The 142935-nt window shown below is 36.6% G+C and overlaps 11 protein-coding genes, 2 long non-coding RNA genes, 2 other non-coding genes and 2 pseudogenes across 20 annotated transcripts; 10 read left to right on the top strand and 7 right to left on the bottom strand.

Annotated features, from left to right (window-relative positions):
* Nucleotides 1–28646: 28646 nt before the first annotated feature.
* Nucleotides 28647–29987, top strand: LOC137711302 (serpin-ZX pseudogene; annotated as a pseudogene).
* Nucleotides 29988–35767: 5780 nt separating this feature from the next.
* Nucleotides 35768–41482, top strand: LOC137711322 (serine/threonine-protein kinase BSK2). 3 transcript variants are annotated; one of them, XM_088696016.1, is made up of 11 exons: nucleotides 35768–36044; nucleotides 36084–36174; nucleotides 36270–36496; nucleotides 36924–37059; nucleotides 37469–37602; nucleotides 38476–38581; nucleotides 39398–39483; nucleotides 40023–40211; nucleotides 40345–40503; nucleotides 40768–40881; nucleotides 41046–41482. In XM_088696016.1, the coding sequence occupies exons 2-11, from the start codon at nucleotides 36087–36089 to the stop codon at nucleotides 41295–41297; spliced, it is 1491 nt and encodes a 496-aa protein (XP_088552142.1). In that variant the 5' UTR covers nucleotides 35768–36044; nucleotides 36084–36086; the 3' UTR covers nucleotides 41298–41482. The 3 variants fall into 3 exon arrangements, with proteins under 3 accessions (XP_088552142.1, XP_068306653.2, XP_068306652.2); XM_068450552.2 differs by having other exon boundaries at nucleotides 35768–36174; nucleotides 40086–40211; XM_068450551.2 differs by having other exon boundaries at nucleotides 35768–36174.
* Nucleotides 41483–42122: 640 nt separating this feature from the next.
* LOC137711683 (uncharacterized) lies at nucleotides 42123–43468 on the top strand. Its single transcript, XR_011065084.2, has 2 exons — nucleotides 42123–42261; nucleotides 42970–43468. It is a non-coding gene; the product is annotated as an uncharacterized LOC137711683 (long non-coding RNA).
* A 7469-nt stretch (nucleotides 43469–50937) lies between these two features.
* LOC137711670 (ent-kaurenoic acid oxidase 2) lies at nucleotides 50938–54583 on the top strand. Its single transcript, XM_068450932.2, has 8 exons — nucleotides 50938–51450; nucleotides 51529–52009; nucleotides 52245–52508; nucleotides 52694–52780; nucleotides 52876–52954; nucleotides 53027–53133; nucleotides 53339–53460; nucleotides 54201–54583. Exons 1-8 carry the CDS (start codon nucleotides 51215–51217, stop codon nucleotides 54304–54306), a joined length of 1482 nt encoding a protein of 493 aa, XP_068307033.1. The 5' UTR covers nucleotides 50938–51214; the 3' UTR covers nucleotides 54307–54583.
* A 6517-nt stretch (nucleotides 54584–61100) lies between these two features.
* LOC137710451 (ent-kaurenoic acid oxidase 2-like) lies at nucleotides 61101–66473 on the top strand. Of its 2 annotated transcripts, none has more exons than XM_088696014.1 (8): nucleotides 61101–61637; nucleotides 61717–62197; nucleotides 62433–62696; nucleotides 62873–62959; nucleotides 63055–63133; nucleotides 63208–63314; nucleotides 63493–63614; nucleotides 66079–66473. In XM_088696014.1, exons 1-8 carry the CDS (start codon nucleotides 61402–61404, stop codon nucleotides 66182–66184), a joined length of 1482 nt encoding a protein of 493 aa, XP_088552140.1. In that variant the 5' UTR covers nucleotides 61101–61401; the 3' UTR covers nucleotides 66185–66473. The 2 variants fall into 2 exon arrangements, with proteins under 2 accessions (XP_088552140.1, XP_088552141.1); XM_088696015.1 differs by having other exon boundaries at nucleotides 61264–61637; nucleotides 61717–62089.
* Nucleotides 66474–66733: 260 nt separating this feature from the next.
* On the bottom strand, nucleotides 66734–68314 carry LOC137710450 (glycine cleavage system H protein 3, mitochondrial). Its single transcript, XM_068449473.2, has 4 exons — nucleotides 68062–68314; nucleotides 67592–67680; nucleotides 67196–67366; nucleotides 66734–67012 (listed from the first exon to the last, which is right to left on the bottom strand). Exons 1-4 carry the CDS (start codon nucleotides 68168–68170, stop codon nucleotides 66884–66886), a joined length of 498 nt encoding a protein of 165 aa, XP_068305574.1. The 5' UTR covers nucleotides 68171–68314; the 3' UTR covers nucleotides 66734–66883.
* Nucleotides 68315–69848: 1534 nt separating this feature from the next.
* Nucleotides 69849–73976, top strand: LOC137710452 (ubiquitin family protein). Its single transcript, XM_068449475.2, has 7 exons — nucleotides 69849–70182; nucleotides 71194–71326; nucleotides 72309–72394; nucleotides 72488–72566; nucleotides 72650–72759; nucleotides 73050–73114; nucleotides 73611–73976. The coding sequence occupies exons 1-7, from the start codon at nucleotides 70018–70020 to the stop codon at nucleotides 73702–73704; spliced, it is 732 nt and encodes a 243-aa protein (XP_068305576.2). The 5' UTR covers nucleotides 69849–70017; the 3' UTR covers nucleotides 73705–73976.
* Nucleotides 73977–75802: 1826 nt separating this feature from the next.
* Nucleotides 75803–79351, bottom strand: LOC137710453 (nucleolar GTP-binding protein 1 pseudogene; annotated as a pseudogene). Its single transcript, XR_015963696.1, has 3 exons — nucleotides 79218–79351; nucleotides 76336–78360; nucleotides 75803–76037 (listed from the first exon to the last, which is right to left on the bottom strand). The product of XR_015963696.1 is annotated as a nucleolar GTP-binding protein 1 pseudogene (transcript).
* A 6348-nt stretch (nucleotides 79352–85699) lies between these two features.
* PLL1 (poltergeist like 1) lies at nucleotides 85700–93291 on the top strand. The gene is made up of 5 exons (XM_068449819.2): nucleotides 85700–86009; nucleotides 86184–88066; nucleotides 89407–89520; nucleotides 90097–90361; nucleotides 92608–93291. The coding sequence occupies exons 2-5, from the start codon at nucleotides 86231–86233 to the stop codon at nucleotides 92730–92732; spliced, it is 2340 nt and encodes a 779-aa protein (XP_068305920.2). The 5' UTR covers nucleotides 85700–86009; nucleotides 86184–86230; the 3' UTR covers nucleotides 92733–93291.
* A 4769-nt stretch (nucleotides 93292–98060) lies between these two features.
* On the bottom strand, nucleotides 98061–101478 carry LOC137711303 (uncharacterized). Its single transcript, XM_088695221.1, has 4 exons — nucleotides 100999–101478; nucleotides 100371–100591; nucleotides 100099–100155; nucleotides 98061–99603 (listed from the first exon to the last, which is right to left on the bottom strand). Exons 1-4 carry the CDS (start codon nucleotides 101476–101478, stop codon nucleotides 98061–98063), a joined length of 2301 nt encoding a protein of 766 aa, XP_088551347.1.
* A 5839-nt stretch (nucleotides 101479–107317) lies between these two features.
* LOC137711796 (U6atac minor spliceosomal RNA) lies at nucleotides 107318–107450 on the bottom strand. The gene has a single exon (XR_011065141.2). It is a non-coding gene; the product is annotated as a U6atac minor spliceosomal RNA (small nuclear RNA).
* LOC148696454 (uncharacterized) lies at nucleotides 107377–108525 on the top strand. Its single transcript, XR_015963695.1, has 2 exons — nucleotides 107377–108132; nucleotides 108290–108525. It is a non-coding gene; the product is annotated as an uncharacterized LOC148696454 (long non-coding RNA).
* A 13292-nt stretch (nucleotides 108526–121817) lies between these two features.
* On the top strand, nucleotides 121818–125030 carry LOC137711528 (NAC domain-containing protein 71-like). Its single transcript, XM_068450770.2, has 5 exons — nucleotides 121818–122685; nucleotides 123289–123566; nucleotides 123719–124045; nucleotides 124126–124360; nucleotides 124453–125030. Exons 1-5 carry the CDS (start codon nucleotides 122529–122531, stop codon nucleotides 124566–124568), a joined length of 1113 nt encoding a protein of 370 aa, XP_068306871.2. The 5' UTR covers nucleotides 121818–122528; the 3' UTR covers nucleotides 124569–125030.
* Nucleotides 125031–127059: 2029 nt separating this feature from the next.
* Nucleotides 127060–128207, bottom strand: LOC137709748 (TLDc domain protein). Its single transcript, XM_068448726.2, has 2 exons — nucleotides 127976–128207; nucleotides 127060–127643 (listed from the first exon to the last, which is right to left on the bottom strand). Exons 1-2 carry the CDS (start codon nucleotides 128151–128153, stop codon nucleotides 127123–127125), a joined length of 699 nt encoding a protein of 232 aa, XP_068304827.2. The 5' UTR covers nucleotides 128154–128207; the 3' UTR covers nucleotides 127060–127122.
* A 626-nt stretch (nucleotides 128208–128833) lies between these two features.
* Nucleotides 128834–128905, top strand: TRNAC-GCA (transfer RNA cysteine (anticodon GCA)). Its single transcript has one exon. It is a non-coding gene; the product is annotated as a tRNA-Cys (tRNA).
* Nucleotides 128906–129223: 318 nt separating this feature from the next.
* Nucleotides 129224–132101, bottom strand: LOC137709714 (aluminum-activated malate transporter 14-like). Its single transcript, XM_068448694.2, has 6 exons — nucleotides 131564–132101; nucleotides 131319–131459; nucleotides 130863–131135; nucleotides 130574–130692; nucleotides 130320–130463; nucleotides 129224–130022 (listed from the first exon to the last, which is right to left on the bottom strand). Exons 1-6 carry the CDS (start codon nucleotides 132045–132047, stop codon nucleotides 129408–129410), a joined length of 1776 nt encoding a protein of 591 aa, XP_068304795.2. The 5' UTR covers nucleotides 132048–132101; the 3' UTR covers nucleotides 129224–129407.
* Nucleotides 132102–137448: 5347 nt separating this feature from the next.
* Nucleotides 137449–142459, bottom strand: LOC137710801 (RING/U-box superfamily protein). Of its 2 annotated transcripts, none has more exons than XM_068449932.2 (3): nucleotides 142314–142459; nucleotides 140517–142164; nucleotides 137449–138167 (listed from the first exon to the last, which is right to left on the bottom strand). In XM_068449932.2, the coding sequence occupies exons 1-3, from the start codon at nucleotides 142427–142429 to the stop codon at nucleotides 137649–137651; spliced, it is 2283 nt and encodes a 760-aa protein (XP_068306033.2). In that variant the 5' UTR covers nucleotides 142430–142459; the 3' UTR covers nucleotides 137449–137648. The 2 variants fall into 2 exon arrangements, with proteins under 2 accessions (XP_068306033.2, XP_088552139.1); XM_088696013.1 differs by having other exon boundaries at nucleotides 140517–142209; nucleotides 142314–142397.
* Between the last annotated feature and the right edge of the window lie 476 nt (nucleotides 142460–142935).

The following is a 142935-nucleotide window of genomic DNA, read 5'->3' as shown; positions in this document are numbered from 1 at the left end:
AGCTCAAAGTCTTTCCTTACCAGTGATTCTGCGTACTTCCACTTGCTTATGTTCCTTTTTGTTTCGTTACAGCTTGATGCCTTACATTTCTTTAGCACTTCTGTTAGTGGTATGCTCTGGACATATTGCATCTTCCACTTCGGATTTGTAATCGTTGGACTTTCGGTTTCGTTCATTTATAGTTTGCATCATTATTATTGTCACTTAGCATTTGTTGTTTCGTATCATTTATGTGTTTGTTATATGATTTGTGGTTTACAATTCCTTTTATATTCTTGGTTGTTCTCTGTCATTTGTGTTTGTTCATGTTCTTAGGGCTTTCGTCACTCTCGAGTGTCGACCCGCACGTGCCATCCAGGTGTCATTTAGATATCTGGGTTGAGGCGTGTCAGTGGTATTTTCGTAATTTTAATTAAATTAAAACGAAATTTTTGACACGGGTCATTACAAAAACCTTGCCATTGAAACTCAAAGCTTGCATGTTATTCTTTTTTACAAAATCCTTCAATTTTCATCGATCACCATGGAAAAATTGTATTGAAACTTTTGCTTGATTTATTCCCTTCAAGAGTTATGTTGATGATGTTTTCAGTAAGGTTTTCCACATCAGAAGTCTCTTCAGCATAAACTAAGTATAAAAAAACCAAACATTATAAACCATTCAAATTATGAGAAGTTTACCAAAATAATTATGAAAAGAAATAAAACAATAGTACTATACCTAAAAAAATATATCACCTCCTTTTCCAAATTTTCTAAATTTAATTTAATATATATATATATATATTATAGTATTTTTAGGGGTATAAAATTATTAAATTAACATTTTGCTTTTCGAGTATCGGTTTACCCACGTATATACCCGGATCAACCCATATCTTAAGATGTGTTTATCCGGTTACTCGATTACAACCCGATTCGTTATCGTGTTGACCCAATAACTTGTTAATTTTGTGTCTTTCGTGTCAGTTAACGGGTTGTGTCAGAAATTGTTAGGCCTATTATTTAGCATAGTTAGTAAAATATTAAACGGGTATGGTACAGAAAAGTAAATACATGTGTTATTCAACAACTCTGCTAAAAATACTTTTAAAAATTCATTCAATTTTTTTCTAAAAATATTTATATACTTTTTATTTCTTCGATAATATGTTAAATATGTATAGAAAACTTGAAGGGAAATTTTATTTATACCCAATAATTCTCTTTTCACACTCAACTTGAAAATTTTTTCTGGCAAACTTTCCTTTTTACCCTCAAATACAAAATTGACTAACTTCAAAAAAAAAAAAAAACAAAAAAAAAAAAGGGAGAACACAAGCACATAAACCCACCCAACTACCTATAATGGCAGTAATCGGACATGATTCCGATTGTCATTATAAAAATTGTCGTGCCGACCTACTCTTTATCTCATCAATGTTCTTCGTGCTCATCTTGGTCCGACTACTATTCCTTTAAAAAAAAATTTAAAAAAGAGGATAACGAGTGGCAAACTACGGTTATTCACCTCTTTCAGGATCTGAGAAAACTCACAGAGGCATTTCAGCCTCGTCTGACCACAAATCTGACTTTCACACCAGCAGCGGATTTCAAACCCGAGACTTCCACACATTTTTTGTAGTTCCTTAAAACTTAATGGACCAATTAAAAAATAAATAAAAAACTAGCAAATTGCAACTCAAAAGACCGGTGTGATCCTGTGATCCTGCAATTCGTGGAATAAAGATGCAGTCCCAAACGTGGACAAGTTAAAAAGCTATATATGCTTTCAAGGATGAAAAAGCTGGTAGTCATTTGAAATTGGGTGAAGAAGGAATTGATGAGAGACCAAAATTTGAGAGAGAGAGAGAGAGAGAGAGAGAGATCGATATCTGTTGATTATTGGCTCAAACAATAAACAATTGATAAATATCTGGTTTCTGCTACTTTTGCAGTGGCATGAGTTGGCAGGGGTTGGCATACAGCATGTGGGAGAGTAACAAAAGCAGATGTTCTTTTGTGGTGGCATGCGTTGTCATCTGCGGCATGTGGTAGACAAACAAAAGCAGATGCTCAATGCGTTGGCATCTGAAGACCTTTGGCCTTTGGTTCTCTTGAGAAGTCATCTTATTCGGTTCTATAAGAAGAAGCTGGAGCAGCCCAGATAGATACACAGAAGAGAAACAGCAAGAAACCATTCGGTAGAGAGAAAGAAAAAATCCTCTCAAATTGTTTTGCTTTGTATTCGATATTTTCTCTTCCTATTGTAAGTGTGTGAGCTTGGGTTATTCGGGTCTTTGGGAAATTGAGTGAAACACCATTGTATGTTCTCATTGATTATAGTAGAATACTCCGTCGTCTCCAAACTGGATGTAGGCATTGCCGAACCAGTATAAATCTTGATGTTCTTGTTGGTATTGTTTCATTTATCTGTTATCAGTTTCTAGGGTTTATTATTTTTCACTCACACTTGTTGAAGCTTCCGCACAACAAGTGGTATCAGAGCCCAGTTTTTCGACTAGGGCTTTGTTTTTTTCGTGGGAGTGAAGAAAAAAAAAAGGGAAAATTTCTTGGCGCTGCATTCCCGTGAATAGTGCCGAAGAAGATGGCTGGAGATGAAGGTGAACCTGTGAAGAAGAAGGAGTCGGCATCTACATCCAACAGACACCAAATTGCTACTACAAGGTTAGAGGTTGATAAATTCAATGGCTCTAATAATTTTGGTATGTGGCAATGTGAAGTTATGGATGTCTTGTATCAACAAGAGTTGGATATGGTTCTGGAAGAGAAACCAGAAGATATTGAGGACAAGCAGTGGACGCGAATTAATCTTCATGCTTGTGCTGCTATTCAATCATTTCTTGACAAGGAGTTGAAATACCCGTATATGAAGGAAACTTCTGCCAAGGAGTTATGGACAAAATTGGAGGAAAAGTATATGACCAAGAGCGCAGAAAATCGGCTCTTCCTGAAGAAATGACTCTTCCGTTTTCAGTATAGTCCAGGTATTTCTATGCATGAACACCTCAATGATTATAATAAAATACTTGCTGATTTAGCAAACCTTGATGTGAAAATTCCTGACGAGGACAAGGCATTATGTTTGTTAAATTCATTGCCTGATGATTATGATCATTTGACAACTACTTTGTTGTATGGAAAAACCGAGGTGAAACTTGATGAGGTGTCTGCGGCATTGGTGAATCATGAGTGTCGAAAGAAGGAACTAAAGACTCACAATTCACAAACCGAGGCACTTTTTGCAAGGGGTCGAACAGTGGAAAGAAAATATGTGAAACGGGGAAAATCTCGTTCAAAGTCACGAGGGAAGTTTCCTGCTAAAGATGAATGTGCCTTTTGCCGCCAAAAAAGTCATTGGAAGAGAGACTGCCCCAAATTGAAGAACAAAGAGAAGGATAAAGCGGGTCCTGAAGCAAATATTGTAAACCAAGGAGATAATGATCTCGAGTTTGCTTTGGCTAGTTCATCTACTAATGGTCACTCCAAGGAGTGGATTTTGGATTCAGGTTGCACCTATCATATATGTCCCATTCGAGAATGGTTTTCTAGCTTCGAGGAGCTGGATGGTGGAGTTGTTTTGATGGGTAATGATAATGCCTGCAAAACACAAGGGATAGGCAAAATCTGTTTGAAGATGCATGATGGAACAGTCAGAGAATTAAGTGATGTTCGGTATATACTGGATATGAAGAAAAACCTTATCTCTCTAGGAGCTTTGGAATCCAAGGGTCTTAAGATCACCATGAAGAGTGGAGTTCTTAAAGCTGTGTACGGGGCACTGGTGGTGATGAAAGGTATAAGACGAAATAATTTGTATTTCTTGCAGGGAAGTACAATTATTGGTGGAGCAGCCATAACTGAAGCTATTGACGATAGCACAGACACCACAAGGTTATGGCATATGCGTCTAGGGCATGCTGGTGAAAAAGCGTTACAAGGATTGGTGAAGCAAGGCTTGTTGAAAGGTGCAAAGGCATGCAAATTGGAATTCTGTGAGCATTGTGTGTTTGGTAAGCAAACTAGGGTAAAATTTGGCACTGCTATTCACCACACTAAAAACATTCTTGATTATGTTCACACTGATGTTTGGGGACCTTCCAAGAATGCATCTTGGGGAGGTAGCCATTATTTTGTCTCCTTTGTTGATGACTTCTCTAGAAGAATATGGGTGTACACCATGAAGCATAAAGATGAAGTCTTGAAAATATTCTTGAAGTGGAAAAAGATGATTGAAACTCAAAGCAATCGAAAGATCAAGACTCTCAGATCAGACAATGGGGGTGAATATAAGTCTGATCCTTTCTTGAAAGTCTGTCAAGATGAGGGTATCGTGAGGCACTTTACGGTTAAGGAGACACCACAACAAAATGGAGTGGCGGAGCGCATGAACCGTATGTTGCTTGAGAAAGTCCGGTGCATGTTATCTAATGCTGGTTTAAGCAAGGCATTTTGGGCTGAGGCAATCACTTATGCAAGCCATATCATTAATCGATTGCCAGCTGCTGCAAACGAGGGCAAAACGCCCATGGAGGTATGGTCTAATAAACCTTGTACTGATTACAAGTTCTTACACATATTTGGTTGTCCTGCTTACTATCATGTCAGAGAAAGCAAGTTGGATCCGAGAGCAAAGAAAGCTCTATTTATGGGCTTTAGCACTGGCGTGAAGGGATATTGACTCTGGTGTCCAGATATGAAGAAATTTGTTGTAAGCAGAGATGTGACTTTTGATGAGGCTGGTATGGTTAATCGGAACAAGCATGAAGGTGAAACTAAAGCAACCAAGATCATGAGCAACACAAAGCAGGTGGAGTTACTGAAGACTCCAGTTGTCCCAGTAAGGTCCGATGTTACAAACCCTAGCCCTACAGTTAATTCTGATGATGAAGACGTGGATGATGAAGTAGAGGCACCTACACAAGAGCCTCCACAGCAACAAGACTATATTGTAACCAGAAGATCGAGAAGGGAAATTCGAAAGCCTGCTCGATTTACTGATATTGTGGCATATGCACTTCCCGTTATTGAAGATGACATTCCATCCGCATACAAAGAAGCTGTCATAAGTCCAGAGTGCGAGGAGTTGAAGAAATCTATGGATGAGGAGATGAAATCTCTTCATAAAAATGAGACTTGGAAACTGGTGCAGTTACCGAAGGGGAAGAAAGAAATTGGTTGTAAATGGGTGTATGCCAAGAAGATGAAATCTTTGGGAAAAAATAATGTAAGATTCAAAGCCAGATTGGTGGCTAAAGGTTACTCTCAGAAAGAAGGCATTGACTACAATGAGGTATTTTCTCATGTAGTAAAACATTCTTCTATTCGTATTCTGTTGGCTTTGGTTGTGCAGTTTGACCTTGAGTTAGCCCAACTTGATGTCAAGACTGCGTTCTTACATGGTGATTTGGAGGAAGAGATTTACATGTCCCAGCCAGAAGGTTTTAAAGTTGCTGGAAAGGAAAATTGGGTTTGCAAATTAAGAAAAACATTGTACGGCTTGAAGCAGTCTCCAAGGCAATGGTACAAGCGATTTGATCGATTTATGATTGGGCAAAAGTACACAAGAAGTCACTATGACCATTGTGTATACTTTCGCAAACTACAAGATGGAACCTTCATTTATCTACTTTTATATGTTGATGATATGCTTATAGCATGTAAGAGCAAAGTGGAGATTGAAAGGTTGAAGACTCAACTGAGCAATGAATTTGAGATGAATGACTTGGGAGAAGCTCGGAAGATACTAGGTATGGAAATTGAAAGAGATAATGCAAAGGGCAAGATTAGTTTGTGTCAAAAGCAATACTTGAAGAAGGTACTACATCGTTTCAGGATGAATGAAAATTCAAAACCGGTTAGTATACCTCTTGCCCTTCATTTCAAACTTAGTGCTTCTATGTCTCCTAAAACTGTTGAGGAGAGACAGTACATGGCTCAAATTCCTTATGCAAATGATGTTGGTAGTTTGATGTATGCTATGGTGTGTACTAGGCCTGATATTTCACAAGCTGTTAGTATTGTCAGTAGATATATGCATAATCCAGGAAAAGGGCATTGGCAAGCTGTGAAATGGATTCTACGGTATATTCTAGGTACTGTGGATGTTGGTTTATTATTCCAGCAGGATAAAATTACTGGTAAATGTGTTGTTGGATATGTGGATTCTGATTACGCAGGTGATTTAGACAAGCGTATGTCTACTACTGGTTTTGTATTCACTATTGCTGGAGGTCCGGTAAGTTGGAGGTCGAGTTTGCAATCTACAGTTGCATTGTCGACTACTGAGGCGGAGTACATGGCTGTAACAGAAGTTATAAAGGAAGCCATCTGGCTTCAAGGGTTGCTTGATGACTTAGGGGTTCAACAAGACCATGTGGATGTCCATTGCGACAGTCAGAGTGCTATTCATTTAGCAAATAATCAAGTTCATCATGCACGTACAAAACACATTGACGTGAGGTTCCATTTTGTTCGTGAGATCATAGACGAGGGAGATATTCTTCTTCAGAAGATTGGGACCGCTAACAATCCTGCGGATATGTTAACAAAGCCAATTTCGTTGCTCAAGTTTAAGCACTGCTTAGACTTGGTTGGCATTTGTAAAATTTGTTGATTGCCCCATGGGGGAGTGGGAGACGACTAATTTGGAGTTCTACTTAGAGGGTTTGAGCCAAGGTGGAGATTGTTGATTATTGGCTCAAACAATAAACAATTGATAAATATCTGGTTTCTGCTACTTTTGCAGTGGCATGGGTTGGCATACAGCATGTGGGAGAGTAACAAAAGCAGATGTTCTTTTGTGGTGGCATGCGTTGCCATCTGCTGCATGTGGTAGACAAACAAAAGCAGATGCTCAATGCGTTGGCATTTGAAGACCTTTGGCCTTTGGTTCTCTTGAGAAGTCATCTTATTCGGTTCTATAAGAAGAAGCTGGAGCAGCCCAGATAGATACACAGAAGAGAAACAGCAAGAAACCATTCGGTAGAGAGAAAGAAAAAATCCTCTCAAATTGTTTTGCTTTGTATTCGATATTTTCTCTTCCTATTGTAAGTGTGTGAGCTTGGGTTATTCGGGTCTTTGGGAAATTGAGTGAAACACCATTGTATGTTCTCATTGATTATAGTAGAATACTCCGTCGTCTCCAAACTGGATGTAGGCATTGCCGAACCAGTATAAATCTTGGTGTTCTTGTTGGTATTGTTTCATTTATCTGTTATCAGTTTCTAGGGTTTATTATTTTTCACTCACACTTGTTGAAGCTTCCGCACAACAATATCAACATCAGAAGCCCTATATTTTTCTGACGTACCCAACTTAGCTTAGGCAACACGATCTCCTAATTTCGTCGAAGGCCACAACCCTCCTCCATTATCATTTTACCGTTCTTCTCCACCCTCCATTAATCCCTCTTTTCGATTTCCGGCAACCCACCAAACCACCAACTGGGGCTCTCAGGACCACTTTGACCCACCCATTCGCTAGTTGATAATATCTTTCTACACCCATCTTTTCATTAGGTCATAATTGGAATATAAATTAAAAAAAAAAAAATTAATGGGTGTAAAAATAAGTTAAGTGGGTCTAAATAAAATTTCCCAAACTTGAATTCTATATGTTTTACAAAATAATGTATATTAAACGTAAAAAAATAACGTGTATAATATTATAATACGAATCATTAAATGTGTACGAAAAAATAATAATATTTCAAAAAGTACGGACATACCTGAATTTACTATCTATGCTATTTAGCAATACTCCACAAGATCGATTTTTTTTTCTTTTTTCTTTTTTTTTAAAAAAACGAAAGAAAATTATTCCAAATTGGTTAACAGCCTTGGCCGATCATCTTTATGTTTCGCATTTCTAACTTATCGTTCACAGAACCAAACCAAAACATTATTCATTTAATAAAATAATTGAAGTCATGGTTCTCATGATCCGAGTAAATCATAATTTCAGTTGTACAGAATTCTAAATATAATGTAAAATGCGGTAATAAAAGATATGCAAAATGAAAACAAGGGTAAACATTGCTCATAGTAGAGAAACGATTCGTATATCAAAAGAAAAGGGGAATTAAAATATGAGATAGAACTATGTAGAATGATGGCCCAAAAAAATAAAAACTAAGTAGAGTGAGGGTATAGGATTCGATTTACTTTACGAACTTGAAATGATTCTATTCGAACTTTGGAATTTGATTTCTGTAACACAAATTTTCTGTTGCATTTTCCTAACTTCATGATCTCTTTTCCTCAGAAAAAAGCCACTGAACTTTGTGACTTTGTCAAGCCACCTTCATTATTTGTTCATTCTAAATTGATTTTACCACTCATAACGGAGACAAAGAATATTCTCTCGTTTTATTTCACCATTTTTTATTTGATAATTACTATCCTAAAACTTCATGAACAATGGTTTACAGCAGGGGACTTATACCTCTAGTGCTAGAGCATGTCTCCCATATCCACAGTAAAAATACCTTCTATTTCACCGTATTTAATTTCTAGCATTTTCTAGTTAGTCTGAACTTAGTCGAGCTGACTAGCTAGAACAATATACATGCTACCCTCTTTGTATTCAAATTTGAATCTTGGCATAGTTTATGTTAAGAATGAATTCATGTTGTTGGAAGAATGAACAATAATTACATGGACTTATAAGTAAGTTGGATTACTTTTCATATTGATGAAACTTGAGTTAAATAAATTTAATGTAAAATATCACTTGTATCAAAATAATGTATTCTTTTTTGAGGGAATTTTGATCTTTATTGAGATAGGAAAAGACATACACGAGGGTAGCCAAAACAAACATAGAGTGACCCCTAGAATAAAACCATTGCTGGGGTTTCCAACCCAGACTCGAGGAAAAAAGGAGCCACTAATACAATATAATGAGGCAGAATTCAAACTGAGACTGAGCTATCCTCTAAAATTAAGTCTGCAACTAGGTCAGATGGTTCCTCGAACCACGTCTTATCCTGAAGAAGCCCAACCCCAGCTCGCGCCAAACAGTGTGCTACCTGGTTAGCCTTTCTTTGAACATGGTTGATTCTTATGCTGGGGAAACCTTGGAGAAACATTCCGATTTAACAAGTTTTGTACAAACTTATAGCTCTAGTCGTAGAATAATTATCCCTCTCCATAGCCAGAATCTGACTCCTTTTCTTCCTAGTTCCCTTCCAAATAAGGGGCAAAATGAAAATTAACCTTTCATTAATTAGGTCTTAGTCAGATACATTTTTGTTTCTTTTCTTTTTAGTAGTATTAGTCAGATACATGTTATGTAATAATTTATATATATATATATATATATATATATATATAAATGGGGAATATCAAAAGCTTGTCATATATAGGAATACAACTATTAAGCATGACTTAACCTGCTTCTTCTAGAACTTATTAAAACAAAAGAGGACCATTCATACAATTTGTGTGGGATGCCACTGCCCACTGGTATGGCTTTACATGGAGTTGAATATTATTGCAATTTCCAGGTATGGCGAAGTCACTTTGTCTCAAAATTTGCCTTGCCATTTTTTGTAATTTAACCATTTATGGTATTTGCAGTAGTTAAACAGCTACATCCATTCATGGTAATTAAAGCAAAGTTAATAGGTGAAAACTTCAAGTTAGTGTATACATGCGTAAGAAAAACTAAAATTGTAATACATGATCTTAGGCACTAATCTAAAAATCCCCACCTACTGAGCCACCGCCCCGATGAATGTCTGGGCATTTGAAAATTAAGAAAGGGTGCCTAGACCTACTGAGGCACCCGCCTAGGTTGCGATTTACTTAGACAGAAAATAGATAACTTTCATTTTGCATTTTTTTTCTTCAATAAATTGTATGAGACTTGTTGAATACTTAAATGAGCACACATTATATGCTTGTTCTCCATGTTTCCATTATGTTCTAATACTTCATAATATATGTGTCATTCTATTTTGTAGTTTATGATGAAATTATATATATATATATATATATATATTTTAAGTATAAATATACACTTATTTACATGAAATATAATGGATTTAGTTAAATCCGCCGAGTCAGCCTAAGCGCCCGCCTAGACCCCGCCTAGACTCTAGGCCCCAACTCACCGCCCGACTAGCGCCTAACGTCTTTTAAAACCTTGATATTAAGGCACTGTGTTTTGTGTTTGATAAGGTAGTGCATTGACAGAATACGAGCCATTGCTTTTCACACTCCTGCATATAAATTACTTTTATAGCGATTTAAATTGAAGACTCTGTCTTATCACTTGCAGCCATGTTTCCAAATTAGCTGCATTTTTTGTGTTTTATTAAATTTCAGGTATGCTTTGGCTAGTCAGATTCCACTTTGCCAATTAAGAAAATGTCAACGTCGATACCAAATAAAATTTAGACCAATGTGCTCTTATCAAAATTATGTAATAATGTTTTCTTATTAAACTTATGTATTCATATAATATATATGTTTAAACTGTAAATCTCTAAACTACATAAAGAATATAAATTCATTGTCCAACAATATAAATAGGAAAGTGTTATTTACATACCCATTTTTACTTCCCACACACTCTTATTAACTTTTGATCATTGATTTTTTTCAATTCATTTGATCTAATGGCCAAAAATTAAGAAATGTATGTGAACAATAAAAATGAGTACTATATAAATATAAGCATCTTACAATGCGAGATAACTAGCTTGGTGGAAAAGGAATGATAATCGAATATCTATTTTTCTGGAACAGTGCAAGTTTTATGGTAGCCATAAGATTATAATTAGGGCAGATAAAATGACTTATTTTTCATGTCACGACAAAGTTTACAAAGCACAATGCTTGAGAGCCATTGGCTGACCCGTGGGTGTGAAATTTCTCGTCTGGCCTCCATGGATTCTTTCAAGTCTCCTCTCTTCCTGTTTTCACCACTACTGACAGTTGAGTTTCATACGAGCTAGCTGCATCCCTATCTAGTATAGTGCACTATAATCTATACCTAGTAGTACGTACTGTCTTAATCTAAGAATTCACTAATCCATATATTTGAATATTTTTGTTTAGTAATGGTAGTTCTAATTTTTAGACTAAGTAAATCACATGTTGTGTTACTAATAAGAAATAATCATGTTAATCAATATTTAAGTGATAATCCAATCATCAACAAGTACGTCATATAGTTTGCAAATAGATAGTCTTCTTAACATTACCTATTTTTTAGTTTGTGATGAGTTTGAAACATGATGAGACTAGTTATTGAGATCATGACATTGTTTTGGTAAGTAAAAGATGGTATGGTAGCCACTTCGAACCCTAACCTAATAAATCAATCTTATCGTCTTCGTTAAGTTGGATTTACAAATCTTATCGTCTTTGTTAAATTCGTTAAGTTGGATAAACCAAAAAACAAGAAAATTAACAAAATATAGAGCATTGGCCAATTCATGTCAAATTTAAGCACATAAGTACACGTGGTCCTTGCCATCAAAAGAGGCTCATGAGCTTATTGTTCATGATTCTTAGTAGAAAACAAGGCCTAATCTATACATTCTGTCGAATTCAGACAATTTAATCTATTTTAACTTCGACATTAGACCTTTTTCTCCATATAAGTGAAATTCATGAGTCATGATATTGACAGGCAGAATTGGATGTGCATACAATATCCATGAACTGTCGAGTAGGCGTTGAACGCCGCCACCAGCACCTGCAATATCTATGATTAATTTAACATGGTGATGACTGACATGATCATAGTTTTTGTTTTATTGTGTCACAAGCGATCTTAGTGGAAGACAAAGACCTATCCAAGTCTAACCAGGGGAGGGAGGGTGGCGTAAGAGCATTATTATTAGCCTTTCACGAGCAATCATTTCAGTTAGGTTATCCCACAGAGCAGAGGGAAACATGTTTGTGTTCCTCAATATTTTTGCCTTTTAGGTTCTGTTCCACAGCTACCCAACTAAAGTGCCGAAATTACCAATAACTTATATTTATTTGAAAAATCAGCCGTTGTAGAAAGAACTCGAAGACGTGGCTGAAATAGGAAAACTTCAGCTCGATCGGTTCTAATTAGCACTACTATCGATGTCATTAGTCTAAAGCTTGTTACTTTGGATTGAACTTGAGAGCAGTTCTTTTTGGTGCTGGGTTTTTGGAAATTGGTTAGTTGGGTTTGGGGTGTGTACTTGGTTGACCAAATGGATGAATTTGACGAAAATCTTTTGATATTTGTCATCTGGACGGTGGTAAAAAAAAAAACTGCGAGGTGCTTGATAAATTCAGAGGTTGTAAAATCTGAAAATAGGAGGAGCTATTATTTAACAACCGATGTGTTGGAAATTGACCACGACTTATCGACTATCATAATAATTAAATCCTAACAATTATTTTTCATCATTACTAATAATATTCTGAACATATAAACAACATGTCCAACACATACCAACAATATCAACAATATAACCAAATATAAACGATACTATGAACATCATATTAAGACCATCATAATACCTTTCTATATCCACCGGGTATTTTAGATATTCACTTGTTCCAACCATGTAACTCGTGATACTCGTGAGGGTTTTGTATTTGAGTGCGGCACTCAACTTATAAATAATTTTACGAAGTTGAAAGTTACTTTTTGATCCTCGAGCTTTCTCATTTGCACGTAACTTTTAAAGTTAAAAGTTTTAACAAGACAAATAAAAATTTATTAAAAACCAAATAAAGAAATCTGAAACACCTTTCCACTGTGTCATCGTTGCCAGGGTGACCACGATGGACGACGATGGATAATATGGTGGTTGTGGAGCCTAAAATAATTCCAAAAATTCTAGAAGTAACATGTGGATTTTTATTCAAGAATGACAAGATTGCCCTTAATAAATGGACAGACTTCTCAGATGCTCCCACACGCAGCTCACATCCCCAGAGAACTCAGTAGCTGAACACAACTGCCCACAGCTCACCCGCCATTGTCAAGGAATTAAAATAAGGATTAATTATCCAAATCTTATCTTTGATACATTCCTAATTGAAGATTGACTTCAATCAAGTAAGTAATCCTAATTTAAATCAATTAGGAATAATTATCCCATTATCTCAAGATATTATTTCCTAATAAATATCTTGGGAATATTTAGAGAATATCTCTCCCTTAAACACTATATGGCCGGCCCTAACCCTACAAATACCCCATATTCTACCAAATTTTGAGAGCTTTTGCAACCCTAAAAAAAGCCCTAAACACTTTACTCTCTTAGAGAAACTAACTTAGGCATCAGAGATCTGTTGACCTAACCCCCCCCCCCCCACCTCGTAGGCACGTGAGGCTTAGGTCTTTGATCAAAGGTGTTGATTGTTTTGCAGGTACATTTTTGTCAAGACTGAAGACAGTGGAAATTTGCATGGACAAATTGGTGCTTTCATTGAGAGCTGAATCAAAATACTTGAAGAAGCTTTTCGCATTTGTTTTTTGAATTTTTTATTATGTTGAATTTCTCACACGTCGTATCAATTAATTTTTCCTAGAAAAGTTTCTTGATCAATCCCTGGAGAAAGGATACAATGGTAGAAAATTCAGAAACTATGAAGAACGGAGCCTTGTTGCGCAAGGATTTGGACCGGAGAGTGGAGACGAGGACATAGCCCCACGACGGAGATGCTCATAGCTCAACGCGACGGCAGGAGGAGCCTTACTGCCACAAAGCCTCACCACCACCATTGCCGTGACCTAGTAGCCGCGACAAGGCCACTAGGCCACACCCAAGCCTCAACAATGCTGCCCTTGCAGCACACGAACCAAAACCTTAAGCAGGAGGCCCAGGTCCATTCCCAAGCCCACGGGCATAAGGCCCAAAACTTGGCAGTTGCCATAGCAGGCCCAGGGCATGAGGCCCAACCCATTGCTACAGCAGGCCTTACTACACAACAGGCCTATACTCGAGCCAAGAACGCGGCAGTTACTGCCAGCCAGGCAACTCAACGGGCCCAAGCCCAAGCCACTTAGCCAGCAAGCTAAGATGCGGTAGCCCAACGGCTAGGAGGGCCCACAACCATGCAAATCCAAGGCGAGTAGGCGTCGGTCAAACACGCTCCGTGACCCGCTTCGACGACCTAGCCTATGGCCCAACCCATTCCAAGGCCACTTCCAGTGATCCAGATTTCGACCACCGGACCCTCGATCGATTCAGGGTTACTTACACCCTACTTTTCTGCAGGAATACCCGCTCTGGGCTCAAGCTTTGTACCTGCAGTCCATTATACTTCCACCATACATGAAGACGCCCATTTTCTAAGCTTTTCCAATCTAAATGGTGAGCATCACCTGCCTCAGCAGGTCTCCAACTTGACAAATGCCCTCGCGCAGCAGACCACCTTAGTGAACCAACTCCTTAAGCGCATCGAGATGCAGCACACCCCAGATAAGGTGTCCCAAAGTAAGATAAGGGTGGAAACACATGACTCATTCCAGTGACGTCCCGGCAAAGAGGCACTTAGCCCACCACAAACCGTGCGTTTGTGTAGTGTGCACTCTCGTTTGGGCCCTTGGGGAAACGTCTTCTCCTGCCTAAATGCGCAGAGAAACGTTCATTCCCGACTCAGCTCACGAGTCAATGTGCATTTGAGGTAGGGTCCACACTCTGACAAGCACTTAGGACATTCCGGGAGAAGTATCCACACGAGGCTAGGCCAACAAGGAGATCATCCTACGAGGTAACGGAGTAGGCAGCCGCATGATGCCCAGAGAAGAGTACGTGAACAGTCCAGCTCGAGTTCCACTAGCAGCCCCTGCCAAGTGCCACGGCGAGCAGCACAATATGAACCACATGCACAACAACCGCAGCACAGATAAGTAGAATATGTCGAAGAGCAACATGGACCAGCAGGTCAACACTGGGGGTAGCTGGAGGCTCAGCTGCCCCACCAGGCCCAAATACAGGAGGAAGTATACAAAGGTTCGTAGCAGAGCAACTGCACGGACTCCAGTGCATCCACACTACCTACGATGCCTTCTGTAGAGACATGGCCAACCTCAGTAGGTCACCATTTACAAACGAGATACTTATCTGATCCGCACAAGGCACGTTCTCAAACGGGTTATGTCTTTACCGTTGGAGGCACTGCAATCTCTTGGAGGTCAACTAAACAAACCTTAGTTGCCACTTCATCTAGCCATGCTGAAATTCTTGCCCTAGATGAAGCAACTCGGGAATGCTTTTGGCTGAGAGCAATTGTGAGCCATATTCAGAGCTCCTGCAATCTTTATCTCGTCGTTGACATCCCGACGACGATCTATGAAAACAACGCAGCGTGCATCGAATAGCTCAAGAAATGTTACATCAAATGAGACAACACCAAGCACATTGCGTCGAAGTTCTTCTTTTCACATCAACAACAAGAGCATCAAAAGATTGAAGTCACGAAAATCTGTTCACAAGATAATCTAACCAACTTCTTCACCAAATCACTACCGAAGGCAATGTTTTATAAGCTTGTTCAAGGAATTGGTATGCGTAAACTTTCTGAGTTGTAACATTGATAGTTCTCTTTCAAATTATGTCAAACTCATAGGAAGTATCTTGAAGTATACTTGCTTGATCTTAATGCACTATTTTCCCTATGATTAGGAGCATTTTTCCCATTAGGTTTTTGCTACCTAACGAGGTTTTGACGAGGCACCCACCTTGGATTGATCATATCCTATAGATGTTTCATTTGACTTTGCATTACTCACACATTTTTCCTTAGACTCTAGACTTTGACCCTACTCGAGCTTTACCATAGCCTTAGGATTTTTTGTGAGACTTAGTTATACAAGTTCCTACTTTATTTGAGAATAACGTGTTCCTAGAATCAATGCCGACGAGTCAACTTCCTCTACTCTACATGATGCCGAATCTACTTGAGTATTTACACACTCAATGGGGAGTGTTATAAACTTCTTATTTAAGTGTGATTGTGTAAATCCTAGATTAGATTTGATTCTAGTTATTCTTCTCTATTAGGACTTGTATTCTTTGGAGGAGAAAGATTTCTTCTCTCCCTTATTACTATAAATAAAGGCATTGCATAGGGGGAATAACACATCCTCTAAATAACCCTACAAACACATCTCTCTCTATATTTTCTTTGTGCCGCCGGCCCCCTCTTCTTGTCAGTTAAATACATTTTTATTATTATTATTTTAAATATGATATTTATAATGCACTCGTAGTGTCACAACAAGCATAAGCCATCATGCCTATTATTATAGGGCTAAGCCACAATCACCGCAACTATTGGGGAGCTTTTGATATTAGTGCCTCTTTCCCCCAACATGTTTGATTAAACATTTGTAGGTTTTACGTTTTAGATTGTACCGCCTCCTCTAAATAAGGAGCCAAGTAGATTACAAAAAATGATTTCGTTTTTCTAAAATTTACGAACACTGCCATGCTTTTAAGCTTTGAGAATTTATTTATTTTTACCAGCAGATTTTTTTCCTTCTGAATTTAGCATTTCAATTCCATTAAAAATTGTCATTATCCTTTTTATTTTGTTGTTATCCTTGGAATTATCTAGAAGTATTATCTCAATGGCTTTTGAATTTGTATTGTTAATGGTTGCTTACTTAATATATGACAAGAATTGTACCCAAGTTAAATATGATATACAAACCCGCTCGGTACACTCAAAATGTATACCACTATTAACGTACCTATTAGGAAAACTATCAATAAAAAATTTAAAATGTATCTAATAACTTTAAACAGACGTACCCAATTATTGACAACCGTACCGAATATCTTCCAACAAACATACTAAATTATAACTTCTAATGTACCTTTTTCTTATTAATTTGATGCTTGGGTGCATTGTATCTCAAATGCTTTGGTACATTTGAAGGCATAACTAAACGTACCAATCTTGTCATTATTATTATTATTATTATTATTATTATTTAAACAAAACCGGTCCTGTCACTTGAAGTTTGGTAATAACTACACATTCCACGTATAATTAAACGTACGGATCCTGTCAATTGAAGTTTGCTTTGTGTACCTCCGTCAAAGTTTAAATAGAAATTTTTGGGTTAGTTTCCATGTGATTTTGTACAACTTACTTTGGTTGGGTACGTTTGGCATGATCAAGTTTGAAAATAGAATAATCTTTCTTTGTCTTATACAACTTGGATGAGTGACCAATTATTATTAATAATGGTTGGTACGTTTTTTGTGTAGTTGGTGTGTAAGTATCAATATTTTGGTACATTTATTATGTAATGTTAATTTGGTGCATATCAATGATTTGAGATGTATAAAATATATTTATTAATTTATTTGTACCAGTTATTTGGTACGTTAAATAATAATATTGTAAGACGTACCACTCATTTGGTACGTTCTAAACTGCCCAAATGCGTTCTCCATCCTTCGTAGAAGCATGCCTCTTGGGCGAGGTGGTTCCTATTTGGTATGTTTGAAGATATTGCCTCCTACAAACTTCTGTTTGACTGGCTAATGCGGTCGGCGGCACTCTCATTTGTAGTGCTATCATTTTTGCCATACCAAACTAAGGGTTGTTCACCAAGCATCATGCCCCAAATCAGAAGCATCAGTTAGAGAACAAGGAAACAAATAAGAGTAGAAAAAAAAAATTAAACAGCAACTTACCAGCCGCACCCACAAGTAGCAGAAAACATCGAAAACATCAAGCAGCAAGAAACCTAAAATACCTCAAAAGTGGATTACTATTCAAATGTCAATAAATAAATTTATGAAAGCAACCACTAATTCAAATGGAAGAGCCCATCCAAATTTTAGAAGTGAGAATGAATCTAGATAAACACAACTAATAATTAAAAAAAAAAATCCCTGAATAAAAGGCCATGCAACGAAAATAGAAAAAGAAAAACCTCTGAAGAGGAGGATAAATTCGGAATTCAATATGTAGCATTTTAATTTGGAGAAATATATTAATGACATAAAAATTGATTAAATAAAAAAAAACCTGATGTGGCACCCAGTCAAAGTGCCTTAATCATAATTTGAAAAGGCATACATGTTTGATTAAAACAATGTAAAATTTAAGCACCTTAATTTAATTATCTCCAAATAATATTATCATAATTATTTATGTGACTCGACCATGAAATCTACCTCAATTGAATCAAATACCACGAGGCCAAAATATTAATCGGTAATTCCTTAATTTTCCTTTCTTGGAGTTTGTAACTTTGTGTAGTAAGAGAAATTAAATTTACTTTCAAATAATAGCCATATATAAGAAAATATGTAAGTAAATAAGCTAAATATTCTCTTGCATGACAAATAATTAAGCTAGTAAGAAATAATTAAAGTTCGAGTTAAAATAAAAAATATATAAATTTCAATTTCAAGGATCGTAATAGAAGCAACCACCCGGTACGTGAAATTATTTGTTACAACTAGCGTGAAAGCATAACCCAAAACCTAGAAGTTGGATTCATCTTTAACAACATTCTCCTTCACAGATTCGCATGGTCTGGTGTTGATCTGAGTAGCTCATCGGCAGAAATCCAGAGATCCTCACCCCCCATATAGTCCGATTGGAAATTATCACTGATTAAATCACCCAATCCTCCCAACACATTATTACTTGGTGGATGAAGATGATCAACTTGAGTAGTAGTAGCAGTAAATCCTGTGTCATCGACATATGGATAAAGATGATCAGCTTGAGTAGTCGCAGCAAATCTTGTCCCGTCAACATGTTGATGAAGGTCATGAGCTTGAGTAGTCACATCAAATCCTGCGCCGTCGACATGTGAATGAAGATGATCAACTTGAGTAGTCGCAGCAAACCTTGCGCTGCTGACGTATTGCTGAAGATCATGAGCTTGAGTACTCACAGAAAATCCCATGCCGTTGATATATGAATGAAGATGATCAGCTTGAGTACTCGCAGCAAGTCCTGTGCTGTCCACATATTGGTGAATATCATAAGCTTGAGTATTCACACGGAATCCTGAGGCGTCGACATATGGATGATCATGAGCTTGAGTAGTCGAAGTAAATCCGGTTTCGCTGACATATGGATAATGACGATCAGCTTGCGTAGTCGCAGTATATCTTGTGTCGCCAACATATTGATCAAAATCATCAGGTAGTGTTACAGCAGCTGGTACAATATTATTATTGTCAATGCATGGTTGGAATTTTTGCTGTTGCTGACACCAAGCTTCTTCCCATTGCAAGGCACTCGGTTCATTGTCTGCAAATGACGGTACGTTGTTAAAGCAAGTTACGAGTAATTCCTGTCCCTGATTTTCTTCTCTTGCATGCACTAATCCAGTTGCTAATGGTGGACTACTGATCATATTGATGCGTGGCTGAAGGTATTGCAGCTCAGGTACACATGGTAAGAGGCGCTGCCGTTTTCCGTGTGTCTTAAGCGAACGGGCTGATTTATTATCAACATCTTCTCCAACCATCTCAGCATCCTCCTCTGCTAGTTGTTTTCGTTTCTTGTCGAATTCCTCATTTTTACGAAGTATGCATAGAACATATTTCTTCTCCTGCACACCCGATAAAAATCATGTTAGTTAATTATATGAATCCAAGACTGAATTTACTGTATATGAAAAACAAGAATTCTCCCCTAGCTATCGAGCAAGACGAAAAGAAATCAAGTATGGCTATCAGTGAATATTTCCTTCACATAAACCTTATTTCTTTTAATCCGACAAACCAGAAACCTCTCAAATTTTTTCACCAAACAAAAAGTATTCAAGATTTGCACATATGTATCTCTAAATTTTATTCGTGCGTGTTAATGTTCAATAATTGATCTTCATGTTTGTAGATCTAAGAGACTTGTCCTAAAAGAATATGCAAGAAAACACATGTAGAAAAGTGAAATAGTAGCAGGCCATAAGATTCAAGAAGAATAAGATCCTCATTCTTTAAAACACAAAATTTTGTACGTAAATACTTACTTGTTGGTTGTGTATGAGCGACTGATGAAGATCAAACTGAAGCATGATCCACCTGTCATCTTTCCCAGACCCCTTGTTCTCGTAGTGAAATCTTTTTCTGTAGCCAATAACATTGTTAGTCCCGGCTGGATAACATATCTTCTTGCCCTTATCATCGCCTTTCCAGGTGCCAACTCCCTTGGCAACAGTTCGGGATATACGCGAGCCTCTTGGAACTTTTGTGGTGAGTTCAGTGATGAAGTAGAGGTCCTTATTCCTCCTCAAGTCGTTTGCTCTTCTTGTTTTGAAGTTTTCCCATACGGCCGATGGTTCTTGGTCACCGTATAGATTGAAGTAAAAAACGACGTGGTCTATTCCGGGTACTACCATGCCGTTAGCCTTAGGAAGAAGGTAGTGGAGAATAAGCTCTTCTTCCAAGGGGCAAAACCTGTACCCTGGAAGCATACGATCATCGTAAACGTGCTCCATTGGAACTCAAGAAGTTAGTTTTTTCTTGACTATATAGAAGAAAGCAAGAGAAGAGCCTGAAGAAAGAATGTGTTGGCTAGATACTAATTAAGAACTTGGAGAGTGAGTGAACGGCGGAGTAGGGTTTGTCTATGACAAGTGAATTAGGGTTAACTTGCATATATATAGCACTTAATTGATTGGAGACAAAACAGGGATTCCAAAGATTTCGGATACCATGCAATTGGAGTAGAAATCGGATTCCGAGTAGTATTTGGGGATTAAGAATAAGGAATTCACTTATTCATTTGTTTATTATTGAATGGACCAATCAGATTATGAAATGTGAAAAATAATGGGGTAAATAATAGCACAGTTTAATCTTTTTAGTCTACCGTAAGTCGGTAAGATGAATTAGAGGTAGGTAAAAGTTCAGTGAAATTAAGATATAAATGGTATGGCATATATATGACGTGAGCTTTAAATGGTTGGTAATCTACTGATTGATCATTGATTAATTGCGGTATCATACATATTGAGCAAAATAGAGCAAGGAGTGTATCAGTAGGTTGATTGGATACCAATATGGCATTTCAACACCCTTGTTGATAAGGGTTTCTCTAGGAGAGCGGAGTGATTAATATTACGGCGCTGGCCATCGTTTATTCTAGTCGATTCACAGAGTTCGACACATTGCGAGGATCATGGCGGGCTGATTCGATTGAGTCTGAGTGAATGTTGGTTCGCATAGTATGACAATTAGGGATTACACTTGCTGGGGCCTATTGAAACGGGTTGCAAGCGGTGCAAAGGTGGATGGAGGACATGATGATGAAGTTTGCAGAACGGTTGGATCTCACTGCCGAGGCGCAAAGGGTGGTGGTGATTGATGTTAAAGAGAGTGCCATACTCAGAACCACTAGGGTTTTCCTAGTTGGCAGGGTGCTTTCGAGTAAAGCGTTCAACAAGGAAAGGTTCAAACGTCAGATGTTGAATCTCTGGCTTCCTAAAGCTCGGGTTACAATGGTGGAATTATATGATGGCCTGTTTTCGTTTGGATTCGATAGTATTCGAGAGAGGTTGATGGTTCATAAGGGAGGTCGGTGGCTTTACGATGGTGCACTACTGGTGTTGGCGGAGGCGGATGATCTGGCACATCCTGCTAGCATTCCGCTATGTTCTCAGGAGTTTTGGATCCAGGTGAAAGAGCTACCTCTTGCATATATGACTCGCCATATGGGTCAGTTCACTGGAAACCAGATTGGGATTCATGTCTTAACTGATCAAAGTAGGAAAGGTGATCTTCAAGGAAATATACTATGCATTCTTGTTGCACTGGATATCACGAAGCCCCTACGTCAAAGTTTACTGTTAGCAATACAGGGGTCAGAGGTGGGAATTGACTTACGGTATGAAAAAACTTCCTATAACTTGTTTCTTATGTGTGATCATTGGACATATGGAAGATCAGTGTGTGCATTTTAGGGGCAAGAATGATGATGATGATCTATCGAAGCCGTATGGTCGTTGGTTTCAGAATGATGTGCTGGGGGATAATTATCGGAGGCCTCCAGGGAAACGTTTTGGGGCAGGGATGGTCTATGAAAGCCCCATTGCATGTGGATGAGGTGGAGAGTTCGACCAATCCTGAGCTGGGATGGGTCAATCACATGGCGAAGATCAGGGAATGGAAAGGGCGGTTGACAACACACACGACACAATCAGGCTTCCAGATTTGAATGCATATGTTGACCCGGAGCAGATGATAATTGATTCGTTGGCAATTATCCCATGCCAGCAAGAGTCTACAATTCAGGAGTCAGGAGGGTTGACATTATTTGGTGTCGATTTGAATGTCCCACCGGGAACTCGGGAGGAGAACCTTATGCTGCAGTCAACCCTCGCACACGAGAAGGTAAGGCATGATTCCATTAGGCCCCGAGAGGGTCATGAGATTGTATTAGGCCAAATTGGAACTACAGTGGCGCAGACTATGCATGGGGAGCAACTAGGATTGGGTCCTGGTCTACAAGCTGGTGATGGTGCTGGGCTAGGATCTGATCCATTCAATTTAATGCCAATTATAGAGTATCATCAGAGAGCTAGGAAGAGGAAGCAATGAAGAGGGCAACGGCTTGGGAGTCCCTCTTCGAGGAGTATTCAGTCCAATGCTAAGGATTATGTTACTACTCTGTTACCAGAGCTTGGAAAGAGATTGAAATGAGAAGATGAGGAAGTAGAGGCACGGTAGGGTAGACGAAGGAAGTTGATGGATAGCTCAGTGTTGTTCAGTTCATCGGCCGAGGTTAACATGGGTCAACCACACAATCCGCAATGAGTTGCTTAAGCTGGAACTGCCTGGGACTTGGGAACCTCCGAGCAGTTCATGCTCTCCAACGCTTAATTTCTAGTCAAGATCCCACTGTAGTGTTCTTGTGCGTGACAAAAAGTAATGCTCGTTACATGGACAGTTTACTTTAAAGTTGAATTTTGATTATAGCTTTACTATTGACAGTAGAGGTAACTCAGGTGGTTTGTGTGTTTTATGGAGGGAGGAAATAAATTTGTGTTTAAGGTCTTATTCTCAGAACCATGTCGATTTTGATGTGGTTGTTTCGGGGGATGCGCTATATTGGCGCTTTACTGCTTTTTATGGTTTTCTATCCACAAGTGATAGGTACAAGTCTTGGAGGTTGCTAGAGTCTCTTTGTGGCAATGAGTCTAATTCGTGGTTATGTATTGGTGATTATAATGAAATCCTCCAAGTAAATAAGCAGGAAGGGGGTAATATTCGGCATGATAAGCATATAGAGGGGTTTTGTACTGTGGTAGAGCAATGTCGGTTGTCTAACCTTGGTTTCTCCGGGATTAAGTTTACGTGGTTTATGACGAAAGGGGTGGGAATCAAGGTAAGATTGATCGAGCTTTGGGTGATCAAGCATGGATGAATTTGTTTCCTCAGTTTAAAGTGCATCATTTAAACAAGACTTTGTTCGATCATGTTCCAGTATTGCTTAATTGGTTGGGGCGCAAGCCAATCCGAGGTAAGAAATAATTTTGTTACGAGGAATTTTGGCATATGCAAGAAGGTTGTACTTAAGTGGTACGGGATAGGTGGAACCACGCTGTGGAAGGCTTGCCAATGTTCCAGGTGACAAAGAAGATTAAGATGATAAGGATGAAACTCAATAACTGGGCTCGGAGCAATGCTAGGTCGAGGCCGAAAGAGATTAGAGAAGTGGAAGATAAGCTCATAAGCTTATTGGGACAACCATTCACGGAGGACTCTATTAAGCATAAGAATGAGCTTATTGGAAAGTTGAATAGATTACTTGAACAAGAGGAGCAATTTTGGAGACAAAGATCGAAGGAGAATTGGGTTAAACTTGGTGATCGCAATACCAAATATTTTCACCAGAAAGCAAATAGGAGACAAAAACGCAATTGATTATATGGGCTAATGGATAACAATGGGGGTTGGCGTAAGGACAAAGATGGGATGGAAGAGGTTATGGTGTCGTATTTCTCAAAGCTATTTAATTCAAATGGGGTGGAGAATTTGAAGACATATTGTGTCACATCACGCCCTCAATGACAGAGGAGATGAATGCCTTGCTTGATAGCTCGTTCACGGATGAGGAAATTAAATATGCAGTATTTCAAATACATCCTACAAAAGTGCTTAGCCCTGATGGTATGTCTCCTGGTTTATACCAAAAGCATTAGGAAGTGGTAGGTACGGATACATGTAATGGGGTTCGGTCCATGCTTCTTTCCGATCAAATCTTACGAAAAATTAATTATACGCATGTCATGTTAATCCCCAAAGTCAAGGATGCTACGAGGATGACACAACTTCGCCCTATTAGTTTGTGCAATGTTTTGTACAAAATAGTGGCGAAAGTGCTTACGAACAGGTTGAATCTTATTCTTCCACGGGTTGTCTCTCTTACACAAAGTGCCTTTATTTTGGGGCGCTTAATTTCTGATAACTATTTGCTAGCTACTGAAGTTGCTCACTATATGCACAAACGGTCCTCGAGGTCAAATGGTCTTATGGTGTTGAAGTTACACATTAGTAAGGTGTATGATCTTGTGGAATGGAACTTCCTTGACCCTATGATGCATCACTTGGGGTTTTCTAATAGGTGGATCTGTAGTCGTGTTGTGTATTACAACAGTGACCTATTCTTTTAAGTTGAATGGTGATCATGTGGGTTATGTGCATCCGGAAAGAGGAATACGGCAAGAGGACCCTATCTCCCCCTATTTGTTTGTTATATGTGCTGAGGGGCTCTCAACATTATTAACAAAGACAGAATTCGATGAAGATTTACAGGGGATCAAAGTTTGTTGTGATGTTCCTAGCATCCACCATCTGTTTTTCACTAATGATAGTTTTCTGTTCGCTCGAGGTACCTTTAGCGTGTGTCAGAACATTAAACAAGTGTTGAGAAAATATGAAATGGCATCGGGACAAGCGGTAAACTTTGAGAAGAGCTATGTTTCATTCAGTCCCAATCTTACTAATTATGATAAGCAATTATTGGCCAACTGTCTTGGTATGAGGAGAGTGAAATTTCATGATAAATATTTGGGGATTGCCAGTGCTAGTTCAGAAGTTGAAGAAGGAAACTTTTGTGTATGTGAAAGATAGAATGTGGAAAAAACTACAAAGTTGGCGAGATGGTCTCTTGAGTAGTGCGGGACGTTAGTTATTGGTGCAAACGGTGGCATGGGCTTTACCTATGTAGTCCATGCAATGCTTTCTCCTTCCTAAATCGTTTTATGAAGAGTTGAACATGATGATAGCTAAGTTTTGGTGGAGTGGGGATCTAGGAAAAAGGAAAATACATTGGCTTAATTTGAGGTGTTTGTGTAAGTCTAAGCAAGAGGGAGGCCTTGGGTTTAAAGATCTTTATCCGGTTAACCTTACTTTGTTGGCAAAACAAGCATGGCGTTTTCTTCATGATCCCGAGTCTCTTGTAATTCGTGTATTCAAAGCCCGTTATTTTCCTACGACTGAGTTTCTGGATGCTCGATGACTGTCAATAGTTCATATGTTTGGAAGAGTATTGCAGCCTCCATACTGGTGCTTCAAAAGGGCCTTCGACAGTAGCTAGGTGATAGGAAGAAAGTTCGTATCTGGCAGGATGATTGGGTGCCAATGGAGTCTTGCTTCAGGATTTTGACCCCGCCACCGGTACATTGGGATGTCGAAGCTATAATGGAGGGTTTATTTTGGACGGAAATCAAACAATGGAACGTTCGGTTGTTGACTGAACTTTTCTCCTCATAGGAAGTGGAATTAGTTCTAGAGCTTCCACTCAGTATACGGAATACTGCCGATCGTAGGATTTGGCATTATGATCGACATGGTAAGTTCATCGTCTAGAGTGCATATCATGTCGCATGGGATTAAATGTAGCTAATGGAGAGGGTGTCGCTGGCTCTTATTCTTCTTCTAGTTCTACAGGGAAAAAACTATGGAAGAAACTGTGGAGTGCTTGTGTTCTTGGGAAAGTGAAGATTTATGTTTGGCGTGCGTATTTGGATTTTTTGTCTACACGGTTAAATCTTTGCAAGCGGAGAGTGACAAATGAGGAGGTGTGCGTAGTTTGTGGTGTCTAAGTTGTATCAACGGAACATGTTTTGAGATAATGTAATGTGGCAAGAGTGATGTGGTTTCGAAGCTTGGGCGTAAGGGTGGATACTGTCAAAGAGTGTCTTTTATGCATTGGTTAGCAAATATAAATATATAGGTTCCTACTTTAGGGTTTGAACTATGTTTAATGTTGATATGGGCGCTATGGAAGCACAGGAATGAGGTACTATGGAATGGCACTTCACTACCACCGCACGAGATTGTGCTTCACACCGAGGGTTGGATGCAGAAGTTTCAAAAATGGCACAAGGCAGCACCTAAGAAGTCTATTTGAGAGGTCTAGAAATGGAGGAGACCGGTGAAGGATTGGGTTAAGTGTAACTTTGATGGAGTATGGAGTCAAAGCGGGTTCCGGGGAGGCTTTGGGGTGGTGATTCGTAACCATTTAGGGGAATTTATTGCCACTACTGCATGTTCAATTAAAAGACCAAGAACTGGTCTGCACTCCGAGTTTATGGCAGCCCGACATGCTGTCATGTTGGTTCAGGGCCTATATACGGATGAGGTAAAGATTAATTTGGAAGGAGATGCGAGTTTGCTATGAAGGGCCAAGGGGATGACTGCTTAGAGTTCAATCCCATAATAAATGATTTGATATTTTTCTTGATGAAGTGGTCGAATTCGGTGGTTAGTCATGTCCAGTGGGAAGGTAACTCGGCAGCGCATCGACTTGCTCAGATGGGGATTAATAGTGCTCAGGAGGTATTGTGGTTCGAGGAGCCTCTGAATTTGATTCAAGATATTCTCATTGATGGGGGATTGTAATTTCTTTTATACTGTTCATTTGAGGATAGGTCTATTATTATGCAGGATGCTTTTTTCCTTCGATCGGGTTGAAATCCCCACCAAGGTTTTTATCGAGGCCCATTATGCACATTATCCTCAGTTTGTACGTATTCTAATTTGTTCAATGAATATCATACCTTTTTTTTAAAAAAAAAAATAAATAAATAAATAACACCCTTGTTGATAATGCTAATGCTTTCTTTCTTTCTCTTTTTTAAATATTATTATTAAGGAGAGGTGAAAGGATTCAAACTATAATTTAGAAGAGGAGAGTTTCGAACCGGGATGTATGAGTGAAAACTCAATACTTTATCAACTAAGATATTGAACTGCATGCAAAATTGATGATGCTAATGTATTAATTCGCATTTTGAGAAGGAAAAAAAGAAGATAATTTTTGGTGTGCCGGGAATACTCAGTGGTACACCACATGTTATTATACAATTGGAGGAAAAAAAATCTGAGTGTCTCTCCAATTGTGTAATAACATGTGGCATGCCTCTAGGAGAAGAGATAAATATAAAGGGACAAGGATCCTCTCTAAGTCCTCTTTGTGGGGATCCAGGGAATCAATCAATCGTGTCTGTTTATCGTATATCGTGCGATCAGTTTTCATTAGGTACTGTTTATGTTCATTTTAAATTTTAAATTTTAAAATGATTTATAACCGCACGATGTACGATGAATGAAGACAATTGATTGATCCCTCGGATCCCCACAAAGAGGATTCAGAGAGGATCCTATTCCGATATAAAGCTTAAAGATGCACTCCATATAACTTACATAAAGTGTTGAATAAACCCCACATACTTAATACACCCTACATTTGGTTTTTCAATTAAAAATTATCTTAATACATCCCACGTACGTCCCCGTAATACCTCCACACCCTACATTCTTAATATACACCTTACATTTTCTACATGCACCCCATATTTTCTATACACCCCACATTTCTCAAATCTTATAAAGCTTTTAATTTGGACAAAAAATGCCGACTACAGAAGATGCAGCCTGGGATTTAAAGCATATGTGAGTTGTTTTCAATTCCACCATTAAAATCCATATCGTTAGTTTTTAATATTTGGTGGTAATTTTAGGTGTTTAATTCTTCATTAATCCTTGTGATCCCTAAAAGATGAATATGAACATAGAAACTTGAATAACGCATGAAAAGTAAGATTAAATAATTATCGATGTCATCAAAATCACTAAAACAACAAAAAATATGAAGTCTTACCTCATGTGAAGCTTTCGAAACATCAATTTAGTGTTTCGTTAGTCAAAAATAAATTTTCTCAATCAACATGTTTGTAGTTTCATTGGTTAGGGTTTTGTTCAACAATGGAGAGTTGGAGGGGTTTTGATAGTTGAAGAAGATAAATAATACATTAAAAGTGATTTGGGGTGTATATAGAAATTTTTATTATTTTTTAAACCTAATAAGGTCAAAATTGCCATTACATAGTAGGGTAAATAAGTCATTATATACTAAATTTTAATGTGGGGGTGCATTCAACATTTTGTGGGGTGCTAACATGCCATATGATTATCATTTTAACATATTAAAAAAGATAAAATCAAATTGTTAAATACTTGAATTCTAAAATACGGATAATTGGTGGCAGAGTATCTTTGTGGTCCAAGTAATTAGAGAGTCCAAGTTAATTAGAGAGTCCAGGTTACGCAAGATTTCTAGTAGATGAAGAGATTATTTAGGGTTTAACTTGACTCGTATATATATAACAATTGGTGAGTTTATGGCATAGGAGATCTAGAGATAGCAATGGCGTCTTTCATAGCCCTCCGCCACACTTTAAGCATGAAACTGTCTTCCTTCTTCAATATACAACCTCTGGCCCCTTGTCTTTTCCCCTCGATTCGCAGCAATGGCATACAAACTTTACCCACCATTATGGTTTCCAAAACAACGGAGATCGAAAAGTTTATAAGCAACCAAACAAACATCAGACTTAGAAAGACAAAGCAGTTGTTTCTGACTAAAGGCAAAGAGAAGAATATGGTGTATTCGTGGTTATCTATACACGTAATATTAAGCCTAATAGCAGCCGGTACAAAGGGTCGATCCAAGAAGGAGTGGCTCTCTTTCCTCAAGTCCAAGTCCACTGCCCACCTCAACTTGCTTGCCTCTGAAATGGTCCTTCTGGTTTTCGCTGATGGATCACCCATCAGCGGGCCCAATTTGTCCTTTGCAAATGGCCTCTTGATTGATAAGTCAACCCCTCGCAAACCTTCTTTCGAACAGGTGGTGGACAATTTTGACAAGGCGGCTCGAAAAGAAGTCGATTTCCGGACCAAGGCTGAAGAAGTGAGAATTGAAGTGAATTCATGGGTCAAAAATGAGACTAAGGGCTTTATTAAAGTGGTTCTTCCTGTTGGGTCAGTTGACAGCTTAACAAGACTCATCGTTGCAAATGCATTGTACTTCAAATGAGTTTGGGATAACAAGTTTGATGCATCAGAAACTGAAGAGTATGACTTCCATCGTCTTAATGGGAGATCATCAGTTAAGGCACCCTTCATGACCAGCTATAAAAACCAATAAGTAGAAGCCTTTGACGGCTTCAAAGTTTTAAAACTCAACTACCAAAAAGGTAAAACCGAGAAGCGACATTTCTCCATGTGCATTTTTCTTCCAGACGAAAAAGATGGCCTGCCAACTTTGTTTGAGAGAGTTTGTTCTGAACGTGGCTTCTTACATCGCCATCTTTCACATTGGAAAGTTGAAGTGGGCGACTTCAGAATTCCAAATTTTAAGATCAGTACTGGTTTTAATGCTTCCAAAATTCTAGAGAAATTAGGACTTGTGTTGCCTTTCCATGATCCATGTAAATGAGGTGATTTGACGGAGATGGTGGACTCACTTCCGAGTGAGACCCTTTATATTTCTGGTATACTCCATAAATCCTTCATCGAAGTTAATGAAGAAGGAACAAAAGCTACCGCTGTTACTGTCACTGGTATTGTTGGTGACTCGTTGGAGTCTGTTCATGATACAAAGATGGTAGACTTTGTAGCCGACCACCCGTTCCTTTTTTTTATCAGAGAGGAATTGACTGGAGCGGTGTTGTTCACTGGGAATGTGTTCAATCCTCTTGAAGACTAATTGTTACTGGTGTGGTTAGTTTAAAACCAGTACTTGGAGGCTGATCATTATATTCTTAAATTTAATTACTCTCTCTCCCTCTGTGTATTGTGATTATGCTACCTTGATTAGGTTAAGTTATAAATGCGTGGGTCTCCACGAGACCAATTTCCCTTGCTTCTTTGCTCATGTTATCTAGCATAGTAGCATGACATACAAGTTATCTCAATTATAAATGCTATCTCAACCATTAAAATTAGGCTAATCTAATGGTTTAGGAATCATGTCAAAACTTGTGTCAAAAACATGGTGCCACAGACCCGTCCCCATATATATATAAACTTGAGCTAATCTAACGGACTAGCACATTTGATCCAACTAAGTCATAAATCTTCAAGTTCATATTGTCATATGGATATAGCATTCGGTTGATGGAAATGAAATGGACTAACCTCAAAGTATGTAGCCCTTCAATACTTTGGAGATCTAGAACCTTTGATCTCTTTTAAGATGGGGGGGGGGAGGGGGCGATCTGATGCAGTGAAATATAGAACTACTTAAGTTAGTTTCTTAGGAAACTATGTTTTTATTGTAAATTCGTCTTTTTTTTTTCTTTTTTTTTTTTCCTGTCAATATATAGTTAGTCACTTATAGCTTCTTAGTTGTGATTCTTGTGAAAACTTATAGCATAATACCAAGTACTTTTCAACTTTCACTTGCTATGTTTTGACGTAATGTATTTAACATGATTCTACTGATGTTATTGTTTTGAGATGTGTTTCTTCAATCAAAAGTTTAATTGGCGTTGAAACAGGGATAGAAACACCGCCTTCGTCCATAAATAAGCTAATTTTGGGTCAGAACCAACTCAATTACTTGTATACTTGATGCTAAAAATAGATTGGTCGATGTGAGGAATCATATTACGTTTGATGAGAGCCAATTGTTGGAAGATGAATAGAATGATAGTTGCAATTGCAAGCCACACACGCATTGGATGAAAGGCTTCAATAAGATTCAATGATCAATTTTCATTGCAGTTACTAATTATAACTCAAACTCAAAAGCAAACGTCCCGAGTAATAAATGGTCGTCTCAACGGGAAAGCAGATAAATCATGTAGTATAGTCATTCTCTCTCTGTCTCTCCTTCGTTTTCTTGAATGTTTAACTGAGTTTTAGTTCTATTGCACATGCCAAGCAACTTATCTAGGATCCTAAAGTGGCTTTGGAGTGAAGTTGACATTGGAATAGGTGCATTCGAGGGATTCCAGTTTTGGCCGAAACTTTTGAGAGTTTTTCAGACCATTTTCCATTAGTTTTAGGACTTCTAATAGGTACGAATGTGTTCTACTCTTCAAGACCTTCAAATCCATATAAATTTCATGGATTTTGATTGAGAAATGAAGTAGATATTAAGCTTTGAAAATTTTCCAGAAACTGGATAACCAGACGGCGGCCGACGGGGACCGGCAAGGTCTACCGGAGAAGAAGAAGAATATTCTGTCAAAGTTGACGAAATATTCTAACGGCGTCAGGTAACACCGTTATAATTTAACAGAATATTCTGCTATTTTGACGGAATATTCCTAACGCCGTTAGGGTTTTCCGTCCCATGTGCTAGGCACGTGCTTGCGTGTGGCCGTGCCTTGGCCGGCGCGTGAGGGTGCATCCGGCATCCAAAAAATTTTCTAAAAATATGGGGGTGTTCATCTTGTTGAGTAGATCATGTTGGTGTATTCAAACACCCCATTTGAGCAAGCTTTGAGAAGTTATTCCTAGGTTTTGTTTAGGTGCTATTGAATTAATGTTAAACGAGTTATATCGCATATAGGTGAGATGTACCCCGAGGACGAGCGTGGACAAGTGAAGCAAGGGGGCAACGATCCTGCTACTTATTAGTGAGTGGGCATTTGTTTTATATATATATATATATGTATATGTATATGTATATGTTTTACGATTTCCAAAAAACGTTTTTAATTGAATTTATGCCTAGTATGCCATGTCTATACCACTTATTGCTATATTGTTGCATTAGTATGAATTGTGAATTATACTATTTGATGATGCAGAGGCTCAAGTAAGCTTCAGGTGAGCTAGCATGTGATTGGTCTTATTGCATTGCATATTGCTATGCATTTATGCATTATAGCTTATTATGATGCACCCCGATGTAAGTGTTCCTGCTCGAGGCCAGGACACATTTTTCATATGATTGTTCACTTCTCACACCGCACGCTCACCTTGGATCCAAGTTTTGGTGATAGCCTGTCGTCTATACCACAATAGGTGGTTCCGACTCATAGATGACCTACGATCTATCGCACAGTTTTCACATGATCGTAGCACTTGAGCGTACTTATTTACACCCAGCCTGTCATACAGGTCACATTAGGTGACTCCGACTCCTGTGCAGACATATGTTGATGAGTTATAGATCCAGTCGTACAGGCCACGTTAGGTGACTCTGACTGGCATACTACTTTATATTGGTTTCATACCTTGCTTACATCTTTTAGTGCTGAAATATTATGACATGTCATACTTCAATTTTCGCTGGCCTTGTGCATTGGTTTTTCATACCTACATAGTAGTATTTTCTAGAAACTATACGAGTTTTACGGAGAGAGGTTATTATGTTCATAAAGCTAAATATGTTTTCAAACACTTTGTTTTTGCCCACTCACCATTCTGTTTTGTGCCCCTCCAGGTTCTAGGTAGCTGATCAACTTTGGTGGCTCACGAGGACTACACGGCGGTTCAGACGTTTCCACAAATAAAAGAAGGGATCTTCTCCCTGTTTGTATAATTAGTACTTAGTTAGTTCGACTGCACTTTCGTTTTACCTATGCTCTGATACGCACGTATCTTATATTTGATCACTTTCACACACTTACATAGTATCTCTAGTTAAATAAGTTTAGTTTTGGTTTTTATTTATTCACATTTTTCGTATCATTATTTCTTATGTTGCGCACTTGACTACGTCACCCTCACATAAGGGCCAACATGCCTTGACTCTGGTCAGGGTATGTTATCTTACGTTTGATTCTAGCCAAAGACGAATTTGAACCACATTATTGTTATCCCATTGTAAGACTTATCTCACTCTCCCAACCCTTTAGTGTACATATTCAAATAAATAAATAAAATATAAAAAAAGGTGAAATATAGAATTTAATGAAATGTAAAATTACTTTGATCTAAAGTTGAAAACCAACAAATATTTAAGAGTAAATTGTAGCAATAGTCCCTCAATTTTAATCAAATTGGAGCAATGGTCCCCTACTAAAAATTTATTACCATTGACCCCTCAACTCATCAAAACGTGTAGCTATGGTCATTTTCGTCGAAATTTCTTTTATTGTGGCGGGAACACAAGTGGTACATCACATGTTTTAATAAAAGTGACGAGAAATTTTATTTTTTAAGTTATTAACTTTTTAGCTCGCATATCCAACCATTTGTCTAAGGACACGTTGTGTACCGCATCATGTACCGGTCACAATGAAAAATCTCTCATTTTCGTCAACTTCGTCAAAATTTTGTCAAAATGAGTTATGTTGGAAGGACCATTTCACAATTAGGTTAAAGTTGATGGACTATTTCTTCAATTGGATTAAAGTTCAAGGATCATTTCTCCAGTTGAATTAAAGTTGAGGGACCATTGATAATGACTTTTTAGTTGAGGAACCACAACTGCATGTTTTGTTGAGTTGAGGAACCAATGATAATAGATTTTTAGTTGAGGGACTATTGTTCCAATTAAGTTAAAATTGAGAGACCATTGCTACAATTTACTCAATATTTAATTTTGTTAGTGTAAGCAAGCAAGTCATACATATTAGACCATCTCCAATGGTGGCTTATAACCTAAATTTTTCCTTCCCCCCCCCCCAAAAAATCCACTCCAACCCAAAACCTAAATCAAACCTAAAACCTAAAACTTAAAATGAACCCAAATACCAGTCACAAATTTAGCCCACAAATTGAAGTGGGACCCACACCCCAAAACCCCAAAACCCAATCTGCCATACACGGATGAACAGTGTAGCGGAAGCCAACCCACGTGGGCTGTCCCATCTGCTGTCAATTTCACTGTAGCCCAACGACTACTTTTCTTCATCCAATGGCTCCATTTAAATGGGCCGTTGGTTAATCCAACGGTCTAGGTTCAAATTATTTTTTTTAAGTTTTATATTTATATATTTATTGAATCCAACGGCTTAGATCGAATATAATCAAATCTAATGGTAAAAAAAAAAGATCTAGCGGTCCAAATTTAAATCCAACGGCTAAAATAATTTTAAAAAATTATTTAACTTAAAATTCAACCAAAAACTCTATAAATACTTATGTATTTGTTCAAACATCCACACAAAACTCACTTTTCTCCTACAATTCTTCCAATTTTTCTTTCTACCATTTCTTCTCATTTCTAAAATTTTTGAGATGGCAAAAGAGCATGTTAGAGGTCGTAATTGGACCTTTGACGAAGATATTGCTTTATGTTTGGCATGGATTTCTGTTAGCGAAGATGGTGTCGTCGGCACCAATCAAAATAGAAAGGTTTTGTGGGGTAAAATCGTTGATAAGTTCCATGAAAACTCCAACGCCGGTCGAAGGGAAATTGGTGGTGTTTATGATCGATGGAAGATTATCAACAAAGCGTGCACTTTGTGGAAGGGAAGCTTGGAGAGAGTCATGGTTGACATGCCTAGTGGAAGGGGCGCCTCAGAAATTGTGAGTTTCTTTGTTGATATTTTAGTTGTCATGTACATAATAGTATTTTGCAACTAATTGTTTTTATGTATTTGTTGCATAGGGTGACAAAGCAATGACAATTTACAAGACAAGAACTACACCAAAAAATCAAGCTTTTAAGTTGCATCATGCTTGGAACATCCTCAAGGATTGTCCGAGGTGGGGAACCGATGCGAATCAACAATGTGGAAGATTATTTCATAATAAAGCCCCCACCCCCAAATGATGTAAATGAAGGTGTCGACCAAATGAGCCCAACTTCTTCTTTTCTAAGGTCCCCAGGTAGAGATAAGCAAAAGGAAACAAAGAGAAAAGAGAAGTCCCAAGATCCGATACGTGCACAATTTGCTAGCGAAATGGCAAGAATGAACGAAAACCAATGCCGTCAGCAAGAAGAATCGGCCCAAATGTTTTTGGCCATGAAGGAAGAAGGGGATAGGGAGCAAGAAAGGTACGAAACTAATTTGATAATGGAGGACCTCGACAAATACACTCCAGAGAAGAAGAAATACTTACGTGGTAAACAAAAGGAAATTTTACGAAGGAATGCCACAAGGAGTATATTTCAAGATGATGATTCATCTCAAGACTATCACCCAAGTCCATCACCAAGTCAAGATGATGGATATCATTATTAAATTTATGTAGTCTACGAGTTTTCGATTGTATTAAGTTTATGTGGTTTATTAATTGTCTTTCTTTTTTTTTTTTTTCTTTTTTTAAAGTTTATGTGGTTTATCATGATTTTCATGTATTGATTTAGTGATTTTTTAAAATTTATCGGAATTTAAATATTTTTAGGTTAAAATTTTCATAAAATTAATTTAAGATAGTCTACATAATATTTTTTTTTTTTAAAAGAAGTTAATTTAAAAAAAATAGCCTTAATTCATTCTTTGATAATCTAGGGTTAAAATTTTAGGCCGATTGGAGTAGAAAAACTGTTTCTGGACTAAAACCTAAATTTTCTAGGCTAAATATTTTTAGGTTTTAGGCCACATTGGATATGGTTTTAGTACCCTAAGCAATCCCTCACGCGACCCCCTTCTTCTGCTTCCCTCACACACAAAGATACAGCACAAGTTCTCCCTCACGTGACCTCCTTCTTCTGCTTCCATTTCTCTGTCTCCGGCTGTCTGTTTTCATAGATTCACTTCTCACTAGGTGAGTCAGCAGTCACCTTTGTCCTCGGCTGCAGCAACACAACACTCGTGTCGTTTCTTGTCTCTCCATTTCCGAAGCTCTTCACTTCAGCGCTTTCACATTCCCCTTCTTCTATGTAGCCCCACTTCCGACACAAACTACTACCACTACCACTACCACTACCACTGCCACTACGACTACTACCACTCAAATGGGTTGCTTACACTCCAAAACCGCCCACCTCCTCCGCTCCCCCGACCACCCCTCTTCTCTACCCGACACCCAGAAACCCGACCCGGGTAGGTCATTACCTCTCTCGGCTCCTCTTTTGTTGCTTTTTATGGCATTGATTTTTATGGGTTTTCTTTTTATTTATTTCGTTTCGGTTTTGAAGCTAATGGGGATCCAGCTGCGGCGGCGGATCCCCAGGTACCGGCATTCAAAGAGTACAGCGTCGACGAGCTCCGGAAGGCCACGAACGGGTTCAGCTCCGAATGCATTGTTTCCGAAAGCGGCGAAAAAGCTCCCAATGTTGTTTACAGAGGGAAGCTTGATGGCAATCGCCTTGTCGCTGTTAAACGCTTCTCCAAGCAATCTTGGCCCGACGCCCAGCAGTTCGTGGTAAGTACAAGATCATTATTTTCTGTTTGGATCCCGAGAAAATGAAGGACAAAGAAAATAGCTTTCATAACAGAGTATTTTGGGACTTGGGTTTTCATTTTGGAGCTGATCTAGCTGGTAATGCTGAGGAATTGGAAAAGACAAAGTAAAGTAAAATTTTGGGACTTGGATTTTTCTATTATTTGTACTAGACATTTGATTTAAATTTGTTGTCTTTACTTCACTTCTCATTTTTCTTGAAAATTAAAAACCGAAAACTTGTTTAGTAACTACTTTCTACTTTCAGTTATAAAACTGAAACCGAAAACGAAATTTCAAATAACCCCTAATTTTCATTCATTTTCTAAAAATAATACACATTGGAGGGCTTTTGGCATTATTGGATGGTTTGATACTGAGTTTGATGTTAATGAATATGATTGGGCAGGCTGAGGCTTCTGGAGTAGGGAAGTTGAGGCACAAGAGATTGGTGAATCTGATTGGTTGCTCTGCCGAGGGTGACGAACGGCTCTTGGTGGCCGAGTATATGCCCAATGATACTCTTTCCAAGCATCTCTTCCATTGTAATTCCGCTCAATCACTTCCCTTTTTCTTTCTTTTCTCTAGTGCATATCATTGAGTTTGTAACTAACCATCCTTTTGCTTTTAGCTTTTTTGAACACTTTTTTGTGCACTATGATCAACTCTTTTTCGTCTTTGCATTTTTACTTATGTCCAGTACTTTTTGTGCACCTACAATAAAAAACCTCTCCTTCCGTACTTTTCTGAAGTATTGCGCACAAGGTTTTAAAGACTACCATCGATTATTTTACTTGACTAATGTTTCCCTAGTCCAACTAAAGCCGCTGATGATTCCTGTGTATCTATGACTTATGTGTTACTTTATGGTGATCAGTATACTGCTCCAAAACGATATCCCTACTCAGGCCATTATGTTTTCTTTTACTTTTAACTTCCTATGATTTCTTATAGGGGACAAGAAGCCATTGCCATGGGAAATGCGTGTTAGAGTTGCATACTATATTGCAGAGGCACTTGATCATTGTAATACAGAAAACCAGAAGATCTATCATGATTTGAATGCATATAGAGTTCTTTTTGACGAGGTATGCATATGATTTGTGACAAAGAATACAGTTATCTTGTTAGGAGGATTATGAATGCCTCCCATGGTTTCAGGTTATTCCATTTGGATGCACCAGGCTTTTATGTTTGCATTCCTGATAGCGTATGCATTTGTTGCAAAATATGTGCTGCTTCTCTGTAGATCATCAAATAGTGTAATTTATTCCATGGGCTTTTACGTTGGTTGCTCGTAAATTTATCACGCGTCTTCAGAAACATGATTGCACTGTTTGCTAACTTTGACAAATATTGTTTTCTCCATTAACTGTTGAGATGTCCACATTCCCAGAAGACAAATTAAAAGACTACAGTACCTATACACTTATATGTTCTTGTTCTTTTCATTTACGCCATGTTGGAAATCATATGAGAGCACTGTGCTGACATGTCCCATATAAGTTGGCATGTTCCTGTGTAGAATCTTTCTACATTGCATAAAGAAGTTTGAAAAATGGCAGCAAATTTAACATGGCCTTGCCAAGCCCGAAAGAGAAAACATAACCGGGCATTTTACAACTACTCAAACTGTGCTGCAGTAGTTGCTTTGTCCATTTTGTGTTAGCTCAATTTGCCCATTTCTATCTGAGGTGTTTCAATGTTTTGCTAACATTGACCTTATTTTAACTTTCTTGTCGTTTCACAGTGACTATGAAATACGTTCTCTATTCTATTCTTGTTTGTTGGTATCTTAAATATCTTACTATTGCACAGATGACCACTGGTTTTCTTGTATATAAATACAATTGATTATCACTTTTAGTGAACATGTTTTAAAGTGGAACGTATTCTATAAATTACAAGGTTCTGTAAGATTTTTGTGATTACAGTGCAACTGAGTAATGAACTTGTGTCAGGATGGTGACCCTCGATTGTCTACCTTTGGCCTTATGAAAAATAGTCGGGATGGAAAAAGCTACAGTACCAATTTAGCTTATACTCCACCTGAGTTTCTACGGACAGGTAAATTACTTCACAGCATTTGTCCTTATGGGAGACAGAAAGTTGTGTCTCAAATATCTCCTGCATCGTTTGGTTTAGCAAAATAATGTAATATGAAGTACGAACAGTAATATGTCTCATTTTAGTTACTAAACCCCATTTCTATTCCAGAACTATATTATTACCCAGTTTAGTAACTAAATTAATCTTTTTGTGCAGAATAGTATTACGAAATCAAATTTCTGTTAGATTGGTAACTGATATTAAGGGCGGGTATTGAGTTGGGACCTTGGCCAAACTTAGGTACCAAAAGTACAAGCCTTTCATATTATAAAATATAAAAAAAATAAAAAAAGTATAATGATTATATTGTCTCGTACTCAGGTTGCTTAGATGTCATATGTTATAAAGTTTAATTCATAGAACTTGTAAGCCTCTATGTCAGGGTGAATGGTGTTGGACAACGAAGCATAGTGGTTTTTGTACATCATTATTGAGGTCAGGCTGATTGGATATTATGTGATGAAGTATTACATACAAACTAAAATATTTTCCTCTCATTATAGTGACTGATGTTGGACTGAAAAGCATAATCATTTTTATACATCAACACACCAACATCGAGTTCGTCATGTTCTTTTCTAAGTCTGGATTTGTGGATTACTACATAATTTTTTCATGCTTATGAATCCTGAAGATTGTGTAACTAGTTACTACCTTAGCAATTACCTAATGTGGTGTGGTGTGATAGTTTTCCCTGTCTTGGTTGATAACTTTATATGGCTGCAGATATGAAAACCGATTTTCAGTATATTTGATTAGAGTCAAACTTTGCAGGCAGGGTCATCCCAGAGAGTGTAATCTACAGTTATGGAACTGTCCTGTTGGACCTTTTGAGTGGAAAGCATATTCCTCCAAGCCATGTATGTTGACTTACATTCCTTGAACCTTTATATTATTCTTCTTTCAGGGATTTTTTTTTTTTTTTTTTTTCTCTTCCTTGTGAATTCATTGACATTTCCAATGCCTAGGCTGTAGATTCTCTACTGTGTTGGTGCATGATCTCAGGGTTCCAAATATATGTCTCAAACTATGTTTTAGGATCCTAGTGCTTTTATTTTCATTAGCATTCCGCGAAGCTCCGATCGTTTTGAATGTTTTTGTCTTCAATGTATATTATGTATTTATGTCCTGCACTTGATTTATTATTTTTACGTGGTCGGTATTATTGATATCTCAAATTTAACAAGTAAGAATTGGACTCCACGAACAGTATAGGTTCATTATGTTTACTCAAAACACTATTTTTATGTTGAATATTTTGACGACCCTTATGAATCTTCCCAAGCTCAGATTGCATTAGATCCAAACTCTTTTGGGAATACAAAGTTGGAAAATCATTCTCTTTAGTTTTCTACTTTGAAAGATATGAGGATTGTTTAAGGAATTACTGTATCACCAGGCACTGGATTTGATAAGGGGAAAGAATGTATTGTTGTTGATGGATTCATCATTGGAAGGGCAGTATGCAAATGATGATGCCACGAAATTGGTTGAACTTGCTTCCAAATGTCTTCAGTCGGAGGCCAGGGATAGAGGAGATATTAAGTTTCTTCTCACAGCCATTGCACCACTTCAAAAACAGAAAGAGGTTTCGTGTTATCCTGAAGTCATCAGTTTACTATTTCTTTGTTTTGTGTGATACATAGTCCATCTACTTTGTTTTATAACATATTCTTTTTCCCATCCTTATATGCTCTGATTGCTCATGTTGGTTGGTTAAGGTGGCATCTCATGTTTTATTGGGCCTCCCAAAAAACACTGTTGTGGTGCCAACCATGCTTTCTCCCCTTGGAAAGGCGTGTGCCAGGATGGATCTTACTGCTGTGCATGATATTTTGCTAAAAACGGGCTATAAAGATGAGGAAGGTGCCGAAAATGAGGTACGCTGAATTTCATATTCTACTTGCACTTGCAGCCTAACAGTTTGAAACCGAGTTCTTAAATACTCTATGCATGTTGAATTTTGAGGTAAACAAACCTTAAATGCTAGCTTAATTTGAAATGTAGTAATTGGCATATTGTAGTGTCACAATATTTGGCAAATTGTGGTTGGTTTTGCTTCTTTTTCATGATTGTCTTATTTGTTCATGGGTTCATGCATTCACGTCACTTACGTTCTGATAATGTGATCTATATATTTCCAGCTCTCATTCCAAGAATGGACACAACAAGTCCAAGATATGTTGAACACAAAGAAATTTGGTGATATTGCATTTAGGGATAAGGATTTCAAGAATGCAATCGAGTATTATTCCAAGGTAGATGCACTTTTCCTTCTCCTTTGGTCGAATCTCATCTTAAGAATAGGGTTATATTATGTGATGAATTAGTTTGATGTGTATTTATTTGGAATGTAGTTTCTAAAAAAAAAAATGAATATTCCGAAGTTTGTAAAAAGCAAGCGTTTTCTTTGCATGAACAGTTGGTTGCTATGATCTCTGGCCCTTCAGCAACTGTCTTTGCGAGAAGAGCCTTCTCCTACTTAATGAATGGCCAAGCAGAGCTTGCTTTAAGAGATGCGATGCAGGCACAGGTATGCATACCAGAGTGGCCAACTGCATTCTACTTGCAGGCGCTTGCGCTCTCAAAGCTCGGAATGGAGACTGATGCTCAGGACATGCTAAATGATGGAGCGGCCTTTGACACAAAGAGACACAACGCCTGGCGTAACTAAACTTGTACACTTGGAATGGATAGAATAGGTAGAGAAAGTCGTAGGCGAAAGTGAAATGTGGGTTTTTTTAAGATCCAAAACTTATGCTACTAAAACAAATTGCATGACAATCCTTGAGAATTCTAGTCTTTTCATGTAATTATTCTTACCATTTGATTTTGTTATCGGAGAGTGTTTGACTGGTACCGCTGTCAAGTAACCAAGAGAGGAGGTTATAAGAACACCAAGTGCAATCCCACTAGGGTTGGCTGAGCCCTAGGCCTAACATTAGGTTGGTCGAATTTGTGCCTCATCCATAAAATGTGTAACTCGAACATTACAATTTGTAATCTAATACTTGAAAATTCAGCACTTGGATTAATACGGGGAACTAGTTAATATCATCCTCCTTCGTTCTCTCCCTTATTCCACACTTATGTTGTACCAAATAAGTTTATATGTACGTTGAGTTGACAAAATTCGGGTAACATGGTGACGAAAATTAAGGTCTAGAGGGTTAAGTGGGAAAGAACAAACATAGTTAGGCTAGTTGACAAAAACAATCTATACGCCTCTTTGCATATGTGTTCGAATCTTACAGTATTGTAAAAAAGTTATAGCTTTGTCAAGAAAATAGGAACTATTATTAGCACTTTAAAAATCTTATTCTACACTCCTCACAAATGTATTTTTCTTTCTAATTATATAAAGTTTGGAGTACTAAATGAGATTTTTAGAGTGCTAATAATTATTCCTAAGAAAATTAGACAATAAAAGCCAACAATTCGCCAAGAAAACAATAAAAGCCGATAAAAGAAAAGAGAAATCTATTTTTACCAATTAAAGGTGGCAAAACTAATTTTTACCGGAATAAAAGTGGCAAACCCGTCTCTTTGCCAATTTAAAAAAAATTAAAAACTATATAAATTTGCAGAGATAGAGATTGAAAGAAGGAGAAAAAGGCCGACAAACGCACAGCACCCAGGTATGACTACCGATTATCCAATGATTTTATGTTTTACATTTTTTAATTTCTTCTTCTTTTAATTCATTATTATTGTTGATCATTCATGTTAGACCTTAGCATTTGTTTGGTTCCCAAGAAAATAAAGTTTGATCATTTCCATGTTCGAGATGGAGAACTTTTTTTTCTTATGTAATGTGTAAATATTTATTTATGGAGTTTGCAGATCTATGAATTTTTAATAAAACTAGAAGAATTAGAGTAAATAATCCGTATTAGGAAAAAGAGATATCAAATTGACGTCCAGATTTGTTTATAGGCGGTGACAATTTAATCCTCATTACTGTACGAAGGAATTGAGTTTGATATTTTTTGGAACTGAACTTTAATATCTCATAGTTTGATATTAGTTGAGTTTTATCACACCCCAACTTTTGATGAAATTCTTAACCGTAGTTGGAAAAGAGAAATAACTTTTACGCTGTGCCTAGCAAATGTAACATTTTTCTTTACCGTGCATCTGAACGGGTGATGTCCGTAATGTCATATGTAAATGGACATTCAAACTTGGTTTATGGTTTAGTACAGCATCTGGATAACTTCGGAATAGTTTTTGGCTGGACACAGTGGAGCAGGTTATAGAAAAAGAATAGCAAAAACTATGGCGTTCGCCGAAACTTTTCACAACTTAATAACATTTTGAAGAAATGTTGGGTTTTGGAAATGCAGGAAGATTCGAAACCTTATGGATAACGAAGAACTATGCAAGGATGTTTCTGGTGAGCAGGCCAGGGAGTCGCTCATCGCAATCTCTGACCCTGTAGCGGATCAGGTTCTCGACCTGAGTTTTCTGCCTGCACTGTTGGATAGGGTTGCGGCGGCGAATGGGGATGGACATGAGAAGTACGTCTCTGAACTCATGTCTATTTCTAATGTGCAATCTGCCGATATCAAAACTTGATCGTTTGCGATGTGAAAACCGTGAGGATTAGCAGCGACGCTATCTATAGCGGTCATGGAATTACTCTTTCTTAAGAGATTGTAAATATATTTGTTGTTCTTACGAACTACTACGCGCGTGTGAATAACTATACAGATTGATAGGGTCCTGGTGTCATTAGTGTTCTAAACCTTCATATTAGAAGGATGATGAACGCAAATGAACCTGATGATTCTTGCTATTTTTATATGGTAATTATTAATAAATAATAAACATATCGTTGTCATATGTAATAGTTTTTCTACTTTTTTTATTTTTGTTCTTTTTGTTTATATGATAATTTAATCAAATATAAACTGATAGTCGCTGTCGGGTTTTAGAATGATTTATGCTCTCTTAGACCTACTGGATAAGAAATCGACATCTCGCCTTCGTCCAACTGCAAGTTCCTTTCACGTACCTACTGATGTCGTAGTTACCATACGAAGATTTGATTTTCTAATCCATTGACCTCAATAATTAAAGGTTGTTAACAAAAGGACAAATGTAGCATCTCTCAATTAAGAAGTGGGGTTTAGTGAATAAAGGAGAACGAATATAATCTCCCTGGTTGCTTTTCTAACCTCAATCACATGGTACACATTCTGATATAGGATGATCTCTTTTCGATTTTTAATACAAGCAATATTTTGGAACAAATATTTTAAGGTGTTCTTGAGTATGTGATTTAGCAGAAATATTTTGATTTATATATATATATATATATATATATTAAATATGTTTTGATTTTTATATTAAAAAAAAGTTTTAAAGCTTAAAACACTTAAGAGTACCTCATACTCTAGGATACCATAGAAAATTTCTTTCAAGAAAGCGAGGAATTGAACTCTATTCAAGTGTAAGGGTGTATGTCCTGAACAAATTGAGCTACAAGCCTCTTGCATACGCATGATTCTTTTTGTTTTACTCATCAAATTATTTTTTCATTAATGACAACAATTATTGTGGAGCAAAAACTAATTCAATAAATTCTAAAGCTAATATGTGAACTCTTATCAACAAAAGATGAGAATGCACTTATTAAATTGGCAAGGCTCACATTTAATCCATGTGCGGTCACTACAAGAAAAATGAGCTTTGGGTACAAAACAAAGGGCACAATTGAGAATTTTGTGTCAGTTTAACGACCAAAAAGCTTAAACAATTCTCATTCCATAGAGGGCACCATCTATTGTGCCCAATGTTAAAAAAAGCAGACACAAAACACTAATGGGCACGGAAACTGTGTTGAGTGGGGTCACAAGACAACTTTTTTACTGAAAATGGGCACAAAAAACATTTTGTGTCTATAAAAATTATTTGTCAGAGACACTATGTGTTCTCTCTCGTTTGTCTTCACCTCCTCTAGCACACCAATAATTAAAATTTATAAAATTGTGGTAAATAATGGTATGAAGCTGTTTATTACCGTGCAATATTTTAGCCTCAAAATAAGTTAGCAATAATGTTGTTCAAATTCGTTTTTCCCGAGAGCCGAACCTCAGATCTCTCACTTACAAGTAAAGAAGAATACCACTACACCATAGTACTAAGTGGCGTGTTTTAGATTTACAAAGGATCATTTCCAGGTGCAATGAATGTTTGTTAGATTCGTATCTTTTTGAACTGCTTTTTAGATTGTTATCTTCTTGCAGGTTTGTTTTTTATACTTGGTGATATGGTTTTTGGTTTTAAAGTCCTACCTGTAGTGATACATAACCAACAATTGTGCCCTTAGGGTCAGTCTCTGTGCAAAAGTTAGTTGATCTTCAGATAGACAAATGAGTTAATAATTGTAGATTCCTTTTCATGACACTAATGATAGAAATTGTGTCCACTAAATATTAATAAATAATAAATCACTCTACTTCTCATTGGGTCTTCAAATAGAGAATATATCTTAATAATTATAAATTCCTCTTTTCTGACACAAATGTTAGAAATTGTGTCCAGTAAATATTAATAAATAATAAATACTCTATAGCAAAAGAATATGTTGGCACAATTATGGATTTGTGCCTTTATTCTACTATAAAACGTCCACACACTCCCTTACTAATTTGTATATGGAAATTTAGAAGGTTGCTTCATACACTTGTGTTTCTTTTGAACTTGATCAAGTTCTACATCATTGAGAATGGCGGACAGGCGACATCGTGGAGTTAGAATTGGAACCGAATCTCCAGCATCACATTCGTATATTGCTTCCAACATTACAACAACAAATTCCACAACGAATCCTCCAGTTCAACGTCCACGACAACCTGTTAATGTCGGGCGCATACCTCGTTCTTTTGATAATCAGTACATTCTTACTACTTTTGCTAATGGTCGCCTTGGCTACGCATTACCCTTCGATAACGGATGCGTACGTGCACCTCAAGGACGTGTATTGCCAGCATGGGCAAACCCAGGTAGGATAGAACAATACCCTGTCAATTTGGTTTCTGCTGAAACAATAACTGAAGAGTCTACCAGTTCTGTCGTTATTATTGAAGAACCACGCACTTATCAAGCACAAATTCGTCCTAGAGGTCTGTCTCTCCCATAGTTGAGCTCACGAAATATGCAGAATGTTACCGTTGAGGTTTTAAGCAGCGATGACGAGGACAATTAATATATTTGTATTATGTTATATTTCACTTGTGTGTGAAAATATAATTATGTTATGCTATGCTGGACTCGTTTTATCAACTTATGTAGTATTACAATATAATAATGTTTTCTTTCTAATTGGCCCATGATATAGATACTCCCAACATTATATATTTTTTGGTTTATAATTATGTTTCCCGATTCATACAAAAAAGAAAAAACAAAAGAAAAGAAAAACGAAAATAAAAAAGAAAAAAATAATAAAAGAACAACGCAAGCCTTTTATCATGCTAAACACAATTAACCTTCGATAGAGCTTCAAAATTAAAACAAAATTGGACTATAACTAATAATGGCTTTGTGAAATCCCGTCCCCGAATTTCACTATTAATTACATATTTCGTTATTTAAATTTGTATTTCACGTTTACATTATTTTCATTAGTTAATTTTAATTCCATTGATTTTTGGAATTAAATCGAATAAGTATCGGGTTTGAATTTTCGTAATCAATCTTTAAAATTCGTTGACCTTTCAAGTTCACAATTGATGTTTTCAAATAGATCTCAAGACCACGAACGCATAGACGAAAACCGTTTGCGAGTCCGGATTATAACGGGATAGTTACAGACATTTGAAGTCGTTTCACTAAACTATAGATTTAAATGAATATAAACTCCCACCTTGTGGGAAAGAGGCCATTCAGGCCAAAGGGAAGGAACCAATCAGTAAAATGGTGGAGGACCAATTAGAATTTAAAAAGGGAGGGGGGGTTTGTTGAGCAACCAATCAGAAATCAGGAAAAAAAAATTACTATGCAAATTGATGCTTGAGTTATGCTTTGCCATATCCCGAAGGCGGGGTATGATAAACGTACGGATACTTGATGACGTCACGGTCGATCCGAGACGTATGTTAGGATCGGGAATTACAAGCTTATAAAATTGGATTTATAATAAGTTTGCCCTTCTCCAAATTGGACTTCTCCCTCTATTTTATGGTGCAAGTTTGGGCTTCCCACCACTAAATTCAAAAACTTAGGTTTCCACCACCGCATTACACAATTGTGCCCACTAACTCTTATAATAATAATTAAAATTCTACCCAGACAGCAGGTGGAGCTAAATCTAGCAGAAGCAGCCCAGGCAGCAGTAGTGCTGGCCTAGCCAGCAGGACGAAGGTCCTGACCAGATTCAACGGCTCACCTCAACTATCAGCAGCACAATCGTACTCAATATAAGTACCCCTCCAACTGTCTCACCGCAGACCTTCATAATCGCTAGCGATCCATCTCCTTATAACAGTATTCTAGGGTGACCGTGGCTCGTGAATATTGGAGTGGTGACATCAGTCGAGTACCAGAAGATCTAACTCCCATTGCGAGTGGAGGATTTGGAGAAACCAAGTCTAATGAGGTCGCTTCCTAACGATGCACAATGCAAATTCTGAAGGAGTCGAAGAAGAATTTTTTCACTCATGTAGTAGCAGCTGATAGACCTGGCAATTTCTTACACGACCCGTTAACACGACACATAAACGACACGAAAATAACGGGTTTCGGGTCAACACGATAACTAATCGGGTCATTATCGGGTCACACGATAATAACCCGTTAATAACGGGTCCTTAACAGGTTTACACGAGAGTGACACGCGGGTAACCTGTTTCGACACGATAAGAAAAATGCTATTTTCATGATTTTAATTTTTTAAACTACTAAAAAAAACTTACTATAAAATGCAATAGATATAATGAATATGTATATCTTGTTTATTAATTATTATTCTATATAAACTTTAAATTTTAAGTTTTATTTATTTATTTATTTTTATAGTATATTATAGGCAAAGATTGAGATTAAAAATCATAAAACACATTAAAAATAAAAATATCAAGTAATATAAAAATACCAAACACATAAAAAAATTATAATAATTAATTTCCCGCCTAATATTTCAAGAGTTTCATCCATTTCCCGCCTAATGTTTGGGAAATTTTGTAGCCTATATCCATCCATTTCCCGCCTAATATTTAACCCAAAGAAACTCTAAGTGTTAGTTAATGTATCGTTTTGATGAGATACGCATCCTATGAAACAAATTTCAATGATCCAACCGTCAAACTTGTTTATATATGCTTCGAGATCGCATACGCCCAAATTTGCAAAAAAAAAATAATTCAGAGATCAAGAAACGAGACAAAACTTTTCAACGGTTATAAACGAAAAATCACAATTTAACGGTTGTTTTAACTCTGATTTTGATGATTTTTTACAGCTATACTCTTTGATCCTATATGAATATAATGAATGAATTCGATCTTCAATTTAAAATATTTACATTGGTGGATACCACAAAATCTTATGTTATACTTGATAAAAGTATAAATAAACTCTCAAGTGTTAGTGAATTTATCATTTTGATGGGATACGCATCTTACAAAACTAATTTCAACGATCCAACCGTCAAACTTGTTTATATATGCTTCGATATCGTATACACCAAAAATTGCAAAAAACAAACAGTCAGAGATCAAGTAACAAGACAAAAAATTTTGACAGTTATAAACGAAAAATCACGATTTAACGGTTATTTTAACTCCGATTTTGATGATTTTTTACAGCTACACTCCTTGACCCTGTATGAATACAATGAATGAATTCGATCTTCAATTTAAAATATTTATACTAGTGGACACCACAAAATCTTATATTATATTTAATGAAAGTATAAATAAACTCTTAAGTGTTAGTGAATCTATCGTTTTGATGGGATACGCATCCTACGAAACTAATTTCAACGATCTAACCGTCAAACTTGTTTATATATGCTTCGAGATCGCATACGCAAAAAACAAACATTTAGAGATCAAGTAACGAGACAAAACTTTTCAACGGTTATAAACGAAAAATCATGATTTAACGGTTATTTTAACTCTAATTTTGATGATTTTTTACAGCTACACTCCTTGACCCTATATGAATACAATGAATGAATTCGATCTTCAATTTAAAATATTTACACTAGTGGATACCACAAAATCTTATGTTATACTTGATGAAAATATAAATAAACTCTCAAGTGTTAGTGAATCTATCGTTTTGATGGGATACGCTTCCTACGAAACTAATGTCAACGATCCAACCGTCAAACTTGTTTATATATGCTTCAAGATCGCATACACCAAAAATTGAAAAAAACAAACATTCAGAGATCAAGTAATGAGACAAAACTTTTCGACGGTTATAAATGAAAAATCACGATTTAACGGTTATTTTAACTCCGATTTTGATGATTTTTTATAGCTACACTCCTTGACCCTATATGAATACAATGAATAAATTCGATCTTCAATTTAAAATATTTACACTAGTGGATACCACAAAATCTTATGTTATACTTGATGAAAGTATAAATAAACTCTTAAGTGTTAGTGAATCTATTGTTTTGATGGGATACGCATCCTACGAAACTAATTTCAACGATCAAACCGTCAAACTTGTTTATATATGCTTCGAGATAGCATACGCCAAAAATTGCAAAAAAAAAACATTCAGATATTAAGTAAAGAGACAAAACTTTTCAACGGTTATAAACGAAAAATCACGATTTAACGGTTATTTTAACTTCGATTTTGATGATTTTTTACAGCTACACTTCTTGACCCTATATGAATACAGTGAATGAATTCGATCTTCAATTTGAAATATTTACACTAGTGGATACCACAAAATCTTATGTTATACTTGATGAAAGTATAAATAAACTATTAAATGTTAGTGAATTTATCGTTTTGATGGTATACACATCCTACAAAACTAATTTCAACGATCAAACCGTCAAACGTATTTATATATGCTTCGAGATCGCATACGCCAAAAATTGCAAAAAACAAACATTCAGAGATCAAGTAATGAGACAAAACTTTTCGACGGTTATAAATGAAAAATCACGATTTAACGGTTATTTTAACTCCGATTTTGATGATTTTTTATAGCTACACTCCTTGACCCTATATGAATACAATGAATGAATTCGATCTTCAATTTAAAATATTTACATTAGTGGATACCACAAAATCTTATGTTATACTTAATGAAAATATAAATAAACTCTAAGTGTTAGTTAATGTATCATTTTGATGGGATACGCATCATATGAAACTAATTTCAATGATCCAACCATCAAACGTGTTTATATATGCTTCAAGATCGCATATGCCAGAAATTGCAAAAAACAAACATTCAGAGATCAAGTAACGAGACAAAATGTTTCGACGGTTATAAACGAAAAATCACGATTTAACGGTTATTTTAACTCTGATTTTGATGATTTTTTACAGCTACACTCCTTGATCCTATATGAATACAATGAACTAATTTGATCGTCAATTTAAAATATTTACAGAAGTGGATATATACCACAAAATCTTATGTCATGATGATCTATGAAAATTGAGGATTTTGTAAAAGGAATAACATGTAAGCTTTGAGTTTCATTGACAAGGTTACATGGTCGTTTAGATTTTTAAAACCCTCCAAATCTCATGAACAATGTTATTTATTTTAGTGAAAAATTAATAAAATTAATAATAATTATTGTAGAAGTGTGAAAAATGTAATCACTCGTAATAAAAAGCTTTACAACTTTCATTAAGGGGTCAACTCCGAAATTTAGTATGCATATACTGATTTAGTATTATGTTTTACATTTTTTTGGGTCAAATTATGTTTTTCATTTTCATTTTTATTGATTTAAAATATATTTTTCTTAACGGGTAACGGGTCGGGTCATATTACCTGAAAATATTAACGGGTTGATTTCGGGTCGGGTCATATTACCCGTTTACTTTAACGGGTATTACACGACACGACCCGTTAAGCTATCGGGTATGACACGAAAACGACACGAACACGAGAAACACGACACGAATGCCAGGTCTAGCAGCTGAGGTGCAAAAAGACAATTCAACCTCCACTAAATAGCAATTACAACATGAAGATTGTGTCCAGGTCGACAAATCCGCAAACAAGACATAATGAAAACCGGAAGAAAATTAAAATAAAAAAATAAAAAAATAAAAAAAAGATCTAACACTTAGAACACTCAGAGTATCTCATTCTCTAGGATACCATAGAAAATCTCTATCAAGAAACGAGGTATTGAACTCTAAATCAAATGCAGAGTTAAATACTTTTAATAAACTGAGCTACAAGCCTTTTATTCATCAAATTACTTTGTCATTAATGACAACAATTACTAGCCACAAAGATTCCGTTGAGAGATGCTTGGTATCTTGTGAAACATAATGCCAAATAGAAGAAGCAAAACTAAAGCACAAGTCCAAAATTTTCTATTTAAGAGAAAACAGTAAAATGAAAAATCCTAGAAAAAGGTGAAAAATGGAGTTTTTGGGTTTCTGGGGTTTTGTTTTCACAGCTTCAGTTGGTGGATTTGGTGCTCTACTTTTGATCCTAAAGAAAGCAAACGAATGGCTGTTCGTGAGAAAATTGGGTGAAAACAAGCACACTCTACCTCCGGGTGACCTGGGCTGGCCTTTCATTGGCAACACCTTGTCGTTCATCAAAGCTCTAAAATCCGATCATCCGGAGTCGTTCATCTCCAATCATGTCAAAAGGTTTGTCTCTAACCCGAAAACTCTGTGATGAGAATTCGAATGTACATGCATTCTAATGAGTTTTGTGTTGGCTAATAGGTTTGGCAGCACTGGAATTTACAAGGCCTGTTTGTTTGGAAAGCCAACCATAATTGTAACAACAGCTGAAACATGCAAGCAGGTGCTGATGGATAGTTTACAATTCAAGACCGGTTGGCCAAAATCAACGTCGGAATTAATGGGAAGGAAATCATTTTTGGGCCTATCTGAAGAGGAACACAAGCGCCTTCGCAAGCTGACAGCCGCCCCAATCAGTGGTCACAAGGCACTGTCTATTTACCATGAGTATATAAAGGATGTCATAGTCAGTTCGTTGGATGAATTGGCGGAAGCAGAGAAGCCCGTTGAGTTCTTGACTGAGATTAGGAAGATCACATTCAGAATAATCATGTTCATTTTCTTGAGTTGTGAGGTTGGTACACCGTTGGAAACCATGGAAAAGGAATATGCTATTATGAACCATGGTCTAAGGGCCATGGCCATTAACCTTCCTGGCTTTGCTTTTCATAAAGCCCTCAAGGTCAGATAATACTTGATAACTTTCTTTGCTTCAGTTCCTTTTTCTTGTTCTTCTTTCTGATTCGAGAATCGAGAGATATTCTAATATAATCTAAACTACAAGTAGAGGGATTCAAACATGGGTGCAGAGGGGGGAGTGTGCTGTTGTAACCAACTTGAGTTGCCTTTATCTATTTCTTTCTATGATATCATTTCTTAGACTTGAATCTCGATAATGATATTCTTACATGAATCAGGCTAGAAAAAGGATGGTTAAGATTATTCAAGGTATTTTAGACGGAAGGCGGGCAAGAAACGAAGCTCAGATTTCAAGGGAAAGAACAGATATGACGGACATGTTAATGGAAACCGAAGACGAAAATGGTAACAAATTAGATGATGAAGAGATTATAGACATAATCCTCATGTACTTAAACGCTGGTCATGAATCTACAGCCCATGCCACTTTGTGGGCTACTCTCTTCTTACATGAAAATCCAGAATACTACCAAAAAGCCAAGGTGGTTGCATTCTATTTCAGTCTCCTTTTGTTTTTCGGTAAACTTGTAGAGGAATTGTGAGAATATGTTTGTCTCCAGCTACTTTTGGTGGCCACATTCTTCCTACCACGGACCATAGTTCAATTGTAGATGAGTTTCTCTCGAAATATTAAGAACCCAATTGACTGGATGTTATTATGTTTCAGGCAGAACAACTGGAGATTCTGAAAACGGCATCACCAGAAGAAGGATTGAACTTTAAAGGAACTAAACAGATGGAATATCTTTCCAAGGTATGTTTTCTGTGGCTAATTTCAACTCTTTAACCATCGTCTTGCTAAGATAATGTAAGTAACAACTAACAAGTTATGATTACTTCTGAGGTAAGGTAATCGATGAAACGCTGCGCATTGTTAACGTCTCATTGTATAGCTACCGAGAGGCTGCTACTGATGTCAAAGTCTCTGGTAAATTAACTTCGCTACTTACCCAATCCTTGCTTAATCTGTTAAACCTACTGAACATGTTGTGTCTTGAAGGTTACACAATACCAAGGGGCTGGAAGGTAATGATGTGGTATAGAGGTGTCCATTTGAACCCAGAATATTATCCAGATCCAAAGAAGTTTAATCCCTCAAGATGGAATGTAAGCAAGATAATGCACCTAATTCAATTTAATTTGTAATAGGGTATGACATTCATGCCTTCCAGCGTAGTTTTTAACAGTTAGATCTTGGTCATTGTATCAATGACCAAAGATCTACGGTTAAAAACACCAGAGTATACAAAAAAATCGATATTGCTGAGCAAATTGTCGTTTAACGAAGTCAAGTTGTGGTTTGTTTTTGTAGGGAAGTAATGCCAAGGCAGGGAGTTTCATTCCCTTTGGAATAGGAAGTAGGCTATGCCCTGGAAGTGATTTGACCAAGCTTGAAATTACTATTTTTCTTCACTATTTTCTCCTTAATTATGAGTGAGTCCCTTTGCTTGATCTCCATTTGTGCTTCATACTTTTCTTTCAAACAAATAGCTAAAAAGTCATGACTACTATATCTGAGGTTCTGTTTGGATTTTGGATTTAAAATGTGGGAATTCAATCCCTCCTGTCAAATCCGATACCGATTGAAATCTAGGTTCACCACAGAGGGTTGGTTTGGTGTCTAGAATGAGATAACTCACTATATTCAAGGTATATTGAAGGAAGAAATGAAGAAAAAATATATATCCGACTTGAAGGTAAAAGATGGATTACTCAACTTAGAAGGGGATGAGTTTTCTCATGTCTAAGAAGAAATACCAATGTGTTAATTTCTTGGAGATTCTTTAAGAAGTACTTGAAGTGTGTTTTTCTACGAAGGACGGAAGATTTAAAACCAAATATCAATGTATTTTCTAATAAAAGTGTTTCCAAATCCAATGCAATGGTATATTTGGAAGGTGAGATTCCAAATCCAAGAATTTTAATTGTTATTAATTTTTTTTTAATACAAGTGATATTTTACATTATAATTATTTATCTGAAAGAATATAAATTTCAAGTTCATCTTATCTAGTTTAAACCAATTGTCGTACAGATGACCTCAGACATTTCAAATTATAAAATGTTGTAGTGGTTTCATCACTAATTTTTTGTTTATTAATTAACTAATTATTATGTAAAGTTACAAATAATAGATGGCCTCTGACCTTCAACTTGTTGAATGTTGAATGCAGGCTTGAACGTCTCAATCCGGCAATTGGAGTGAGTTATTTACCCCATCCAAGACCCAAAGACAATTGCCTTGCAAAAGTTAAGAAGCTTTCATCATCATCCATATAACCTGAAAATTACCTGGGCAGACTTGCTTCCCTTTGTAAAATATGTTTTAAGTCCTCATCCCGTGGACCATGAGAAACTATCATCATATAGTTAGTGGAAGATTACAATGGAAAAGTGAGGCTGGCCCCTTTGTTTTTATATGTCATCACTTGTCGTATTTGGGATTTTCGTTTTTCCAATGTTTCTGAGGATACAACTTTGTCCTCCAATCCTTGAACACACCCTTGTTGTAAAATATTAGTATTATAGTTATTTAATTATGTGGTTTTGCTTGTTAGTTAAGATTTCGGCCTAGCCCATCCGAATTAGGTTTTTTAAGTTTTGCTCAATAAATATAGCTTATAGTTTAGTTTGAAAAACAACTAAGTCAGTTACAATGTAATCTTTTTGAATTGTGCACCCGTCTCGACAAATTTTTAGTGTTCCTTTGTTTTCAATAATATTTCTAGTTTTGTTATCAATTTGATCGTCCATTATATGTATCCTAATTTTCAACTACCATAGCCATAGGGATTGCCTTGACGGTGTTTGTAAACAAATTTAAGTCTTAATTCCAATCGGGTACGGTCCAATATAATTGGTGAAGACTAATAAGATGGAAGTGAACAGTTGAATGCAACTTTTTTTTATATATACAAGCGATATTCAACTGTAAAGTAATCTAAATTGCAGAGAAGAAGACTCGATCTTGAGCGAATAGGAGGGAACCGACCGAGCACGTCCCCTCTACCCATATGCCTACACTTACGTCTACAATGGTTGAAAGGACCATAATATCCCTCTTTTTTTTTTCTTTTTTTTTTTTTGGGTATGAAAACGCGCGAGTCCATGAACCTTTCTTCGGTTTTGATTCAACTACTTTTATTCACATAAAATGCAGGCAGAAGGTTGAAACATGAGGTATGACTTAGATTCTGCAGTACTTTGATAATATTTAACAACTTAATCAAACATTATTAAATCTTAAATAGCTGAAAAGCAGTTAGTTCAATGGGTTGCATCTTCTTCCTCACAAAATTTCGTGTATTCTTTAGGTCCCAAGAAGGATTCTAGTTCTGATGGACTGCTAGTCTTGATCTCGATCTTGATCTTGATCATCCATCCATCTTCATATGGGCTCGAATTGATCTAAATATACCAAAAATAGATTAAGAGTTTAGCAACATAACATGTTAAACTGTTTAAACAAAAGTATGATACTTTGTGTAAACATGCATGCAAAGTAGAACAAGTATTCGAACAATATTTGAAAGAAGGATAAGCATTGTTTTAGGATAAATAAAAAAGGAAGATGAATTACCAAAGCAGGTGATTCAGTAAGCTTTGGGTTATAACCTCGATGACTTCGCCGGAGATTGGGGAATTTACATCATTGGTTGTTTTGACACTTTCCACGGCTCCAAAGCTGCCTCCTTGAGAGACTAACCGACCAGCTTCTGTCAGTTCAACAAACATTACTTCTCCAATATGGTCCTAAAACAAAGCTTCACCCGCATCACTCACTCCATGGGCTAATACTTTATCATATTATATTTTATTAAATATCGAAATAATATTATGGAAACGAGAATAATTACAATGCTCAAACAATACAATTTTTAAAAATAAAATGCTTTTTCAACCCAATTGCAAGAGACATTGATATTAAAGGTTGAGACCAGTGGAAATGGAGATAAGTATATTAATATAGGAATTTATCACAAATGGTCCATGAAATTGATCCTCACTATCAACATGGTCCATGAAATTGAAAATCAGTCAATGTAGTCCCTGAGATGTCGCATATCAATGTGGTCATTTAGTCACAATTCTGTTAAAAATTCCGTTAAGTGCCGATGTGGCACATAAATGGGCCCTACAAAATTTATAGGTTTTTATCATAAATAGTCCCTAAAATTGACCCACACCATCAAGATGGTCCCTGAAATTCAAAATCAATCAATGTAGTCCTTGAAAATAGGTGTCACAAATTCATATGGTCCTTCGGTCATAATTTTGTAAAAAAATTTATTATGTACTAATGTGAGTTTAATAATTAATTAAAAAGTTGTCTAAATATCTTTTTGCACTACGATTCTTTTTTTTTTTTATATATAGTAGGGCCTAAGGGATCCCTTCCATAAATTCTCAAAGGCACAAGGCTTAACCAAGGCCTAAGAGGGGGTGTGGAAATAGTTTTCAACCAACAATAAACGCACGTCGGTTATAACCTCATTATCTCAAGGCAGACCTTAAGGTTCTTTGCATCACTAGACCACCAGGGAAGTGTCGAACAAGCTCTCCAAGATTAAGGTTGTGAGGATGTTGATCGTCTAAATGTAAACGGTGATGTCCAAGAAGTCATTGTCAATCGACCAAGCTGCCACCAAAGGTGATATCGATCCAAGTTCAATTCGGTGAAGGGTGTCGAAGTGTGTAAAGATGAGTGTATTGAGATTCTTTTTTTTTTTTTTTTTTTTTTTTTTAGAGAATAGAGAGCGAAGAAGGTAGAAAATTGTGAATTGGGATCGGAGGTGATTGCATGACTGGGTTTTTTGGTTGACAACTTTTTTATTAACTATTGAATTATTAAGCCTATTTGTAATTTCTTTAATTTAATTAGACTTGTGTGACCCATTTATTTGTCACATGAGCACATAACATAATTTTTAACAAAATTGTGACGGAATGACTACATCAATTTAAGATACTTACTTGTGGGGCTACATTGATCAATTTTCAATTTCAAGTACTATTTTGATGTTGCGGGTCAATTTCAGGGACCATTTTGGTGTCGCGAGTTAATTTCAAGGACCATTTGTAAGAAAAAATGACTTATGGTGCCCATTTATGTGCCACATCAGCACTTAACATAATTTTTAACAAAATTGTGACATAATGACCACATTGATTTGCGACACCTATTTTCAGAAACTACATTGATTGATTTTCAATTTCAGAGACCATCTTGATGGGGAGGGTCAATTTCAAGGATCATTTGTGATAAAAACCCATTAATATATTAACCTGAGGATGATCTGTAATGCCAATTGTTGCCACAGAGCCTTCATGCTTCACCCACTCATGTGAAGATGCATACTTCAATCTATCAAAAACTGCAATATCCGAACATAACCCCCAACATTACAATTCTTTTCAACTTAATTACCCAAAAACAACAAAATTTAAAATACCCCATATACATAGCACACTCCTAAATTCACTCTTTTCTTTGACAAATGATGAATCTAAACTACGAGGTAAGGTATAAAAAACTTGGGTGCAAATTGTAGATGATGGAGCACACTGTTCTAGCCAACTTCACTAAAATCAAGTCAGCATAGTGTTGGAAAATATTAGTATTTAAGTTTACTTTAATGTTTGGTTTTTTGGGCTTAGCCCGTTAGCATAGAGTTTTGATTTCTTACCTTTTAGGATTAGGGTTAGTTTATTATAAATAGTATGCTTGTTATTCAGTCGAGAACAAGTTAGTCACGATGTACCCTCTTAGGGTTTTGTAGTTATCCGACATTCATGTCTATTAATAATATTCTTATTATTTTGTAATCTTATTTGTTCCGCACTCTGATATTCAACTCATAGCATTCATGAATTCTAGTTGAACAAAATCATGCATGCATTGGTGTGACAGCCAAGTCTTCTTTTATCTTTTTTCCTACTGGACAATCCATGCTCTTTCATTGTTGCACATGGTCCACTCTTTTGATGTCTTTTTATTTATAGACAAGAAAAACACTATTCCTAAGCATGGAATTTGTTCAAATATTGAGTGTTTTCCACCCAAAAAATCCTGATGCAGTCAAAAGTAAATGTGAGAACTCGAGTCAGTGATGCATCGGCCAATTCTCATGTGTTTTATCATCATATCTTAACTCAAGTAGAAGGTAGACACTAAAATGGATACATTCATTGATATTGCAGATGATTTAAAGTTATACGGTCTCAGGTGCATTGGTTACATTGAGCGAAGAGGTAAGTTCACTCGACAATTCTTGCTTTTTCTTTTTGGTTGTTCCTTGACCTAAACGTCCTTGGTTGCTTGATCTTTCATGAATGAAAACTTGCTTTCAAATGATATAATTTTTTAAACAGTTAATGGAGATGGTGCTGGCTCTTTCAGTCTTTTGGACGGGGCTGATCTGATTCTTTCAGATATATTGTCCAAATGGTTGTGGACAAGGATGGTATTTCTAATTAGTTGAAGCTCTGAAATTTAGTGTTTGTTTTCTACCATTTTGGATATTGTTCGATTATTTTAAGCTGCAGATGGAGTGTAATGTGCTAGGCACAGTAGGTAGCATTTAGAAGTGAATTAGGTCCTCTTGAGACTGCATGCACGGCATATTGCATGAGAAAAATAAAATTGCACTTATTCGTATTGATCTGAATAATCTATGATGTGTTTTTTGTATTGAATTGCAAATTATACAATATCTTTTATACTTTAATATATACATGTCTAACAAACAATAAAAAGAACTTAATTGAAATCCAAGTGTTCAGAATTCAAATTTCGAAAAAACTATCTTGGTTAGGCCAATAAAATGAAGTATCTAGGCTCCGTTTAGAAAAAAAAAACCAGTAATAAATCTATTTATGATTACTATTTCTATCATATTCTATTTCTTTATATATTTATAATAGAAGTGATCTCAAACTGTTAATCAATCGAGTAATATGATGAATGCATTGAATATATGTTGTAAGACATGAAATAAATTGTAAAAAAGAAGTCGTAGCAAAAGGACGTGGTATTGGGGCATTTGTCATATATGTGCAAATACAAATCGGGCAGATAAACCTTAAAAATTTGAAGAAGCCCATTCAGGAACAAGAAAATTACATCTAGATACAAAGAAAAAAAAAAGCTAATAAGCAATAGTATAATTTTAAAAGGTTTAAAAATTCGCAGCAGTGTGCCTGCATTTCTACTAATTTAATCTAAACTGAGAATCCGCTATCGATTTTTGAAATGATGTTAGACCTACTGATATGATAAGGTCATCTCCAACCGACCCGACCAAAGGGCAATAGGGCTAAAAATAGCTCTAAATGACACGAAAACCATCTCCAAGGCTAGGCCAAATGACTCATAGGCCCTATCGGGCCAAAAATGGAAAATCATGCCAACCGACAAGGAGCCAACCAGCCAGCCCTAGGCTGGCCCAATATTCAAAAGCCAACGGCTAGCTACCTAGCGTCAGCATGACGCCAGGTTACTGTTGCATGTGAAATTTTTTTTTTCCAGACAAAATAAAAATAAAAATAAAAAAATTCTTTTTTTTTTCTCCCTATAAATACCTAAGTCATTCCTACACCATTTCTCACATAACTTTCACCATTCCATACTATCTTACTTCATTTTATTTCAATTCTTCACATTTTATTCTCTTACCTCTTCCAATAATCTTTCCTTCATTTTTTTCAATAATTTTCAAATGGCCACATCTACAATGAAAGGTAGGGCTTGGACCCGAAAAGAAGATGAAGCTCTTTGAAAGGCTTATAAATGGGTCTCAGAAGATAGTGTGAGGGGGAGTTCTCAAACAAGTGAAGGTGTTTGGACACGTATGTCCAAAAAGTACTATGAGTTCTACGAATGCACCACTCCACCAAATTCCCAAAACCATGAGAGTTGTTCTTCAAGATGGAAAAAAACATCTTCATCCAAGTTTGAACAAATGGCATCAAGCAGTGGCAAAGGCTGGACGCAAACATGAAAGCGGAGCCAATCACTACGACGAAATAAGTGTTTTCACATGTTATTTTAAATATTTAATTATATTACGTTTGATTTCATAAATTAATTTCCTTTAATTTTTGTAATTATATTTTCTAGGTATGCCAAGCGGAGGAATTGTATATAGAGGACAACTCGAAACCCTTTAGTCATCACGATTGTTGGGAAATTTGTAAAGGGTGGGTGTTATTTGAAGATCCACCTCAAGAAAGAGTTGGTCCTATGCTGGTGTTCGGAAATGTTTCCTCAAATGCAGTTGGGTATGAACATGGATCTCCTACCATTAAAAAAATAAGGGTAGAAAATTCGTCTCCGGGTGAAGGTTCTATACCTAGGGCTACAGGATGAAACAAGGTCCGGGAATTGAACGAAAAGGGCAAGGCAAAGGATGATTACACCTTTCAGTAGGAAATGGCGTCCTCATTGCCATTAATGGCGGAGCAAAATATCTTTTCCGCGGAAGAAAGGAATCGTAGGCATGAAGAACGAGCAAAACAAATACATGAAGAGATGAATGAAAGGAACATGCAAATGAACACTTCGGATTACACTCCAATGAGTAAGGCATATTTTGATAGAAAAAAGAGGGAAATGCCCGACGAGAGTTGTTTACATCCGACTATACTCCTACAATGACGGAAGAAGATGATGATTATAATCTTTAAATTGAAGTTGTTGTTGTCTTTAATATTTAAGTTGTAGTTTTTAAATTTAAGTTATAGTTTTTAAATTTAGGTTGTTGCAATAAGAAATATGATCTGGTACTGTTCATTAAAATATTAATTTCTTAAAAGAATATAGGGTTAAAGTGAGTTATCTAGCGCTTATTCAGTATGAGATGGCCTAAGAACTCGACAGCTGGTATGCGTCTAACCGCAAGATCCTTTCACAAGCCTGCTGTTGTTGTAATCATATGGCAGTATATGAAGATTTGATTTTTCTAATCCAAGCTGTCAACAAAAGGACAAATGTACCATCTCATTCAATTAAAGAAGTGGCCCAATTGGGCTTTAGTGAGCTGATGAAGGAGAACGATATCTTTATTTTTATATTTAAATAAAAGATTTATAGCTTAAAACATTCAGTGTCTCATACTTTAGGATATTATAGAAAATCTCCATTGAGAAAGCGAGGAATTGAACTAGAGTTCGAGTGCAGAGATTAAATGTTGTTAACAAACCGAGTTAGAAGTCTTTTATTTATCAAATTATTGTCCTTAATGACAACAATTACGGCCACAAAGATTCCGTTGAGAGATGTTTGTGAAACATAATGCCAAATGCTAAACACGAGCCCAAAATTTCTATTTAACAAGAGAAAAAAAGTGAAATGAAAAATCCAAGAAAAAAGTGAAAATGGAGTTTTTTGGTTTCTGGGGTTTTGTTTTCACAGCTTCAGTTGGTGGATTTGGTGCTCTACTTTTGATCCTAAAAAGAGCAAATGAATGGCTGTTTGTGAGAAAATTGGGTGAAAACAAGCACACTCTACCTCCGGGTGACCTGGGCTGGCCTTTCATTGGAAACACCTTGTCGTTCATCAAGGCAATAAAATCCGATCACCCGGAGTCGTTCATCTCCAATTATGTCAAAAGGTTTGTCTCGAACCCTCGAACTGTTTGATGAGAATTCGAACATACATGTATTCTAATGAGTTGTGTGTTGGTACAACAGGTTTGGCCGCACAGGAATTTACAAGGCCTATTTGTTTGGAAAGCCAACCATAATTGTAACAACACCTGAAACATGCAAGCAGGTGTTGATGGATAGTTTACAATTCAAGACCGGTTGGCCAAAATCAACGTCGGAATTAATGGGAAGGAAATCATTTGTAGCCCTATCTGAAGAGGAACACAAGCGCCTTCGCAAGCTGACAGCCGCCCCAATCAGTGGTCACAAGGCACTGTCCATGTACCAGGAGTATATAGAGGATGTCATAGTTAGTTCGTTGGATGAATTGGCAAAAGCAAAGAAGCCCGTTGAGTTCTTGACTGAGATTAGGAAGATCACATTCAGAATAATCATGTTCATTTTCTTGAGTTGCGAGGTTGGTACACTGTTGGAAACCATGGAAAAGGATTATACTCTTATGAATCATGGTCTAAGGGCCATGGCCATTAACCTTCCTGGCTTTGCTTTTCACAAAGCCCTCAAGGTCAGATAATAGTTGATAAATTTCTTCGTTTCAGTTCCTTTTTTTCTTCTTTTTGGTTCGAGAATTGAAAGGTATTCTATAATAATCTAAACTACGAGGAGAGGAATTCAAACATGGGTGAAGATGGGGGAGTGTACTATTGTAACCAACTTGAGATGCGTGTCTTTATCTATTTCTTTTTAAGATATCATTTTTTAGACTTGAATCTCGATAATGATATTCTTACACGAATCAGGCTAGAAAAAGGATGGTGAAGATTATTCAAGGAATTGTAGATGGAAGGCGGGCAAGAAATGAAGCTCAGATATCAAGGGAAAGAACAGATTTGACGGATATGTTAATAGAAACCGAAGACGAGAATGGTAACAAATTAGATGATGAAGAGATTATAGACATAATTCTCATGTACTTAAACGCTGGTCATGAATCTACAGCCCATGCCACTTTGTGGGCTATTCTCTTCTTACATGAGCATCCAGAATACTACCAAAAAGCCAAGGTGGGTGCATCTATATTTCAGTCTCCTTTTGTTTTGCGGTTAACTTGGAAAGAAATTGTGAGAATATGTTGTCTCCAGCTACTTTTGGTGGCCACATTCTTCCAACCAAGGACCCTAGTTCAATTGTTTCTGAGTTTCCTTCGAAATATTTCGAACCCGATGTTATTATCTTTCAGGCAGAACAACTGGAGATTCTGAAAACGGTATCACCAGAAGAAGGATTTAACTTTAGAGGAACTAAACAGATGGAATATCTTTCCAAGGTATGCTTTCGGTGGCTAATTTCAACTCTTCAACCATCTATTTTGCTAATATACTGTACGTAACAACTAACAAGTTTGATTACTTCTGAGGTAAGGTAATCGATGAAACGCTGCGCATTGTTAACGTCTCATTGTATAGCTACCGAGAGGCTGCTAGTGAGGTCAAAATCTCTGGTAAATTAACTTCACTGCTTTCTCCATTCCTTGCTTAATCTGTTAAACTTACTGGAACATGTTGTGTCTTGAAGGTTACACAATACCAAGGGGCTGGAAAGTAATGATGTGGTACAGAGGTGTCCATTTGAACCCAGAATATTATCCAGATCCAAAGGAGTTTAATCCCTCCAGATGGAATGTAAGCAACATAATTCAATCTAACTTGTAATATCATATGACATGCATGCCTTCTAGCGTAGTTTTCAACCGTTAAACCTTGATCAATTAATGGTTAAAAACACCAGAGTATCTGAAAATCGATATACCCGAGCAAACTGTTGTTTGACAAAGTCAAGTTGTGGTTTGTTTTTTTGTAGGAAAGTAATGCCAAGGCAGGAAGTTTCATTCCCTTTGGAATGGGAAGTAGGCTATGCCCTGGAATTGATTTGACCAAGCTTGAAATTACTATATTTCTTCACTATTTTCTCCTTAATTATGAGTGAGTTCCCCTTTGCTTAATTTCCATTTGTGCTTTGCACTTTTCTTTCAGTCAAATAACTACTAAGTCATGAATACGATATCTGAGGTGCTGTTTGGATATTTGGATTTAAAATGTGTGATTTGAATCCCTCCTGTCAAATCCGATACCCATTGAAATCTGGGTGCAACACAGAAGGTTAGTTTGTTGTCTAGGAATAGACAACTCACTATGTTCAAGATACTTTGAACGAAGAAATGAAAAAAGGAAAATTTAGCCAAAGATCAATAAAAACTTTACGATTAAGCCATATATCAATGACATATTTTTGTTTTGGACTTAATCAATGATATATTTTTATTAATTAGGTATAGGTCAATGATGAATGCCACATAAGCTTTAAGTCATTATTCTATCGTTCACTCTCTCTTTCTCTCTCTATAAATATTATAAGGGCTTAAGCTATTATAAATATAGATTTAGATCATCTCCGGATCAATTTGTGGAGATCCTCCGGGATGATGGATCTCATCCATTGATACAAATCCACCGGCCAAAATCTCTTATCCTTCCTCTTTTCCCCTCAACTCTTCTCTTTCTCCCTCACTTCGAAGCTCTCAACCTTGAACCACCAACTCCTCAAATTCCAAATTAAATTCGACCCTACCTCAAAATCAACCTCAACACTGCCACAACCCACCCAACCCACAAGCACCAATTGCAAGTCCCTCACCTTACCCTGTCCAAAATCAGCCCCACCACCACCACATCCCTCAGTTGCAAGTCCCTTGACCTTAAAATCTCAGCCGATGTTAATGAAACAACAAATAGAGGGGTCGTGCAAACCAATGTATTTTGGTTGCAAAGATCTTTTTCATAACTATGGAAGAATTAGAGTGAGAGAAATCTCAAAGATGAAGAAGAAGAAAGAGATGACAAATAAAAAAAACTAAAACAATAAGGGATAGTGAAAAAATAAATCAAACTTAGAGCACAGATAACATGCAATTGAATTTGGGGTTTGTTAACAACGGTGCAATGTAGGGGTGCGAGGGAGAAATAGGAGTTGAGGGGGAAGAGGATTCAGCCGTTGGATTTCTATTCCTATAGAACTGATCTTGAGAGGATATGAATCCAATAAATAGTTAGAATATGTATATTCTATCACTCTCTCTTGCCCTACGTTTACATGAAGGAGTCTACTCAAGTCAAAAAAAAAAAAAAAAAAGGAAACCGAGAAACGGACACTGCATTGCAGTGTTTGTATCCAAATGTAAAAAATAGAACCATGAAACGGATACTACATTGCAGCGTTCATATCCAAATGTAAAAAACAGAACCATGAAATGGACACTACATTGCAGTGTTCAAATCCAATTGTAAAAAAACAGATCTGGAAACGGACACTACATTACAATGTCTAAATCTAAATGTAAAAAACAGAGCTAGGAAACGGACATTGCATTACAGTGTCTGAATCTAAATGTAAAATCAGGAGTCGCGTGAGGTGTGAAGTGTATGAGACGTGTGAGTGATGAAAAAAATAGAACCAAGAAACAGACATTACAACGCAGCGTCTGAATCCAAAAGTAAAAAACATAACCAAGAAATGGACACTACATTGTAGTGTCTGAATCCAAATGTACAAAGGAACATGTAGGAGGCGTGTGAGTGATGGAAAAAACGAAACCAATAAATGAACACTACAACTCAGTGTCTGAATCCAAATATAAAAAACAGAATCAGGAAATAAACACTGCATTGCAGTGTCTGATCTGTATTGACTTGTTCCAAATATAAAGCTATAAGAAAGAGAGTGTTAGTTGAAGTAGATGCCAACTGTAGTGGCAGATTTTGTAATTTTTGTTTATTTTAAATGCATTTAAGTATCACAATACATGATTGACCTATTTATAATTAACATAAATATTGTTAATCTATTGTTATTGATTTTTCACAAAATCACCCATGAAAAAAATATGTGTATAATTTGAAGGTAAAAGATGAATTACTCATTAATGAAACTTAGAATGGATGAAATTTTCTCATGTCTAAAAAGAAATATCAATGTATTTAAATTCTAAGAAATTCTTCGTGAACCACTTTCAAGTGTTTTTTTTCTATAAAAGACGTAAGGTTTAAAATAAAATATCAATGTGTTTTCTAATAAAAATGTTTCCAAAACCAATGCAATGGTATATTTGGACAGTGAGGTTCCAAATCCAAGAATTTTAATTATTAATTTTTTTTAATACAAGTGATATTCTACATTAGAATTATTTGTTTGGAAGAGTATAAATTTCAAGTTCATTATATCTTGACTTTAAACCAATTATCGAACAGTTGACCATCAGACATTTCAAATTCTAAAATGTTGTAGTAGTTTCATAACTATTTTTTTTTTATTATTAATTAACTAATATTTAAAGTTACAAATAATAGATGGCCGGCCTTTGACATTCAACTTGTTTAACTTTGAATGCAGGCTTGAACGACTCAATCCGGCAATTGGAGTGAGTTACTTACCCCATCCAAGACCCAAAGACAATTGTCTTGCAAAAATTAAGAAGCTTCCATCACCATCTATATAACCTGAAATATACAAGGGCAGACTTGCTTCCACTTGTAAAATATGTTTACAGTCCTCATCCGGTGGACGATGAGAAAATAATATTACTGTACTAAAAGCTAGTTGGTGGAAGATTACAAGGCAAAAGTGAGACTGGCCCCTCTGTTTTTCTATACATCACTTGTCATATTTCAGATTTTCAATCTTTCGATGTTTCTGAGGATACAACTTGGTCCTGCCATCCTTGAACATACCAAAGGCATTGGCATTGCCTTGAAGGTGTTTATAAACAAATCCAATTCTTAATCCAATCATGTACGGTCCAATATAATTGGTGAAGACTAACAAGATGGAAGTGAACAGTTGAATGCAGTTTCTTTATAACATACAAGCAATGTTCAACTTTAAAGTAATCTAAGTTGCGGAGAGGAAGATTTGATTTTGAGAGGATAGAAGGGAGCGAGCACGTCCCCTCTAGCTATATGCCCACGCTTATGCCTGCAATGATTGAATGGACCTTAATATCTCTCTCTTTTTTTGTATGAAAACGAATCCATGAACCTTTTTTCGGTTTTGATTCAACAAGTACTTTTATTGACATAAAATGTAGGCAGAAGGTTGAAACATGAGTTATGACTTAGATTCTGCAGTACTTTGATAATAATATTTAACGACTTCACCAAACATTAATTAAACCTTAAACAGCTGAAAATCAATTAGTTCAATGGGCTGCATCTTCTTCCTCACAAAACTTCGTGTATTCTTTAGGTCCCAACAAGGATTCTAGTTCTGATGGACTGCTGGGCTTGATCTTGATCATCCATCCACCTTCATATGGGCTCGAATTGATCTAAATATACCCAAAATAAATTAATAGTTTAACAATATAACATGTCAAATTGTTTGAACAAGCGTACGATACTTTGTCTAAACATGGATGCACTCATGCACGGTAGATCAAATATTTGAACAATAATATATATTGAAAGAAGGATAAGCATGTTTAGGAAAAAGAAAAAGGAAGATGAATTACCAAACCAGGTGATTCAGTAAGCTTTGAGTTAACCTCGACGACTTCGCCGGAGATTGGGGAATTGACATCACTGGTTGCTTTGACACTTTCCACAGCTCCAAAGCTGCCTCCTTGAGAGACTGAGCGACCAGCTTCTGGTAGCTCAACAAACACTACTTCTCCAAGATGATCCTGAAACAAAGCTTCACCTGCATCACTCACTCCATGGGCTAATACTCTATCATATTATATTTTATTAAGTATCGAAATAATATTATGGAAACGAGAATAATTACAATGCTCAAACAATACAATTTTAAAAAATAAAATGGATCTTCAACCCAATTGCAAAAGACATCGATATTAAAGGTTCAGGGACCCGTGGAATGAATATAATAAGTATATTAATATATTAACCTGAGCATGATCAGTTATGCCAATTGTTGCCACAGAGCCTTCATGCTTCACCCACTCATGTGAAGATGCATACTTCAATCCATCCAAAACTGCAATATCCAAACATAACCCCCAACATTACAATTCTTTTCAATTTAATTTCCCAACAACAAAAAATTTTAAAATACCCCAAATACACAGCACTCCTAAAATCACTCTTTTCTTTGACAAATGATTATATTTACACTAAATTAATCTAAACTACGAGGTGGGGGATTCAAACTTGGATGCAAGTTGCAAATGATGGAGCACACTGCTCTAGTCAACTTCGCTAAAACTAAGTCTGCATAGCACTCAAATTCTAGTTGAACAAAATCATGCATGCATTGGCAGCATCCTTTGATATAAGTGAAAAGGTAGGCCCTTCTATAATTATAGTTATACCAAACAAATGTAATATGAAGTTGAAGAAAGGTGTGTAGTTTACGTACCAGTAGAAAAGCATCTGGAGAGAGAAAATGCAGGAGAGAGGTGGGATTTGGAGGCAGTGGAGATTCTAAGTGCATTGGCTGTTGAAGAAGCCCACAGTCTCAGTGCCATATTTCTTCTCTCTCTCTCTCTGCTTAATTCTATCTCTCTCTCTGTGTGTCTGGTTATCTCAAACCACCAGAGGCTAATATCGAAGAAAGAAGGGAAGGACACACTTCGGTTGGGATATGCCGTTTTATCTTGGATGAATGGTTGGCAACAAAAGCCTCATCCCAAGTTTAAAAAACAAAGACCCAGTTTAATTTAATTTATTTTTATTTTTTAGTTATTATTTTATGAATCTCAACTCAAGTAAACTTGTTTTTAACTTTTAGCTTGTACTCATCGTCATTGTGAAAAATGAAATTTGAGAAAGTGTTGAGAGTATGAATCCCAAGTCAAGGAAAGAATGAATTTTATATGTGCTTGTAAGTAGTTGAGTTACTCCTCATATGCTAATTTGTTTCATGGTGGAACCTAAAATTTTTTATGGTATCGAGCGGGTTATATCATGTATAAAGCTAAAAAATTGTATGTGTTCTATGCCCTCTAATTTTTGTTGTCCTGTTAGGCTCAAAACTTTGTTACATGTGAGAGGGCGTGTTAAGAGTACGAATCTCACATTTGAGGATATTGCATGTGTTTTTAAGTAATTGAACTACATCTCTTATATTCTCAATTGGTTTTGTAATGAAACCTCGACTTTTTTCAAAAATACATTGTATTTTATGAAACTTGAGAAATTTGGCAGTTGGACTACAACTAAAGTATGTCATTATTGAAGTAGATTTCAAGAGTTTAATTCAAATTCTAAATACGTACTATCGAGATATGCCTATTATTCGATTTCAATGTACTATAGGGAAATTAACACAGTAGCAGTGTTTTTTGGGAGCTTAGGACATAAGTATAATGACACTTGTATTTAGTTTTTTCAATTTTCTTATGAAAGTTAATACTTATGAACAATTTTGTTAGGGTGATGTTAGGGAAATCAAAATTTTAAACCAAATGATGTGGATGTTGATGAATAGATTATGGATAATGCTAGGGAGATCAAGCTTTTAAACCAACTGATGTGTTACCAATAAGAAACAAGCACGTTAACCGACACTTAATTAATAATCAAATCATTTATAATCACACATCATTTGATTTGCAAATTTGGTTTAAAATTTTAGTCTCCTAGCATTATTTATTTTGCTATTTGCGATTTAAAAAGTCCTCATGATCTTCTTTGTAATAATATTTTTTGTAGTCTTTTATTTTATTTTTTGAATTAAACAAGATAACTTTGTTTCCTAGTAATGAAGATTTAGGTACTTTTTATTTATTTATTTTTACAAATAAACATTTACGACACAAGAAAAAAAAAACTTAATAAAGATAGTTAAGATTCTATCGTAAAACACGACTAATAGCAAACACACAAAGGTTTGATAAACCTCCAATATGATACATTGCCCTCCAATATGAGACACCGTCTCACATTCTTATACACCCCACACGAATGACGAATTTATTTTGAACATTGCCTCACATTATACTCATGTTTTTATATAATTAACATCAAACATCACGCGGTGTTATGAACCGTATTTAGGTGAACGAGTAACGTGGCTAGGCTGCTCATACAGGATTTTCTCCAATGAAACAAGGCCTGGACTCTAGAGGGGTGAACCCGGTCCCTTTTACAATCCCAGTACCCAATAGCCAATACCAATGAAGCCCGATCCATTGCTTCTGTTTTGACTCGTGACTTGTGAGAGTCCGACAAGAACGCACAAAACAAAAGACCCCTGCGATAGGACTCCGTCTCGATTCTGGAACAGCCCGGACGTCGGTGTCTGTGAATTTGGCGACGGTTGACGGAGACCCAAGAAAGAATTGGTGGCGGAGACGCCGGTGCTTGATATGTTATGGGCGAGATTACTGAGGAGGAAGAGCTGATACCCATTTCGAATAACAGCAGCATCGTCAATGGCGACGAGGAGTTTGAGAAGAAGAAGAAGAAGGTGGAGATCGTTGTGAGAACCATCGGCCCAGCTCCCCCTTCTCGTCTCCAAGTCCCCTCATCCATCACAGTACGTTCATCTTTCTTGCCCCCCTCCCTTTCAATATCTGTCAGATATGGATGCATGACTCAGATTGCATTTGGAAAATTACCTGGTTTTATGTGATTCCTGTTCATATTTCATATTATGCATGCACAATTGATCAAAACCCAGATTACAAATTCTTGATTATTTGGCAGAATGTGTGCCTCCATGAAATTAACACCTATTGTTCTGACGAAAAGTGAGGATTTTAAACAGTTGCCAAGTCAAGCAATTCACTGATTGTCAGACATGACCAATTCACTGGTGTTATATGTATCTACTTGCCCGAGAGTCGAGACCGCAACAGGACCAAAGCTTATTGGCTGATAGGTCAAGAATTTGTGTGATAGATTGTATGAGATCACTAGTTATTGCCTCTAAGAACTAGACTCTTCAATAAGGTTCAAGTCTATATTTATTACAATCCACAACCTTTTCCCGTTACGTGATGACATATTTCTAGGACTATAACACCGTAAGTGTATTTTAGTCCTTAATTGATTCTGTCAAATCCACTACCCGATTGCTTCCTTGAAAGGGCTATGTGTGCAACAATGTTAAACCTCAAGTAGTTGCACTGAGAATTCCAGAAGTACAGGGCCTGAAGTGAACGCGCTGCTAAATATCAGGGGTGTTGGTGTAATAACTCTAGATGTTTGTGCGCGTGCATGCTCATTACATAAGGTGTTATAGAACCTCCAATGAATACATTGCTTTCTGTTTACCTTGTGACATTTTCAAACACTATAAGTAGTTGTAGTTAATCTGGAACTTCTGACCTTAGTATTTTCCTGCTGTCTGTATAATCTCTGCCAGCACTGTATATGTGTCTCGAGATTCTTTTTAGCATGTATTAATATTTTAAAATATTTAGTGTTTCATCTAACTTTATAAGTCTAGAGTAAAGGACATGGGTTGGGTAATAACACAAATGTGTGAGATTTAAAGGTGTGCATCGTCACATATTAATGTGCTTCGACTTTTTGTCATAAATAGGTGCATGATTTGAGAAAATTGATAGCTGAGAATGGCCACTTACCAATTGAGAGGCTGAGGCTTATTTTGCGAGGCAATGTATTGCATGATAGCAAAAGTGTGCAAGATGTGTACCTACAACTCAGTGACGGTGGTATTGTTCTTGTCATAGTATTTATCACTTGATTTTATTTGAGCCTATTTCCCCACCCAACTTTTTAATTTTTTGAATTAAAATGGTTCTATTGTCCAAATCACCAAAAATTACATATCTAAGCATCTAGAAGGCATTGGACCAAGACAGATAAGAAAAGAAAAGATCTGAACGGGAAATGAAATAAACTAGAAAGAGAAGCTACACGAAAATATAATGATAAGCCGCATATCAGAGAGGATTCTACAAACCTTCTTGTAATTAAACTGGAATAAATTTAGGGTGGTGCTATCCACATATTCCTTTTTACCTTCCATATGTGTCTCAAGTATCGGCCTTTGGATCGGATGAATTAGAGAGGATCAAAAGACATAAATTAACAAGGGGTGTGTTTGAGGTATTAAGAGGTGTGTGGATAGCACCAGCCTAAATTTATGCCTTTTCTAGATAAAGAGGACACCAGATATGAATGAGAATAGTAATCCATGGAAGATCTTGAAATCTTTTGGGCTATCGGTGCAGATTATGAAATTTCACAATGGGAGGACCACCCCAAAAGCAGTCCTTAATTAAGTTGGGTAGTTTCAACCTACATTCAAGCTTCGGTTGATTTTGTTGCTCACATGGATATAAAAGTTGTATGGAGTTCCACAACATATTTGTTTAAACTCTTAGTATTTATGATATAGTTGTTTGTGGTTGTTTAACTCCATATTATAGGTATCACTTTTGCAAAACTGTGACCACTCTGACTTAATCAGCTACCTGAATTACAGATTTTGATGGATGAAAGTTAAACAGTTAATGTTTTGACAAGCATTACGTCGCTTAAAATTTTTTCATATGCCCTTCTTTTCTTCATTTTGAGTGAGGTCTTCAGCTTGGCATGATAGAGAAAAGAAATTTCGTAGTTAAGAGTCCTTGTTTTTGGCTCATTTGATGAGTGGCTAGAATTAATTATTAAACATATATTTTTGTCTAGATTCCCTAATTGTTGCTGTCAAACCAAAGCCGCCAGTTAAACATCTTAGGGATGGATTTGATGATGACGATGATGATGAAGATCTGGTATGCTTGAACCCCTTATCCCATTGAAATGTCAATGCCATTGCATAAACTGTGAATCAACTAATAGTCTTCCCTTGATTTTTGTATTTCCAGAAGTTTCAGCTTCCGCTGTCATCAAGCCCGTGGAAGAGGGCATTGTACAGTTTTCTACATGATAAGATGAAGCTCCCTGGTAGGCATCAAGTTTTTTCTTTTTGTTTTCCGCCAAAAGGATACAACATACTGACAGAAAGCTCTTTTATGTTTTATTGATAGATATCCTTTTGATGGCAATTTTCTCTCTCAGTCTGAAGATGTGGGTAATTATCATTATGTGGTTTATTTTCGCACCTGTTGCCCACAGATGGGACATTGGCCCTTTATATGTACGTTTCCTCTTTTCTCTTAGTTCCTGTTGTTATAAATGCTAATGTGGTAGATCTGTTCCACTTCCACCGAAAACGTGAATGGACTAAGGTTATGAACTCGTAATCTATAATCCGATGTCGGAGTCTTCTATAAATACATCTTCCTTCGTCTACTCTTTATGACTCAAAACACATATCACTAAACTGGCGGTTCCATGTCTACCCTTTAAACCACCTTTTTGAAGAGAAAATAAAAAATAAGTTAACATAGCTGATGTAGTTTTTGTTTGGTGTTGCTCTGCATTCAGATACTTGCCACAGGTTTTGTTGTCATCCTCGTGAATCTTGGAAAGCGGCAACCTGGCGATGTCAGGTATTCATTCTATTGTGGATATAATTTTTGCCATTAACATGTAAATTGCGGTTACAGTGAAAGATGAATTTTCAAATACTTTTTTCGTCATTACTATCACAACTTTTTCATCAATACTATCAAAAGAAGAAGATAAACAGCAATGTATTCGGAAGGGGTGTAAAAATAGAAAAGACTTAAAACAATTAAGTGACTGTAGTTTTAGTTTCTCTCCCTGCATGAGGGAATTACCTGAGTACTTCAGAACTTGTTGAACGCGAAGAAATGGGAAATTGTTGTTGTGCTTGGTGATGTTTGCTGAACATTGTTCACATATTTGTTGAAGACTCCCTTGTCCTGTTGGAATTTATCATGCTCACCAAATGACTTCTCGACTATTTCTGGCTGCTTCTGGCACTTACTCCCTCCCGTCTTTGCTCTCTGTGCGTTCTTAGTGAACAATGTCTGAAGTTCTTCAGCATCTTATAAATATTATTTTGTGCTTTGGAATTTGCAGTGCGTATTCTATTTTCAATGAAGATTTTAGAGAGCTTCCCGGGACTCTTAATGCTGAACGTCTTGATGGGGACATACGAACAGGTCAGTTGTGAGCCTGGTACTGACAAGTTTACATCCATTCTATGACGATAACGGTATGTGTATCAGCAGAACTGCGTTTAAGTTTTTCATAGTAATACAACAAATGTGCACAGATTTTCTTTCCAAGCTTATGTATAGCATTGTCCAGAGATACGCTTTCATGACGAAAGAGGTTTTATTTCGATAGCATTAGTTTGTAATTGTATAGACCTGTCTTTGGGAATTATGCTTTCTAAAGTTTGGAGCGATCGATCCAAAGAACGTCATTAGGGTTCCCGAGTCAGCTTATGATTTTGCACGTCCGTGTTGGTAACGATATTGATTGTGGCTGTGGCACAAAGCCTTCTGTAGTATCCATCGACTTGTGAAAAACTTGGATAATGAGGAATTGAGGATATTTCTATAAGTAGCACGCATTATGGATGAAAGTAAATCAAACATAATAACATTCCAAATGTCAATAAGAGAGAACCACTCTTAACTTGTATGCTTCAGACCTTTTTTTATGACGATATATTTATAGTAAAAAATTAAATTGGTATCGAACTCCCTTTTTACAAGATTTAAACTCAAAACCTCATTTACAAGTAAAATTGAATATTTGATAGACTGTAGTAATGCTGGACATTCGTCAAACCCAATATTCATCATTTGGATTAGATTAGTGTAAAAATATGAAAATGTGAAAAAGGGTTTTTAACACAAATGGTTCTTGAAATTGATCTTCACCATCAAGATGGTCATTGAAATTGAAAATCAATCAATGTAGTCTTTAAAAATAGGTGTCGCAAATCAATGTGGTCTTTTCGTTACAATTCTGTTAAAAATTCTATTTAAGTGCTGATGTGGCACATAAATAGGTTCCATAATTCATTTTTTTTCTCATAAATGGTCCTTAAAATTGACTCACATCAAAATAATCCCTGAAATTGAAAATCGATCAATGTAGTCCCGCAAGTGTCCCAAATCAATATAGTCATTCCGTCACAATTCTGTCAAAAATTTCGTTATGTGCTGATGTGACACATAAATGGATCACACAAAATTTCTGTTTGGCGGAAAGATCATATTGATTTGCGACACCTATTTTCAAGGACTACTGTCATTGATTTTCAATTTTAGGGACCATTTTGATGGTGTGGGTCAATTTCAGGAACCATCTTGATGGTGTGAGTCAATTTCAATGACCATTTGTGATAAAACTCGTAAATCTTGTGGGACCCATTTATGTGCCAAATCAGCACTTAATGGAATTTTTAACAGAATCGTGACGGAAGAACCACATTGATTTGTGACACCTATTTTCAAAGACTACATTGATTGACTTTCAATTTCAAGGATCATCTTGATGGTGAGGGTCCATTTCAGAGACCATTTATGTTAAAAATCCTTTGAAAAATAATCTTAAGAATCGAACTGAGGGTTTGGTATGGTCAATACTTGAGATCTTTTATGTTGTGTTATTCACACACCTTTTTTTTTTTTTTTTTTTTTTTGTCAAAATCCACCCACCCCTTTAAATTTATGACTTTTGATCATCTTTAATTTCGATTCAACAACCAAAAATTGAAAATGATGTTTAGAAGGGGAAAAAAAAAATGTATGTGAATAACAACAGCCTACTATTAATACTAAAGCTTTTCCCAACTTCATAAAATTAATTCTACTTAACTGCTTGTAAATGAGGGACACGAAAGTTACAAAGTTTAACGTGGCGACTTGATTTGGGAAGAGGATCCTCTTCGGATCCACTTTGTGAGGATGTTAGGAATCTCCATATCCTAACTGTTAATCATTCATCGTGCGGTCAATTTTCGTCAGATACTGTATTTAATTTTAAATAAAAAATGTCAAATAATTTCTTACCACACGATATACGATGAATGGTTAGAGATTCCCACAAAGTGGATCCGGATGGGATCAATCTGCCTCCCCAGGAAGAAGTCCAACTTCCCGTGGCCGAGGTGGGGTGATGCGCACAACCCCGTTGCTATCAAGACCTGAGATACGGGCGGTCGCCTAACATCCAAAACTTAACTTGAAAGGGTATATAACACAAATGGGCAGCAATTTCACTCGGGCCAAGTTTCGCAGTTTGTCAAAACTACAAAATTACGAAACCAAATCTTCACCAAAAAAAGGCTACGAAACGAATTCAGATCCAAAATTGCCTAAAGAAAAAAAAACACAATCTAGAAAAAGAAAAGGGAAACTACCAAGACTCTTCTGGTTACATGATCTTGCAGGCCGCAATCCCCAGCCGAAACAGCAACCAAAGAACCGAGTTCTTTTGCAGAAGCAAGTACAACTCACCGTGCAAAATACAAAGCAAACCTATACCACCCTGGAAGAAGAGAAGGCACATTGATTACTAACAGAAACATCAAAAATAATGAGGACAGGCCAAAACTTCTATCTGGTTGTTACGAGAATGTTACTCTCACACATCCGCATCAAAAACATTTGTGTAAAGCGTGTAATAGATGAAAAAAGATGAATGCAACTGGTCCGAAAAACATATGCATGCCTAAAGCTAAGGCTGATAACAAGGAAAATCATCTTATATAATTTTTTTTTGTTTCCAATGAGTGCTCAAAAGAAAGACGAGCTGAATTGAAGGTGATGCAATGTGTCTTAGGTACCTCAAAAAATCTAGCGCCTTTGGGTTTTTCCAATTGAGCGTTTTCCAGATAACAAGTGCTTTGGTTTTAAAGTGGGAATGACCCTATCTGCCTCTCCGCGACGAGCATCCTTGTTTCTATTCTTATTAGATTTCCTGGCCTTCTGTAGTGCCTTCGCCTTCTGATTAGAGTCCTTGAAGCCCTCTCCAGGGGCAACTTCAGTCGGAGGCCTTGATCTAGACCTTGGACGAGATCTAGATAACATACGCTGCTTCTTGTTGGGTGTATCCACATCCATAGCATCGCCACCATCAGTATCACCCCTGTCAACTGATCTCTCCCTCTTCCATCCCCTAGAGACAGATCTGCTTCTGGCCCGTTCAATTGCCCTAGTAGGATCAATAGCCAATTTTGAAAGCTGCCTCCCCATTCTCTTTGTTGTGAACTCCCTATCCTTGTCAAATTTCCTTGGTACAATGGGTCGACTCTCTGCTGTGCTTTTCTTCATTCTATGTTGTGAATAGCGCAAGCTTTTCTTTTTCCTTATTGCAGCCAATGTCTTTTGCTCTTCTGGAGTCAATTGGAATCCATCCATCTCAAAATCATCACCCTCCTCTTCATGACGGAGTCCTTCTCGTTCCAACTCCTCAAGCCTATGGAAAATATCAGGATCAACAAAGTCACACACATTGTGCCCATCATAAATTTCCGGCATGACATCCTCTTTCCATTCATCATTAGCTAAGATATAATGCTTCTTCAAACTGGCAGAGTATACACCTGCACCACCATTCTCATTCTCCAAATCCCTTTCTGTATGCCTCTCTTCCTTCTCCGTTGCTTGCTTAGTCTTAGCTTCTATAGCTGCCTGAGGTATGCATGGGGGCCTTTCCTTGTTGTCACGAGGCTTTGGCATGGCAATGTGAAAACGATTTAAGCAGTCATTTATCTTTTTGGATTTCATCTTCAGTTCAACACTCTGATTCAACAACCTCTCACAAGCTGCATTCTTTCAGCAATTACCCCCTCCTCGGTCAAAGTGCTCATGGCCAAGAGTACCCCTGTATCATTTGTAGCCTCACCTCCCTGACCGATCACTGTCTTCATAGCTTCAGATTTCATCTCCGCGACCAACTTCTTGTCTTCCTCGGGTATAGCAAATCAGTCTTGTTGCAGACTATAATCAATGGTTTGTTCATAAACAGAGACTTGATGCTGTGAAAAAGAGCTGCTTGTTGGGCAATGCTGTACCCACAAGATCCCGAGATGTCCAAGAAGAACAACACCGCAGCTCTCAAGTGGGCCAAAGCTGTGATGCTGCACATCTCAATAATGTTACGGTCTTCAAATGGTCAGTCCAAGATCCCTGTTGTATCAATTACCTGGTACCTCAGGTTTTTATAATCTGTGTGTCCCACAAAGAGTGACTTAGTCGTAAAAGCATAGGGTTGGACATCCACATCAGCCCTTGTGATCTTGTTAATGAATGAACTCTTTCCGACGTTTGGATAATCACAAATCAATACTGTCCTGGTATGAGGGTCAATTGAAGGTAGCCTTGCCATGTGTTGCCTAATTTGTTCCAGGTAAGCTAAACTAGGACCAATCCTCTTTATAACTGTGCACATGCGGCCAAGACCTTGATACATTTGCATCGGTAAAGTGAATCACCATACTTCAACAATTTCACAAAATCTTTAGAAATATTTCCAATAATTTTACTTGCAGTATTGATTTGGCCAAGCGCAAGCTTGTAGTGGTCTTTGTTGTAGAGAACATGAAGAAGATCACCATAGAAAGGGTGGATATCATCCAGCCTAGGAAACTCATCGATGATTGTGGAGAGCTTTTCATGAAAATTCTGTTGGGTATATTTGACTTTGCACATATAGAACTGACAAAGGCGGGAAATGGCATAACCCTTGTGGACTACAGTTGGGGTCTGCCTCTGAGTGCGAGACAGGATGATGTCAATGAAGTCCTTCCCATTCGGCACAACAGTCATCTTCTTGAAGTTATACTGCACCATGTTTACTTATTGGTCTGCTGAAAAAGAAAAAAAGAAAAGAAAAGAAAAGTTATTACCCAGGTTTACCATACACCAAAAATAAGAGTATCCTAACCAACGCAATCATAATTTAAAACCTGGTTTTCACAGCACATCATTTGATTTAAAACGTTTATAAGAACCCCATCAACAAGAGATGTATCCATACGGCTCATTCGACAGCATACAAAAACACCATAACATGAATTTTATAGACAAAAACAACTACATACATAATGAACCTATTTTACAGAAAACAATGAACGACTAATTTCGTCACAAAAATCATAAGTTCATAACTTTCATTATGAGAGCGAAACTCAGGACTAAACCCCGTGCAACGAAGCTGAAAATTCAACATTCTCAATATGAAACAAGTACGACACCATTGAAGGGCAGTTGTTACTTGTTACTAATCCAAGAAGAACAAAACAATTCACATAATTTCAGAAAACAACCGTGCCCGACGCTGTAATCGGCGTTTCCGCCCAAACCCTCCCATTACCGATTCATGGTTTCCGCCCCACCCCCGTCTTATCCCATTTAACGAAAAATTGTTACTTTCTTTTTCCTCTGGCAAATTTAACGACATACAAATGAATATATGCTCTGCAACAAAGAACATCATAATTTCTAACAAATTTAATTAATTATACTAATGACTATTTGAGCTGCTTAAGCAAATTTATGGTAAGAAATGGTACAATTTTAATTCAAACAAATGAAAAAAAAATCTGAACTTGTAACGAAAAACAATGCAAATAAATTGCAAAAAAAAAATCAAAACAAAATACAAATTCCCAATTAGCAGAGAAACAACACACAGAAAGAGAGAAAGAGATTTATGAGGACTTACTTTACAACAGAGTGAGTGTGAGGTAAGGGACGATGAAGATTTCAGAGTTCGAGAGTTTTGAGAGTTTGAGAGAAGCGACGGCGGATGCGGCGGCGGCGCCTCTAACAAGTAGAATGGCACTCAGCAAAGAAAACTACTTTTCTACCGCAAACCCAATCAAATGGGCCCAATAAGCCCAATAGGCCCAATAGATATGGTTTTTGGTGTTAGTACAATTAAAAGAAAATTGTAAAAGTACAATTAGATAACTCAACTTGACAAAGCGAAGGGCAACGCCAACATTCTTGCATCCTACTTAATCTCCCAAAACTCAAATTTCGTCACTTACCAGCTCAACATGTTCCTCACTTCACCTATGTTGTCATAGTCCATTATCGAATCCATTAAATTTTTTTTCCATGTCACAAGTAAGACTATTACTCAAAAAAATGTTTCCAACCATTTATGTTATAACATCTGTTTTTCCGAAACATTAAAAAAATTTCTCCAATTACAGTTCCAAGTCATATGGAGTGGCCCCGCCTATCCAAACTCTATTCGGAGTCGTTGACTAGCTTATCAACAGTGGACCCCACATGGTATTTTCCCGCCTTTTTATGTCAATTTTGGCCATATTAGTAATTTTCATCACGAATTTAATAAAGGTCTTGGTAGCTAAACTTTGAATCTCTTACTTTGTTTTAAAGAGGAGTTTTACAAAGAGAAACCACAATTGAAGTGGCTTAATGGTAATTTAGGCAGTAGGGTGGGTATTTGACATTGTATTGCTGATTCTTTAATCAAGTTGCGCATTTCTAATTAACACATTAAAATATTGATTAAAAGTCTTCTAATCATTTTTATTTAAATAATTGAATGCCATGTTCAATGAACTAGTTAATTGTTATTGTTTGCTATCATTTTCAAATCAACTTCATAAATCATATCATGTGTTTGTACTATAAAAAAACATGAGTCATGCTGAATCTTTTTATTGACTTGTTCTCGTAAACTCAAATGGTATCCAATTTTTGTCTCTAATGAATAGTTTTAGTACATCTAAATTGAAACAAGATCCTCTTCGGATCTTTTCTATCCAGATTATGCAAACCAAATAATCTCGGAGTAGGATTTATCTCCTCTATTTTTTTTCCTCTCCTCCTATTTGAATGGTAATGATTAAGCGACGTCAACGTCTTATATTTATTTTTTTTATAGAAAGAGAAAGACAAAATAAAGAATGTGAGAGAAGAGGATGGAAGGCGATGGAAAAAAAAGAGGAGAAAATCATAGTCCAATAATCTCAGCCGTTCACGTAATGGAGTTTCATTTTTTGTTGATCTATTTGGGTTTGAATGTCTGATTTTTTGTTGTTAATTTGATCCAAGTGCTTGATTTGGATAGAAGAAGACGGCTGAATTCTTTGGGTGGGTGGGTGGGAAAAAGGCGGGGAAGTCTCGGGACAGCATATGATGGAGGGTTGGTATGATTGTGGAATTTTTTTAACAAAATACACTCACATAAAAAATTATTATTAAACGACTTATAAACCATAATATGAAATGATTATTTAAACCTTCAAAAGATGCTAAAAATATATTTTTTAAATACACACTAAATAATTTTCAACGTGTATTCAAATAAAAATATTTATTGCCTGCGATTTTATTGCAATTTCTAGTAGACTCAATACTCTTAATTGAATCACTAAACGCAGCAGATGTATTCATCTTCATGCTTGTGAAGTTTTATACATTTTTACTCCTCCCATATGATTCCTTTCCAATTGTTATTAAAAAATGGACATTGGTATCAAAGGGAAGTAGATGATGCTGCTTTTTTCTTTTTTTCTTTTTGGTAAAAATAGATGATGCTTCTTTGGTTGATCAACTGAGGCAGAATTGACGAGCTTACTGCAAAAGGTGTGTTTAAAAGTATATGGGTTATAGTCATTTAGTACTATGATCTAGTGGTACTGTGGTATTCTTCTTCACTGTGGTATTATGATATCTTCAAATGCATATTTGAACCATATTATTGTGGCTAGTTCATTGTGAGGCTTAACTAGTTCCCCACCCTCATAGTGTAGATATTATCGTTTTTTAAAAAAGATGAAGTATGGCAAGTAAAGGTAGTATTGGAAAGTAAGTGGCGTGTCTTAAGATAAATTTTAATTAAAAAAGTAAATGTGTGGTGCATTCAGCATATGAGGTGTATTTAACAATATGTAGAGTGCAAATAAAACAACCCTTTTAATATAATTTCTATTTTGGAATGAAAATTTGAATTCATTTTTAAATTTTATGCCATGTAAGCTAAAAAAACCTAGGCTTCACAGTTTGCACATGACATGTCATCATTTAATGAATTTTTTTGTAGTAAATCTAACGGCGGGAACTAAATTGTCATAATTTCGTAGTGTACATGTAACAAAATATTAAAATTGAAAATCAAAATTACGTACAAGCCTTAAGTTCAGTCTACCATCGCCATTGGGAGGGAAAAATTTTCAGTGTGCCAGAAATATGGGCTAAAACACAAGTGTCATAATACAATATGTTGAAAACCTGAAAAAAAGAAATGTCACCTAATTTCAATGGGTGAGATATAAATTTGGGATCCCGATTAAAAGAGATGTGATTCAGGCCATAACTGACCAAGTATTTAATCATTATATTATTGTGACTTCCTTTCCACCACCTTCCTCCCTCTCTTAAACAGATTATTGAACTTCTCTAGGACTAAAAAAATAATAGGATGTTTCATGAGTTAGAATAAAATTTCGATATATTTGCTTTGATACCTTAATATGACTTCATTGTGTTGCTTTGACTTGTAGAGCGTTTATTTCATGTTTGTGGAATGAACAATAGTAATAACACAACTACTACGCCAATTTAGAAAAGTTCGTGAAACATCACAACTAATAGATTAATTTTATGTTTGTTCGCCCTTTACCCATGTATTGCTTTCTGTTATTGCAACGACACTACTTATTAATGCATCATTTTTTATCAAAAAGGGGTACTCCCTTACATAATTTTTGTACTTCAACAATTATTCGCTTCTTAACAAATTTCATCTCTTATGTTACCTTTTCTTACGATACAAAAGAAGTAATAATACTCGAAAAATATGTTGGTCTATTTATTGCTGAACAACCAATGCTAGTCATTTTCTTTTTCCAGCTTGTCTTGTCTTTTTCGCACAATGATATGCAAATGTTTATGGTAGTCACGACCACGACGTGCAAAAGATTCACGATTTTCAAAATTATTGTAATAACTTGGTCAATAGTTATGTGATCCTTAAGATTCAAATAATTAAGTACATCTTGTAAGTTGTTTTTATCATACCAAATAAATACCAAACTTAGAAAATCTTGTATTTGATACCTCACATAAGATTTTAGAAAATCTTGTGGCGTTGGGAAGACCATGCCATAATATTTTCGTGAACACCACTTATGCTTATGGATTCTATGGCAAAATAGATGTGATTCAAGTTAGGGCTAATCGAGTATTTTATCATTGTATTATTGTGACTTCCGTCCAACCTCCTTCTTTTCTCTCTTAAATAGAGAATTGAACTTCTCCAGGACTTAAAAAATTGTGGGATGCTTCATATGAGAATAAAATTTCGATATATTTGCTTTGATGCTTCATGAAACATCTCACAGATCTTAGGTTCTTATCTCGTGAAAAACTCATTCCAAGACATTTTGCATCTTCTAGTAAAGATGCTCATAGAGACTAATGCAAGAAAGTATGGGGATCTAATTTGGAGTAAACCATTAGCTTATAGGTCAACAAGTATGGCTAATTCACGAGATAAGAACTTAAGATCTTTCACTAATTCATTATCACTGAAGCGTAATTTGTTTCCTAACAAACGTCGCACTCCACGAATATTGAGTAGGGCTAAGAATTTAGAGAAAATTATGATATAACTCTTCTGTGCATTGAATGAGGAGTCATTGATAAGGTATATTGGTCCAACTCAAGAAGAAAAAAAAAGTACTTACACTTTTATATTTTTATTTTAATGAAAATTAAAATCAAAATAGATGAATGAATATGTTTGAAATTACAAGAAAGTTGAATAAGACTTGATTGAAGTAGGTTACCATTACAATCATGCTCATTGACCCTTGACTACAAGATAAATACGACCATGTTCAAATTAATTAATTCCAAAGTATAAGTGTTATTTTTTAAGAGCAAGTACGATATTCATTGATATAACGAAAAATTTATGTACATATAGGAGGATAGGTTGCGTTTAAATGGGTCTCGATAAAAATTTTGCTAGGTATTTTAACCAGTTGAAGGAAAAAAGAGCGTCTCACACTAACAAATTACAAAGTTGTACTATTCTCCAAAAGAAGATCTGTGATTACATTAAGAGGTTCCTCAAACCAAATTATTCGTTGATCTAAAGTTAGACCCTGTCGGGCCAATCTTTGAGCAACCTTGTTTGTCTCTCACCAGGTATAAGTGAGTTTTGGTTGGGAAATTGAATGCATAAAATGGCGAGCATCATTCACCACATGTCTCAACGAAGAAGTGTCATCAGCTGTATTAAGTTTTAATGCAGCAAGAACCATCATTGCACCCCATTCAAATTCCAACGATTATTCAGACAACTCTTGTTCCAACAACACCACAGAATGTGCTACCTCCATTGTGCTGTTTGCATTGTACATAAAACATGAGGTGCATTTTTTCTCACCATTGTCTAGTAGTGGTAATGCTCACCATCCATATTTACTATAGTTTGATGAATCTAAATTTTGACTTTTGACTTTGTTGCTTTGACTAGTAAAACATTATGTCTGTAGAATGAACAATAGTAATAAAACAAGTACCATGCGAATTTAAAAAAATGTTGTGAAACATCACAACTAAAAGATCAATTTTATATTTGTTTTTTTTTTGTTACTCGTTTCAATTCAGGCAAATACAGAACTATTGTTGGGTGTATGACTGCTCATATGATCGTGATCTTCCTTGTAACTGTCATATGTGTCTTCTTTGTTGTTTTCGAATCTATGTTGGGGAAGATGAAACCTTCTCCTTAACATATTGTTGAAAATTCTTACGAGACAATGAAATAGGTTTATGAAAGATTTTATATCAACTCATGTTGAACTTTTAATTGAAGATATTATATACATACTACCTAGTGGGGCCCATAACCTAAAGATGTAAATTTACATTTTCATTTAAAATTTTCGGCCAAGATATGAGTATTTTTCATTACCTTAAAATTTGGTCATTTGAGAGCTAAAAAGCATGGGGATCTAATCGAGAGTAAACCCTTAGCTTGTATGTCAGCAAATATGGTTAATTCACAAGATAAGAATCTAAGATCTCCACTTATCCTTTATTAATGAAGCATAATTTTGTTTCCTAGCAACCTTCGCACTCCACAAATTGTGAGTAGGGTTAAGAATCTAGAGAAAACTATGAGATAACTCTTCTGTACATTGAAGGAGGAGCTCATTGATGATGTATATTGATCCATCTTAAAATTTTAAGAACAATTAAAATCAAAACAGGTGAATGAATATGTTTGAAATTACAAGAAAGTTGAATTAGATTTGATTGAAGTAGGTTACCATAAAAATCATGCACATTGACCATTGACTACAAGATAAATTGTTGATAGATACGACTATGTTCTAATCAATTAATTCCAAAGCATAAGTGTTGTTTTTTTAGAGCAAATACAATATTCATTCATACGATGAAAAAATTACTAACATATGAGAGGATAGGGTGCATTTAAATAAGTCTCGATAAAAATCTTTCCAGAAATTTTAACCCGGTTGAAGGAAAAAAGAGCTTTCTGCACTAACAAATTACAAAGTGATACCATCTTCCAAGAGAAGATTTACATCAAGGGGTTCATCAAACCAACTTATTCGTCGATCTAAAGTTAGATTGAATCGTGCTAGTCTGTGAGCAACCTTGTTTGCCTCTCGTCAGGTATGAGTGAGTTTTATTTGAGAAATTGAACGCATAAATGGCGAGCATCATTCATCACATGTCCCAACGAAGAAGCTCCGTCTACTATTTAAGTTTTAATGCAACAAGAACCATCGTTGCATCCCCTTCAAATTACACTGATTCGGTAGGCAACTCATGATATGAGCTTGACCAACACTTGAATGTGGTGGGCAAAAATATTTCCTAAAACATACATGCATATTTGTGAAACCGAAATGTTTGTCACATCATTAAATAGTGAATGCATCCGAATTCCACAACAACATAACATATATATTGCTCGTCTGTGTTTTGAATATTCCACAACAACATGATGAGGATCCTGCCAGGGGCATAATGGTCCTTTGAGATAAAACAGAAAGGTTGTGGTCAACCCAGATTGGGCCTTGGGCTCGGGGTCTAAAGTCACAGGGTGTCCGATAATCCAAACAGCGAAAAGGACAAAAGCACCCCTATAAGACAAACCTTTTCAATCCGACCTCGGTTTTCTTCAACATTGACCCCTGCAGAGAGTGAGTGATTGAACGCTGAACACTCCCACTCCCACCACCGCTTTGTGTCCTCCCTCCTTTCTTTCCCTAACGCCAATCCGGAGGGAGGGACAAATAGTCCGACCGAGAACTACGTCCCAATCGCGAATCGGGAAACCACCGTAGTTCCACGTGTCTTCCGACGTGGCAGGTACTCCAAACCAGGTGTAGCCGTCAACCAAGAGCCAACAACAGAAGATTTAAATTCAAAAAAATTCACAAATTGGGTTTAGAGAGAGAAAGTGACGACTTTCTCTCTCTACAAAAACGAGGTCAGCCAGTCTGCCCAACTACTAATATAAAATCACTGCATCTCTCCTTCTCTCTCTGTTTACTTTCTCGCCCTTTCTCTCTCTTCTCTCTCTGCTTCTTTCTTTTTTTGTTTATTTTTCGTTTTTTCTAATGGTGTTATTTGGGTTGTTGAGCTTCGCCGGAAAATCGTGTAGGGGACAATTTTCTCGGTAGCCAAACAGCGGGACGCGACTCAAATGTGATGGGGAGTGGAGTCTCCACCCTCTCCGACTGCTTCCGGCCGGTTCACCGGACCAACCACCACCAGCCGGACCACAACGACGTTGTGTTCGCGGCGTCCGAGCCCCTGGACGAAACCCTAGGCCACTCTTTCTGCTACGTCCGCAACTCAGCTCGCTTCCTCTCTCCTACTCAGTCGGATCGCTTCATTTCCCCTTCCAACTCCCTCCGGTTCTCGCCTCCTCACGAATCCGGTGCCAGAACCCGACCCGGATTTCACGAAACCGGGTTCAAAGCCATCTCCGGGGCTTCCGTCAGTGCCAATAGCGCTACTCCCAGAACTGTCCTCCAGCTTGACAATATTTACGACGATGCCACTGAGAGCGTTCTCGGCGGCTGCGGCGGTGGCGTCAGGGGGAGTCTAGTCAATGGTTTTGAGAGTACGTCGTCGTTTAGCGCCTTGCCTCTTCAGCCCGTGCCACGTGGCGGCGAGCGAGATCCCTCGGGTCCAATGGAGCGGCCGGGCTTCTTCCTCTCTGGCCCATTAGGGAGCGGCGCCCTCTCGGGTCCCCTCGACCCGAACGCCAACCCAGCGGGGCCCGACGGGCGGGATCACTTCTCGGCGCCGCTCGGTGGGTTTTACGTGAAGAGGCGGAAGAAGGGCATTTCGGGGATTGGGAAGGCGTTGTATCGGAATTTCTCGGAGAAGAAGCAGCGGCCCTGGGTTGTTCCGGTGCTCAATTTCGTCGGCCGGAAGGACAGCCCACCGTCGATCGGGGTGGAGCCTGAGCCCAAGAGCGAGGGCAATGTCCAGTGGGCTCTTGGCAAAGCTGGGGAGGATCGTGTACATGTGGTTGTATCGGAAGAGCAGGGGTGGCTGTTTGTTGGGATTTACGATGGGTTTAATGGCCCCGATGCTCCGGAATTTCTGATGGGTAATCTCTACCGTGCATTTTACAATGAGCTTCAGGGTTTATTTTGGGAGGTTGATGACGATGATCAAGCTCCGGAAGCCGAAGAAGCCAATAACAGTGACCCACCACCAAATGTAGCTTCAGAGAGTGAAGTAGTTGTAGAGGTCCAAACCAAAAATGAATCGACTTCAGATTCTGACCCCTTGCCCGAAGCTGATCGGGAAAAGAGAGTGACGTTTCAATCTGAGGTTGTCAGGAGGCGGCGGCTTTGGGAATTGCTGGCTGAGGCTGAGGCTGAAGAGGGGCTTGACCTTTCGGGTTCCGAGAGGTTTGCATTTTCTGTTGATGACGCAGTTACAGTGAGCAATGAGGGTTCGGGTTCTGCAGTGAGTAGGCGATGGCTTTTGCTGTCGAAATTGAAACAAGGCTTGACTAAGCACAAGGAAGGTCAGGGTCATGGTAAGAAATTGTTTCCATGGAGGTTTGGTTTGGAGGATAAAGAAAAGGTTGAGGTTGAGAACAGAGTGGAGGAGAGGTCTGCTCCAACTGGTAGGAAGATGAAGGAGGGCCCGGTAGATCACGAGTTGGTGTTGAGTGCATTGTCAAGGGCTTTACATGTGACGGAGGAAGCGTATTTAGAGATGACCGATAAGGTTCATGATACGAATCCAGAACTTGCATTGATGGGGTCGTGTTTGTTGGTTGTGCTAATGAGGGATGAGGATGTGTATGTGATGAATTTGGGGGATAGTCGGGCCATTGTTGCCCATTATGAGTCGGAGGAAGGTGATTCAAGCAGTGCTTTGACAGGGCACAAGGACAATGGGTTGAACGCTGAGGATATAACTGAGTCATCCTCAGCTGTGGCCAGCAAGGCGGCTACTCAAGCAGTGCGATTGACTGCATTGCAGCTGTCCACTGATCACAGCACGAGCATTGAAGAAGTAAGTTTTCTGCTTCTCATGTATGTAGCTGTAGCTTTAGTTCTCATATTGTTTGAACTGTTATGAGTGAATTCCTACTTGGTTGTGAGTATTTTCCTGGATGTATGTGGTGTGTTTAAGTATTAATTTTTCTAATCAATCCCGCATCAATATCAAAAACATTTTGATATGCAAACGCTCAATTACTTGGTTGTTTTCCATGGTCTCTTGGTTCTTGAGTTGCTGTCGTTAACATTTTTGAAGCAGCATGCTTCACAATTTAATCTCGTGGTGATACATCTTGAATTTCTCTGATTCTGTATGAAAAGTTGGTGAGAGAAATCTTTACTAGTTGAAGCACACTTCATGCCGGTTGTAGTCTTCTGACAGCTAGAGCTAGATATCAAATTTTTTTACTTTATATTTTTGTTCCCCTTAGATTGTGTAATACTTAGCTAAATATGTATTCAAGTTTTTATTTTTTAAAAATGCCACACGGCTTTGATGTTCTTGTTCTTTCTTAAGCTTCTGGTGTTTCTTTAAGTGGTGGGAAAATGTAGTGGCAACTCGAGGAATTAATTTATAAGAAATCTAATCAGTATTTAAAATATCATCAGTAATTCTTTGAAAGATTTATATTTTGAAAATATTTATTAAATGAAGTTAATTATAATGGAGGTGCATTCTAAAATTTGTTTTTTGTCATTATTTATGATGTGGTCTAGACTCTAAAGAAAAACCATCTAGGAATTGCAATTATCAAATCAGGTTTCAACTGTTTCAATAAGCCTACTACAGTTGAATCATCCATTGGTTGAACCAGATTTTGTACAATCGCCCTAATCAATCTGTCCATTCTGTGGACGGGGGACAAAAGGCTTAAAGAGTGGAAGAAGCTTCCTTTTCCTTGTCCCGTCTTTATAGGTTGTCTTTTCATTTGCCTTCATGTTCAATTCCTTTAATGGAGGGGGACAATATGTGGAAGCTTCCGTGAATATATCTCTTTCTTGTGCCAGTTCTTCAATGTTTAATATCACCTTGTGGATGTGCGGCTGATGTGTGTGTGCTGATAATTGTGAAGTGTTTTCTGTCAATGCCCTGCTGGATCTTTTCACCTCCATTCCAGACAGTTACTTCTCACAATAATAGTGCACTTGGACACTCGTTTTTGTCTTCTTATTGGTGATGATATTTGGTTGTTCTTCTTTGTACTATTCCTTCTCTTTCCCATCCGTACCATCCTCTGGTAACTATTATTGGAATTTGCCTCGGTTAGTTTCTGAGTCATATTGTTTTACGCATCTTAAGCTCAGACTCTTTTGTTTTTAGTTTTTCAACAGTTTATTTTTTTTGTTGTGCAGGAAGTAACAAGAATAAAAAATGAACACCCAGATGACAAACATTGTATTGTCAATGATAGAGTGAAAGGTCGTCTTAAAGTTACCAGAGCGTTTGGGGCTGGATTTCTGAAAAAGGTTTAAGTACAGTATTGTTAACTATACTGTTAAAGTTCAATTTTTGCATGGTTTGGCTTGGAGATACTTATTCATATACTATTTGAAAATCTGAAGTAAAATTGTTAGCTTTAATCTTGCAAGTGCCAATGAGCATATTTTCCTTCTTAGGATGAGGCCATCTTTTCTAAACATCCATAGCTGTGCATGATTATTACACATCTATTGGAAAGTTACGGCATGACATTACTTGTATAATAAAGGAATGACCTAACCATGTCCCCTAATTATTGACATAGAGTTTCAAGTGTCCCAAGTTGTGTAACGGTCAACTCCAATTTGTACATATTTTTTCTCTTTTAACAAGAAATCATGTACATAAGTTTATTACCACTGTAAGTATAATATATTTCTGTATATTTCAATTTTTTTTTTTCGCTGTAATCAATCAAAACCAGAATCTTCAGGAAAATTTGTTAAAGTTACTTATGATTTTGTGTTTTTCCTGCTGCATGAAGCTCATCATGTACAAGTACATTTGGATGCACAATCCAGTGTGTTCAATAGGTAATAATGTGATTTTCTTTTGTTGTGCAGCCCAAGTGGAACGACACATTATTGGAAATGTTTCGAAATGAGTACATTGGTACCGCACCATACATATCATGTTTGCCTTCTCTTCGGCACCATAGACTCTGCCCTAGTGATCAGTTCTTAATCCTGTCATCAGACGGTTTGTATCAGTATTTTAGCAATCAGGAAGTAGTTTCACATGTTGAGAATTTTATGGAGAAGTTTCCAGATGGAGACCCTGCACAACACCTGATAGAGGAGCTTCTTTTCCGTGCTGCAAAGAAAGCTGGTAATTTTCTCCGTTTCTATTGCCTCTTATATTGTGCAAATTGTATATACATACTTTTGGTGTTCTTTTTCCTCTTAGTTTGAATTGTTCATGGCAAGAATAATGCAAGACTTAGTAGGAAGGTGTTAGAATGTTGGATGCAGGCACTACTCTTTAGGATTGGAAATAGTTATGTATTAAATTAAGTAGATAATTTACAAAAGAACTGCACTGGCTTCATGGGTTTTTAGCCTTGCATAATTCAAGGATGAAATTATCGGCAGTTGTAGATATTTCGGTAGTCCAGGTTTACTGAAACAAAGAAAGAGCAAAGCCTACCTTTAAACACGGGAAATTTTAAGTGATAAGGCCTACATTTGTAACGTGGCCTAAACTAGTAATTGTAACAAACCCCAAAGACATTATTAACCAAATCCCATTTTTGCCCAAACATTCAATCTAATTTGGGTTCTAGAGCCGAATCCAGAGTCAAATTTTCAACACGTTATGATTGAAAAAAGTTTTCAACACAGAGAAGGAGGCCTTCTTCTTTGTTCTAGTTGTTCATCTTCAACTTCTGCTTGAACTTTTCAGATCACATGTAGAAAGCTGCATGGAAATTTCGGTACCCAAACTAAAATCTCACTGACGTTTTACCAAATTTTCCGTATGAAAACATATGAATTTTATCAGATAATTACTTTGAAACTATTGATGTTACAAAAACTACTGCAATTCTTTCGAATGTGTAAGTACTCTGAATGAAGTGTAATTTTGCCATAAAGCAATTTCTTTAAAATATAGTATGCGTTAGGGTTGTAAACCGGTTTGAACGGTTCGAGTTCGACTCATGTTCGGTCTGTTTTGGCTCGCTCAAGCTCGGTTCGTAAGTGAAATGAGCTGAGCTTGAGCAAAATAGTAGGCTCGTTAGAAAAATGAATCCAGCTTGAGCTTTTGCTATTTTCGGCTCATAAGCTCGTATCTTGTATTTTTATTTATTTATTTTTTATTTTTGGTCTTGGACATGCAGTCACTTCAAAAGTCTTTAGCTTATTATTTGCAGTTTATTAGGGCAAGTAATCCTTCAAAAATAATATCCACGGTTTTGTAATTATGTTTATTTATTTATATTACTTTCCAATTTTCGGTAAGTCAAACCAAACAAAAGATCGAGTTCACTTTACAGATGAACAGAGCGAACTTGAAAAAATCATTCAAGCCAAGCTTGGGCATATGTTTACGTGATAATATCAGTTGAGCGCTAAGTCAAGCTTGAGCACTTTTGTACTTGGCTCGGCTCATTTACACCCCTGGTAGGCATCAGATTTAGCAAGCCGTTATACTTTGTGCTGTGACAGCCTATTTCCTATGCATGGATTCATTTGATTTGTTAAGGTATTTCATGGTTGGGGTTGCGGAAGGCAATATTATATGCTTTCCATAAGGATCTATGTACAACTCTGCAAGAATGCTAATGACACTGCCACAATGACTCTATTATTTGCACTCCTGCCTAGGAGTGCCGGAGCAAGGAGTGATTCTTCCTCCGCTTCCGGAGGTTAATAGAATAAGACATGCAATTCTTTTCCCTTAACAGAAAGTTACATTCATTTTCATTAGAAGAAAATAAATATGTAGTTCTCATTTGTAGGAGTAAGACTTCTGGGATAAGTTTGGTGAAGCTTGAACTGAATTATTTACGGTTTCATTGATGGACTGCTGTTTACAATGCTATTTACAGTTCCAAAAGATTAATGTTGATGGGATCTTGGTTCATTTTGGGTGTAGATTTAAGTAGCGCTTGCTGATATATGCATATAGGTAATACATCCATATTTGGTGCATTTTTAGGTGTAGATTTCAGTAGTTGTTAGTCCTTTTCCGGTGCTTTTCATCGAGTGTGTATGGCTGAAGCATCAGCATCAAGTGTGTATACAGCTGAAGCATCAGTTTTTGGTGGAGGAAGGAGTTCATTGAAGGTGCTTGAAACTTTACCCATCTAAGGTTTTAGGTTTTTGGCCTGCCGAAAGCAGACTTTACTGAACACTTGAAATGAAAATGATAGTATGTTTTTGCTGGCATCATCCAATATCTGACCTGGTGGGTTATGTAGTAAATTAAACCTGGAATAGAAATTTTGTGCCCTAATGGACTGAAAATGGTCTGCATTTAGTTCCTCGTTATCCGATATTTGTCTGACTAGTTTGGACATATACACAATTTTCTAGAGTTTTCAAGCTTTGAACGTGAACTGTTTTGTTTTGCAGGAATGGATTTCCATGAATTACTGGACATCCCGCAAGGAGCTCGCAGGAAGTATCATGACGACGTCACGGTTATGGTTATATCGCTTGAAGGAAGAATCTGGAAGTCATCAGGAAAGTACCTATGAAACATTATACACAAGCAGTATTCTCTCTAAACAGGTGATATTGCAATTTCGGTTTTTCGGCTAGGGATATTCTGCAAGCAGTAGGGAAAAGCTTTGGTGCTGACAGTTGCATGGGTCCATTAGGGTTTTCTATTCTCTCACAGCATAAGCATACAACTAATAGGCTGATATTTTATATCACCAAATACTTAATAGATGCAAAATATTGGGGTTGAGGAGGACAAAGTGAGATTTTGCAGATGGGAGTTGTTGGGAACTGCTCTTTTACGGAGGGAAAAAGAAAAATCTTCTCCTTTCGTTTTGTTTTCTTTAGACTTTCATTTTTGTTTAAAGAAAAACAAAAATAGAAAAAATTGCATAGGTGAAGGCTCATTCGATTTCATCTGTGCCTTTCTCGCTTCTCTTCTTTGCCGGAGCGGAAAATGGTGTCTGTAAATTGGTGGGGTACAGATTTACTTACTGGACTTTGTGCATTCCCTTGTCAATACTGAGCATCTGTAGTTTTGAAAGGTGGGTTTTCCACCGTTGCGGGTAACAAGAGTTCGAAATTTTACCATAATTTTGTGTCCGAAGAAATAGTCTTTACTAGAAAAATGCTCATGCGTTGTTGCGGAATTTGAATGCACCAATCTTAACCACATGAATTAAACATGTTTAACTTGAAAAAAAAAATTCAACAAAATCATGAACGAACAAAAATGATAGGTGAGTGAACGGTGTCGGTAAGATAAGTAGTTCAGCTTTTACATACATTCAACCAAGTGAATTACAAAAGATACAACTAAAAGAAATGCTCTATTTCCTAGAGAAACAGGAGCAACATGTATATAACACATGTATTGCCCTTAAAGTTAAGATGACAAAATATATGTTATGCAGGCTAGGCACGTGTTTTAACAGCTAAACAAAAAAGATAAAAAAGTGGGTTGTTCTTGTTTCAACAGCTAATCTTTCAAGCACTAATGTTAAAGTAATAAAGATGCAGGATGCCTGTTTCCATAAGTTACAGAAGGAAGATGCAATCCACACATATTTTGCCCCTGCACTTAAGGTGGCAAAATACATGTCCTGCAGGCAAGGCACCTGTTTAAGTAGTTATAAAAAAACCCAAAAAATTGTTCTGTTGTTGTTTCAGCAAGTAAGTTTTCAGCCACACATGTTTAAGGGCAAAAAAAAAAATAAATAAATAAATAAAATGGAAAGCAACTTTGTAGCCGCTGATAACGGAGACTACGGTCATTCATTTTTTCGGTGGGCGAACATTTTCAGCACTATAGTAAAAAACATGAATCATAGTTTAGCAAACACTGGTATGACAGATGTTATGTAGGCGTGCATGCGAAAAACAAATTGCAATTTACCTATCTTTGGCTTCTTTTTTTGGCTTGAGACTTTGTATTGAGTGTAGCTATTGACTCTTTGTCGGTAGACTCAATCTTAGGGACAACCAGTTTGTGGAATTCTCTAGCAATTCTAGCAGAATTAGTTGTCTCTGTTTGCCCATTCCGGGTTTTTTTTGCTGTGAATGAAGGTACAATTTATAAGGTCAGAGAGAATCATGATAGGCATGGAAAAGAGTGTGAAAGAGTGGTGCGAAAAGATTGGCTAATAGTTTTTGATAAGTGGCATAACACATATGCATACTCAAGATAAGCAAGCATGGTCATTATGATTTACACATAAGACGATAACTAAGAGGAAAACTTAACCTGTCAGATTTATCTACTTGATCAACGAACAACGCTCTCTTTAAAGTCTTGGCAGGTGCAACCGATTGGGGTTGTTGATCTGGCTGCTGGGAAGGTGTCACTGGGGCGGGAGTCACTTCTCTCATAATTTGTTTTCCTGGGGTGGTAGAAGGCATTTGCGGGTCGATTGAGGCAATTGCTGGGTTCGAGGGCAGCTGATCTTGAAGCAGTCCATAAATGATGAAGTCCGTCTTCCAAAAGTCATTGTTTTGGTTCTTGAAATATAGCTGAAATCTCTTTGTCTCACTCACCAATTTGTTCAGAGCCGGTGGCACCATGAAGGGATCGTCATATCTGTCATCTATTACCAAAGTGTGGCAAGAAACACAAAGTATCTTTTCAGCGTGCCTTCCTAACATTAGGAAGTTGTGCTGATTCGTGTTGTCTTCCATAATAAGATTGATTTTGAACCTATGGGAGAGTTGGATATTTTCATGTTAGGCAATCATTATTGCTATTAACATTCTTAAAGTACAGATTGCCAAAAGCATGTTAATAACAAATTAAGACAAAAAACCAATGTCCCTATAGACAACACAACAAATGAAAACAAAGTTTACTCAAACGAAAACGGTTTCACAAATCTCACATTTCTCCTTTTTTCTAGATGGGATGCACACTAATTGCAAAACCATAACATAACATGTGCTCAAATAAGAGTCAATTCAAGAGGTTGTAGATTGAGTCATGAAGTATAAAGATAAACCAAAAGACTTTAAATGACTAAGCAACTTAATATAACAGTTAGATGTAAAACAGGTGCAAAAGGAGATTACCATGGTTCATGATAATTTGTTTAACAAACCACGTTCATTGCACTCAACCCATCCAGAAGTTTTCTTGACAGCTCTATGGCAGGACGGGCACGACTTGTACCACCAACCCCTAGTCAAATTGAATCCAACAATAGTCGCTTCGAATGCAAAACTTGCATTTTGTTATGGAATCACACGGCTTTTAAATAATAAAATACATTTAATCATCACCTTGTAAACATGGAATATAAATGCATAAAGAAAAAAGCAAGAGATAGCCAAGGATGAAGCACCACGAAAATTTTATTGTTAAAAAGATGTGATTTTTGTTAACAGGTTGGTGATAAGAGACTAACCTTGTGTAAAGCAGGATCAAGTAGAAGCAACTCATCAATCGTTTTGGACTCAAAATTAGGACTGATAACACGGTCTGCATACATCTCAGCTGAGGTGCACAGGATTCGAACAAGTGGTCTTAGATGCTCAAACTTGTGTCGTGCATGTTTAGGTTGAGAAAGATCAATTGAAGAAATATAAACGGCAAAGTTATTAAAGGAGGGTTGTCAATTTACTTTTGTTTGTATTGGAGGGGCTGTGGAATGTTCTAATTGAAAACATAAACAGTTGATTCGGTGCTTCCAACAACAGGGTTTCCTATAGTAGCTAAATAAAGCACATTGATGTATAACCTTGGTATTGTTTGACTTTGAGGCTTGTTAAAGCAACGAAGATGGGTGGTAGAAGGGATTGCATTCCACTGTCCTCAAAACTCGTTGCAGCTTCTCCTTATAAGGTGATCCTAAGTGTTTCACCCCTGTAAGTTTAAAAAAATGTGATGCTTTTTTATACGTCATAAATATAGTGCCATACGTGTAAAGCGTAATTTGAACTTAACGCAAACATGAATGACCTGATATTTTGTAGGTTAAGATTCCTCTTCTTCACAATTCTTTAGTTTTGGACATCAACCTCTTCAATCGGCTGCACAGCCGTTAAGCAACCAAATATATATGCGAATGATATTTAGTGGTGGAAATGATTGCACACCAAAGCCAATGAAAAAAATTATAATAATGATTTTATATGTTAGCCAAGCACGTAAAACTAAATTTGTTACCTGTTAGCTTAACATCTTTGTTGATTCTCTTATGAAGCTGATCAATTTCGATCAAATTGAACCACTGCTTTGGGATCTCCTGGTTTGTTTTGTCAATGGGAACGATTGTGGTTTTCCTATTTAATTCAACCGCAGCAGGATGAGGGACAACTTTGCTTGATGTCCTATTGTAAACAACTCGAAATTAGCTGATCTCATATGCATCGCTGACTCTTAGAAGGTCCAAAAAAAATTGGATGTCTCGAGAGTTGATAGTTGCGTGAAATGCATCCCCCTATTAGAAGGAGAAAATTAAAATAAGACAGATTATTAAATGAGCGGGCGAACATTTAATGCATGTGGTTTAATAAGCTAAAAAATAGTGAGGACATCACAATTGTGGCTACAAAGACAACATGTAAGATAAAATACACCATGATAGTAAAGAATGCTTTATGAATTAAAATGACAGCAACTGAAGCAACCTTGCAAATGAACTTTTAATTATATTTTTATGGGTAAAAAAAGAAACAAAACAAATTAAGAAAAAGAAGAATTGATGGTTTCAACTTAGTTTCGTTTGCATATTTAAAAAAAACTTGTTTAACCAGAATAAAATATAATCTCTGTAGTGAAATGGAGAGAGAGCAAAAGTGCCAATGACATACAATAAATTTTTTTTTTGCAAGAACAAAATTTGTTGTACCAAGAACATGGCGTGCACACTTGGATACATAAAAATGTAAGCATCTTACGATAATGAAAAATGTCCAAAATTATCAGCTATTTATCGACAAACACACAATCAAGACTTTGAGGCTGATGATCATCTCTGACGGTTTTTGTGATCCACATCTTGCAAACCCTGATTTAGAGCTTTTTGCTGGTTGGTATGGCCTTAGACAATGAATTGGCATCACCTCCATCAATCTAGATAGAAACAAAAATTGAGAAGCAAATTAAATTGAAAACTTAATAAGCTGATTTATCAAAGTGATGGTGGAGTCATGTTTAGAAAAATAAACAAAAGGACAAAATAATAATACAAGCTTATACCTTCATGTAAATGTTTTAAAACATCTTTATAAACTATGTTTTTTGTATAACCACAAGGCATGTCAGAATGATGAGCAATAACAATTTTTAGACCTTTTTTTGAGGTGACTATGGACATCGCAACATATAGTTGCATGTGAGAAAAAATAGGCTGAGATAGATACAAGCCAACAATTTTCAAGGATTGTCCTTAGCTTTTGTTGATTGTCATCGCATAACAAATTTTTAGAGAGAACTGTTGCCTTTGTAGGGTAAAGGGAAATTTGTTCTGAGATGATTTAGTAATTATCCTGGGGATATAAACTCTTTCACCGATGTTGCTTTCCATAATTATTTTTGCTTGTATAATTCTATCGTTTAATTGCATCACAACCAACCGTGTTCCATTACACAACCCAGCACATTGGTTTAAATTCTTGATCAACATCATTGGGGTTCCAACTTTCAAAACCAACTTATGGTGTGGCAAACAAGGTAAATCAAGTTGGTTCAGAAATTTCATTGGATAAAGCACATCTAAATTTTCTAAATTTTCTGTTGAAGAAGACACCGAATCAAAACTAAGATATGTACGACTTTCATCGGGCACGATACCCAATAGAAAGTCGTTTATTTCAGTGGCAATATCATTACACGGTTTGACAACAACTCTTTATTTCAAATATGGCACATCTCAAAAATTTGTTTTGGAATTGGTATACACAGATGAAACCGTGGCTTTGATGGGATCTTCTTCAAAATGAATAAGCAATTGTTTGGGAATTTGAACCCAACAACTTTCTTCATCAGTTGAAGATAAAGACCTGGCAATAGTACCGTTGCCAATGTCTAATATCCACTTTCCAAAATTAGCAAGTTCTTGTCTTTCCCTTTTGTCTAAACCTGTTTTTGAAAGTCTCATGTTTTGCTTCAAAAAGAATATGGTCAAATAGGGCCAAAGATATGAACTCGTCAATGAAGCTTCAACAACGTCGGCGACACTTCCATTCGGAACAACAGGAATAATTTGCCTGAAATCAGCTCCAAAAAGAATCGGCTTATCCCAAAATGTCAAATGGTCAAAACTTGGTTTTGACCTTTTAATAACATCACAAAGGGATCTATCTAGAGTTTCAAAATATCGTTTATGATTCATGGGGGCTTCATCCCAAAGAATAAGAACAACTTCAGTAATTAGTTTTGCAAGATGTGTCCTTTTTTTTATTTCACAAACCGAACAATCTGTGATGTTGATAGGAATTTTAAATCTAGAGTGAGCCATTCTTCCACCAGGAAGCAAAAGGGAAGCAATTCCAGATGAAGCAACTGCTAAAACAATTTGATTTTGGAATCTAATTTTAGCTATCATGGTGATCCACAAAAAAGTTTTGCCTGTCCCACCATGACCATGCACAAAAAACAGGCCAGATCTGTTATTGTGAATTGTTTCTATGACACTTTGGTAAACATATTTTTTCTCTTTATTTAACTGGTTGATCAAGAGCAAGTGCTTATGTTTCAGCTTGTCAACATCGTAATCTAACTCTTCCCTCAAACTCCTACTCGCAAGTCTATCCATCATTAAATTGTTTGGCTGTGGTAGGTGATGTTTTGACAAAGAACTACTTGCAGCAACAAACAATTTTTCTAACTCGTACAAAAGTGAATTTCTAAGTTCATCTTGATATTTAGAGACATCTTGCAGGTCAAAAACATTGATCATGTTTTTCAAAATGTCATCACACATCGTCTTCCAATGCTTTTGAAACAAAGTTGATGGATCAACGACATCACAACAGAGAACTAATGTGACAAACAATTGCCTAAGTTGAGAGGATGATGCAGTGACAACAGCTTCTAACGTAGCGTTATTCCATTCCCTATCATTACCTAATAAACCAAGAGAGGTGCATGCAACTCGGAATGTGGGTTGAAGAATGCCATCGACGATCCTCAAATGGTCAAATCCAAAGCTGCCTTCTTGGTAATTTAGCAGCAACCTCAAGTGATATAATTCACCGGGAGTAGGGTGAACATATGCAACCCTACCTAGAGATCTACCTCTTTTTCTACGTGACCACTGTTTCTCATCATTTTTCCATACATACTTGGTAGGAAATTCAGCGTAAGATAACTCACGTGCATTAGGGTCTTGGACATTGGTTTGAAACCATTGTGTTAACATTGTGCTTTCAAGATTAGGATGGTTAACAACATGGTTGAGATCATCGGTCTCTCTAAAAACAACATTTTGGTCATATGGAAGATGTATAGACAACCTCTCAACCAATGGTTCTCTAAAATGAATGTGAAACTATAATAATCTCCAAAGGGCTTCATAAGGGCATAAGTATCTACAGTTTAGATAAGCTACAATCTCATCAAACTCCTAATCCTCAAAAACAGCTCTAGTTCGATCAACACCTTTAGTTATGTACTTAAAAAGATATTTAATGAGTGTTGATTGATAACATGATTCAACGTTTATATGTGCTTAATACTTCAATAATAGCTCACGATTGTAAGGGACAACAAATGCATTATCAAGCTTGATGCCATTTTTTTGAACAAACAGATTTTCTGCATCTTAACGCCTATACTTAACGAAACCTTTGTAAAAAAAAGTGGTTTCACTTATGAAAGATTTAGGATTTTTTTTTTTTGAACACTTGTTTTCTTTCATGCAAGGCGAAAATTTATTCGCAATGCCACATAGACCGTGCATCATGTACTGTGAAACTGCATCATACCCAGCCTTGTCACATCTTTCTTTAGGAATCTCAGCCGAACTGATAGAATCAACATCATAAGGAGAATGACACTTATAATGTTTTTTGACCCAGAGCAAGATAGGACAATGAGGAAGACCTCTTTTTTGGAACTCCACCATGTAAAGACTATTTATCAAAATAGAATGTATAGACATCAAAACCATAGACTTTTTAGACTTGCAGCGAGAAGACATAAACAAATAAAAGGAAAATTTTGGTTAAGAATAACTTACTGACCAAATTCGATTTCGCCAAAAGGTTTTCTTGATTTGAGGTATTTAATCATATAGTCAAGCTTTGCCTTAAAAATTCTACAAATTAGATATGGTCTGTCTTCAGCTTTACAACTGGGTTTATCACGCATATCTTTAATAATTTCAGGCCATATAGCATTACAGGTGAAAGTGATAAATAAATCAAGATTTCCAGACTGGCGACATATAGCCATGGCATCCTGATAATTATTTATCATATATCTAACACTGCTAGTAAACGAAGTTGGCAGAATGATTGTTTTGCCAATAGCAGAACTAGTTGCATTTTTTGCTTTAAGCGGTTCATGAATTCCTTTAATTCCTTATGTTATAAAAGAATCTTGATTTGCTCTAATGAAATCTAACCTATCTTGTTCAAGCGTCGCATATGCATTAACCAAGTATTGTTGAAACAATCTGCTACCTTTTAACAGGGTGTCACTATGTCCTGGTCTATCTTGAATTTGATAACAAAAAAAAAGCTCTCATTGATACCCTGCTGCCATCCTTCGTTTTTTTTCCCCCTAAAATTGGGATTCCAAGGAAGACCTTTCCTATCGTATGGGAAAAGAAGGGGATATTGAAGTGTCATGTACTTAGGATGTACCTTTGTGATTCTTTGTAGGTCATCAATCTTATGCTCCACAACAATATCTCTTTCGGTGTGAAATTGACCAATGTCGCCAACTATCAACCCACATATCCCGTCACATGCCGACAAATTGTAATGCACATTACAGTTGCTCTGTGCACCATACAAACGCTGCCTTAAATTACTTGTGGACCCTTCATCAATCCTATCCACAGCGAGCCTAAAAAGCTTAACGACCTCATTACACTCGTCTAGCATTTCGATGAGGCCACCAACAACCTGCTGATCAAGTTTTTCAGATGCTTCTGATCCATTGAAACAATTGATATGATTGTTGACTTCATTTTGAGTGTCATAAATGTACAGTTGTACAAATTGAGGATTGTCACCTTCTGGAGGCAACAAAGAACCCATCAAATGATGCACTTGACCATTAATCTTAAAAACATATGGACCCCGACCCTTGTTGATTGATGGATCAACTTTGGCCCCCATTGAAGTTAACACCATCATCGAATTATACGCTCTAATATTTGTTTTGAAGTTCAAAAAGGTTTGAGAATTTGTAGGGTTTAATAAATGCTCCAAATAAGCAAGATTGGGTTTAGCCCGTGGGAATTGTACTTTTTGACTCATGCAACACGCAGTAAACTGTGGGGTAGAAACAAAATAAATATGCTTAGTATGGTTCTTCAAAATAGAGCACTGCAATACTGACATTGGCAATTTCTTAATCCAAAATCAACATATTCAGATCAATTCCTATAAAAAAAACAAAGATTAATAGAAGCATAAATCAAACCAATTGATATAAGTTTATCAACGAAGAAAAGTCAAATTTTAAAAGCAGCAAGAGAACGCAAAAAAAAAGTCATATCGATAGATTGTATACTTTTTTTTTTTTTTGATAAGTGGCCTGCCCGGTGATGAGCGAGTTCGCAATAGAATGAGCACTTTGAGCAACTTTGGCTAATAGACTGTGCACAGTGGCACAATCATCAAGAAAAATAGGAATAGAAATTCGATGAGAACTCGTCCCAGCTTCCAAATGTGAGGCAGAAACATCATTGATGGGAATGTTTTGTTCAAAAATTGATGCAAAATTTTTGGGGAGGGTTGCTTCCATTGTTTAAAAATAGCAAAGAGCTTGAAGTATTGTTATATTCATCATTATAACTGGTGGGAACATCTTGCAACACCAAATCATTCAGATCAATGGCTGCAACAGATGCAGGCAAATCGAGATGCTGAGTTCCAGTGCCATTCCTAGCTACCCCTATTCTTCTAGACATAAATCTACATAGATGGAGCAACTATGTTAACCACATGAAATGAGCAACAAACCATAACCCATTAAAGCAGGAGGTTTTCAGAACCATGAACCCATTGTAAACATAACAGTAACAACATAACCCTAGTTTTTTTTTACGGAATAACAAAGAATAGAGACATTTGATCTACAGTTGTTTCCTTAGATAACGTTGTTTCTTAGTGCAGGACAAAAAATGAACAAATAAAGCAAATTACGATAGCAAAAAATGTGCGATAAAGGTAAGTAGCAAAAGATGAAATAACGACGCTACCATGATCCAAAAAAGACATGCATCGACGATCGAACTTCTTCTAGACATAAATCTACATAGATGGGATAAACCACACGACAATGGTTTATTCTCTAATAAAAGCAATAAGACGGCGAATCAACTATGTTAACCACATGAAATGAGCAACAAACCATAACCCATTAAAGCAGGAGGTTTTCAGAACCATGAACCCATTGTAAACATAACAATAACAACATAACCTTAGTTTTTTTTTACGGAATAACAAAGAATAGAGACATTTGATCTACAGTTGTTTCCTTAGATAACGTTGTTTCTTAGTGCAGGACAAAAAATGAACAAATAAAGCGAATTACGATAGCAAAAAATGTGCGATAAAGGTGAGTAGCAAGAGATGAAATAACAACGCTACCATGATCCAAAAAAGACATGCATCGACGATTGAACTTCTTCTCGACATAAATCTACATAGATGGGATAAACCACACGACAATGGTTTATTCTCTAATAAAAGCAATAAGACGGCGAAGCAACTATGTTAACCACATGAAATGAGCAGCAAACCATAACCCATTAAAGCAGGAGGTTTTCAAAACCATAAACCCATTGTAAACATAATAGTAACAACATAACCCTAGTTTATTTTACGAAATAACGAAGAATAGAGACAGTTGATCTACAGTTGTTTCCTTAGATAACGTTGTTTCTTAGTGCAGGACAAAAAATGAACAAATAAAGCGAATTACAATGGCAAAAAAAGTGCGATAAAGGTAAGTAGCAAGAGATGAAATAACGACGCTACCATGATCCAAGAAAGACATGCATCGATGATCAAACGTGTAAACCAAGAAAAGAGTAGATTAAAAAAAAATTTGATGGTTCTTTAAAGAGGCAGAATTCTAACCGTTGTAGACACGGAAGCGCAGCTACGTATGGATGGTAACGAAGAACAATGCAGGACCCCAATGATAAGAACCGAACCTAGAGAAAAAGGAAGACAATATATAAACACATATATAATTGGAGAGAAAAAAAAGGTGAACAAACATTGAACAAAAAAGGCAAGTCACGACTCTATGCCATTGGTTTTGCAAGACATGCTTGCATAAATTTGACAGAAAGAAACAAATTATTTAGGCTCGATTCACTTTAGATCAGTAAACTGTGCTAGATGAAAAGCGCACAGTTAACAGTCTAACCCGTTTATTTAAAACAACATAAAGGATATGCATAAAAGATTGTGCCTTGCACATGTAATCAACAACAAACATAGAAAGTAGTTGTCAAGCATCATAAAGGATATGCATCAAACGCTTTCAGGCTAGAAAAAAACAATGTATTACCTGAAACAGAGATGACTAGGATTTAAAACGTTCAAATTTTCTCCTTGGTTGACTAATGAGATGCACCGAGAAGAACAAATGATCTAGAATCACAACCAATCTAACAATAAGAAAGCATACAACACAAAACAATAACAACAGGCCAAAACAGTTTTGGTTCATCCAAGAACAGGCTAAGAGGATTAAATAAATCATCAAAGATTGCAACAATGAGAAAGTCGAAAGATGAAAGTTTGCATTTGCTAGGCTTGATCCCATAGACGTTGTAAAAAAATGTTCACTAAATATATTCAAGGAAATCTAGAAATCAATGATGCAATTCCATCGGTTGGGATAAAATACATTAGGCTGGAATCTAAGTCTCAAACTAATATTTGTCCATCACACATGATCCATAAGATTCTCAAGTTCCATTTCAATTTTCATCATTCATAAAAATCAATATTTATCATGCTTATTATATTATTCGTTTCTTAACTCGGAAAAAAAATAACAAAAAAATATTCATTTTCCAAAAAAAAATAAAAATAAAGTAAAATAAAGTCATATGATTAGGTAACAATAATGCCATTAAGGAGGTATTGTATCGAAAATATCTTAAGCACACCTAAATTTCACGTAACGATGATATACTCCCATCATCATTGAGTGAGAGCGAGATCAAGATGAAACATCACCGTTGTAGATATGTGCTAGCTAGAAACTCTTTAAATTTTTAGCTTGTCATTTTTTTTTATCAAAGGTAGATATGTGCCATTAGCTCATCCATAGGTAGACTAATTCTAATTAGTTACATGATGCAATTTCTATATACTTATATGAAGGGAAACAGACGGAGTATGTAGAAACAAATTCGTAGTACAAGGACTAAGTAAATCTAACCAACAACTATTACTCAAACTGTAAAGGCAACATATGAGTTTTTTTCACTTCAATAGAAGCACCAGAGTCAGTTTTTTATATGCATTATGAGAAAGAATTCATCATGGCACAAAAACTCATAGATTAAAGGAAAGACAAAAAAAGTAAGAGGCACACAATTGAATCTCTTCATCATCGTGGGGTAAAACTCTAGCTAAAGAACCTAGCGCATCTACTTGGGGGATAGCCAAGGCAGCAGAAGAAACTACTCCAGCATAGTGGACAAATATTACTAGAGAAGATGCTACCTCTACCTAGGGGTAAACTGGAGAACCTACCACATTTGCTTGGGGGGCAAATAAGGCAAGTGAAGATGATATACCATATTGGGAGAAAACTCTAGCTAAAGAAATATCCACATCCACTTGGGGGAGAGATAAGGCATCAGAAGATATCGCTCCTGCCTGGGGGAAATCCAGAGAGAACACGGAGAAAGTTTTCTCAGTTTGTAATCTAAAAATACATAACACAACATGAGGACCCTTACATCACTTGAAAGTGCATCCGAAGCGTGAAGGCTGTTAGCGATCTCTACCTTACCAACCATTCTTGCAAGGCACAATGTTGTCGCTGCAATCATGCCTCACTCTATCTGTGCCACTCTGTTTGGCTTCCTAACCTATGTCTACCAGCATTGTGCACACTACACAAAAAGAAGGAGGCCACGACCGTTGCCATTTTGCACGCCCATCGACACGACCACAAACCATTACCATTAATCACACTACCTAAGCACACTTCACCATCCCTAAACCACCCTCTGCAAACCACACTCACCCTTTCTATTTTCAATTCTTGCATTTCTTGCACGATATCCATATCTTCCATATTCTAATAGTTACATACCAACCGAGAATATCAATATAAATCCCCCACCCACCCCTTCTTCCTCAGTTGTAAAATCAACCCACAAACCACATTAACCACCATAATTTTTAAGAAGCCAAATATGGCCGAAAACAAAGAACTCGCATAGCATAAACATCCACACAAATAGAATTCTTAGGGAGTGAGGAACCAAGTAAAATTTTTAGAGTTAAAAAAGAGAATAGAATATTCACATAAACCAACTAAAGGTGCCATTGGAATACAAAGCCGTTAGCAATCTTGCTGCATACATGGGCTTTGTTCAGTATGAGACGACATAAGCAAACAAAATATTTGTTCATAAGAATGGGCTGCTCACAAAGAAAACCAAAACATCAACACAACAACCGCCTTAAAAGTGTATAACCAGCAAAGAAGCATTGGTCAATGCATCCTATCAACAACAGCAGAAATGCCATAAAAATATAAGCAGACAAACATAATCCCAGTACGATGAGGTTGTTGCCAGCAAAAAACATTCATAAGTGAGAAAGAAGTGTACCAAAAAGGTGCAAAATAGAGTATTAACAACACTTTTATCTTTAGAACGGTAAAAAGATCACTAAAAAACATTAATTAGCAAGATAGAAATGTACCAAAAGGTGCAAAAAAGAGTATTAACAACACTTGATGTTTACAATGGTTAAGGGGTTCATTGTTTACATTATTGCCCTTATGACCAAACAAAAAAGTTTACACTACCCTTATTTTATCTAAGACCCATCTCGTCTCTATACATTTAAAACCCAAAAGGCCGTTGCAGTGGAGGCAAGCAAGAGCAACAAAACTCCAACCTTCTTCCAGCGACCAAACTTGTAGATCCCACTGAAAAACCCCAAAAATTGTCACAAAACATTTTCATCCATTGAAACTTTTTCTTTCGGCGGATTACTACAATTTGCAGGTCGATACATAGTATGGACCACCAACTTGTTTTGGTTTGCACCCTTACCATAAACACGCAAACCCATCCTTGTTTATTCTATTTTAACTGCTTTCTTTGTACCAGGTCCCGGGGTAGTGTTAAAATACCTCACTATTGTCCCTCGATTTCGTTCATCGTTTCGAGCCTTAACCAATTCCCTTAAAATTTTTACCAAAACTCCTCCTAGAATCTATTGTTCTCTTCGATCAATCTCGTTCACCATTTTATTTACCCTGAATTAGAAATTAGATATAGCATCAATATTGATGTTTTTTTTTGAAATATCTTGTAGCTTGTAGGTTAAAGAATAACACTGTCATAAATGTTTAAAACTCAAATTAATAAGCCAAGTGTACAAGAGCTCACAAAAGTTAGATAATTATTAAAGAAAACACAATAAAAAAGCATTTCGACAGTGTTGTAGATCAAATTTTGAAGTGATAGCCGATAAAGAAGATAGATAACCTAATTATTTATGAGTTAATGCATCTTGCAGTTTGACTGTAAAGGTGAATTAACGGTTGATTTTTAATTTGGAAACGAAGACAAAAAAATTGGGTTATTTTGATGGACAAGAATTGTCTGCGCTTCCGTGCCCTCCTGTTTTGTGTGGTCACGGTTAAGCTCAATCAATATTTTATATTGTTATTTTTATAGAGATAATAAAATAAAAATAAATAGTAATATAAAATGTTAACGTGACTTACCGTGACCACACAAATAGGAATGCACGGAAGGACAATCCTTATCCTATTTTGATCCACTACAAGGGTGGGAAACAGGTGAGCTCGAAAGCTGTTCCCGTCCCTGTCAAGGGAGATGCCAACCATCTCTCCTTTTTTCAAACACAGGCATGTTTGGGAGTGGAAGCTACATGAACAAGAAAAGACTTCGAAGTCTCGCCGATGTGGGCCAACAGATGCTTATCGGATTTGAGGGTTGGTGGTACCGCTATGGTTGGTTGATGCCAGATCATTCAATAAAGTGCAAAACAAATGGCAAGGGAGGATGGTTTTAAACACTCACGGCTTCTCTTTCACTCAAAGCCAATCTTAAAAGTTTTTCTTTCTCATCCACCGACCGCAGTCACTAAAATTTCTTCTTTCTCAGCCGCCGCATTATGTCTTTCCCCAATCTTAAATATATCTCTTGTTCTCGACTGTTTTGTGACTCGGTGTTCTTTGAACTTTGTCTCAGTATATCCTGAACTTGTCCCAGATTTATATTTTCTCTCTCAAAATATCGTTCTTTACTGCGATTCCTCAATCATCTACTTGTTCTACTCAACACTCAACTCATTGGGTGCTTCCTTCGAAAATCACGTCTGACAACACATCTTAGTGGTTGGTAGCTTTTAAAGTGCAATTTGCATTATTTGGTATGATTATGAGAGTACGAGTGCGTGTGGCTTATCTACCCAGTTTTCCATTCATCCATTTAGTTCATTGGTCCTTCTTCTAGGTGGTGACGACTTTGTAGTGGTGGTGCAGTTGGTATGGTGGAGACGGCCATTTCCTTTTTCATATATAAGGTTTTTTGTTTACATATTGCTATATGATGTCTCTTTTGGGCTTATTCATTGTAATTCCTTTATATGAGTTGAACTTTTGTTTAGCTGTTTCGAAATCTCTTCTTAGTTGGTTTTTACTTTGTACTAGCTTTCTTTATTAAAAAAATCTATTTGATAGGAAAAAAACCAGAAATGGTATCGAAGGCGGAGGATAAAGAAGGTACCCCACTACTTATCTATATGGAAGAGCCGATTCTGTGGTGGAGGAGATGAATTTTTCACTCAAGCTTGAACTTGTCTAGAATTTTATTTTTTATTTTTTATTTTGCTTTCTAGTTTGTTGTTTCTTCTCAAAAACCTACAATCGTTATTTTTAAGTTATTTCTTGCTACGATCTGCTGATATTTCTATTCACTTGTAAGTAAAAGGTTTTATGTTTGATTCTTGCTAAGACGAATTTGAACCATATTATTGTTAGCTCATTATGAGGTTAAACCCACATCCTCCTCTTTAATGTAGATAATCTGGTTCGTTTTTAAAAATAAAAATAAAAATGTTAAGCTATTTTCTTTTACTAGCTTTCAAGATGTTCACTGGTAGGAGTTTATATCAAGACACTTGCCCTTTACCTCCTCCAAAACTTGGCCGAAACGGGTTTGGCGGCCTTTTGGGCCAATTTTGTACTTTAAATATCTCATAACTAAAAGAACTCAATAAGTTTGTGGGTCTATTGGCTCAATTTTGTAAACTCATCTCATAACATAAATAAAACCCAAAGGGTTAGAGCCCAACGGCCAGCTAATTTTGAAACTATTTCGGGATTGTTAATCTAACCTACTTATAAATAAAACTCTTTGTCAATCAAATAGGGTGAAAAGACTATTTAATCTTCTATCACATAAAAAAATAAATTATAGGCTGTAATGTAATTTCAAGGGTCAGATTAATTACACTAACACCCCCTGACGTTTATCGAGTTTTCACAAAACTCTTACGTTTGAGACATTACACAAACATCCCCTCAGGTTTTGTTTATAAAGTAACTAATTTACCCTTATTAATTACTTGAAACTAATAAAATAAAACTTTATAATTACATAAAAAATTATAAAACATTAAACATTTTAAGAAAGATAAATCACATTTTACACTCTCGTGTTTGTAGTCAATTACAATCTCATACGACATCTTTAAAACATTTCAATTTTATATTTAATTAATAATAAGAAAACTTATCAAACATTCTTCTCCTACACGAACCCAACAACCCTAATCCCTTTTTCTCTCCACTGTTTATCTCACAAACACTGTGATAGAATCACAAATCTGAGGACTCCATTCAACCTACCAGCAGCAATAGAAATAGCAAATGGAGAAGATGAAGTAGAAGGGAGCAGAGCTCCAATTTATTTTGGGTTTGTAAATTATGATATGTTACAATTCAGGGAACTCAACTTCTTTTATAGACTTTACAACTTTAATGCTAGTTGTTGTTCATTTGGAGTTTTCTCAACAGATGACTTCATCACACAATTGCCTTGCCAGTCAACACGTTGGAGTTGTGGTTCGACGAGACGACAGAGTAGGAACAGAAGGAGAGGTGCTAGTCGTCATAATCGAAGTAGATCGGCTGGAGCAGACGATCTTTCAAACAGAATGTGTTTGGGTTAATATTTGAACATTGGACTTAGATGAAAGAAAGCCCAAGGATGCCAACTAAAAGGGGACTTGCCCGAAGCCCAACACCAAGCCCAGAGGCAAATTGAAGACTTCTCAGCCAAAATGCAAGTCACGTGCTTACTATTGAAGTGACAAGCGATGGAGACTAACCTACTACCAGCCAAATAACACTTTCTAGTGGCATTCCGAGTAAAAAGGCTGATGACTCACTACCCTCCAAGTGCTTTTGGGCAAGAACAAAGTCATAGTAGTTGGGCTAAATCGCCTATAAAAGAAGAAGAGGCCCCAGAGACAAGGACACTCAACCAATCAAACAAACAAACATACAAACTCTGCTCTCAAGCCAGATTTGCATCCAAAAGCTGAAATCAACCCAGATTCAGTCATTTTTTAGTGACAAGCTATCATTTGTCTAGTTTAAAGCTCTGCTACCTCCCTCAGTGGCGTAGTATCAATTCCCTTGTGTAAACTTGTTTACCATCCATCCCTTTTTAGCATATAAACCCTGTAATTTCAAAGAGAAGTAACTGCAAGAACTTCAACCTTGCCATACAAGGTAAAAGCTTACCCGAAGCTCTTTGTTTGTTTGTAAGCTAATAGATCTATTACTTAATGTATTCTCCAGTATGTATTCATATCCACTTGCTTTCCTACTTTAAGAGTCTTATTTGTATCTAGATCTGGTTAGTTTAATGAATATGTCTTCATTAAAAGCAATCTAGGACCAAGCAAATGACTTAAGGGGATCTGGGCTCCATTTATTCGCACATACAAGATTATGAACTAAAAGTCCTTGTTTACAAGGCAAGAACAAGAACTTAATTTGGACTTAACCCATCCACGACAATCCCTTGATCACAAGAAGTCCGAGTAACTTGGAGAGCAAGCAATCGACTAAACACACTTGTTCTACATCTGTTATACTAAGATAGCAGTGGCACGCCTAACACTAAATCAATTTTGATTACGAGCCTTAAGGCCTACACCTAAAGCCCCACAAAAGCACATTTCAGAACTAACTCTATCCTCTTCTTGTAGCACATCAACAAGTAAGAGCCCGACTACACATCCAATGTGTCAATCCCTTGGGGAGTTGTGCTGAGACCCGATGATCCTTCCCCAGAGAAATCTTCGCCCGAACAAAATGCTTCCACAACTTTGCCCTTTCTTTCATGGCTTCTCCGCTGCTTCAAAGAAGATAAATACATCTTCGATCTTTGAGAAGATACAGCTTCAAAAGAAAGGGTATGTGAGATAAAAAAATATTGATGGGATTTGAAGAAATATCAAATACAGCTCCAAACTCAAGAAAGATTGAAAGAATGGTAAGGATGATTTTTTTTTTTTTTTTTGGGGAAATTCAAGAAATCAAGAATGTCTGTGAGATTTTTGGAGTGATTAAATGAGAAATTGAATTAAATTGGATTGATAGATGGGAGGAGGAGGGCTTTTCTAGAAAAAAAAAATATTGGGAAGGAAGAAAAACCAACATGATCCTCTTTGGATCCTCTTTGTGAGGATCCGGAAGATCCGTGAATCGTGTCCGTTTATCGTGTATCATACGGTCAAATTTTGTCAAGTACTGTCCGTGTTCAATTTTAAATATAAAAAAATTAATATATATATATATATAATTGTACGATGTACGATGAACAAACACGATTTACATATCCCCAGAATCTTCACAAAGAGGATCCGGATTCGAAGTAAAAAAGTGATGTAAGAAAGTGGGTGCGTTATTCAAGACAAATTTTTTTGAGTTTTCAATGTTTTATAATTTTTTTTATATAATTATAAAACATTTATGTAAGTTCTCAAAGAGGCATACCACATGCCTCTTTGAGAACTTACAAGGGGGGTCTTATCTCTTTTTTTGGGTTTTACAAATCGCCCACCAAGAGGAATTGCCTGCAGTAGGACTCAAATCTAAGCCTTGGTCTATCGAAGAGAATGATTCTTACCAACTCAACCAGTTTTCTTTGATGCCTTTGAGTATAACTTTTCAAGTAGGATACCAAACGTAATTTTTCACTTATCTCATTTTTGTGTATTGATCAATAGAGGCGGCTTTGTGGAGGGAGGGAGGGAAGTGCCAAATGTGCAATCGCACATGGCCGCAAATTTTGAGGAGCCTTAAAAAAATTGTCATTTAATATACATGTACTAATGCCATATATTAAAATATTATTTTTGTTAGCACTTTAAAATTTTATTGTGCATTCCTTATAAATGTAAATTTTTTTTTCAAAATATAAGAATTTGGAGTGTCAATAGCAACTCTCTAAAAACAATTTTTTTCCTTCAATTTTATTATATAATAATGCCATCTATTAAAGTGAAACATTAAAGTTAGAGATTTTGAAGCTTTTTTCCTTGTTTGGTTGTTCAAGATTGAATTACTTTCGATTATTTAATGAATGTTATATTTGTAGCTCTTTCTAATTATTATTTAATGACATTGTAAACTTACAATCAGTGAGTCTTAAATTTGTTTTGATTAATGTTATTGCTTTCTAGGATCAATACATTGTTCTACTTTTTTTTTTGGTAAGGTCTAATTGGATTAATAGTCTCCATGGTGGTAGGGTAGTTGGAAGATATCCCTAGTAGTAAAAAAAAAAAAAACTAGGATTTAAGCCCCTTATAATGAAGTCCGTTAGGATTTAGGCCTAAAATTGAAAATTCCGTCAACTCTCTATTAATTGTTAGCACATGAGGCACACATGTGAGACTAAGAAGATAAAGTTAGCCTCACATGTAAGATGCACGTGTTAACAATGAACAGAAGAGTTCTGTTTTAGTCTAATATATGTGCCTCACGTGCTACTAATTAACGGAAAGTTGACGGAATTTTCAATTTTGGGCATAAATCCTAACAAACTTCACCACAAGAGCTTAAATCCTAGTTTTTTTTTTTAACATATGGCCCATCTTCTAACTACCTTATCACTACGAAAACTAATAATCTAATTAAGCCTTTTCTTAAAAAACTATCTTAAGAAGGTGCCCTTCATAAGTTTCGTATAGGCCTCCAAAATCTTGAGAAAACCTTGTTGATCACAACAACCAAGGATGTCCATCTGTGGCCGAATGACACTTCCTTAATTCACTTTGATGATGTTCACTAGCTCACAGAAGTTGTCGCAACTACATCTCGAAACCATATATCAACATAAACCACTTTAACAAACTACATATATAATAAAACAACTAAATAATGTAGCCTTGGTTCTCGTCAACTCGATTTTAGTGATACAATCAAGATAATTTGATGTTCCATGCTAACTAAATTTTTGAAAAATATTTTACCATGTTAAAAATTAGAGAAAATTGTAGTAATGTTCTCTCAACTTTAACTCAATTTGAGTAATTGTTCCTCAACTTTAACTCATTGGAGCAATTGTTCCTCGACTAAAAATATGTGACCATTGGTCCATTAACTTATCAAACATACAGTTATGATCATTTTCGTCAATTCCTTTAGAACTTTCATCAAAATGAGTCAATGTCACACACGTGAGGCTAAATCAAGTGACAAATATGAAAAACCAAATGAGAAAAATTGCAGTAATGGTCCCTCAATTTTAAATTAATTGGAGAAATGGTCCCTTAACTTTAATCCAATTGGAACAATGGTCTCTCAACTTTAATTAACCTAATTGTAACAATGATACTTCTAACATAAGTCATTTTGACATAATTCTTTGATGAAAAAAATCATAGCTGCACATTTTTTGATGAATTAAAAGATGAATGATTATAAATTTGTAGTTGAATGACCATTGCTCCAATTGGATTAAAATTGAGGGACAATTGTAACAATTTTCTCCAAAAAGTAATGGATGTAACTAAAATACTTCACACTTACTAGTTTTAAAAACAAAAACATTGAATCCAAAAAGAATACCAATCAGTCTATTTTCTTGACTTATATCTCCATTGTAAATCTCAGTGGACTTGTATCGAAACTTGTGGAAAGAAAAATGGTGCGAACCTAGACATATATAACTACATATCATCAAAATAGTTACTGCGCTACAAATTGTTTATCAAACCCGATGTTTTCAGTATCAAAATAAGCAAGTATTTGCAACATAAACCGATTAGACATCAAAATAGTTCCAAAACGAATAGTATAGCTGATGGCCCGATCGATGGATGAAAATATGCATCATTTGCTACAACTCTGGCTAATTGCCTAGGGGACGTTGACATTTAAAATTTTCATCAGAATTCAAAATTTTCTGCTGATAAGTTAGATTAGTTTAGAATACTGCACCGATTTGAAATGAATAAAGAAAAAAATGAACTTGTATGCCTAAAACCTAGAAAACATTGTGAAACACACGGCAAAAAGGAAAACCAATACGGTCGATAGAAAAAGAAAAACCAGCAAAGAAAAGCACTATGGTTTTGACCCTGGAGGATATGGCCACTGCACAAGACGGCAGAACCTGTAACACGAGGTACTTTGGTTGTGTCATTAATTAAATATGATTATCCTCTCCTTAGTGTTTGTTTTAGCAACTGCATCATTATCGACTGAATACAGTAGTCGAATATCCACTAAAGCCGGATGATCAAGATTTTCTTGCTCCTACACATCTTATTAATTGTCAACTATTTGCTTAATTAATTCATGGAGTAAAAACTCGAATTGATTCGATGTTGGAACATGTTTATTGTTTGCTACATCTATCTTTTAATTTTTTTTTTAATACAGATGTACATATAGTAAGGGCTCTTTGATATACATAATTGGATTAAAATAAATAATTTATTAAATAAAAGTATATTAAACGGAGAAATTATAAAATTATGACCATCTAAAAGATAGAAGATAGATTACTCATGTAGAAGGGATGAATCTTCTTAAATAATAGCTAATCCTCTTCTAATTCCCCATATGAAAAACCAACCACTTCTACCTTCAATATCCCATGAAATTTTAGATTTCTCCATTCTAATTCAATCTACGTGTACCAAACGAGCCTTGAAGATGGGGGAAATAAAATGACATCAAACTCCTATTTACAAAATTTGAACCTAGCTAAGACATTTTATTTATAAATGAAGAAGAATACTACTAAATTGTAATACTAAGTGACACGTGAATTATTTAATTAGTATAAGTGTCTTCATAATCTGATCCTCGTAGAGCCACGCATAGGTATCTTTAACAAGACAGGGTGACAATTTGAAGAGACATAATTAGATTAATTGTGATTTGTCTTTGTTAAGGGGGATATGTTGTTTGGCTTTTGGGTATTAGTAATCTTTGGAGGCTGCTTTGGCATTTTCCTAATCACCAAATTATTCCAAGGCCTTTTAACTTGGTAATGTACAAATTAATAATTACCAACTCATATGTAAAAGGTAGCAGATCAAGCCAAATTAGTGAGTTATATAATTCGAATCTCTTTTCTTTCACTACCTCTCTCTGTGCGTCTGTGAGTTGGTGGATGCAGCCATATCAAATCTTACCCCACTAGTTTGGGAGTTGGTGGATGCAGCCACATCAATTCTTATCCCACTAGTTTGGGAACTGGGACATCCAATTGCCACATTTTTCTACCCGGTGCAAGGTTTACCAAGATGTTGACCCCTTCATTATGAATTCTTGGTGCTACCCCCTCCCCTCTTCTTCATAATTTTGTTCACATGAGCTTGACGAACGGTTAATGAGACAAAGTAATTTTCCAAATAATTCAAAACCTAGCCGCCTTAATTAAAAACATAAAATATAACTAGCAATATAAAGTTTTGAGTTTAACTCGTACTGATAACAAGTTTGTAACTAATTATATTTGAGCCGTTGTATGACTTGAGTCCCAATTTTTATGTAAGAAAACAAATCAAATTGAGTATGAAACTTAGTTAACCAATTCATTAACATGTTTGAGTAAAATCATATCTTAATCAATTCACCATATGTCTTGTTCTTTGGCCTGAATTTATTGTTAAGCCGAACTTTTAGAGAAATCCAAACCCATTTTCTTTGAAGCATCCTTATACATTGACATCTTTGTGTCTATATGTGTGTTACAACTGCCATTGATTGACATTGGCACCAGCAGACAAAGGGGCCGAAAGCAGTAGACAAACAAAGACCAAGATAAGCAAGATAAGGTGGTTTTCTCCTCCTCCAATTTCCCATAATTAAAGACAAAATAGGTATATACTACCTCGTCTAAAGAAGTTCGAGTTCCTTTATAAAACGAATTGGTAATATGAAGAATATTTCAATTATTTATAAGTATACAGAAGATTCATTTTCTCATCACTGTGTGATTCACTTGCAATAGTATCTATCCCCTTATGTCTTCAGTTAGTATCATTCATTCAAAATGAGAGAGAGAGAGAGAGAGAGAGAGAGAGAGAGAGTCACGACCTTTTTTTCCATTGACTTCATTTCACACAAAGCTTCAACTTACTCAACTACGGTGCAGTAAACCCTACCTTCAGTCATTGCTCCTAACTGTTCATCGTTGACTTGATGAGCATTTTGCCCCAACTCAAATTTAAGAGGGAATTCGTACACCCTAGCTCATGTATATGGTCAAAGCACGATTGCCTTTAAACGCTTTCCAGATATGGTATTTAAAGAAAATTTGACTAATAGTTAATTAATCATAAAGCTCTGGAGGGAAGAAGGAGAGTGTGCTGGAAGAGTCTGGTTGAGTATATATTTATATTTAATCATACCATAGTTGAAGAATTTGAATCATGTCCAACAGTTCTTAAGCTCAAAACTGTTAGTTGCTAAAAGAGTTAAGGTTTTACAATAAAATTAATTGATAATATGAGATTAACCTAATTTCTTTTAAGCTTATGTAAAGTCCCCTTTCCCATTAATGTGAGATTCATTTTCAACACGTCCCTTTATATGTGATGAATTTTCAAGCCTAACACCTGTACAACATGTACAACGGGGTAACGTGGAGTGCGTGTGGCCGTTTGGCTTCACACGTAGGACACCATGCACTGATATTATAAAGAAGTTAATGTTCCACCATAAAACAATTGACAATATAGAGATTAATCTAATTTACTTATAAGTCCATATATGATCACTTCTTCTATCAATATGAGATTCATTCTTAATTGTTGCTACAGTGCTGCTGGTACGATCAATAGTAGCCCTAAACCCTAAACTCTATTTACTTCAAAAAAAAGAAAAAAGAAAAGGCAAAGCCATTTCTAGTTCGTTTTCTAAATCAAAAGTCAGTGCATTAACAAGATACTCACTACCCTAATTTGGTCACATGCAACGGTGGAAAACTGGTGCCTTTCACTCATAAAAAATAAAGCATAGAAAGTTGTTTTTTCCTTTTTTTTTTTTTTTTTTTGTTTTTTTTAAACAAACTCATTCGTTTTTTTAACAACCGTCCACGTAAAGCACATAGTTTCTCAGTAGTCAAATACTTTATGTAAGAACTCCACATGCGACCCTTCTCCAAATTCCTTAAGTTGTGAAGTCAAATGGGCTAAAGAAGAGACTGAGCAAGTACAAACTAATTAAGATTTTGATCATTGTTCACGTCAGAAGATAATTTAATCTGTCCTTCTATTACTTACCTCCTAGTGTGAAAGCTCATTGCCTATAATTTTCTTAACTAAAATTTACAGATCAGCATATTTGGAGTGGAGTTAACGTACTGTAACCATTAGGTTGTAAGAGATTCCAAATGCCCCACAGGCCTTTTGTAAAACATTATCTGATTAATTTCTCTTTGCCCTTTTTGTAATGTAAAAAGAAAATAGTTCCATGAGTTGCCAATGTTCAAGTAGTTTCCTCACTAGTCACTAGAACTTACAACCCAGTCGAAGGGAAAGAGTTTTCCCATACCAAGATTATATAATTTTGGCTATCCTTGAATGAATATGTCCACACAATCAAGTCCGAAGGTTATTCAAACCAAACAGCTCAGTTTCTGCAGCCCATCCTCGCAATTTGAAATAGTTTTGTGAATAGTTGCTAACTAAATTTAGCCAATGAGAAAAGGAAAAAAAAAGGGTAAATTACACAACACTACCTCAACTATTGGATCAATCACAATTTCATTACTCCATCTTTAAAACATTTCAATGTCGCACATCATCTTACGAATTTGTTACAATATCAAACCTCCGTTAGGTTTTCTATCAATCTCTCTGTTAAATGCTAACGTGACTTGAGATGAGGTCCACTTCCAATTCCACTAGATTAAAAATATAACTAAATATTAAAAATTAAAAATCAAATCATTTAAATATTTTATAAAACAAATATGGGAGCCACCCCTTATCCCCCTCACACTTCTTCTCCACTCCCATCTCCCCCCAACCCAAAACCAAAACCACCCCACCACAGCCCTCACGTGCCAATCACCACCCTTTCTCAGCACACCACCCAGCTCGAACTCATATCTTGCCTCCAATCCCGAATGGTTCTCGCCATCGTCCCTGCCTCCACTCCTAAACCCCAAACCAAAACCCAGAAAAACCTGATCGAACTCGCTCTCCTTTGACCCCATAACCCAAGCACAGCTGCCTCATGTCTCCTAAGCCAAAACCCACAAACCTTTGAGCAAAGCCCGAAGCTTTCTCCGAAATAAGGGAATTCGAAATTTAAGCCTGGGGGTGAGGCAGAGACTGGGACTGTAGGCGACGACAGTGGTGGTGGAGACTGAGGTCGTGGGAGACGGTGATGGTGGTGTTGTGGACTTTGTTGTGGGGATGATTAGTTCTAAGAATTTGAAATTTAACGTTAGGGTTTGGATGGAATTGGGGTATTTTGTTTGAAATTGGTTATAGGGATTAATTTGGTGATTGTGATGGGTGTGTAGGAGAAGGGTGAGGGGAAGGAGCGCCATGGGAGGGAGGTGGAGATGGAGGAAGAAAGAGCGGCGGTGGGTTTCTGGTTTTGGTGGTGAAGGAAGGTTGGGGGGATACGGGTGGATGGGGAAGAAGAGGTGATGGGTTTGTAGGGGTGGGTCCCCCATTTAAAAAATTATTAAATGATTTTATTTATAGTTTTTAATATTTAATTAATTTTTTTAATACTTAATTAATTTTTTAATAGGAAGTGGGCCCCTGCCTCAAACAACGTTAGCATTTAACAAACGGAACGTATGACATTGCAACAAATTTGAAGATAAGATATGACATTGAAATGTTTTAAAGATGGGGTATGAAACTGTGATTGGCCTAATAGTTGAGGTAGTTTAGTGTAATTTACGTAAAAAAAAATTAATAAAAGATGAATTTTTAAGTTTTTTAAATCAAAAATAACAAAAGTTTACAAGGAGAACCCTTTCTCATAATAACCCAATACTTGCTATTCTAGGCCTTGAATATTTTATTAGTTTATAACCTTGTATGGTAAAATAAACGTGTAATAGTTAGTTAGAAACCCCCAAAATATAATGCTAACTAAAATAGATAGAGAGTAACATTTTGTAAACTGGTTATACAAAATAAATTTTTAATCATTTCTATATTAAAATAACTTAAAATAACTAAGGTTGTTGAAGATGGTGGTGTAAGAACTAAGCTAAGCACACCTTAGCCGCCAAAAGCAAGAATTTTACTTACAAAAAGAGAAAAGCAAAAACCCACTTCAGGTGAAAAAAATGAGAGAATGATTATCTTTCCGCTTAATCTTTTTTTTCTTCATATTTAAACGGTTACGATTAAGTTACGTTAATATTTTATATTAATTTTTTTTAATAGAGACAATAAGATAAAAAACAAAAAACAAAATGTGAGATGAGAAGAGGAATTGAGATGACAATAAAAAAGAAGAGAATCCTACTCCAAAAAGAGAAGGATTTGGCTCCTTAAGATTGAGAAAGAATTCCTTCTTAAGATTGAGTAGCAGTTCCTCCCCAAGAAAATTTATAGTCGATTAAAAGAGCTTTGTGCTTATTTGGAATTGTTCATATTGTATTCCATTATGTAAAGATCATCTTTGTGAAAGATCAATTAAAAAGAAGATTATTTAGTTAATTAATTGTAACAAATATAAATATGATTTGTAATTCTTTTATGGATCTGTTCATTTATTATTATATAATTTAATGACTAAACGATCTTGTATTTTATTACTTTTTTTGAAAAATTATCTTCACAAAATGTTTTATAATATAAACAATTTTACTGATAATCATGAAATTTCATAAATTGAAAAAGTCCTTTTGAGGAGTAAGTCCTCCGCATTCACTTTTTCATTTTTTATTTTTTATTTTTATGTTTAATTAAGTAAAAGCAGAGAGTTCAATTCAATCAAATCAAATCACTTATTTTTTTTAATTTTTTTTGTTCACTTAACTTAAAGCAGAGAGTTCAATTCAATCAAATCAAATCAAATCACTTATTTGTAAGCACTACGACTGTGTTTCAGTCGAAACAAATCGGATACAGTAAAAAAATTTGGAATTTAATTTTAGGGGCAAGGGTCATTTTCTTAGAGATCTTAAGGATTTCGTGACAGTTATCGTATATCGTAGAATCAGTTTTTGTTAGTTATTATTTATATTTAATTTTAAATTTTAAAATAATTTTTAATTTTACAATATACGATACATGATTATGATCACAGAATTCTTAAAATTTCTAAAACAAAATTCTGACGAAAATCTTTTTTCTAATTTAATATCGATCAATTACAAAAAATAAAGAAATAAATATAAAATTCTAAGTTTCCACCAAACCCTAGAAGCACTGCGTCAATTGGTCCCACTACAAGAACATCATCAAGTGATAGTGAACATTTACCCATGTGTGAATAGGCGAATTCAAGAAGAGGCTTCGTCTTCATCCTACAGCTCCCACCAAGGCCTTTTTTTCTCTTCTCAATCCAAAAAGCTGGAAAACTGAGTGGGCAGAGCACACACTTTTGCCACTTTCCTTTTGTACAGTGTGGGACCAAGAAAGAAGATGACACAATCACTTCTATATAAAAAGGAAAAAAGTGCTTTTGTCCTACTAATGATGATGTGGATGGAGCTTGGACTCTACTGCAACTATGCATAAACTCAAATTCCTCAAATTCGATTATTCGATTTTCTTTAAACGCAACTGAGTGTATATCATTTTTATTCATGTCTTCGTAAGTTTTTATACAAGAGAAAAGTGATGCTACACAATTTCTTTTTGTAAGTTCCTTACCTCACCAATGTTAACAATGTACTGAAAACTATATAAATCATTAAACCAAATCCAAGTTTATGTTCTTTTTGTTAATATTAGTATATACTATATGGTTTATATATAAGTGGTCACCTTCTAATTGCACAAAGTCTTTTTAAGATAAAAATATCACACATGAGGTCTATTGAGCTTGAGTCCTAGCAGAACCAAGATATGACTTGAGGTGGAAGTCAGGTTCTTGTACAAATTTTCTCAATAACTAATTTGGTGTTGTTTCTAATGATAAATAATGTTCCACATGTACAGTGTGCCACATAAAACTAACACAAATGCAAAGTAGCACACACAAGTAGAGATGTAGATGCATCTTAATTTTGAATCTTTGCTAATAAAATTCTAAACGTAACACATCTATGAAGGGGGAAAAAAAGCATGCCATAATGTGCGATTTGGTATGTATTCGAATGATCACACACACAAAATTATGTATATAATTTCTTCATTTCGATAAGTAGTATACAACTATATGTTTATATGCAATTGGTATAAAAGAACTTGTATATTACTACAATTAATATGACAGTATCCTAAACGGATCATTCAATATTGTGTATGAACAAATTAAAAATTTAACGAGTGATAACTTCTAGTTGCATGTAAATTTTTTTCGAGTTCGAATAGTTAAAAAGGTCGAAATTCAACGTCGGAGAGGAGAAGTAACTGTAGGGTGTGAACTCGTTCAGGTTATGTGGACGTGGGCCAGTTCCATTTGGAATTTTATGTATGCGTCAGACAAGCAATCTTAAAACTTTCGGTGTTTATTTATGCATTTTTGGACTGATGGTTCCCTCCCAACACCAATATATAAGCACGCCCCACTTCCCACTCTTTTTACTCTTACCTTTCTTCCCCTCCCTCCCTCCCTCCCTCCCTCCCTCCCTCCCTCTCTTCTCCCGTTTTGCTTTCTTGACACTGACTCTTGTTCTACCAACATCCATTTCTTGCCCACATTTTTCCAACTGGCACTCTCACCCTTTCACACAAAAATTTCAGTTTTCGACAAGTTTTGAATTGTTTTAACTTGTGTGTATTGCCATAGGTTCGATTTGGAAGTTGTAACTAGTGTTTATACTTGTAGGGCAGTCTCTCTCTCGTACATTTTCGGTTACGGTACAAGGATTTTACACCCTAGTAGTGAAGTTTGAGCAATATCAGCTTCTGGTATTGCTTAAAGGATCAAGTTTTCTTCGTTTTCATATCGTTTTGGGAATTAAACAAATTAGTTGTGAGGGGGGTTGGTCGGGGTGACACATCCATCATAAGAAAAAACCGTTTTCGAGGACAATGATTCTGCTATACAACGGGTGCACGCAGTCGAAAATTTACTCATTTCTTGATAAGAAATCAATTTTCGATAAAAGCTTTTATTTCTGGATTTTCCATATCTATAATAGATACAGTTTGGGCACTTAGCTATAATTTTCTTACCATTCTTCATCATAACGTTATATAATCTTTTTCGCTCTCTGTTTTCATTTAAATTGGGATACTGGGATTTTTTTTTTTTTTTGAGGTTTGGATTGGATTGGTTGAGGAGTGGAGTTATGGGAGGAGCATCACTGCCACCAGGTTTCAGGTTTCACCCTACTGATGAGGAATTAGTTGGATATTACCTTCATAGAAAGGTGGAGGGGCTCGAATTTGAGCTTGAAGTTATTCCGGTGATCGATTTGTACAAATTCGATCCATGGGAGTTGCCAGGTAATTAGTAATTCAATGCTTTTAACTCTTTTACTAATAGTAATTTCACTACATTTTCGCTCACTAGTTTGCTCTGTGAGACATTGAATGAATTACAATAAGTTGGCGTGACAGCATTGGGTTAAGTATCATTTTGTATTTCGAACGATATTCCAAACTAATCTAAATTGCAGAGAAGACTAGTTTAGCCAATTTGACTAAGCTTAGGTCTGCGCATCGGGTTAAGTTATTTGGTGTTTAGATTGATTCTTTGATTGGCGTATGGATGGATTTTCTATATGAATGTGAACAGAGGGTGCCATAAAGCTAGTTTCGATTTAGTTTAGTTCGGCTTCTTTTCTGTTCTTTTTTATGAATTAAACCTGCGCAGCATCTTCCTTTTCTGATAGGGTATGTGGGTTTCTTTACTTCCAAAAAGCCAAGCTAATTGGCTTTTTTTCTTTTCTGAACCACCAAGCTAATTGGCTTTATATATTCCCCTATAAGTATGTAACAATTCAAATCAAATAAGGCACAAGAACAGTGAAGGTTGTTTTTTCTTTCTTTTTTTCTTCCCAAAATTCCAATTAGATTTTCAATAATATATGTGAATTTTGATTGCAGAGAAATCCTTCCTCCCTAGACGTGATATGGAATGGTTTTTCTTCTGTCCCCGGGATCGAAAGTATCCAAACGGCTCAAGAACAAATAGAGCTACTAAAGCTGGCTACTGGAAGGCCACTGGAAAAGACCGCAAGGTTGTTTGTCAATCTGGTGTGAATGGATACCGAAAGACCCTTGTTTTTTACCGCGGACGTGCTCCTTTAGGAGATAGAACAGACTGGATCATGCATGAGTACCGCCTCAATGATGATTTTGCCCAGGGAACATCTGGTCATCAGGTACATCATCCTGCAGTGTCATCAAATGCTTTGGCTTCATACAACATACGTTTGTTAGACAGTTCCCTTGTGTAATTAATAGTATAAGAGCTTCGATGCTACTAAATTTTGGAAGGCTTATGCTGAATTCGGTTTGTTGATCATCTCTACAGGGAGTTTTTGCTTTGTGCCGTGTTGTTAAAAAGAATGAGCATGCACAGAAGACACATGATTCCCATGGAGAGCCAAAGGCCAAGAGGGTTGGAAGCGCTTCGACCAGTGGGGAGGATATGACCTCAACAAGAATCTTAAAAGAGCCCTTGAGCATCTCAGCTGATACATCATCTCAAGCGAGTTGCCTGCATAACGAGAGTCGTTATTCAAGCCGTGCTACTTCTCCACATGAAGTTAATCCAATGGCAGAGTTTGAGCCAGATTCAAGGGAGACCAACACTGCAGACTTCTGGGTCTCACCTGATTTGATTCTTGATTCTTCCAAGGTATTGATACGAGAAAAAGAAAACCATGAAATTTTGGACTAATAATATTGTTCTTATTTTTATAGCTTTCTCAAATGCAGGACTACCCACAGTTGCAAAAAGCTATGCCTAATTACTTTCAGCAGTACGAGTTTCCAAGCACAATGTCGCCGTGGCAGTCATATGAACCCAGAGAATCACCTAGCTCGTCATACTCGAATTTCACAGGGGACCTTAAAATGGCCGATGATGTGAATCAAATGGGCGGCATGTCACCATTCTGTGGACACACAGACTACATGGGTTACTATGGGAATGAGGAAATGCAATTTGAAGGTTTTGACCAGACTAGTTCACTGAGATATCCAAACCCCTTCTGAAAAGATGAACCGAAAGATCATTTTGTCGCTCTCTTTTTTCCAATGCAGGGTCTGAAACATGGGATAGCCAAGCTCTAATTTGCAGGCAAGTGAGCGCAGATGGGAGTTTGGGGGAATTAGGAGGACTTTGGTTACAGGAAGACAATATGGTCATTGTGATGTAGGGGCCTGCCCAGTGCAGGATTGATCAATCGAGTACAATGTATTGCGTCATCCACAGTCGACATCCAAGACAACGCCTTTTAACGTTGGTTCTTGGTAGTATAAGATAATTACAATCACTCGTCTTTTACAAATAACGACTGGTTTGTTTTCTTTTCGGACGTAGTATGTGTACTTCATCTGTTGTTTGGAGAGTTATTTCAGAAGCCACTTCCGAACTTCCCACTTTGTTTTACTTTGCAGTCTGTTAGTTTCTCCGGGTGAATCACTTTTATCGATTTTACTTGGCGTTGGTTTTTCTTACAACTTGTATGGTTTTAATAAGTTTGATTGTTAAATCTAAGCTACCTTGTGGTTGTAATCTATACAGTGTAATTTTCCATGCGTTGTGTGGTAGCATCTTTTATGTATTTGACTCCCTTTATATGATACTAGAAATTATTATATATAGTTCTTTTACTTCTTGTCTTCTAATGTTGATCACGTCTACCTATTTTCTACTTTTTATCATTTCTTTATTGAGGCAATACAACCCTATTCTATTGAGAGAGGGATTGGAGCTTTAGGTGCAAAAGAGTGGACACACTACCTTAACCAACTGACTTAACTTATATCTAGCTATGTTCTACTTTTTATCATTTCTTTAACAAGGCAATACAACCCTAGCTAATCTATTGAGAGGGTGATTGGATATTAGGTGCAAGAGGGTGGGCACACTACCTTAACTAACTGTTCTAACTCACGTGTAGCTATATTCTACTTTGTATCATTTCTTTAACAATGCAATACAACCCTAGTCTATTGAGAGGGGGATTGGAGCTCAAGTGTAAGAAGATGAGCACATTATTTTAACCAACTGACCTAACTCACGTCTTGCCATGTTCTACTCTTGTTTTTAGGCAAAGAATAATTAGTTTGCAAGTATACCAGGTAAATACGAAAGAGAGTAACAAAACAGAGAAAAGTGGTTGAACATGTGAACTCAAGGCAGTAGTACTGCTTGTGTCTCAAACTTTCAACGACCTTCAATCATCATGCTCCTTCAAATTATTGAATTTTTTCCGAACTTAATATTCTCTTGAGATATAAAGCTAGTGATAAAGGCTGCTTTTCGAAGTGTTGATAAGCCATCCAATAATTCCATTAGGAAGTTAGATTTAGAGTTTCGACACATTCTTTAAGCTTTTTTATGGTTTGTAATAAATGGAATTTGGTGGGGTTTACTAAGGTTTTGGTGGGTAGCTAAAAGAGTATCACTTGATAGATTTTCCACATCTTTTTAAGATTGAAGATTCACATTACTGTTAAACTTGATCTGAGTGTACATATGGAAAGCTCTAAGGCTAAGGGCCCCTTGATAGTTTTCCACTTCCTTATTGCTTTTTCGTTATTCGGGAGGGAAATGGAGTCGAGATATCTTCAAAAAATTTCGGTTGAACAATGTGATAAATAAGTTGAGTTATTTACGAGGTTGCGAAGATTAGAACTTCTCATAATTCAATATTATGAGACACCAACTGATAAAGGACAACCTCAAGCAAGGCTTCCCGTTTTGCAAGGATTGGGGAGAGAACGTCTATCGTATGCATCATTACCCTTACTCTACAAAGAGACAGTTTCCTCAACTGATGATAGATTAAAATTTATTATTTGGAACACTGTTCTGAAAGTTTTGAGTTATGCATGAGGTTGCGGGGATTCGAATTCAGCTTCGAGTTGTTCTACCTAACTTCGAAGTTTGTCTGATTTAATCATATGGGGCTGAACTGAAGTTACCCATCAAAATCCATTTATTCTTCAGCCTTGGAGGTGCTTTTTGGCAGCCCCATACACGAGTTTTCTAATGAAAAGTGCAACCACTTCATTTTTGGACAGTTAGTAGTGTGAACTCCCCAAAAGAAACAAATTATAACTTTGGTTTCGAGACAATTAATTGATTGAATAGGAGCATGATGCCTTGAAAAGACCATAAAAAATAAAGGTGCCATCCACACCCAATAAAATGTACATTTCTCTCAGTTCAAGTTTTCCAGTAGTTCACTTTGTTAAGCATCTTGTTAAAGAGACTATACCCCATTTGTCACTTTAGGAATGCTATTGCTTTGCCATCCTAAAAGGTCTCTAATTTGTTCTTTCCTATCTACGACACTAGGACCCACCGTTGTTTTTTAAAACAGATTCTCCCGCCCCCTACGTACTACTATACATACATTTCACTCTCAGCCCCCTACTGCTTCGTCTAAAGTATCGAGTAAGTGCTGCGGCTTTTCCTTTGTCGTCGAGGCAACATAACGAGTATTCTCCACTTGGTTTGGTTGAAAATGAAATGAGGAAGTATCTCCATCAGGAACGTCATGAAGTCAAGGATGGTGCAAGCACAGGAGAAAATCTTATGTGTAGGTTTGTAACTTGGTGATATTTCCTTCTGCTCTCACAGACAGTATCACGCGACAAGCAGACTAGCACGTATATGCATCCGGTTACATGTACATATGTATAAGCAATAAGCACGGGTTTATATAGAACCTTCAGTGTATATATGTACCCTTTTTAAGTTTAGTACAAGCTTGCAATTTGAGGACTACAATAAACTTCAACTTCTTCAAGGGTTGCTCTAGACTCATCACCAAAAAGTGACTCCTTCCCATCTTCCCTCTTTGCATATGACAATCCTAACCTAGATTTAGCTTGCCTTAAATCACCAATACCCGAATTAGTATCCGGGCCTGCAAACCCGCCCATAACCGGCGCTAGAGGTGGTCCGATAAGCAGCCCATCGGCCCCAAATTGCGGCCCGCCTCGAGCATAATCGAAAAGGGCTGCACCACTTCCTCCTACTTTGGGCAAAACAATTGGATCAGTTATGTCATTGTCTGTCCAGTAGAAAAGGAATGCATCGAAGGTGTCGTAGTAATCGTCTGTGCTTCTGTAGCCTTCAGGGTTGAATGCACCAAACTTGAAGGACTTGTTTGTGTAACCAATTATGGCACATGGCCCCTTGAAATCACAGAAGTTGTGGAAATTAGCTGCACTAAATCCATCAATTGTGGCCTTATAGCAACACTTGAGTTCCCTACCTGCTCAAAATCATCACATGACATAAGGGTCATTGCTATATAAGTTTTTTGCGTCATAACCATCGACGACAGTTGGACTCAGAACATCCTCGATTAAAGTATAGAATGGATTCCGTTAGACTAAATGAACATCGGGAACAAAGAAGGTAAGAATTATATTTCATATTATCAATGCGAGTATTTGCCTACAGTACAGGCTAATAAGGACATGCCTAAAGGTAAAGGCCCTATATTATATCTGTTTTCATATTTTATACCTCTCAAAATTATATGTACAAGAAACCACCATATGATACAAATGAGAGAGAGAGAGAGAGAGAGAGTAAAAATACCACTTAAGAATGTTTTGTCAAGCAGAGAAGGTGGGAATGGAAGATCAGTGTCATAGTACTTGGTCTGTGGCATTTCATCCTCTTTGGTTCTTCCTATATTCCAGCCAAACAAGCTGTGCGGGCTGCTTCTTTTCAGTTTCCAGCCATAAGATACAGTGTTTGAGAAGCAACAAGCCATTTGTGTGTGTGCAGCAAATGCCTATGCACTAATTTATCCACATCCAACAATACTATATATCTCATTCACTACTATCCTCACAAAATATTGGCAAAAGCTTGTAATATCTTATCCTTAAACATTCTCTACCCTTAAAATGACATGTGTCATACAATTATTGGATTTATCATTAATGTGCCCAGGCTTCAACCTTGTCAAGACTTATAATTCCACCAAAAGAATTATAATTTGTAATATAATGTTGCTTTTGTATAATTAGAGTTTAGGAAAGATCTCAAATTCGGTTCCCATGTTTAGCAAATTCAATACGTAACTTGACTAACTGTAACTCATTGGGTAGTTTAGTACGATTCTCCCCTCCCCTAGCAAAAGAACATTGATGCATAAAAAAGAAAAAATAGATTTGTTATGGTACTCCAAAAAAGTCATCATGTACTCCTTCATATATATTTTTTCTCTTTATAATTTGATAAATACAAAATGACATTTTTGGAGTCTTGAAATAAAAAAAAATAAAAAAAAAGGGTTGCATTTGATAAATTGAATGGTACTAGAAAAAATTCGGCAAAACTATTATGGGCCTAGCCTATGTTTTAACCAGAATTTTAATTAGTTAATAAGCTCATAAAGTAAATATATTTAACGCTATTTAAAATAAAACGTAATGAAGAATAGCAAATGGGTCCATAGCTCAGTGGTAGAGCATTTGACTGCAGATCAAGAGGTCACCGGTTCGAACCCGGTTGGGCCCTCTTCAATTTTTTCAAATTTTTTTATTTTTATTTTTTAATATTTTTGCAAGCTTCTTCGAAATCGTTTAGCAATAATAATTTTAATTTGATATATAGAGAAATACGGATATGGAATGTACCTAAGCGCCTTAATTTAAATCCTAAATTGCATAGATGTTTGATTAAAACAAATTTAATTTTGAGCGTTTAAATCTAATTTGCGGTTTTTTTTTCATGTTTTTTCATGTCAACCGTCTTCCAAATCATTTTGCTGCACCCAAGTTTAAACTGAATAATCAAAGACATTTTTTTTTTTTTTTTAACAATAACAACAACAGATTTCTTGTAAAATTTTCATCAAAACAAAAATATGAAAGACCATGGTTTTTATCATTCGGAGCCGATTATTCTCTAATCGAATGAACATTTGTTCTATCAAGGAAGTTCTGCAATATTAGCCAGCCACTGCCAACAATATTTGGATTATGACATCCATCCTTGCTTGTACAGATTAAGTATTAAATTAATCAGCTGCATGGGAAGGCAAATGGTTTTGAAGAGGATTCACCGGTGGCCTCTCACAAGTCACAACAATATTCTCATCACCATGCTCGTACTCTTTGAAGCATGCAATCCTCCCCAACTCTTCAACTTCCTCGATCACATGATCCAGCTTTGCTACCATCTCCACCAGCAGAGACGCAAAAGCGGCAAATGGAAGCGCTTCTGAGAACTCGAGGCTTGTTATGGCAATTTTACTCAGCTGTGGCCTCAAGAACTTCCTCTCCGGCTCCTTTGCCTGCTCAGTAGCCCCCTTTGTTTTCCATTTGAGCAATGCTGAACTGTCGGTTTTCACGCTTGATAACGAGACTCCTTGCTTTTGTTGGGTTGCGTGTGCAGCTGCCACGGCAAGCATGTTGGTTGCCTGGTTGCTGTTGGAGCCTAGGAACAGTCTTGGTTGTGATTTTATGGCTGTGTTAAGATCTTGCAGAGCTTCGTGGAGGTGATCGGATAGTATTTCGGGAGAGCAATGGCGGCGATTTCTTATGCTGTTGGCGAGTTCCATCAGTGCCTTTGATACTTCCCCAGCTAGGCGAATGCATGGGTCCTTGAAGAGTAACCTAACAGATCTTGGGGTCTGCAAGAGAAATTTAGTAGAAAAATGTAAATCGATTATTAAGAAAAACAAAGCCAAAATTAGATCCCCTTTTTGTTGATGCATGTGAAACTATTTTCCAAATCTGCGATCTGTCACAACAAGAAACATGTGACCTATATTCTTGTTCACTACGAACAAATTATGAGGGTTCTCGAGAACATAATCATAATTTTCATGACAATCATCATACTTTGTATTTTTTTTTTTTGTTTCTTTTCTCAATGAATATTAACAAATAGGGTAAATGTATTAGAACATATATTTTTTAAGCGTTACCTGAATTTCGGTTCCTATACATCCATGTAGAGCTACAACAGTGTATCCAAAGTGGCGAAGAACGTTTCCCAATTTCACATATCGCTGCCATGGAAATCTGTAACAGTGTCTTGAGTGCCTTGGTTCCCAACTTGCATGTAAGGCCTGCTCAAATTGCAACACCAAAATCATTGAAGAGGGCATAACAATTTCCAGAACTTCTGTGAAGTTGAATATAAAAAATAAACGAAACCAAAGATTTCCAAGAATCATACCATGGTTTCATCCTGAGACTTGGAGTCCAAAACAGCCTTATAACCTTTATATATGGGATCCTCAGTTGATTTGTCTTGGTCTGCATCTGTTTCTTCACTGAAGTACTCATTCGCACAAGCTGCAAAATCATAAATCGCAAAATACTTTGAATCACTGGCATATTTAGTTATTGATAAAATGATTTTTTGTTACTCGAACGATATTCTAATCAAATATAAAATTTGGCAAGGAGATTCAAATTTGGGTGCAGAGGTCGATCATATATGATAAGTAACTTTGCTTATATACCTTCAATAGCTCTAGCTAGGCCTTCAAGTTTGAACACTGAGGAATTATGGAGCTCTTCTCCTGACCAATTCGGAAATACCAGTAGACTCATCAGTAGGCAGATACCACAGCCTATGGCAATGGTGTAGAATCGCTCATGCGCAATCTTCAGGACATGCTTGAAGCGGTAGCTTGACACGGTTATTAGGTTGAAGGTCAAGAGAAATATCACTATTCCATAATCGTAGTTCTTCCTAATATAAGGGAAAAACCTCATGTATGTAGCTGTAGCTCCTGCCAAATCATAAAATGAAAAGATAGCAAAATATTAGTATAATTTTAATTAGTAGAGAAATTTTCAATTGACAGATTATGATAAGGGAACTAACTTTAAATTAACATGAAAAACAAGATCTGTCTCTTTTTAGAACTAGGAAATGTCATTAAAGATTGCTTAGTGAACAAAGATGAGATTACCAATCAGAAAGACTGCTGCTCCGATGAAAACTGCTCGAAAAGTCCGACCGGATTCAGTTGCAATGTACTGAATGAAAAATGCCAATGATCCAGCTAACAATGTTCCCAATCCTCGGTTCAGTCCTTTGCATAAAGTAGCCCCTGTTTACAAACAAGAAGAAGTACATGAAACAACTTTTGTTCATCACATATATATAATATCTATTATTTATAGTATTTAAACAAATCATAGGCTAATCAATCACCTGCAGTGAACTCAAGCACAACAACCACAGTCATGACAGCCCAAATGGCATTCTCTCCAACTCCAACAAACAGTGGCTGTATCAGATACAACAAGGAAACCAGTGTCAAAGACAAGCCAACTTTCAGAGCATGGATCACCCTTCTCGGATCATCCCGTCCAACGGTCCACACCGTGCTCCAAACCAAAGCCGGAAATCGATTCATTCTATCGACAAAAATCTGCAAACGCTTCTCTCCATTCCCTCCAGTTTTACCACAATCCTTGTCCATGTCCATTTCCATACCTGCATGAACTTTGGGAAACATACAGGAAACAACCCCCCAAAAATTTAAAGGACACACACAAACTGAAAGTCGTGGAGGGAAGATCGGATGACTAGAGTTCTGATTATTAGAAGTTTGGTATAGACATATATATATATATATATATATATATATATAGTTTGCGTATATATCAATATTCAGTTTGAGGAACACCACCATGCAGCCATAATATGGGAAGTATTAAAATAATGCTGAGTATTGTGATGTGCGCTCTCTCTGACACAGCTCAGGTTTACTTTATATGGTGTGAGAAAATGAGACTGGTGACTGTTCCTACATTTCACATGCATAGCACAAAAGTGTGTTGTCATATTAAATATGGGTTGCTTTCACAAGGGGTAAGAGTCAACATTTCATCACTCAAATTGTTTTGTTTATTTACTCAACCGTGATTAGGGGTTTCTATAATCTACTACTAATATTGTTCACTCGTTTTTCTTTGACGAGTATTTATTTTCACTTTATGGCACGGGAGGGGGCTCAAGACTCACACAAACCGGCCACTCACCATCAACCAAATTTAAAAATTTGTATTGCACCATATGGGTTCTCATATATCAAATACTTAAAAAGAAATTGTCCATCATGTAGAGATTCTCAACTCCAAATTCAGATCACATTCATGTATAGTAAAATTAACGATGCCAATATTTGAGATCTCAAATGTCCATCAGTGGAAACTCAACTTTTACTCCCTAACCAAAATTGTTTACCAAGGCTAGAGAAAAATGGAAGAGTTGTAAAAGGCGAAAGGAATTGTGAAAGACATGGTTATTTATAGGAAATGAGAGTTGGAGCCAATATGAATTTTGAGTTTCAAGCGTTTAATAAAATATGAGTATTGACGCAACCTCCAAAGAAAGAATCCACCATAATGTAGGACAAAACTTTAAAATTAATTTAGTGATTATTAATAGATAACAAACCTAATGTCTAAACATTCTACTTACAATGTCTCTTAACACTAGAAGCCCTAGGAGTCCGAATATGGTTTAGAATCAAACAATTAATTAACAAAATATTAAAAAATGCCTTAAAACTTAAAACACTGCAAACTATGGAATTTGACCCAAAACGCCCATACGTTACATGAAAGCATTGTGTTGATGCGACTCCATTCTCTTCGAAACGAGGGGTCATGGGCTCAAATTGGACATGGGAGCCTAAATATGTAAACCTTTAGTCTTGTTGCCTGATTTGCATCATTCAACTTAATCTTCAATCCATTCCACCATTTGATCTACATCATAATCAATTTTCATTCCTAATGTCTGCAATATCTACTAAAACATATGGAATCAGAAAAGTGTAGGTATCTGTTTATAGTTCACAACCAAATGCCAAAGAATTAGCAGTCTAATCAACTAGGATTCGGCCTAGTTAATCGATGCTATTCTCTTTCCTTTTTTTGACAAACAATAACGTTAGCGGGTTAAATTGTTAAGTGTTAGGAGAGAAGGGGATAGGTGAGAATCAAACCCGCATTAGGATGCATAAACATTATTATTTTCTACCACTACGCTAAAGCTCTATATGGGATCCTATTCTCTTACTTCGTCTATTTAAGTTCTCCAATTCCTTCCTTATCTCTTGGACATAAAGCATAGCATTTGTTTCATACATTCTCCTATGTTTCTCCCCTCTTCCCTCCCATCACCCTCCCTCCATCATTCCTCATCCCTATGCTTCCCCGTATGCTTTCCCTTTACCTCTAACACCAAAAATAAAAACTAAAACTAAAAATGGAATGTAATGTAATCAAACTAATTTTGACTAATTTAGCAATGAAAAAAAAAAAATTTATCAAAGTTGTTCTGTCTTCATCAAAAAAAAGGTACAAAGATCTCAAGCAATGAAAGAAATTTTTTTGTTGAGTCAACGGTGCAACGTGAGTTGACCAGAGACTGCAAATAATGCAACTGAAAGGCCACAAAACTCGTGTGGAAACATCTGTGGCATTAAAAAGTGCAGCTAGCAGCAGTTCTCTTCAGGGCTCACGGATTACAAGTTATTAGGGAGCGGACTTTTGATGGATGAAATATCAAAACTTGCTAGAAAAGGAATAAGTAAATCTTCTTGTTAACCTAACACCGTGAATTATGAACCACTTTGTTGCATGGAAAATTGGGCAACTGGGCATATATAGCTGTTGTTCTCAAACAGCTGTGTTGCTTGATGTTTTGTGTGAAATAACATCCCTCGTGCATCTCAACTTCTCAATATGAAGCCTAGCTTTTACCACTTGGCACCTTCCCTCCTTGTCCAACTGTGGCTCTTGCTGCCAGCCTAAATACTCGATGAAATGCCTCAATTGACTATACCTTCAACATTACTCTACAAATTCCTGTAGCCACCCATAACAAGCCTCTATAAATCATAATAGTTGTTTACATATATTGGCATAAACCTCCGACTAAGTGTTGGCAAGAATCAACTTGGTGCAATGAAATTTTCTTGCTCGAAATCACAACCCCATTATTTGTAAATCTTAGCTCTGCCTGCAGCCAATGTGTGATTGAATATCTCTTATATTGAATAAAGAACTTAGTAAAAAAGAAAGAAGCGATGATTGTGGCAAGGGGTTAGTGGTAATGACATCATAATCTAAGTATTGAGGGGAAAATGTAGTATCTTTCAACACAATTTCACTGATATTCAGTAAAGAATATAGGTTTTTTATTAATTAAGTTTGGAGTCATTCAAAATTTTTAATTATAAAAGATATTACTACAATAAACTAGAATAAGGGGAGGGAGAATGTTTGAATTCAGGACACAATGAACTGATGATGAATACCATGTTCATCAAGGCAATCCATCACGTATCATAATCGTCAAAATTAAATAATCTTTAAATTATAGTCTCTTGTTAGTTGTTACAATGACACAAAATAGATACCATTTAACTAAAATTACAATGAAACGCATCCTAAATTGTGTCCTTTTGGAGAGAATCAAGCAAACTCGTAGTTCAATATAATTTATTTGAATTTTGTTTTAAAGAATTTGGATGGTGTATGGATGTGGTATTTAAGTCGAATTTGGTGTCGGGTGAGACAAGGATTCTATTTGAGTTGATTTTGGTGAATGAGGATCCTTTTCGGAACCTCTTTGTAAGGATTCCGGAATCCTCCAATCACGGTTAGTTTATCGTACATTATGCGATCAATTTTCGTTAAGTACTATTTATATTCAATTTTAAGTAAAAAAAAATTACAAAAATTTCTGACAGCACAATGCACGATAAACGGATGTGATTGGAGGATCTTTGACATCATCACAAAGATGATCCGGAGAGGATCCTCATTCGATTTTGGTTAGTTGGAACCAGAGATTCAGATTGGTTGTGGTTGCATCTAGTGGGTATGCTATTGCATACGTACTTTCTTTGTGAGAGATCAAACCGACATAGTTCTAAATTTGGTTTTGTTAATAGTGGGTGACACGTAATAAGTAATCGTAAATAAATGAACAATTTGGGCTTAACTCATTAATTCGTGTTTTTCGGAGGGATGAATCAATCACAGCATCTCCACCCGTTTTACCTTGGTAAGGGCCGGTGGTAGGCTAAGATTGTTACTTTTGACTCTAAATAATAATTGCTTTAGAGTAAGTCCATCCGTTTAAGGATTAATATGAGCCATTTAATTTTGGGATCGTTAGACGTTCAACGGTCCAGATCAAGCCACGTGTTACAACCGTGTGAGGAATTAAGTATCTAACCTTCAGTCGACCCCACGACAACAGAAATCGTTGGCCACTCTCTAGCATTGTACGTACATTATAGGCGCCAAACAAAGAAAAAGGTTACTTGCTAACGTCAGTTGGCCCTCACACAACAGCTCATGCCAAATTCTAAATTTCAAGATCTTAGATGTTTAAATAATATCCAGATTTGCCACTTAATACTACGATTTAGTGGTATTTTGTTCACTTGTAAGTGAAAGATCTTATATTTGATTCTCACCAAAAGCGAATTTGAACCACATTATTGCTAGTCCATTATAGGGTTAAGCTCAACCTCATCCCTTGGTGTCAATAATATCATTTGTTAAAAAAAAAAAAAAAATAAATCCAGATCTACCGCGTGTGGGATATTTTAAATGCTACATATCCACTTTGATTCTTCATTAATTCTCAATGCATGCAATGTGATACTCTCGTTCCCAACGAATATAATGCATGCGCAATATATGTACACGCACATACAATATATAAGTAGAATGAAGTTGTTGAATGTGCTAGCTCAACAAAAACTTATCAACATTCATAGTAAATGTTATAAATTACGTTCGAGAAAACCACCAACAATATTCGAGATTATAATGATATGGAAGGTAATAAAAAAATCTTGTAAACCTAAGCCTATATACATTTTTTTGTAACATATATATAATCTCATTTTTCACTGGTTATTTTTCCTCTCGCTCTCACAGAGGTAAATTCTCTTTCTAACTTTGGAAGAGGTTTCAAATTTGAATCTCCTCTTCGACTCTTTCTCTCTCTCTCCCTCTCTCGTTGATAGAAAGAAGGTATTCTTGAGCTTGATTAGGATGCTACGGTTATTTCTAACATTAATCTCTTTATTTACTTGTGATTACACAATAGTACTGTTTGACCAACGATTAATATTTTGGACCCTTTATATTTGTCATTTTTTCTTTACAAGTCGTGGCAGTCAAATCACTATTTGACATATGTTAGTAAATGCATGTGAAATCATAATTGTTATTCGTTTTTTCTCTTTCTTAGCAAAATTCCAAATTACTATGCAATATATGTGCATTCTTTATGATTCGGGCATGGACTTGTGAGAAAGATGTGAATATAAATTTGATACTCTTTAACTATTTTCAGAAGAGGGAGACGGAGCAAGTATGCAGCAGAAGGTGCTTGTTGCTTTTGTGCCGATGCTCTTTGTCATGCTCATGCTTGCCTATTGTATCTGTATCCACAAACGACACCAAGATGGTTAAGACTCTTTAGGGAGAAAAACATGTCAATTTAGCAACTAGCTAATCCCAGTTAATTTCTTAAATCATTTTGTTAAGTGAAAACTTTGTCTATGTCTGGTTATCGTTCGCCGGAAACAATGGAGAGTTGCAGTGTTGGGTGTAGAGAGAAATACACTCGTCTTTATTTTTCTTTTTTTTTATTTATTAAGGGCAATTTTGAGAGTTTAGAAATTCTATGGTGTGATCTGTTGTATATTTCTCTCCTCGTAGCTCTCTTATCAGACGATATAACACATGACAAGCACACAGAGAACGCGATATACAACTAATTACACCCGAGATTTTGACCTCCCGCGGATCAAATGATAAAAGATAAACGAATAAAGAATAAGCAGCACTCCGAAGCTTTAGCAACTCCCACTCTGCAAGTAATTTCTGGTATCATGAATCTACTACTTCCCTACAACATGCTCCGGTAGAAAATCAGCACATTTCAACAGCAATCATAAGCATCGATTACTTCGTTGTTGAGCTTCAAATGCATACATATGTGTGCGACGATATAAAAATCATTAGCTTATACTGCTAACGAAAGGGAGGGTAACAAACGAGAAAACAGGTGTTCCTGTCATTCCAAATCGAAACATAAGTCCGATACAAGCTTTCTTTTTATTTAAGTACATATCTGTTTTGCTGATGTGCTCAGCGTGTAGCTTGAATGACAAGGGGAAATTTGAAATGTATATTATTTGGTATACCTGAAAAAGTCATACTTAAGAAAAACGCAGAATCCTTCACCGGACAAACTAAGAACTTGCACCAAAAACACGAATTCTATGTTCAATAGGAGCCCGGCAACATGGGCAGGTGGCCTTACCTTTTTTCCCGTAATCATCATTGCAATTGGCACAAAGAACTTGATGAGCACATGGCAGGAAAACAACAGAGACTTCATCTCTCATGCAAATTATGCATTCCCTATCACAGCCCACTTCTTTCTCTGCTGATTTCTCCAGGTTATCCAAATCACGAAGCATCTTAGCAATAGTTTCTCCTTGGGGTTTTGCACCTTCTGGGATTGCTTTTGGCAACGCATTTGATTGATGTACCGATTCAGTAGACTGGGCGGATACTTTTAGACGTGAGAGTTCCTGCTCAAGTCTTTGGAGGTCATCCTTGTGACGCTGGAAATCTATTTCTATCTTTAGGCGCAATTCTTCAAGCTTTCTTTTATTACTAGCCTCAGCTGCTTCCTTAGCACGTCGTTCCTCTTCCACTTGAGTCAAGGCTTCCTCCTTAGCCTTCAGTTCCTGCCTCCATTTCACCTGTAACAAGAAATTCGCAGAACAGAGTTGTTGCATTGGCATGTGTTTCGTACTATATAAGGCTAACTGTTAAAATGTAACTGAAGTAACTGCATTTGAAGATATACAAAAAGTTTTTCCTAGAGAGAAGAAATTATAGAACATCAATGGAGAGTGATTTTACCTTCTGCACTGAACAGAAATAGTATAAAATGTAGTTGAAGACTCACTAAGGTAAGGATATATGGCATGCAATGGGATGAAATTGTACGACAAATTTTAAACAGGAGAATAGAGCAAGGTAATTGAGCTAGGCCAGCACTATGGCCACCAACCAGAAAGATGAACTCCACACCCTTCAAAAAGACTTACTACAATTTTGTCCTCCCATATAATCACCTAAAGAGCCTGTCGTCACACCCCAGTCAAAGGGTGCTGCGTCTAGGACTAGCTGATAAGATGCTGGGTTAACCCGAAAAACAGGAAGTCTTGGATTCGAGGTATTTTGGGAATACTGATGGATGAAGTGAGCACTTCTGTGATAGGTAATAGCACCACTTATAATTCAGTCAATGTAAACTTCAGAGACCAACAAAGTGATAGGGAAGAAGACTAGAGGGAATCATAAAGGAAGAGAGTGAGAGGAGAAAAAGAAGATTAGAGAGTGGGAAAACCAAATTCAAATCAGTACTTATTTTATCCTGGTAATAAAAACTAATGATAAGGAACAAGGGAAAAAACTGGATTACATCATACAATTGATTGAGAAAGGCAAAAACTGAAATTTCATACGGCTATTCTTATATATAGCAACCTTGCAACTCCTAAGAAATTTAAACAAAAGCGACAAACGAAATTTTTCAAACAATGTTCCGTTATACTGTATTCAATATAGAGTAATCCCACACTTCAATTAAGCAGCATCCAACAAGGTGGAATGACATATAATGCTAGAATCATCCAGGATCTACCAAGACAATATTTTTCAGACAAATTCAGGGCTCGTCAGGGAAGTGCTTTTAAAAGACTGAAACTTCTTTCGAGAAAATGTTTTTAATACCAATCCTTAGTAAAAGCAATTCAAATGCCTTTAGAACCCAAAAACATTTTCCCTAAAGGCACTTTCAGTCATTCAAAAGAAATTCCTAAACGAGCTCTCATTCTAACTGGTAAGTACAGGCTGCCACTTAATTAAAACTAAATCATAATTGAAAACTTTGCACGACTTTATTTTTTGATAGTTTCTGATAGAGGATAAAGTAGATTTCTTCTATTGTACAAGTGGTTATGACATCACCCTCAAGAGTAGGTTTTGAGGGTTGAAAAATTAGATGTCAACTTGCTGGACTTATGCCCTCCTACCTATTACAAAATCTCCCCACCTTATGCTACCAAGAAGATCAGAAATATGAAATCTCCATTACTGAGGTTAAAGAACCAAAGCCAGGTCCAAGAAATTTATCTTGTTGCATTCTCTCCCAATTGAGTTGAAGACCATTAGTCGAACTAAAATTGCTAGTATCAGCAAAGCAAACCACAAAATTCCCCTCACAACCAACCTGAAGTTCTTAAATAACTATGACTATCGAGAATGAGACTCTTGAGCCATAAAGGAAAAAAATATAAATAGTAAAGACCCCGCAACAAATACATTAACCATTAAAATATATCCATAAGAAAGCACAGACCATGATTAATTTATGAAAACATTTTTAAGTCAAAGTCAACAAAATTTTACCTAGCAACTATAGAATGCAAACAAAGTATTACATCCTTCATGGAGTTACAACAATACTTCAGTATTTCACATGTACGTCTAGTCCATACAATTCACAAGTGGCTCCGCAGGTGGACAAATATTATAAGAGAACAGAAAAAGGTTGGAATCTCCGGGCTCACCATCATAAGAATATTGACCATCCCCTTACAAGTACTGAAGTAACAGCTGAGCAAAAGAATGAAAGCAAACAGATGATAGAACAAACAATACCAGCCTATGATTCTTGACTTCTCCATTATTCTAAATGAAACTTTTGAATCTTAACTTTTAGATGACAGGGCTTGAACTTGCACATTGCACTATGTAAATTATTCCTCCACATCCAGTGATGCCCCAACCATTGAACTGTAAAACTTTGTTTCAATTGTTGTTCAAGTTGTTGCTTCATTCACTCACTTATTCAAAACTAAGCATTTGGTTCTAATCAAGGGTTGCACGACTTTCTATGAAACACAAACTATCACCCTATTTAAGTTACCAGACGCATCAACAACCTGTAAATTCAAATCACATGAACATAGCATTGTGTAAAAAGAAAAATGTTAGGTGTGTGCATATGTGCAAAGATAAAACACATAAATGTAACCAACCTCAGCTTCTTTCTGATCATGCTTCATCCGAGCCAAATGTTGTTGCAATTCTGAAATCTTCTCTTTCTCCTCTGCAATCTCTTCCTGCAATTTAGTTTTCTGTTTCTCCCAAGCCAAAAGCCTCTTCAGATATTTTTTCTCCCTCTTTGCAACCTCCAAACAAGTTGTTACTGACTCTGATGCACTCAGTTTAGAAGCCTCCATCTCTGCTCTGATTTCTGCATTCTCAGTCTCAAGCCGTCTCACAGCTGCATTTGCGCGGTCCACTTGACCACTGGCCTTTCTTAGAGCGTTTTCCATTTCTGAGAGTCTCTTCATGGTTGAGTCCTCAAGAGTTTGCTTCCCTTTCTTCAACCTTTGAGTCTCCTCCCTTTCGAGCCTCAGCATTTTAAGCTCTGCAAGATCGTGACTGAGCTTTGTTGCAGCCTGCATTGCCTTCTGGTGCGCCCATTCCTTCCGTTCCTTAACTTGCTTCTCAAGCTCTTTTACTTGATGAAGTAGAGTAACTATCACCTCATTCTTTTGATCTTCCCCAACAAACTCCATATTCTCATCAAGATTCAAATCACGAAACTTACTCAACACTGAGTTAACCACCTCCTGGTTCTTTGAATTCTTTGACTCATCAGACTGCTGAACTGCAGCTTCAGACCCCAGTCCAACCGAGGTGTCCCCACTAGTTAAACTGTTCAGGCAAGCCTGTGGTTGAGCATTGAACTGTTTTGAGTTTGCTCGAAAACCAGCTGCAAACATTGCAACATTCCTTTTCAACAACGACTTCATGGAGGGAGAAAGGTTAAACCTCTTGGGACACTCAATATCCCTTTGCAAAGTCAATTCAGCACCATAAGAGAAAAACCCATGAACCGGAAACTCTGAAGCTCCCCCATCTCCAAACCCCCAACCACCATGAAACCTACAAAGTGCAGGAGCCATAACGCCAACTGAATGGTTACCATTACTACCAGATTCAACATTACTGGATGTCGAGCTACTATTTTCATTACCTCCACTGGGAAGGGAGGGAATTTCCATAGTACTTGCCCGACCCACATGAAGATCACTCATAAGCAAACACCACATAGCATCACCTTTACTTAAATGTGGCCTAACTTGTTGCAACATACACACCATACCCGCAAGCGAGTACTCCTCCAGCTGCCTTAAATCAGCAAAAACAGGCTCAGCCTCATCCGACTTCCCATTACTGCTTCCACAACTACTATTCAAATAGGCCAACGAGTTATGCATAATGTTGGTTAACACATCCATACCGCCATAGCAATGCCCATTTCGCAATATCGCTTTAAGTGCGGCATCCTCATCATAACCCAACGCAACTAGCTTAGAAATAGCCTCATTGTACAAAAATTCCAAATTTTTCAATAAAATATCCTCCAATTGTTCCTCAGTGCAGTAACCCCACCCGCTCTCATCCAAATTGGGGTTGGGGCCTGGGATCGATTTAGGGTTCTGGGTGGAATCGTTGTTGGAACCCAGATGGTGATTGAATGGTTTGAGACCCGATTCGAGTATGGATTTGGAGATTGACGCCCTATCAAAGTGACAACAATAATCGACATCGGGTTTTGTAGATCGGGGCTTTCGATTTGTACGGATGTGCTTCTCTCTCACAGTGCAGCCCATTCTGTGTGTATAGATAGATAGATATATAAACAGCTGTATCTATAGGCTGAAGAATAAAATGTAAATAAAAAACAAACAAAATCGTGCATATAAAAAGGGTAGGAAAATCTCTGTGCGAAAATAATCGAATGAAGTTTTGGAGAAACTCACATGGAATTTGGCGACGATCGGCGTCTGGTTGCGGTCTGAGTTGCTGGAGCAGAGAGAAAGGGGAGAAGGGAGAATAAGCGGAGGGCTTGCAAACCACAATGGGTGGGTAGGGACATTGGATTGTGGGCCACTGGCCCACTGCGAAATAGGATCCCTAACCCAAAGTCACCAAGTCCGAGAGATTTTTCAATGTGCTCAAAAAATGAGATGGTACATCATTTGTCATTGTATAAGTGGAGGGAAATGTTTTTTTTTTTTTTAAGTGTCTATCCACTTGTATAACGACATATAACATATGTGCCCATGTTCCGAACACACTAAAAAATCTATTACCAACTACAACTTCTTGGGCCAAAACTGTTTTTATATTTATTGAAAACTATCGTCGAGATAGCAAAAAGTCTAATCGTGCAGTCCTCATAAGAGTATTTTTCTTCTAAATATAGAACTTTGAAGTGCACAATTAAATTTTTAAAGTGTCAATAACAATTACTTTTTTATTTTGTTTATTAAGTATAATTTTGTTTTTTTATATACAACTATATATTTACAATAAAGGGGTGAGAGGATAAATTGTTTGCAAAGTCGTCGTTCTTGAGAGGATAAATTGTTTGCAAAGTCA

This window comes from Pyrus communis, chromosome 6 (assembly GCF_041283825.1).
Source record: "Pyrus communis isolate YQ-2024b chromosome 6, ASM4128382v1, whole genome shotgun sequence".
In the NCBI taxonomy this organism is placed as follows: domain Eukaryota; kingdom Viridiplantae; phylum Streptophyta; class Magnoliopsida; order Rosales; family Rosaceae; genus Pyrus; species Pyrus communis.
The sequence above is the reverse complement of the archived record's forward strand: the minus strand, read 5'-3'. Positions and strand labels throughout refer to the sequence as shown.

Coding starts and splice junctions, on each gene's coding strand:
- LOC137711322 (XM_088696016.1), top strand. CDS start 36,087: ATGGGTTGCTTACACTCCAAAACCGCCCACCTCCTCCGCTCCCCCGAC. Junction 40,212..40,344: donor CACTTCAAAAACAGAAAGAG/GTTTCGTGTTAT, acceptor TGGTTGGTTAAG/GTGGCATCTCATGTTTTATT. Junction 40,882..41,045: donor CAATCGAGTATTATTCCAAG/GTAGATGCACTT, acceptor TTGCATGAACAG/TTGGTTGCTATGATCTCTGG.
- LOC137711670 (XM_068450932.2), top strand. CDS start 51,215: ATGGAGTTTTTGGGTTTCTGGGGTTTTGTTTTCACAGCTTCAGTTGGT. Junction 52,509..52,693: donor AATACTACCAAAAAGCCAAG/GTGGTTGCATTC, acceptor ATTATGTTTCAG/GCAGAACAACTGGAGATTCT. Junction 53,134..53,338: donor TTAATCCCTCAAGATGGAAT/GTAAGCAAGATA, acceptor TTGTTTTTGTAG/GGAAGTAATGCCAAGGCAGG.
- LOC137710451 (XM_088696014.1), top strand. CDS start 61,402: ATGGAGTTTTTTGGTTTCTGGGGTTTTGTTTTCACAGCTTCAGTTGGT. Junction 62,960..63,054: donor AGATGGAATATCTTTCCAAG/GTATGCTTTCGG, acceptor TTCTGAGGTAAG/GTAATCGATGAAACGCTGCG. Junction 63,615..66,078: donor TATTTTCTCCTTAATTATGA/GTGAGTTCCCCT, acceptor CTTTGAATGCAG/GCTTGAACGACTCAATCCGG.
- LOC137710450 (XM_068449473.2), bottom strand. CDS start 68,170: ATGGCACTGAGACTGTGGGCTTCTTCAACAGCCAATGCACTTAGAATC. Junction 67,367..67,591: donor GCATAACTGATCATGCTCAG/GTTAATATATTA, acceptor GCTTTGTTTCAG/GATCATCTTGGAGAAGTAGT. Junction 67,013..67,195: donor TTACTGAATCACCTGGTTTG/GTAATTCATCTT, acceptor GGGTATATTTAG/ATCAATTCGAGCCCATATGA.
- LOC137710452 (XM_068449475.2), top strand. CDS start 70,018: ATGGGCGAGATTACTGAGGAGGAAGAGCTGATACCCATTTCGAATAAC. Junction 72,395..72,487: donor ACGATGATGATGAAGATCTG/GTATGCTTGAAC, acceptor TTGTATTTCCAG/AAGTTTCAGCTTCCGCTGTC. Junction 72,760..73,049: donor GGGACATTGGCCCTTTATAT/GTACGTTTCCTC, acceptor CTCTGCATTCAG/ATACTTGCCACAGGTTTTGT.
- PLL1 (XM_068449819.2), top strand. CDS start 86,231: ATGGGGAGTGGAGTCTCCACCCTCTCCGACTGCTTCCGGCCGGTTCAC. Junction 88,067..89,406: donor ACAGCACGAGCATTGAAGAA/GTAAGTTTTCTG, acceptor TTTGTTGTGCAG/GAAGTAACAAGAATAAAAAA. Junction 89,521..90,096: donor GGGCTGGATTTCTGAAAAAG/GTTTAAGTACAG, acceptor TTTGTTGTGCAG/CCCAAGTGGAACGACACATT.
- LOC137711303 (XM_088695221.1), bottom strand. CDS start 101,478: ATGGGGGCCAAAGTTGATCCATCAATCAACAAGGGTCGGGGTCCATAT. Junction 100,156..100,370: donor GGCGAAATCGAATTTGGTCA/GTAAGTTATTCT, acceptor TGATTCTATCAG/TTCGGCTGAGATTCCTAAAG. Junction 99,604..100,098: donor GGGTATGATGCAGTTTCACA/GTACATGATGCA, acceptor TGTTGTTTTTAG/AGAGACCGATGATCTCAACC.
- LOC137711528 (XM_068450770.2), top strand. CDS start 122,529: ATGGGAGGAGCATCACTGCCACCAGGTTTCAGGTTTCACCCTACTGAT. Junction 123,567..123,718: donor AGGGAACATCTGGTCATCAG/GTACATCATCCT, acceptor TCATCTCTACAG/GGAGTTTTTGCTTTGTGCCG. Junction 124,046..124,125: donor TGATTCTTGATTCTTCCAAG/GTATTGATACGA, acceptor TCTCAAATGCAG/GACTACCCACAGTTGCAAAA.
- LOC137709748 (XM_068448726.2), bottom strand. CDS start 128,153: ATGGCTTGTTGCTTCTCAAACACTGTATCTTATGGCTGGAAACTGAAA. Junction 127,644..127,975: donor TGACAAAACATTCTTAAGTG/GTATTTTTACTC, acceptor GATTTTGAGCAG/GTAGGGAACTCAAGTGTTGC.
- LOC137709714 (XM_068448694.2), bottom strand. CDS start 132,047: ATGGTGGTGTTCCTCAAACTGAATATTGATATATACGCAAACTATATA. Junction 131,460..131,563: donor TGTGCTTGAGTTCACTGCAG/GTGATTGATTAG, acceptor GTTTGTAAACAG/GGGCTACTTTATGCAAAGGA. Junction 130,464..130,573: donor AGTCTCAGGATGAAACCATG/GTATGATTCTTG, acceptor CAATTTGAGCAG/GCCTTACATGCAAGTTGGGA.
- LOC137710801 (XM_068449932.2), bottom strand. CDS start 142,429: ATGTCCCTACCCACCCATTGTGGTTTGCAAGCCCTCCGCTTATTCTCC. Junction 142,165..142,313: donor CGATCGTCGCCAAATTCCAT/GTGAGTTTCTCC, acceptor CTATACACACAG/AATGGGCTGCACTGTGAGAG. Junction 138,168..140,516: donor ATGATCAGAAAGAAGCTGAG/GTTGGTTACATT, acceptor TTCTTGTTACAG/GTGAAATGGAGGCAGGAACT.